The sequence below is a fragment of the Centrocercus urophasianus genome, unplaced genomic scaffold (assembly GCF_019232065.1).
Source record: "Centrocercus urophasianus isolate 14NV4802_14NV808 unplaced genomic scaffold, USGS_Curo_1.0 seq_15, whole genome shotgun sequence".
NCBI classification, from domain to species: Eukaryota; Metazoa; Chordata; class Aves; order Galliformes; family Phasianidae; genus Centrocercus; species Centrocercus urophasianus.
Window position 1 is genome coordinate 31852428 of NW_024884697.1, and position 120743 is coordinate 31973170.

At 43.0% G+C, this 120743-nt stretch overlaps 2 protein-coding genes and 1 long non-coding RNA gene across 5 annotated transcripts in view; 2 read left to right on the forward strand and 1 right to left on the reverse strand.

Moving 5' to 3' along the window:
• TBK1 (TANK binding kinase 1) overlaps positions 1 to 12221 on the forward strand; it is a 25755-nt gene extending 13534 nt beyond the window's left edge. For 2 of the 3 annotated variants that reach the window (XM_042815857.1, XM_042815856.1), the window contains exons 9-21: positions 288 to 484; positions 2599 to 2657; positions 3605 to 3696; positions 4080 to 4181; positions 6648 to 6726; positions 7501 to 7622; positions 7744 to 7820; positions 8171 to 8210; positions 9122 to 9223; positions 9351 to 9447; positions 10798 to 10904; positions 11249 to 11320; positions 12067 to 12221. In XM_042815857.1, the coding sequence (XP_042671791.1) occupies positions 288 to 484; positions 2599 to 2657; positions 3605 to 3696; positions 4080 to 4181; positions 6648 to 6726; positions 7501 to 7622; positions 7744 to 7820; positions 8171 to 8210; positions 9122 to 9223; positions 9351 to 9447; positions 10798 to 10904; positions 11249 to 11320; positions 12067 to 12118 (1198 nt within the window). In that variant the 3' untranslated portion in view covers positions 12119 to 12221. The remainder of the gene's footprint in view (positions 1 to 287; positions 485 to 2598; positions 2658 to 3604; positions 3697 to 4079; positions 4182 to 6647; positions 6727 to 7500; positions 7623 to 7743; positions 7821 to 8170; positions 8211 to 9121; positions 9224 to 9350; positions 9448 to 10797; positions 10905 to 11248; positions 11321 to 12066) is intronic. The other variant, XM_042815858.1, reaches the window with a different exon arrangement.
• Positions 12222 to 49925: 37704 nt separating this feature from the next.
• On the reverse strand, positions 49926 to 64735 carry LOC122159126. Its single transcript, XR_006168387.1, has 4 exons — positions 62331 to 64735; positions 55328 to 55392; positions 51814 to 51881; positions 49926 to 50571 (listed from the first exon to the last, which is right to left on the reverse strand). It is a non-coding gene; the product is annotated as an uncharacterized LOC122159126 (long non-coding RNA).
• A 381-nt stretch (positions 64736 to 65116) lies between these two features.
• RASSF3 (Ras association domain family member 3) lies at positions 65117 to 115839 on the forward strand. Its single transcript, XM_042816334.1, has 5 exons — positions 65117 to 65345; positions 110051 to 110158; positions 111248 to 111515; positions 112454 to 112569; positions 112892 to 115839. The coding sequence occupies exons 1-5, from the start codon at positions 65217 to 65219 to the stop codon at positions 113039 to 113041; spliced, it is 771 nt and encodes a 256-aa protein (XP_042672268.1). The 5' UTR covers positions 65117 to 65216; the 3' UTR covers positions 113042 to 115839.
• The last annotated feature ends 4904 nt before the right edge of the window (positions 115840 to 120743 follow it).

Here is a 120743-nt window from a genome sequence, read left to right on the forward strand (position 1 = left end):
AGCAGGTTTTGTTTATGCAGACATTCACAAAAGATGGTGGAAAATCAGAGATAAATGCAGAAGTGTGATGTTTTGCAGGAAACAGCATCTGTTTTTGTAACAAAGCAAGCTGGAGCTTTGGGCAGTGCTATTTTGTCTTCCGGGTCAGATGCTTTCTGTATCAAACCAGTACTTAATTCAATAGAAGTAAAAAGGATTTTTTTATTTAAGTAACACAAAATTGGAGTTGTTGAAGTATTGCACTGTAGTGACTCCAACTACTAGTGTATATATTTCTTGTATTGTAGAGCTGCTATATTTCATGATTTGGTCTACAAACAGACAAAGATACCATCTCAGAATCAAGAACTTATATACGAAGGTCGGCGTTTGATACTAGAACCTGGCAGACTGGCACAACACTTCCCCAGGACTACTGAGGAGAATCCTATCTTTGTAGTAAGCAGAGAGGCTGTGAACATTGTTGGATTAGTCTATGAAGAAGGTATAAAATGCCTATTTCCTCCTTCTTATAAGTACTTTAAATAGTGTTATTTAATTATCGTTATATGTCTGGGATGGCTAAGAGTTTCAGAGAATTATCTTTGAATATCTGAATTTCTAATTAAGCAGTCCGATTAAAAATAAAGCTGAGTATCCAGCATTTTTACAGTAAGTAGCTGCTTGCAGTGTACCTAGTGCTGTGAACCTGAGTGTGTGTGTGTGGTCATCTGTAGTGGTGCATATGGAGTTCTGAAGCTTTTTGAAGATGACGCTTGTAACAAGCTGAAAGGAAGTTTACAGAATGTAATTCACAGCTGGTTCTATTACACTTCTCACCAAGTGGAAATTCAAGTTCTGGTCTGTTTTATTCCTCATGAATGTTGTTATTCTTTCTGTTAACAGTGGAGGTCTTAGCAACTTAGATTTGCTTAGAAGATAATGCTGAAGAGGAAGAAAACAAATGAAAGTTTTTACGTTTGCATCTATCACTGAGGCTCACAGTGAGCCCAGTGCCAGAGCACTTCTTTATGAGAGATGAGCTGGAGGGCATGCCTTCAGCTGAGAGATCAGTGCTGCTTTTGTCATTATGTCCTACATACTGACTGCTTTGGCCAGCTGGAGCTCACACAGAGGTGCTGAAGAGCGTGGGTAGGAGCGCTGTCTGCAGAAGGGTCAGCAGGGCCTTTATATTGTGTCAGAACTCTCTGAAAGAGTCCATGAGCGTGAGAACAAAGGAGATTCAGCTGGTGGAGGTTACCCTGGGTTTCAAAAAGCTATTCAGTAAAGTCCAGCCCTTCGGACTCTCCATGAATGTGAATCATGAGATAAGAAGGAAGGATCTCCCACAGGGCCAAACGTGGGACTGAAGAGCAGAAATAAGTGGTTGGCTTTCACAGTGGAGAGAGATCATTAGTGGAGATCTGCATTAAATCTGTGCTGTGCAGCATGTTTAAAAGTAACTTGAAAAAGGTAGTGAAGGGCATTTTGCTCTAAGTTTCACATTAAGGTATGTAAGACTAAAGCTGTGTGTGAAAACCATGCAATATTTAAAGGCTTGGCAGTAACAGGTTAGATGAATCTCCATGTAAATGCATATGAAAATAGTGCATGGGGTGAGGAGGGTAAGCAGCTTGAGCTTAATGGAAGGACTGCTTTACTGTTTTCTGCTTTTCTATTCAGGAAGATCTTTAGAGTTTTAATGGAGAATTCAATGCGATCATTTGTTCAGTGCTTTGCAGTGGTCAAAACAGCAAGAGGAAAGCTGAAAATGCTCAGTGAGGCTTTAGTCATAATCCCTCAGCATCGACATACTACGTGCCTTTACTTTTGACCTTTGAGTTCCTGGGCAGTCCTACGCCCTCCTTCCTTCTCTTTCAGTGGTGGTACAGAAGCATTAAAACATTCTGAGAAAAGCAACAGGGATAACTTAAAAATTGGTAAAATAGATAAATCTTCAGCTAAGAGAGAGGCAATGGGGGAGCAGAGGAAGAAGAAGCCTGAGCAATTTGCATAGGTATCTGAGCAGCATATAGAATCTTTGTAAGCGTTGCTTACTTTCTCTTCCAATAGAAGAACCATAAAATGCCAAATTCATTTGTTACAGTGGCTGTTTTGTACTTGTATGTGAGGTGCTTCAATCACACAAAGCATATTTAGACTGCAGATTTTTTGCTGTAGGTTTTGAATGTGAAAGCTTTCAGAAGGTTTCGGAAGGCTTCTGTTAAATTAATGGAAGAAAAAAATATTGAGGGTTTCATTAAGCACAAATTTCATCAGATCTCAGGAAGTCCTTGAAACACAGATAGTTTGAAGCTGGGAGAATAAGAGGGGAAATTAGATTTTTGTCCTATTCTTAAATACTTCCTTAAGCTTCTGCTGCTGTCAGCTGTGGGAGGAAACATACTGAGCTGGGTAATAGAGTTATGCTTTTTTGTATGGAGGTGCTTGATGTATGGAAACAAAATGGGATACTTTTGAAGTTCTTGCTTCTGACTCAGTTGTGCTTTTGAGTTTTAGTAATATTTCTTAAACATATTAGCATATCTGTTATTTTATTAAGGTTTTTGAAGTCTATTATGGATGACAGGAAGTACAGATGTTTCGTTTCTGTTTCAGTTCTGCTTCCTAAAGTGCATCAACGTTATGACTTGGATGGGGATGCCACTATGGCTAAAGTGAGTAATGGTGATTTTTAATGTGTACAGCTGTCTCACGTAACGATACTGAAATGAAAACTACTTTATTCTCAGATGAACAATGTTAATAAAACTATTTTTACATGGTAGTGAGAATTCTTACTGACAGAAGTGTATTTGCTAATGAGAGGCGCCAGAAATATGTTTTACTAAAGTCAGGGTTTGTATTCAAATAATTTTGTATTTGAAAAACAAAACAAAGTCTTTTAAAGTTCAAATTTTTTGCTACAGCATAATTTAGTAATGTGAGGAAAGGAGCTTGCCAATTTCAAGTCTTCTAAAACTACTGAATGTGTGCATTACCATGCTTTGATTTTGTCACACTTTTGTGCCATGCCTCTAAAATGTGGCCACTGAGGAGTTTTTTTTCCCACTATGGTAATTCTAAAAGCACCTGTCTCTTTGCAAACCAACCATCTTTCAAATTAGTAAACAGAAGGCCATTATTTCATATGATGAAGAATATTTTAAACTGTCTTTTATGAAACTTTGTTCACAATTCTCAGTGATACAGCAAAGGTATTGTAAGGGGAAAGAAACCCTAGCCTTAAAATTGTGAAATAAATCATTTTTACTAGTTTCTTTTAGTTTATTTCCCAAACTACTGAGGAAATATACTTGTCCCTTTACAGAAGTGAAAGTAAATCCCAAGAGGAAGTGGTGTGATTTTTGTCTGTAAGAGGCTTATTTTCATCCCTAACAGATACTTTAGCATATCTGGAAAAACTCACTATTATGTTTAGCTCTGCCTCTATAATCAGTATTCCATTATTTCCTGGCTGAAGTTTGGGCAGAATTATTCATCTTTTACTACCAGCTTCACGTTGCTCTTTATTTTATTAATCGATGTTGGTTTGTTGTGATTGACTTGAAACATCTGTAAAGAGAATGTCAGGTTAGCACTAATGTTACCTGTTTTCCACCAGGAAGTAACACGTATCGTGTGTTATGCCTGTAGAGTTGCCAGTTCTTTGCTGCTTTACCAGGAGCTGATGCGAAAAGGAATACGATGGCTAAAGTAAGCAATGGATTCAACTGCTGTGAACATGATTGTGATTTAATTGTGATGTACCTTGGTTTGTGATCTGCTGCCCTGCGGGGTTTCTTCTTCTCCTTGCATCCTTCTGCTTCTTAGATCATAAAGGAAACAAAGTTTTGTTGTTGTTTTTTTAACAATAATATTTAAGTGTTTGCAATTTCACTTTCTCCTGTGAATAATCTTCAGCCTTGGTTAAGATGCATGTACAAGTTAGTTTTGTATGAGGATTATACCAATATGTCTCTAAAGGAAAGCAGTTCTTAGTAGCAGTTAATTACTGTAGGTATATTATTACATAACTTGATTGCTGGTAAGGTGGCAGTTGAATGCCATTTGTTATAGACTGATGCTTTGCTTTTTAGTGAGATAATCAAGGATGATTACAATGAAATGGTTCATAAAAAGACTAAGGTTGTCATCAGACTGGATTTCTGCAGCAGAAACATTGAAAAAGCAGAGAAAATGTGAGTAGAAACAGTACACCAAATGCATTGATTTTCCTCATCTTTAATGACAATGATATTTTAAGTTATGTACATTCACAGGGTTTTTTGCATTTAAAATTAAATTTGAATTAGCATGGCTGTACCGATGCATTGCTTTCACTTCAGCAGATTTAGTAATTTGTTTTACTCAAATTAGTGTTAATTTTACTCCTTATTTTAGTGGGTACAAGTAACTACTATTAAATAGTAGTTGCACACATCCTTTTTCTACTTTCTTCTTAGTCATGCTCATTTACTGTTGTCTTTAGGAGTTATAGCAGAGCCTGAACGAAGGATCTAGTAGTTCTCCTTTCCTGGGTGCTTTGGTGCTTTTGTCATTGAGTTTGGTTTTGTATGTGAAGGATGACTTTGAGTACTGCCACATTCATAGCTTTAAGACCTTTGCATTTTTTTGCCCAGAAAGAATTTTCGTGTTGAAATATAACATGCAGCTGATATGAAAAACTATTGAATAGCTGAAGTATGATGTCATGAGATCAGAGCGTGCACACAGGATGCCAAAATGAATTGCACAGGAGATACAACTTACACCTTTTTAACTGCCATACCATTAAGTCATGTTTGTCTCTTTTGGTTAACCCACATGTCAGAGGCGTGCATCAGAGTCTCACCATTGTTTTCATTTCGGTGTACGTAGTACAAGGGTTTCTTTAGAGCACTATCCTTAAAACTGTCAAAGCTTACGAAAAGGGACAGCTAAAATATTGATATCTTCTAGAATAAAAGGGACAGGACCTCCAAGTTTCAAAGACTTCAGAAGAATTGTGACACTTGCTTTTCTTGTCTTCCAAGCTCTAGAAGCAAATGTTTTCCAGTGGTCAAAGGCTATTCTGTCCTACCTCTTTCAAATAGTATCCAGGAGATGGAATTGCAGCATTGAATTCTCCAAGTTCCGTTTTTTCTGTCCAGACTTTTGTTGCATCTCTTAATCTCACTCAGTGTCCAATTCTATTCCTTTTCTTTCTGGTACCTTTTAAAAGTATTTTGTTCAGTCTTTCTTGGCTCCTTCAGTTGGATGTATTCTTCCTAGGCAGTTTGATATTAGTAGTTTGCAGTAGTTTGCCAAGCTAGCAGTTTGGCTAGTAGTTTTCCCACATACTGGCAGTGTTCCCTGAATCCTGTCTTAGCCACAGGATTCAGTAAGCTTGCTTCCCAGCTGGTCTGAAAATAGAAATGCCCACAAGATAATTAATGCCCACATGTACAGTCATGTTGGAGCGTTCTGCACTTGCAAATTGAATGGCTTGTATGTAGTAATTGTGAATACCAAAGGATTTGTCAGGCTTGATCTGTACGTGCCAAACACTTCTGAGTTTTGAGGATCTTGCTTTGAAAAAACAACAGCGAAGTTGGTAACTGGTGAGACCGTGGTAAACCTTAGTAGCCTTGGTACAAATCACCAGGGCTGTACTGCAAACTCCCTTCAAGCCTGTTTATGTAGCTAACAGCATTGGTTCCTGTTTACTCTCTTTGGGTCAGATGTTTTCCAGTATTCAGCCATGTCCTGCAGGTGAATGCCACTTGCTGCTCAGAAGAAATCGCTGTTGTTTCTGATATATGACTGTGATGTATTCAGTCAAACCTCAGAGCAGCAGTTTGAACGAAAATTACATTCTTTTGCAGACTGGAGTAGTTCTTGTGAATAGAAATTTGCTGTGTGGTTGCACGTTTTTTCAACAGGCTTTCAGTCGATTTCACTTTAGAGGACTCTCACAGAGCTAGCAAAAGACAAATCCTCTTGTTCTCCTTTCTCAAGGCTCTGCCACAAAGCATGACAATGCAGAGCTTTTGTCTGAAAGGTAAACAGAGTATTCGCCTTGAGCAAAGTATGCATTGTTTGAAAGTAGCTGAACTGGTTCTAATGGTGTTCTTAATAAAATGTGCCCAATACTCAGCAGGAACAAATAACCTCCTGAATGATTTATTAAACACTTGAACTATGGTCATATGGAAAGTATCAATTGCTTGGCCCAGCCTTTAATGTTTGGTAACCCAGCCTTTCCAGATATGTTTCTGCAGAAGAACATCTTGGTGCACTGATTTGTTGCACCATTGACTACCTTAAGAATCTTTAGTTTGGAAACTTCCTAAAAGTGATTTGATGATGAAAAATAGTTTTCTGCTGCCTTCTGAATGCAGGTAAAGGGAGTATGATGAAGAATTTCTGAATAAAAGTTTCAAATTCATTTTTAGCAATTCAAAGGTAGAAAAAAATTCAAGGAATTATTTTTTTCTTAAGAGAAACGTTTTCATTTCTAATGGTTGCTTTAGGTTGTCTGTCTTTCGTAGTTGTTTGATAAATACTGTATTTCATATAGAAGAAGTGGCAGCTATTCTTAATATTTAATTTCAAAGAATATTTTGAGTGAATCCGTTACTCATTCGATTTTTTTTTTTTATAAACATGCTGTTTGTTATGATCAGATATGAGAATTTAATGCAGATCAACTTGGAATCATCAGAAGTGGATGAAATTTCAGAGATAAACACGAAATTGTTGCGTGTAAGTATTTTACAAAGCCCATGTTGTTCCCAAAATGGTGGTCTAGAATTACAAACCAGTAACACAGGTTTTTCTGTATTTTCCAAGTAATTTCTGGACTGCTGAGGATTGTTAAGATGCCTCTGCTGACATACAGATACCTTTCTGCAAACACTAAATCCTGTCATTAGTTCACTGTAATGAAAATAGTGTCATCCCTGACAATCCAATTCCATTTGCTACATTTCACTTAAGTGAAAAATTATAACCACTAAATGTATTTTTCTGTTTCCTTAAATGATTTTGAACTGCTAGTTGGCTTTCTGATGTGATACCCACACAGGCACGCTTCAGAATGTTTGTTCTGTTTTGAAACTTGTATTAAGTTTTCAGACGAGGAAAAGTTGAAAGTAACTTCACACTTTTTCTCAGGATGTCAGTCTATAAAGTTCACTATTCCAGAAAGAAAAAGGTGATTACTTTTTTACTTTGGAGGTTTTCTGAACTGTGGGGAAGGAAACGTATGAACGACGTGTAGTCATTATGTGAACTCTTAACAAACTAAAATAACTAGTGGAGAAGTAAATAGGGGATTTAGGAAAGGTACATTCTTAAAGCCTCTGATCGAAACTAGGTATTAACTAATGGAAACACCAGCTTCAGTGAAGAAAGCTTCGTAGCTCTTTAATGAAGTCAAACAAATGGATATTGAGGCACTTGGTCTGTTTTCAGCCTAAATTAATTTTTCACTTGGCCAAGGAGAACGATTGCTTGAACTTTCTTGCTCTTACATAGCTCTCCAGCTCTCAGGGCACAATAGAAACAAGTCTTCAAGATATCAAGACCAAACTTTCTCCTGGTGGTTTACTAGCTGACACCTGGGTGAATCAAGAAGGCACACATCCAAGAGACAGAAAGTGAGTAACTGTATTGACTCTTTTAATGTAGGTTAATTCTATGTTGAGTTGCAGTCCATAAAGCTCATTAGTAGCTACTTGAGTTTGTAGATTGAATATTTTGTTATTTTTGTCATTCTAGTCCTGAAAGGCTGCAGACGCTGCTATCTTCGATCACAGAAATTTACTATCAGTTCAAAAAAGACAAACAAGAACGAAGTAAGTAATTGATTTGATTCATTTTTAATGTAAGCTGTAATATAAATAGCAGGTCAGTCATTGTTCTACTTGGACATTTGTGGTAGCAATGAGGAGTTAGTCAGCAACAGTAAATGTGTGTGTAGGCCTTTCTTAGTTATCTTCTTAATGCCCATATGAACGAAACGCTGCTTTTAATCTTAGAGATTTGAATTCCAACAAAGGAGGAGGAAAAAAAAAAAGTAAATTATTGCTTTTACTTATCAAAACAAAAGAAAAACATACCGAAAGTGGATAAACTAAGTGAAGTTTTACGAAAATACAACTAACAGAACTAAACTAGTAATGTCTCTTGTCTGCTCTGATCCTAGGGCTTCCCTATAATGAAGAACAAATTCACAAGTTTGACAAGTAAGTTCTGAAGTTAACTTTGGGAAACAATTGCTTTCAGGTGCTCTTGGTGATAACCTCTCCTGTGGATTATTGCTGCACATTATATCCTCTTTAAAATTTCTTCCTTAAAAAAGATACGTATTTTTTAAATATCTTAAATACATGGAGTGCCAGCATACTTCAGTGTGATGCTTTCTGGCATGGAGGTCCTTCACATACGTTCCTTTTAAATGCAGATGTTCTTTATCAGAGCATAATTGCTTTATAGAGAACTCCTTTTTGTCCTGTTTGCTATTGAGATGAAAATATTCCAATGGTTATCATGCAACAGTTAATGAAGCAATAGAAGCAGCTGTTAGACTGTACCCCTCAGTATTCCAGTATCCCTTAGTTTTACTTCCTGGTGCAATGCCTAGGATAGTATGGCAGTTCCACTGGAACTACTGTCTGCAGTGCTAACCAGTATTCAGGTTTGTTTTGTTCTCCTGTCTTTATGTGATGTTTTTCTTGTCATTACCTTAAGCTAATACAGAACTCCAACTTATTTATTCCAAGGATATTACTCAGCACAAAGGATTATTTACAAATGTTGGATGTTCCAAGTATCTGTAGAAGGCAACTAAATAATAAGGGATTCTGTTCTTTCCATTCAGAGTCCCTTTCCCTTGAATATACCTGCTCAGATAAATGCTGACTGCAAGAACACATTTGATCAATTATTCATATGCAAATACTTGCAATTTCTCCCTGCCAAGGAATGTTTCTGAGATAATCTGTCAGTTCATGCTGCTTTTTGAGTTCTCATACATTACAGTGTCATGAATAAAGTTGATCTGAAGGGATTTTGAATCTGCATACTTCTTGTTGGTTGTTGTTTTGAAGGAAGTTCTGAAAGCAGTATGGCACTCTTAATCATTTCTGTGTTGCAGGCAGAAGCTGTATTTGCATGCTACCAAAGCCATAGCTCTGTTCAAAGATGAGTGTGTCAGCAAGTATGATGCATTTCTGGACAAGGCTGAGGACTGGACAAGGCAAGTTTTTTTAATTTCTTTAGTATTTGGTAAACTGCATCAGTTTTTAAAATATATATATATATATATATATATATATATATATATGTATGTATATTAAAAGAAAACTACTACTTTTCTCATTTAGGAAAATGCTTCACACAAGAAAGCAGTTGCTGGCTCTCACCAACCAATGTTTTGATATTGAAGAAGAAGTATCCAAATACCAGGATTATATAAATGAGGTAAAAATTCTTCTAAATTATGGAAAGGCTTTGCAAAAATAAGATTATTTTACATTGTTTAATATTAATGCTGTTTATAGTGAGTTGTACTTAATGCAGTTGCATTAAAATATAGGCTTGATGGTTGATGCTCGGCTGAACATGAGCCAACAGTGTGCCCAGGTGCCAAGAGGGCCAACGGCATCCTGGCCTGCATTAGAAATGGTGTGGCCAGCAGGAGCAGGAGGTGATCATCCCCCTGTACTCAGCACTGGTGAGGCCACACCTCGAGTGCTGTGTTCAGTTTTGGGCCCCTCACTACAGGAAAGATGTTGAGGTCCTGGAGCGTGTGCAGTGAAGGGCAATGAAACTGGTGAGGGGTCTGGAGCACAGGGCTTATGAGGAGAGGCTGAGGGAGCTGGGATTGTTCAGTCTGGAGAAGAGGAGGCTCAGGGGAGACCTCATTGCACTCTACAACTTCCTGAAGGGAGGTTGTGGTGAAGAGGATTTGGCCTCTTCTCCCAGGCAACGAGCAGGACACGGGCAATGGCCGCAAGTTGTATCAGAGGAGGTTCAGGTTGGACATAAGGAAGAACTTCTTCTCTCAGAGAGTGGTCAGGCACTGGAATGGCTGCCCAGGGAGGTGGTGGAGTCGCCGTCCCTGGCAGTGCTCAAGAGGCATCTGGATGACGTGCTGCGTGATGTGGTTTAGTGCTTGTGGTGGCAATGGTGATGAGGAGACGGCTGGACTGGATGATCTTATAGGCCATTTCCAACCTTGTGATTCCACAATTCTATGAAAACACTACTCTCATTCAAGATCAGGGAATACGCACTCAAGGACTCATGCTAATGTAATGCTGCTGGTGTCATGGAAGAAAAAGTTCCATTAAAATTTGGACAGTGGCTCTGTTGGATGCAAACTTACCAGAATTACCTCAAAACTGAAAGAACGAGAAAAGCCTGTACTCTTTTCTGTATAACTTTCATGAGATGTGAAAATCAGACTTAGTATCATGTTCCCATATCAAAACCTAATCTCAGTCTAACCTAAAAGAGTATCTTCTTGCAATCAAGAAGAAGGAAGCCAGTTATTCATTAGAATCCTCTTCCCTCAGGCTATCTAAGAACATAACAAATAAATAATTCTTCCTTATGAGTTTATTACAAAAGCTTGAGGCTCTTAAGAAGATGGAACAAATCAGAAAACTGAAGGCCATCTCTATAAAGATCTTGCCATGATGATCTCATGCCTTACTGCTGCAGTGATTTTGTGAAGTATCTCAGCAACAGAGAATTGAAAAATGGAGAATATCAAGAAACATATCACAACTTGTATTTTAACTTACACTTCCTTTTTATCTATTGCAGTTACAAGATGCTCTGCCTCAGAAAATGTTTGCAGCTTCCACTGGGATGAAACATACCATGAATACAGTTTATCCAAGTTCAAATACATTAGTAGAAATGACTCTTGGGTGAGAATTTATTAATTGAATGGCCATCATATTCCATACCTATTAGATAGATTGAAAAGAATGCTTACAGTTGGCTGTGTGATTGCTCTGCTAAGGCTAAGAATGATACAATTATTCAGTTGTTGCAGAAAAAATAACTGTATTGCTGAAGCAGCACTATGGATTTGGAAATGAGTAAAGGACAACATTAATAATCATCCATTACTTTTAGTAAATAACCAACCTGATCTGTGTCTCTTGTTTTGTATGTAATGACAAGTTGCTGAGAGTTTTGTGATGGTGAGTGATTGTACTAGACAGCTGTCTCTATAAAAATTGTAACCTTTTGCTTGTTCTTACTACAGTATGAAGAAACTAAAGGAGGAAATGGAAGGGGTTGTTAAAGAGCTGGCTGAAAACAATCATATTTTGGAAAGGCAAGCAATTGTTTTTCATTTTGGGGCTGTTAGTAGGAGCAAGCTTAATTTGGTACAGTTTGTAGATCAAAAATGCAAACTAAGGGGCAGTTCTATCCCCTAATCTAACAGTAAATAAATGTTCACCTGCTGATCTGAAGTGCAACAAAAGCCATTCTTCACAACTTTGAAACATAGCTATGAAAACATTCTGACATAGCAATCAGGACATTTTTTAATGTCACACAGGTTTAGCTAATAGAAATACTTGTTGCACAGAGGTTATTTCCAAATGTAAACGCAGTGTTTCTGTAGCAGCTCAGTATGTTCTTTTAACTTTTCCCTTTTAGATACCATTTTTAACAGCTGTGGAATTCTACCAATGTGACTCAACGATTTAGCAGTTTTCAGATTGCTTAAATATAATGAGGAGTTTTCATCATCACATACAGAATGCTTGTGCTTTTTTTTTTTCTAACTGGCGATAAAATATATGAAAAATAATGATCTCTTAAAAGTTTCAGGTTAAATTGTTGGTAGAGCTGAACTGAGCTTCAAGATGAATTTTTTTGTTCCTACCCAAGTCCTGTACTTGGAGCATAGTAGCCTTTCTTGTTGTCAGGGACAAAAGTTAGATATAAATGCGTGTGTCAGCATGTGACAAAGGAGAGGAAAAGCCCACAAGTAAATTACAGTGAAGTAAGGATTAACTGATTCTGTATTTGATCTATTCAATCACCTAAGAATACACTGCTTTTTCCTTTTAGATTTGGTGCTTTGACTGCAGATGGTGGCCTGAGGAATGTGGACTGTATCTAACTTTCAAAGGACCTGAAGATTTGTACATTTTTCAAAGGGAAAAAATACTGTTGGGACATTTTAAAGCAGATAATAAATCTGTATCCAGTTTTTTTTCTCTGCAACTGTAGTATTAAAAAAAAAATGTAAATATGTATAATATGTAAATATAGAAGAAATATATATCTTTTTTTGTCAGCATTTAGGGTAGAATTAATTCTGGCAGGGAATTTAATTCTTGGAGGATTTCTGACGTAGTCCAGAAGGCAAAAGTATTGTTGGTGAAGTTGACATTTGTTTGGTTTTAATATTGCCCCTTTTTCAGAATGCAGTTTACTCGTTATTGCAAGAGTAACCTATAGAAGTCTAAAAATCATGATTAATCTTTAAAGGGTGTCTTGGATTTCCTTTAACCACTCACAACAAGAAAGACATAGAGGCCCTGGAGTGTGTCCAGAGAAGAGCAGTGAAGCTGTGAAGTGTCTGGTACACAAGTCTTATGGGGAGAGGCTGAGGGAACTGGGATTGTTCAGTCTGCAGAAGAGGAGGCTCAGGGAGACCTTATCGCTCTCTACAATTGCCTGAAGGGAGGCTGTGATGTAGTGGGGATCAGCCTCTTCTCCCATGTAACAGTGATAGGATGAGAGGGAATGGCCTCAAGTTATGCTTGGAGATGTTCAGGTTGGACATTAGGAAATACTTCTGTGAGAGAGCGGTGAGGCATTGGCACAGGCTGCCCTGGGGGGTGGTGGAGTCAACGTCCCTGGAGGTGTTCAAGAAGCATTTTAGATGTTGTACTGAGGGCCATGGTTAGTGGGAAATACTGCTGATAAGTGGACGGTTGGACTGGATCATCTTAGAGGTCTTTTCCAACCTTGGGGATTCTATGATTCTGTGATTGTATTACTTTGGAAACTAGCTGAATGACTCTAATCATCCCAAAACAGGAGAGCTGTTCTAAATTATCTCTCTTTAAAAAGTGTGAATGGAGACTAAAAGCACAGACAGGACAGAGTGGAAACACATTTGTCTTCATGTGCATATTAGTTCTCTTCTGTGGGAAAATAAATTCACAGTATTTCTTGTTTTTAAGTCCTTTCCAATATTCAGTGCCACGTTGTCTGCTCTGTATGTGGAAGTTTGATACTGCAGGTGTCAGACTGAATGTAGAAACTCCTTTTGTAGAGTACAGTACTTTTAGAGTGTTCCTGAAATCTTGTTGCTCACTACAAGAGAAAAGTGGGTTCTTAAAATAAGATTTTTTTTTTTCAGAATCCTCTTTGTAGACATAATTTTTAAAGGTTAAAAACAGATATTACAGAGATTTTTTAAGTGGTGAGTAGAATAGAGAGCATTATGCCTCAGTGGTAACTGAACGTTAGAAAAAATAACGTAACCAGTCCAGATCTTGGAAAAATGAACCCACCCACTGCCAACTTAGGTATTTTTCAACATTACATTGATAACCCCTTGCAGTTTCAAAGGCTCTTAATTTTGAAAGAAACTGAGCATTAGTTGGATATGTGATTCTCAACGTCCTTTATACTGAAGCAATCTGAATAGGAAAGCTCATTGTGGTAACAATATTGTCTGTATATTGAAATACATGCGGCATTCTTTTTTATGGTTGAAACTGATTTATGTTCTACTATGTTCATTTTAAACATGGCTGGTTTTAGTGTTGCTAAATACATTGGTGATCTTAATCCTGTTAAAATTACTTTAGATAAAGTAATTTTAACTAAGCACTAGCTAAAGAAGTAATCAGTTCATGATTTACTGATTACCTTCTTATGAAATCAATATACTTTTCCTGTTGAGGTGTGGCATATGATACCATGGAACTCTTGGCTCATACTAAGTGTCCTGATGCTATCAGTCATGCTACTGATTTGCCAAAAGAAGTAATAGAAAGTAATATATGGTTCTTCCTCCTGAAGCTGGTTTGCTTTCTGGGGGGTTTAGCATAGTATATTAATTATCTGTTACTCAAACAAATCTGTCGTCATATGAATTGTGAAAATGCATGAGTGAATGACTTAAATACATCATCAACCTCTTACCGTGGAGCGTGTCCTTCTTTGTCTTTCCATAACTTTGCTTTTTCTCCATTTCAGTGTTACCTTCTAATGTTTATTTCCCCGTATCCTCATAAGCCTCAAGTCTGACGTAGCGAAGCGCAGCACAGAGCTGGCATTAGTCGGCTGTCCTGAAGTGGTGTCCCAAACAACAGAATGACTGGCAGGGCTGCTAGGAGAGCCAGTCATGCCTTGTACTTTATAACCGCTCTGCTAACACGTGTTCTGATGAAAATGAGCTCTCTGTGAGAGTGGCAAAATTCTTAGGCTGTGAAGTCCTCTTGTCAGCTCTAATTGGACTAAAGCGCTGTAATAGCGGTAATCATAGAGTAACATCGGCTATAGTGCTACGATAAGGGTTTAAAAGGCTGAATGGAAGAGGGTGGGCGGTTTTTTTGTTCGTTCTTTTTAAATCCTGAAGAGAATTCTAAATCTGGAAGAGGGGAGGTGCGTTAATCTTACTTCTGCGTATTTGTTCCGCTGGCCGCAGCAATCGCCGCACCCCCGGTGCTCCTCGTTCCTTCGGCACCGGCTCCCAGGCGTCCGTGCGGGCCCCTCCGGGCTCCTTCGCCTCCCCCTGCTCTGGGCACAGCAGCGGTAGCGCTGCGGCACTGCGGAGCGGAGAGGACTGCGGGGCAGGACCGCTCCCGACTCTCCGGAACCCTCACAAGGGAACCCGGGCTCGAAAAACGCCGTCGCTAAAAGCGGCGTATTATGGGATGTTCGCGATGCTCCGCAGCCGCCCCCTGCGCGCCGCGCGCGGTGTCACTTGTAACGGGCTGAGGAGCGCCGGGCGCGGCGCCGCGCCTCCCGCACGCAGCCGTGCCCCGGGGACGGCGGGCAGAGTCGCGCTGCCGGGCCGCTCCGCTCGACGGCTCTCCGGAGGAGCGCGCATGGCGGCGGCCCCGGGGGGACCCGGCCCCGACCTCGGCTCCGACCCCGGCACCTCCAGCGGCCGTCCGGCGCCGCCGAGCGCCCCGCACCGCTTCGTGCCGGCGGCGGCGGGAGCGTGGTGCGACCTCTGCTGCCGCTTCGTCGTCTCGCAGGGCCTGCGCTGCGCGGGTGAGCGGCCCCCGACCCCTCGCTCCCTTCTCTCCCTTCCCGTCCCTCCGATACCGGGTGGGGGCTTGCGTGCTTCTTGGGCGGGAACGGAGCGGCGGTGGCCGCGTCCTGCCCCGCGGGGAGGTGCCTCGGGCCGCGCCTCGGCGGGGTATTTCCTTCCGTTGGGATGCGCGGCGGGCAAAGGTGGGCATTTCACCTCTCAGAAGGCAACTTTCCTGTTTTGCAGCCATCTACCTGTCAGCCAAACGCACCTTGTTTTGTTTTTGGTGCTTTCGCCAAGCGTAAGGAAAAAGTCCAGCGGGAAAAGACCTTCCCACGTTGAGGGCTCTGTGAGACGTTCTTCATAGCTTCAGTCCCCCCCAAAGCCCCGTAAGGACGTGTTTGAGGATAACCGAGCACTGCCCGTAGCAGAGTGCTGTGACAGGGGGTGGGCTTTGCCTTCTGTCCTCACTGTTAGAGGGGGGCGCTGACACCTGGCCCAGGGCAAGAGGCTGCATGCTGTGGCTTAAGGAGATGTGGCAACTTCAGGTTGTCCTCTGCTAAGGTACAACACTCCTCTTACAAGGTTCCTATCGTTACCTTCTGCAGCTCTGTTCTTACAGTTAATACTCTGAAAGGAAATACTAGTGATGTGAAAATACAGTTTTTAAAAATGTGTTATTCTTGAAGTTCTCGCATCGTTCTGACAGGATGTGTGAGTACACTTATGTGAAAGTAGACCTTAAGAATCCTATTATTTTCGTTTACGGTTGACTGTTCTGTGGCAAGAGCCCTCAAGTGTCACGTTGGATTATGCATCTTCCAGCGGTGTTTTCTCAGCACGATTACGGCTCACACTGCTTTTCTTTCTCCTCCGTGACAAGCTCCATTTTTATCAGCCGTAGTCCTTGCGGCTGCTCTCTGGTGAAGTAGCAGAGGGAGCATTCAACATTTATAGCCTAGCATGAATATAACATTTAAAAGCCATAAAGTGGTATGGAGAAGAGAGGGAGCGGGAGCGAAGTCACGCACAGACCGCTGCTTGAGCCCGAGTGCTTGCTGGCACCCCGCGATCTGAGTGGGTGGACCCACATGGCTGAAAAATTGGTGCAGGGCAGCACATCCCCACTTGTACCAGCCCAGTTCAAAGGCTCTTCATCTAACCTGGCTGTAGGGGTGGGAGCAGGCTGCAGGGCTGCAGCAAGGCTGGTGACATCTGCTGGAGAAGCCGTGGTGCTCATCAGCACCCCTTGAGAAGCAGAAGCCACTGCAGGAGATGCAATGCCGATTCCTGGCAGAGGCTTTGAGCTGCTTGGCAGGTGCGGCAGTGCTGGGAGGTCTCCAGGTAGTTCTGGGCAGTGGTAGGGAGCTTCGCTGCCTCATCTAAAAAGCAGAACGTCAGCATCTTCCTGGCAGCCTGCAGCAGATAAAGAAGAAACTGCGCACTGAATTGTCACAAGGATTCTGAGTCAGAGAGATGGAGGTATTACTTGTACTTAGATCACCCTGTTTGAATCAGCACTCAGTAGCCAGCTGCCCTCAGATGAGACCGGAGTCAGAGGTGCTGACCAGGATGGTAAGCACTGAAAGCAGTGAGGAGTTCCCCCTGAGACATGGGGACAGTCAGAGGGGATGCTAGGGGGAGAATGTGGAAGTTGAGATGAGCAGAGCTCTGTCTCAGAGGAAAGAGCTGCGATGTCCCTATGGGGTGGTGGCACAGCATTAAGGCAGGGCTGGGCTCTGCCATCCTCGTTTCACAGAGGGGGGGGAGGGCTGTGGTCATCTCTGGGGTTCCATGTGCTTCGTGATACGTGTGATAAAGTGCAGTGAATGAGGAACCACCAAGAAAAGGATCCTTCTGCTTCTCGTGCTATTTTGGTGTGGAATTCATCAGTTGGATTTCCATCTTCTGCTAAAAACTGGAAAAATACTTTCATATAACTCAGGGAAGAATGATCAGAGTGGAAAAAAAGAGTTCAAGGAGATCAATGACCATCTGTTAAATGCAGTGCACAAGGTGCACATTATTCAAGCAATATATTTCTTGGAAAAAATAAGGCAATACCAGAATTTCTGGACCTCAGCCCAGGAAGAAAGCTGAGTGTAATGAGATACCTCTGAAAAAGATGCTTGGTAGTATCTGAGCTCTTGCTGTTATTCTGGATTACTTTCCAAAGGGACCTTAATTGGAGTAGCGCTCCTGGCTTTCTTGGCCCTTCACCTTTTCACCTCTATTTTTGGGGGAAAAAACATTCATTTGTGCAGGTGCAGAATGCTGCTGCCCAGTCTGACTGCTCCTTACAGAGCAGGTGGCAGCAGAAACAGTCCAACTTATACTGGTTTAAGCCAATGAAATGATGTGCAGGAAAGAGCAATTTTCTCTTCTAGTATTCAAATTTTCTTGGAATCTGAGAGTATTATGTAGTGATAGTTGTCAGTGTCTTATATCACACCGATGGTTTGATGGTCTGTAGCATTATGTCGCACAGAAGCCCTGAAGTAGCTGTGTTGTTTCACCTTATCATTTGGCATTTGGAAAATGAGGCATTTCTAAGAGTTTTAGATAAATGCTGATGCTGCCAGCCTTTGGAATACTGCTCCTCAGCAGCTTTTCCTTCCAACCTGCCTGGTCAGTGAGCAGTGTTTGTAAAGGCAGCAGGGGTGTAAAAATAACACCTCTGTGCACGCCTGCCCTGTGCTTCCTAGCTCAATTCTGTAGCTTTTCTTTTCTCTTGAATATTGACGCTTTCATTTCAGATTCACTTTTTCACTGAGCCAGATAGAAATGCTGCTGTGCCTTTCCAGGAGTTTTGCTCTTCATTTAAGAGGATATAGAGGAATTATAGTGCTTGCGTGACTTCCGGTTCAAACTTTCTGAAGTTATTTAATCAGATGGAATTTGGAGGTACCATGCAAAATAGGTCATTTATTTTCAATTTTAAGTGATGAGACAGGATGGGGAGGTCATACTTATGCTGAAGTGTGAGATTGACACAGTGATACTTACTGCCCTTAGCAGCTATAGTCACCCAGGTAGCGCTCTGTGTGCTGGTGTGTGGGTCAGGTTTGTGTGGCAGGGCTGATGGTCAACTCTGTAGGGACCGTGGGAAGCACAGAGGCTCACAAGTATCTGTGAAGTTACTAAAGGAAAAACTGCAGTATTTCCATCAGAATTTTGATGGACGCAGTCTCTTCTAAAGACAAAATGAGAATGCAGGTAAGTGGGTATCTTCTGGGTGCCAGCTTGCGAAGAAAGTGAAGGATGGAGGCTTTACAATCACGTGTGATGTATCTTCTTTATTACAAGCCTTCTAAATCATCTTTTAAAAACCCACAAAGCTTAGAACAAATTACAGTATGTTATCTAAATGGCTCCTAATTAGCGGCACTTTTAAAGAAATCGATTCCTCCTTACAGAAAGAGAGGTAAAACATGGAGAAAAGAAGAAACTGCAGGTGTTAGTGATTTTTTTCCTTCAAAGGATATTTTATTGGCAAGCAATTTCTGGAACATACGTTTTAATGCTTTTCAAAAGAGAATAGACTTTGTCAGCTATCCCAGCAGTAGGAGTTCACTGGTATTTAATCACGTGTGATGAAGGGTTGTACTGCTGGATTTATGCCTAGAGTTACCATTTGTATTACCAAACAATCTGTGTTCCAGGGTCTTCTTGAAGTTTCATTTAATGAGTGAGTACTGTGGAGCAGATTGAAGGTGGAGCTCTTCTTTGTTTCCCCTTCTTTCTTGGGTAGTTGTTTAATGACTTGCCATTCTCAGATTTTCCTTTATTTTGTTTGAAGTCCAAGATTACAGGATTTCTCAGGCTCTGTATGGGCAGGAATGGTAGCACGCTGCAGCCCAGGGTTTGTGTTCCCATGGGTTTGCTTTTCTGAGCCCGTTTTCCTCTCATTTGCAGAGAACAGTAATTCCTCATCTGGAAGAAGCAGACCCTGCGCTGAAGTGCTGTGAGTGAACCAGATGCCAAGGAAAGCACCAAGAGGAGAACTGGCTTTCTTTGTCATCAAAGGGGGCCCTGGCCAAGCCTCAATCAGACCTTAGCTCATGTCCAGCACTCACAGTCATCCCTTCCTTCTGCTGCTAAGCAGCATTTACCAGAACCCCCGGCATGACTGGATGGAGCTCTGTATCCAGACAGTTAAATGCAGGTCAGCAGTGTGCAGAACGGAAGGAGTTATGCTGCTTTTAGCTGGATGGCTTTATGAGCTGCAAGGCATGTCTGTTGTCAGTAGTCAGTGCAGCATAGAGACAAATGCCTTTTTGATTTTTCTCCATAAAGGAAGAGCACATCTTGTGTAGTAGCTTGGGTGCAATGCCCTGACAGTGAGCACAGGAGCACAGAAAATATAAAGTGATACAGTGAAAGTCGAGCGCTGCAACATCTCTTTCTATTGCACTCCAGTTTCTGTGCTCCATTAGCTGCCATGGCTAAAATAAGAAAGAGGGAATGAGAAACATCCTACTCTTCTGAGAACGTGCGTATAAGGGACACTGTCAATCTCAGGTGCACATAGCATGTGATCACTTGTACAGTGTGCAGAGATCTAATGAAGGATTCTCTAAGCTTTACTATAACCTAAAAGTCAGGCTACTCTTGATGTAAACAGACCATGCTAAGATGAATGAATCAGTGTGTTCTTTTAGCAACATCTAATGCACATTTTTGTTTTCTGAATTCTGATTTCCCTTAGAGATGGTTCTGTGCAAACTCTCAATGAGAAGTCTACTAATTTTGGCACAGTCACCCAAAGCCCACAGGCATGTTTGTCTGTCATCCGCTGAGTCAACTCCAATGTGTCAAAATGAGTTACGAGGCAACTCAGTATCTTCTTTCAGTTCTAGCTTAGAGTTTTATTTTCTCTATATTCTGAAGTGAAACTCTACATGTATAAAAGCTCACCCATGGTACCGGATCAGCCACATCTGTCTCTGCGCATTTGCACCATCAGGAAAAGGACATAAAGAAATTACAACAAATGTTGCAGGCTGAAGTATTCAAAATGAAACAGGGAACGACCGTTGCCCAGGCGAATGAGCAATGCTAAAAAAAAATCTTGCAGATATATTGCTGAAATATGGAGAAAAAAAAAAACCAAAAACCACAAAAAAACCCAACACTTTTTATGCAGCAGAGTGTTACGATATTTCACAGTAGTGCCATATATTTCCATAGAATTGCAGAATCATTGAACAGTTTGGATTGGAAGGGACCTTAAAGCCTACCCAGCTCCTACCCCTTGCCATGGGCTGTCTGCCTCACCACCCTCTTGAGTAAAAATTTTCTTCCTAATACCTAAACTAAGCCTCTCTTTTTAGTTTTAAACAGTTTCCCTTTGCCCTGACACTAGGAGGCCATGTAAAAAGTTGATCTCCTTCCCATTTATAAGCTCCCTTTAAGTACTGGAAGGCTACAATGAGATCTCCCTGCAGCCTTCTTTTCTCTAAACTAAACAAGCCCAGATACCTCAACCCTTCTCAGCAGCAGAAGTGCTCCAGCCTTCTGATCATCCTTGTGGCCCTCCTCTGGACACACTCCAACAGCTCCATGTCCTTCTTGCACTGTGGGCCTCAGGCCTGGATTCAGTACTCCAGATGGGACCTCATGAGAGCCCAGGATATGGTTGGCCCTCTGGGCTGCAAATGCACGCCGCCAGTTCACACTGAGCTTCTCACTGACCAAAACCCTCAAGTGCTTCTCCTCAGGGCTGCTCTCAGTCTGTACATGTCTAGAATTACTCTGACCCACGTGCAGCACCTTGCATTTCATTTTGAAATGCAGTAAGGACTAAAATGTGACTAAATGTGCTTTGACACCCGAATTTCTCTCCTTAGATTTCTGTTCAGGATGTGCTTCATTGGAAGTATTTCTCTGAACTTCCTGCTCCTCACTCCCTAAAGTCAGAAATCCAGATGTTCTCCAACAGATCCTGTAGAAGTAGACAGTTCTCAAGGTTTTTCAGTTGAGATGTTCTCAGTGTCCCACAGAGAAGGCAGGGTACTGCTTCTTGTCTCCTTACAGCCAGCTCCAAGGAGGCTCTCACAGCCCCTCATGTGCTTTCCACGGCAGTTTCCTGGCTTCTTCAGAAGCTGTGCTTCTGAACTGTCTCATGAACTGTTTTATAAATTCACTGCAGGATGGGAATAAGTATGCCCAAGAGGCACTGTTCTTTCTCTGCCAAAAAGATGGGAGCCATGACAACCATTGCAGCGGCAGACAGCTGGATTCAATTAGACAAATCCCAACTACCTGCTCATCCAGAGAGATTTCCGTAGGGCTGGCAAAAAGGGTTGAAACTGCTCCTGCTTGTCTAATGCTCGCTTGCTTTGGAGAGGCTTAGTCCCAGTTCCGTGGTGTTTTACTTAAAAGTCATTCTCATCACAGGAATGTGTCTGGTCAAGAAGCACTTTTTATTCTTATGCAGAAAAAGACTGTTGGATGGGAGTGTCTAGTGATATAGATCTGGGAGTGGTTCGGTTTGATGTGCAGTGACTGTCAGGTGAGGTTTTGGGTTTTGGTTGCGTTATGTTTTTATTCCATTTTTATGCCTTTCATGCATCTGTAATGTGTTATGTAAGATTTTCAATATCTTTCCCCTTCTCTTTGTTGTTTTTCTTTATTTCCGTATCACATGTTGTTGTATATTACCTGCTGGTGTAGAAATGACTGGAAAAATTCATAAGAAAGGATTAGATGCAAAATGTCATTGACAGCTAAAGGGCTGTACAACCTATTTTAACTTTACTGATTTATTTGCAAAAGAATAGATCACGATATCTGAAAAAGAATGTGTTTTACATCAGTTTGAGCGCTGCAGTTCTTCAATTTCCATCTTGCAAGCTGAGGCAAGATTTTGGAAGCTGCAGATTGTCATTCACTGTCCATTTTTAATCCCTTCTTTTTGTGTGTGCGCAGCTGCTGAGAATCAGATGTTTTTTTAGAAAGCTCAAAATATAGGTCCTTATTTGGATTATGGATGGATGAACAGCTGAGCTGGAAATCGGAAGTATTATGTCAGTTTTGCTGAACAAAGCTCAAGTGCAGCAGATTTTTGTTTCTTTATCACAGGAAGTGCACTGTGTTCTTTATGAGCTTCCCAGCAACAGTACAGCATTGTCACACATAGAATCATATAACAGAATCATAGATTGGCCTGGGTTGAAAAGGACCACAATGATCATCTAGTTTCAGCCCCCCTGCTATGTGCACCAACCAGCAGACCAGGCTGCCCAGAGCCACATCCAGCTTGGCCTTGAGTGCCTCCAGGGATGGGGCATCCACAGCCTCCTTGGGCAACCTGTTCCAGTGTGTCACCACTCTCTGTGTGAAAAATGTGGCAACACGTGATAATGTTATGATTATGTTGTAGTATGAAATCTGTGTCATTGTGTCTTGACACTTGTCTAAACGCAGCAGTGCTGAAGCATGGGACTACAGAGCTCTGGAAGCCTTTGTCCTTCTCTGGAAGTTCAAGCTCCATTGGCATAAAAAATACTGTTACAAAGATTGACTTACGAATACTTCTCCACTCTGCACTCTGCTTGTAGGTGTTGTACATAGCATTGTGCCACATACCCATGCTGCCATGCATGGGAAAGCAACCACCTTGTTTTCCAACCATGTTATTCTAACTACAAAAAAAAGATAACTTGCTTTTGAGCTCAGCTACTGAGGTATTTGCTAATGGAGGCAAGCATGTGTTAGTATCTCGTTAAAATGCTTACCTTTTCTTATGCAATTCTCAGAAGGAGCAGTGAGGCATTGGCACAGGCTGCCCAAGGATGTGGTAGAGTTACTGTCCCTGTAGGTGTTGAAGAAATGTGGAGATGTGGCACTGAGGGATGTGGTTAGTGGGCATGGAGGGGATTGGTTGGTAGTTGGAGAGTATGATCTTAGAGGTCTTCCTACCTTAATAATTTTATGACTCTGTGATTCCCAGACAGACACCACTGGGTTTTTACATTTCCTTGTTTTCCATGAAGTATGTTACATAATAGTGAGGGTTTTTTATGCTTTTTTGTTCCAGCTTTGCATCTCGAGCAGTAAGGATGGGAATGGCTTTGGCGCAGCAGCCACTACACCCTGTGTAGCCGTGCTCAGAGCCAGCCTGCAGGGCTCTGCGTGTCAGCATCGACAGTGACACGTCTCAGCTTCAGGGGATTTGCCTGCAGCCCTTAGAGCCCAGGGGACCTGCTGGGAGCTCACTAGGGCTGCTTTCTGTCTGGCAGGCGCAGGTTTCCCTGTGCAGGGTGGGCTGTGGGGTGGGCGCTGTGGGGGATGAGGTGTGTGCCTGGCTCTAGTTCTTGGCCTAGAGAGCACCCAGGGCCGTGGAGCCAGGTCTGTGCGCCCACAGGGCTTGAGGTATGCGAGCTGGATGTCAGTATGCCACAAGGAGAAGCTTTGCTGGGGTCGGGGGTGAGGCTTACCCACTGTTCAGCAAGCTGGTTTGTCACACAGCGCAATTGTCTGGTTTATTTAACTGAGGATTTTGTGTGCTAATTGAATTCTGTGTTGTTCCAGTAAGGCACAGAACACTGCAAGGCGTAATCCTCCATAGGTTTGTTGTGCCTACCAGCAAAGTCAGTTTGCCTCTTTATGTTTTTATACCCTGATGTGTTTTACTGAGTGCTCTTTTAAGCCTTATAAAATACCACTGTAACAAAAATACAGTATAGATATTTTTTGTTTGGATGATGAGTATATTCCCCAGCCCTTCACATCCTGCTGAAGATAATAATACTTCTTCATCAATTTATAAACCCACTAGTCCTAACATATATTCACTTCTAGTATGAAATATCAAGTATTTTTATGTAAGCCACTTTGGTTTTCATTACATTTTGTGCAGACCCATTTCAGGAAAAAAGCCTTAATCATTCAACTCAGTATTTGGCAGCTGCTCTTAAGAGCTCAGAACCATTCCAGTTCTCAGAGCTGTGAGTTAGCTGTTGGGCCCTAGCTCTGCTGTTTGCCGAGCCGGGTGTCAGAGCTCTTGTGCTGAAACCCTCACTTTGCTGTGAAATTCCTGCTGGCATGGTGGGGTGGAGCTCAGTGAGGAGATGAGTCTGGCAGCTTCAGCCCCGACGTCTGCTCTTCTGTTGACGCTGACTGAAGAATTGTGGCAGATCCAGTAGAAGTGGAAATGTTTGTTTTCTGAGACATACTAAACAGAGGAAATGCCGTCTATCTAACTTGGACCCGAGAAGTTAGCAGTATGTTAAAAATGTCCAATGTATAAAATGGGGCGAAATACTTCACGTATTTTAGCATAGAGAAATACACAGTGAATTCTAGAAGAGTTATTAACTGCATGCTGTGAGCGTAGCTCATGTAACAGAGCCCTTCCTTACTGTCATTTAAAGGTTAGGATAGAAGGATCTTTGTTTAGTAATGACATTAGTTTTGGTATTCAGTGTTTTCTGCTGTCCAGATTCAGCAGAAGAAAAAAAAATCAAATTAAATGTGAGAAGCTGAAGAGAAGCTTGTGACACAGCTGAGGAGATCGTACTAGGCTTGGGAAATGGTTGAATTGTCTTGCTGTTCGAATGCGTATGCTAGAATTCTACAAATAAATGTATGTTTTATTTGTTTTAAAGCAATTAGGGGGGTATAGTAGTTCATTGCATCTCTGGGTTTACAATTCAATATGTGTCTTGCTTGAAGCATGCAGTCTAGTGACTACTGACATGCAAGTAGTTTCTTTGGATAGCTGAATGTTAATAGATGCTTGATTCAGACTGTGGCAGTGAATTATCTGAATTACCTTAGAATCTATTATGAGTAAAAGTTGCTTTTTGAAAACCTGTGTATTTATAGAAATCTGTTCAGTGTATTGCTAAGAACTTTCAAAAGAGGGTTTCTGAGATATTTAGATAAAATCTTGTCAGTTTAAATAAAGGGCATTTGAAAGGGGACTTAGGCTATCAGTTTTGGAATTGATTTGCTCACAGACTAGAAGAGGTAGCTGGAGATGAACCTTCCAAAAACCCTGTGTGGAAAAGAAGTCTTCTTTTAACATCACTGAAAACACAGCACCAGGTTAAGGCTCTGAAGCATTAGTCTTTCTTTAGCCAGAGCATCTATTAATATAGCTCTGCTTGTCGTAAAGAGGGAGGTCTAAAGGGCTCTAAACTGAGTGACTGGGAGGGAGGGAGGGGATTTAGGACTAACAGGTGGTCTCGAGACGCGCTGGCTGAGGCTGAGCTCGGAGCCGGCTGTGTGCGGGCATTCGTGGGCTTTCCCCTCGCAGTCTGGGTATGTGCTCCTGCTCTTCCTGATGTGAAGCTGTGGAGCCCTTTCAGACATGGCAATAAGAAGCGACTTCAGCAAAACCATCAGAAGGATAGCACGTTTCTTTTACCGGTTTCCCAAATCACTGGGCAGCTCGAGGAGGAGGACAGTAAAACTTCTTTGGAAGTCTACTGGTAAGTCTGCTGGTATATTCTTAAGACGTTTATTTTTTTCCTGCTAAAAAGAAATTCAAAGAGAAAAATGATGTATTCCCATTCAGCCGGTTAGCTTTCCCGGACCAGCATTGTTCTGCGTTTTTCCATTCTCTGAGGCTCATTAGGTAAAACTGTAAAAATTTTTTTGCATTTTGCAGATGCAACAGAAGGTTAGTTAGGCTTCCTCAGATGGAGAATCCTCTTGCAGCCTTGTGATTTATTCATGTTAGCAGTCATGTTGGAGATATTTGGCATCTCGGTTTTACAGACCTTTTTTCTCTCTTACACGGGAGCTCTGATACACCTCAAATACTTGCCAGAAAATTATTTCAAATTGCCTTACCTGTTCATTTATCTCGAAGGCTTTGTGAAGGTAAAGGTGACTAAATACCTTGGCTCTTTGTGTTGTTCACAGAAAGCAATGAGGAATGGGGGGAGAGCTTGTGTTTGGCAGTGATACTCTGTCCTTAAATATCCGTTTTATCAGCTGAAATAAAGTACCAGTCAGCTCATCAGTTAGTAAAAGTTATTACTTCTAAAGACAATTTATCCTCGATCCTTGTCCACTCCTAATGGGGAAGTGGTTGCATCCTCTTAAGTAGTTGTAAAGCCCGAAGATGGTTGCGTCCTTTCAGAATTGCCTAAAAGCTGGGGTTGAGGCGTGTTCTCAGGGAGTTTGGAGAAATGTGCACTTCTGCAGTTTAGGAAGCTGCATTTAGTCTGTTATTTTTAAAGGTCTAATTATACAAGACAGAATTTCTTTTGACAAGGACTGTTTTGATTGAAGTGGTCAACTTGTCTATTCTGCAAGTATTACGGCATTAATACCGCATTTCGGTTTGCGAGGGATTCAGATCAGTTCTGCAGCTGAACAATTTCTGGTTGCAGTGTTGTGCTCCAGATAACAGATTTATGAATCTGAGACAGGAAGGACAAGTTGAACAATGTGAAATCTGTCACAGAAATGCTGTTGGACTACATGTCTAAATGACACATCTAATTAGCTTGGAAAGCAAATGGTATCCTGGGCTCCATGAGAAGAGGGGTGGCCAGTAGGGACAGGGAGGTAATTGTCCCCCTCTGCTCTTGTGAGGCCCCATCTGGAGTACTGTGTCCGGGTCTGGAGCCCCCAGTACAAGGAACACAGGGAGCAGTTGGAGAGGGTCCAGAGGAGGGCCACAAAGATGATCAGGGGGCTGGAGCACCTTCCCTATGAGGACAGGCTGAAGGAGCTGGGCTTGTTCAGCCTGGAGAAAAGAAGGCTGCGGGGTGACCTCATTGCAGCCTTTCAGTACCTAAAAGGAGACTATAAACAGGAGGAGAAACAACTCTTTGAAAGGGTAGATAACTGCAAGACAAGGGGAAATGGTTTTAAGTTGAGGGAGGGAAGATTTAGGGTGGATGTCAGGGGGAAGTTCTTTACAGAGAGAGTGGTGAGGTGCTGGAACAGGCTGCCCAGAGAGGTTGTGGATGCCCTGTCCCTGGAGGTGTTCAAGGCCAGGTTGGATGGGGCCCTGGGCAGCCTGGTCTGGTATTAAATGGGGAGGTTGGTGGCCTTGCATGGGGCAAGGGGGGTTGGAGATTCATGGTCCTTGAGGTCCCTTCCAAGGATCATTTAATTCATGGAACAAGGCTAGCAGCACATTCTGTGATTCTGTGATTCTGTGATTCTGTAAGTACCAAAATTATTCACATGCTTCTTTAATTCTGAAATACACATTTTAAAAATTCTTTTAACCAAGCTGCTCTTCCATCCTACTGAGAAAGTTCTCTAGTACGTAAGTCCAAGCAGAATTACCATCTATTTACATTCTTATACAGGGAAACTTACCCTCATAAATCATAGAATCACAGAGTGGCTGAGGTTGGCAGCGCCCTCTGGGTCCATCTGCTCCAACCCCTGCCAAGCAGGGTCACCAGAGCAGGGTGCCAGGGCTTCTGAAGATCCCCAAGAGGGAGACGCCTCTGGGCAGCCTGTGCCAGTGCTCCATCACCTGCACAGTGAACAAAGTGCTTCACTATGCATAATTCTAGATTTTTCAGCTTTATCTCCGCCTCTGTGTTTTTCTGCCAGCGTTTGTTCCTGTGTTGGCACTAACAGGATTTTCTGGTTAGGTCAGCCAGGATGAGCCAGCAAAATAATTGTGTGCTGTTAGCCTTGTTCCATGGATGAAAAATTCAGCTGATAATTAAAGCTTGCTATAAGACTCACTGATAGTTTTTAGATGTGTTTTAACAAATAATGTTTTAACAACAAGAAAGAAACTTTCATGATTTGGATGTGTGACAAAGAGTAGAGATGGCATTCTGTAATATGCTTTACCATAGACATTGTGATATCTTCTGTCATCTGAGTCGAGAGGTGGGCGCTGTGCCTCTGAACAGACTTGCTTTCATTCTACTTTGGTCACTCCATGTCTCAGGGGTCCTTGTCCTCTTTTCCTGTCCAGAAACAAAATCTGCAGAAGTACAAAAACAGATTTTAATTATGAGAGTGAGTTTAGTACCACTGTATATGGTTGTTTTCAGAAAGCTGTATTTGGTACAATTTTTATCTGTGAAAGCATAACTAGATTTCTAATCTAGTTAGTCCTTTGTTTTCCAGCCTCTCTTTGGATGGATGCTTTGGCTGTGGATTATTGCCAACAGCTAAGATACCCCTTTTTGCATCATTAATTCTAGGATAATGCTCAGTAACTATTTTTGATTAAATTACTTACCAAAGGTTAAAATAGTATCTTAGGTGTTGTTCAGAGTATACTACAAGGGCTGCCGCGAGAGTAATGCCTCTTATTTTGTTATGTTGGCCCACAGCATCAGAGGTGGGTGCTGGTGGTACTGCAGTAGAGCCTTCCCACCAGTGTCCACTACACGTTGCTATGTGACAGATGGCAGCAGAGGAGCGGTCTGACACAATGGTGTCTGACATGGAAGGGCATAGGAAGCAACAGTAGGTCCCTGAATTCCTGCATGCAGAAGAAATGGCACCCACTGATATTCATTGACGTTTGCTGGATGCTTCTGGAGACCAAGCAGTGGATGTGAGCACAGTGAGGCAGTAGGTGGTGTGTTTCTGCAGTGACGACAGTGACAGTGGGGCACCTCTGCTGCTGCAGGTTTTTACAAGCACTGCATGCAGGCTCTTGTTCATCGCTGGTGAAAATGGGTAACTGATATTGGTGACTGTGTGGAAAAACGCTGTTCTGTAGCTGAGAATCTTTTCTATCAAATAGTGTTACTGTACTCTTTGTTGTAGTTTTAATTTAGTGTTCTCCAGCATTTATTTCTTTGAAATGCGTCTGAATTTTTTTTCCTTAAACATCCTCATAGAATTTGTATTGACAAGTTGTATGATTAAAAATCTTCCAGTACGTAATGAGCAGTCATGGGGGAGAACTGAAATACAAAGGAATTAGAAAAATGGGTCAGAGAGAGCCTAGATAAAACTATGGAAACTTATGGTCAATGAAGACACAACAGACAAATGGCTTCTATTTTCCCTATCTTATAGCAGAGTATTAAAGTGATGGGTGACAAATTGAAAGTAGGTAAAAGGAAATTTCTCTACTTTTTTTCTTTTTTCTAATTCAGAGTGTAATTAAATTGTAGAGCTCATTACCAGGGGATGCTGCTGAGGTCAAGAATGTAACCAGATTTAAAGAGGATCTGGAAGAATAAGAATATTCAATCATATGACTATTGAAGCTGTAAGAAAAGCTTTGAAAGAGATGTAAATCATCTTGCTTCAGTGTTTAAGTTAATTTTTACCAATTACAGATTAGTTTGACATAATTTCTGGCTCAGACCCCACAATTGTTTTCTGTAGTTTCTTTGGAAGCAACAGATGCCTACTCCTAGCAGAGACAGCCTTATGATACGCAATGATTTAAACCCTTACAATCTTTTTCAGTTCTGTACAGAAAAAAGCAGATTTCAGACCTATTCAGAAAAAAAAAAAAAACCCATCCCATAATATCCTGTGATAATGAACATGAGAAGATGAAAAACACAATGCTTCCTATCATTTTTTTGGATAAAGTAGTCTGACACACGATTTTGGTGGCCATTTCTTTCCAAAGGCAACTGACTCATGAAAATCTTTATTCTCAGCTGTTGGATCGTGATGATTCTCTAGTTTTTGAGCTACTGTCCCTCTAGGCATATAGGAAAGCTCTTTCAGAGGGCAGAAAGAGAGACCTTGACAAAATCTTGAACTAACCCGATTTCCCGTAGTTGGAAGTTGATTTTTACCCTTCACTGTTTTTTTTTTTTGCATGATCTTTCTGCTGTAGTGTTTTAGCCTTTTAGTTCTTCTCTAATGTTAGTAGAGCCAGACTTTTTTTCACATTTGAAAGCTCATTATGGAGTAGTGTGTAGAAGATAATGGCTTGCTGCATGCAAGCAGTGGATTTTTTAATGGATATAGTGACTCTTGGATCCTGTTGTACATGTTACAGGGGTGGCTACTGCTGATGGTGCTGGCATGCTGCTTGGCTCTGGTTGTCATGGCCAGTGCATGCTGGTGTCAGGGCAAGCTCACTGCCTGATGCAGTCTGCATCACACTTACCCAACGTGAGTGATCTGTCTGAAATTTTGGAGCTAATTGAGCAGTGCCTTCTCAAACAAAACCTCACAGAGGATGAAGGTGAGGTCCTAGAGCTGTAGAAGCTGGGACTCCTCTGGTCAGCCATGGGTTGTGCGTTTATCAGAATGCTCTGCCTGTGTCTGCTGGGAGTGGCTGAGACTGGGCAGCTTTGAGCCTTGCAGTGTCTGCTCCCAGCCTCCCTGGCAGATGCCTGCAGCTGACCATGGAGCTTTACATCACGTCCTATGCTTTTTGTAAGAAGATTCATTCCTATGAGCCCATAGTTCATCAAGACTCCTCTTAGGATCAGCTGCTCTGTGCTTGGGGACAATTCTTCACATGGTCTGGTGGAATCGTGAGGCCAAGTCAGGGCTTAGGGTGCTTGCAGAGTTTGAAGGGAAAGTCTCTGTCTCTAGGATGATGGAGAGCATTTTGTCCCAAGGATGGTGAATGGGGTGTGGGAACATTTGGGAGCTGCAGCTCTGAAGCATTCGTGCTCAAATAGGTGGATAAGATGTTTGCCAGCAGTTGAGTATAATTTGAAGGGTTAATTAACTGTATCTGGGAGAGAGGGCAGAAAGACACTGTCTCAGTGGACACCTATGTGGTTGCAAATCAGTTATATTGAAAACTAATGGAGCAGCAGACAAGGTGAACTTCTGCAGCATGAATCCAGTAACAAAAGGCCGTATCTCCTTGGGACCTACTAGAGTGGGCGATCAAAACTTTGGAACCAGCTTGTCTGGACTGCTGTGTTCGTTTCCTAAATGCTTACTTCAAGGCTACTACCTACCTAGTGCTAGGGATGAGTATGGCACTGTAGCAGGTTGGAAACAGGTAGAATACATTAGCCTTTTACAATTGGATCATACAGACAGATTTTCTGTCAGTGTTAGGACTGGATGCAATTCTTTCAGTTCCTATTTGTTCATCTGCTTTGGGTGTTTCAGCTCATTAGATTTGAAGATTCCCAGTCATCATTTAATGTGTTCATTTAAGTTCATATAACTATACACAGATTAGTAATGGAAATATGCCATTTAGAAATCACTTGTGTTGTGAAAACATGGTTTTAATTTCTGGTCCTCTTTTCAAAAACATGTACATACTTTTGCTACCTCTTTTTATTTTAAGTATGTGTGTAATTTTTCTTGTACAAATTGCATAAAAGTGCACTTATCTGGCTTTAGAGGAAACTGTTCCAAGCTCTATTTTGTACAAAATACTTAATGCATATTAGCAAAGTGAAAAAGAGGATGGATGCCAGATGTTGGTGGTTGCAGGTCATCTGGGTACTTTAGAGATGGCTGAAAAAGGCTGTGGAAGAAACACATCATGAGTGATGGGTCAGTGAAACTTAATTCATTGTTGATAAATATGTACAAAAAATATGAGGAAAACACTATAACTGCATATACAGAACAGTGGCTTTTAGTTTAGTATTCATCACTTGGAAAACTTGGTTGGCACTCGGCTGAATGTGCCCAGGTGGCCAAGAAAGCCAATGGCATCCTGGCTTGTACCAGAAAGCAGGAGCAGAGAAGTGATCATCCTTCTGTACTCAGCACTGGTGAGGCTGCACCTCAAGTATTGTGTTCAGTTTTGGGCCCCTCACTGCAAGAAAGACATTGAGGCCTGGAGTGTGTCCAAAGAAGAGCAACGAAGCTGCAAAGGGTCTGGAGCACAAATCTTACGAGGAGCAGCTGAGGGAGCTGGGATCGTTCAGTCTGGAGGAGACTCAGGGGAGATCTTATTGCTCTCTACAAGTACCTGAAGGGAGGTTGTGTTGAGCTGGGGGTTGGCCTTTTCTCCTGTACAACTAGCAATAGAGCAAGAGGAAATGACCTCAAGTTGTGCCAGGGGAGTTTCAGGTCAGATGTTAGGAAACGCTTCTTCTCTAAGAGAGTGGTCAGGCACTGCAACAGATTGCCCAGGGAGGTGGGCATAAGAAGTCATTACCCACCCCACCATGTACTGGACATACGAGAGGCTTAGAGGTTTTTCACATACATGCACAGAGATGTAATTCAATTGGAGAGCTGACTAACAGGATGTTTGAGAGACTAAAGTGTAAGTGTATTCAAGGAAGGATTAGATAAATTCATGGAGGAGAGAGCCACAAAGGGATATTAAATAAACAGATGCAGATGCAGCCATTGGCTCATTTAAGTTGCAGAGTGCCAGAGGAAAGGAGGTCATAAAGGGGAAATATCATTCAAAATTCACTTTATTTGTCATGCGTGCTCCCTGTGCACCTGCTCACAGGTTCTTCCCAGGACAGGATAGTGGCCTGGGTGGCTCCTTGCTCTAACCCAGCTGTTTTTGTGCTTTTCAACTGAAATACTAATACAAGATGCAAAATGGGAGAGCCGCTTTCACTATTGCTGATTTCTGGGTTTTCCACCATCCATTAAATAGTTGTTCAGTTTGCCTCATATTTGTAAGTCTGTTTTTCCAGGCAAGACCTATTCTGTTAGGCTCCAGATAATGATGTCTGTTTTTATCGGTAGTGGTCACCAGTCACAGCACATATCAGTCACACGGCTTTTACTAATTGCATCACACATTGTTTTATCCCAGTTATCAGATGATTAGATGAAGTGAGTGTGGCATCCCACTAAAATGTCTTTTGCTTAGCTCTGCCAGTTTTAAATGGAACAAGAGAAACCTCTTTCCATAACTCTTTTTTTCTCTTCCAAAGAAAGGTCCTGATTGGTACCCTTACTAAAAGCTTTGTATGTCTGTTACAAATGCAAGGTAAAAAAACCCAAAACTGTTCAAAGACTGAACTTCATCTCACAGGCCTAGCCTCTGTGTGGATCAGCGCTACTGATGTGAGTATCTGCAACACATGAGGGGTTAAGGTCACCAGGAACTACTGTTACAATCATTCAATTCAATTCAAAAGTAAAATTCAATTTTACTTTCTGCTTTTTTACTGCCACATTTCTTTCCTTTGCCAATGTCAAATAATAGCAGTAGGAAGATGTCACTGCTCTTTGCTGCTTCTTTTTTGCTGCCCTGGTAGCTTGTAGGAAGACAACCAGAAGAGAAGAGGATGCCATTAAACTCAGCACCTCCCCAAGATACATGTCTCAAGGTCTCCATTATCAAGGTGGGAATGATGTCTCATAACAACTGAAATAAAAGCTATGAGCTGGTCATTTATGGAGAAGAACATTAGTAAATTAGTAGTGTGGAATTAACTCTTTTAAAGAGAGAATGTAACACTGTAGCCCAATACCTTAGCACCCAGAAGCATGCTTGGAGCTGGGCTGAGCTCAGTGTTAAGAAATGACCACTACAGAATGCTCTGCACAGCATTCTGTACAACTGAACAAGCACAAACGTTGTTCAGTTGAGCTTTCTGTAGTTTGAAGGGTCTGATTTCTCCTTTTCCCGATTTCACATTGCACCAACTGAACCAAGTAGAGGGAGTTAAGTAACTTGGATCTGGCTGTGAGCTCACAGCTCCTTAGCAGGCTGGGTAGCTACATGTAAACCGTACTTTTATACTGATGAATATTTTTTGTCAGGTTTCTGCTAAGGAGAAGGGAAGCCAAAAGGAAATGATAATTTGTGAATTAACTTTATACTCTGTTTTGGGTGTTCAGCAATAGAGGGCACTAGAGTAAATGCTTTGTTTTCGGATTGGGAACTGAGAGCTGCCATGTTTAAAATTTTTTGGATGTTGAAGGTTTTTTTCTCCCCATTATTTTTGTCTTTTAGTGTTGGAAGGAGACTAGCAATCACAGCACATAGGAATCCAAAACCAGCATGATTGGTAGTGGCACTACATAAATACCGTGGACCGATTTTTTTACCTTTTTAAAACAAAAATTCTTCAGTTACTTCCCATTACATTTTCACTTCAGAAACTCACACAGCCAGGTTCTCAATGAATGTAAAATCTCATGACTTTTGGCACGTGTTCTGAGAGAGATGCAAGAGGAAATGTGGCTGCTGGGAGCTGGAGTGCCTCATCTGCCCATTTATCCAGGCCCCACTGAGTCAGAGACTTCAACACAGTCTTTGGTTTGCTGGGTTTGGGGAGCTCCACGCACAAGCTCATGGATAAGTATGAAGTTATTCACCCTGCCTGGGGAGGTGTTAGATGTTCTTTGGGGTTCCTTTCAACCCAAGCTTTTCTGTGATTCTGTGGTTCTATTCAAAGATGCTGTAGGCTGGTTTTAAACCATTGGTGCAACGTGTTGGAGCAGTGGGCTGGATTGGTAGCTGGGCTCCAAATGCAGATGTGTCAGAGGAACAGAGCTGCAGCGCTCCTGTTCTGCCAAGGCTCCTCTCCAGCTGCCCAGCCTGGGGAGGTAGGGAAGGGCAAGGAGGAGAAGGTCCATAATGCTCTCCAGAACTATGGAAGCTCCACTGCCATTTTCTTTCATAAATGTGTGTACAATAGGCATACCTTTCTTTGCAGCACATGCCAGCAGTACAAAAGCACCCTCTGAAGTCTGTCAGGGAAAGCTAGACTAAGTTGTATATCAAGATATCTGCTGAGTTTTGTCCATAATCTCTTGTTTGAAGTTACTAGGCAGAGAAATGTAGTCTCCCCACCCCTGTCTGCCTTGGCAGAGTCAGAAATATAAGCTCTGTCTGCCAGCTGCAGCAAGCAGTCACCTCCAAGATCTGCTGGTGTAAGTAGGAGCACATTGTATTCCCTTCTTGTTTGCTGCAAAGCGTGGGTATGCAATGTGAAATGTGCTCTTTGCATTGGTTAACAGGTTGAGACTTCACCAGGTCTTGCAGTTTTTATGTGTGGAGTTTTGAACAACAGTAGACATCACTGTGCACAGGGTGTTTTAAAAAGCTGCTAAACATTAAGGTTTTTAGACACTGTCCATAGATGGGGACCTCAGAAAACCAGCCAGGTACCTGGGGAGGAGCAGGTTATGTGCCTCATAACCCTCAGTGCCCACATCATCTTTTGGTGCTTAGTTCTCAGAGCTTACTGCAGGAGTGTTCCGAGCACATAGATGTGTTTCTCAAGGCAAGCAGCTGGGACCATTCCAGCAGAAGGCTGAAACAAGAGGAGCAAGCTTAAAGCTGCAGCATGGAAGTTAAAGCCAGATTTCAAGTTGGCTGTGATGCTAAAATAGATCAGAAAGATTTTGAGTAGTAAATATAATCTAAGCTTGTATTTTCTTGTTTTGTATTTTCCTTTTAAAGTTCTTCCACTATTCATAGTTTATGTTTTAAGCTTTCCTTGATTAAATGGAGTGAATGTATTCCATTCTGTGTGGTCTGGCAAGCATTAGGAGCTCTGTTGCTGCTGGAGTGATGGCTACAAATGGGACTGCACACAGAGCGTTATCTGCTCATAGCAGGCACAGGAGTTCTGAGGAGCACAGCTCTGTTTGTAGGCTGATAATATGGAATCCCAGCTTTGAGCAAGAGCTTCCTATGGCAAATCTTAGCAGGAGACTTTTGGCAAGCACTGGGAAAAGAGGGAAGGACCCAAGACTGAGGTAGCCATGTTGAGAAAAATACAAATAGTCTTTGCATACACGTTAAATTGACTTAATTCTTTAATAGCTCTGGAATAAATAATTAGAATTTATAGTCCAACATAACTCAGGGCTCAATGCTCAAAGACATTTAAGCATTGATGAGCCACTGTAGAGTTCAGTATCTCAAGATAGGCGTTAACCCTACCTCACACATAGTTTTTACGTGCATGAAGGCGTGCAGTCCTCCCTCAGAGGTCAGAGGCTTTCTCTGTGGCTGCTGCCAGCCTTCTTAGCTGGTAGTTGTGACCACCTAAAGATGTTTCATTCATGCAGACCTCCCCCATCCCAGTTCCGCAATGTGCAGCTAGATGGCAATGTCTGCTGACAGTCCTTGGGCGAGCTGCCCTGCCATGGCGGTCCTGCTCAGTCTGCCTCCAAGTTCCAGGTGGCCATACCCGCACAACTCCTCTGTCTGGTGCTGAGCACTCAAAGCAAAAGCACAAGCCAAGCTGAGATAAAACCACACACACACACACGAAGACATTTAAAGCTCCAAAACAGGCCCACAGTTGTTTATGGAGGTATCCGTGGCAGAAACTGAAGAAACTCTGGCTTAGCTTGTTTAGTTCAAAACACCAGTCCCTCCTTCCTGTTTTGCTGTTGAGAGGCTGAATTAATCTACTACCAGATTACTTACTACTTGGTGCATGTGATCAGGGATGTGCTCTGGGTGTTCCCAGATCGCACGGCCATTGAGCAAATCCAGGCTGATGGATGTTGTTGGCTTCCATGGCTCAACTGTTCCTCTGGAGGAACAGTCCCTCACCTGGAATTTTCATATCTTCTCCCAAAAGGCCTATGACTCTGCTCCACAGATGTAATGTCCTCTAGATATGGCAAAGCCAGGTTGGTTACTGCCTGCCCAGGTGGCAAACAGTTGTCTGAAAATTCAGAATCTTTTTTTCCTTTTTTCTTTTTTTTTTCCCCCACAGTAGCCAAGCTCTAGCTTGGTGAAGCACTTTACAGACAAAAGACAGTTGAGTTTTTAGGATTATTTTGTTAGAGTTAAAGCACCCCTCTTCCCTTGAGGTCCGAATATATGCAAATACATGACCAAGCAGGCCTGGGTTGCAGGTGGTCTGGGTACCATGGGTAGCTGCAAAGAGAGCTGGTGGTTGCAGGAGTTTGTCCTGTTCCCAGGCAGAGTTCCTGACCCCAGTTGGGGCTGTAACAGGTCCAGGTGGGGCTGCAGGCCTGACAGATGCACTTTTAATCAGTGTATATGTAAATGTTTGGGGTTGCACAATGCTAGAACATTCACAGCCACAAGGAAGTGACAACTGTTAGCAAAATTCGTGTGAACATTTCAAAAGAACTTCCACAGTGCCCATTTTGACTCGCTGAGAGTACAGGATAGGAACCAAACTTCAACTATATCCGAATAATTTCCTGTTTTGAAGAGGAGCCTTGAAATGCTGATTTACTGCTCAGGATCCAGATTTACTTCGGTGATCTAAAGTAAGAAAGATGTAAATCAAATGATGGTATGAGATACGAATTTGCAGGAATGCCATTATTTTCAAATATTCATTAAAACATTGGAAGTAACTTTGGTGTCATACATACACATAATTATTTCTCTTCATAGAAGCCAATTAGACTGTGCATGTCTTAAAGTACCATTTCTGTACTGGATTTATGCCATAATATAAGACTTAGTCCTAGTTACCGATACATCCCATGTCATCAAGAATTATGCTGGTACAGTCAGTAACTCATTTGAGTTTTTCAGTATGACTTAATTTGTTCAGAATGATTCTGTTCATTAAGTCAGTATTCAGCATGAGGAGTAGTGTGTCAGACGATGAACTCTCACAGGCTGGTATTGACACAGCTTCTTCAAAGTTACAAACAGATCCTGGTTCTACCCTTCAACTACCTATTTACAGTCACATTCCTTTGAGTTTTAGCTTCAGTTTTAGAGTTTTACAACAAGTAACATTTTAGAGATTTAACTAGTAAAATGTGTGAATATATTAGAAGTACCCATGAATGAGTGCGTGAGAGGCTCTTGTTTGTTTGTTTGTTTTTATTCTTTGCCAATGGAAGATTGTAATCCAGATAGTTTTTGCCAGCTGTGTGAAAGTAAAGGATTCTAGAAAAGCTGGAAAAAGAATTATACAAATGGCTTGAATGCTGAATCTTGAAGCCTTGTTTTATCACCAGCACTTTGAAATGGCTCTGTTATTTGGATTTGTGCTTGCCTTCTACTATTGCCAAGTGGTCTGCAACAGTGGTGTGAAGCAGGAATTGGATGAGAGAGAATGTCTGCTTTCCAGCAGCACTGTCTGCTTGAAGGAGAAGGCCCATCTGGATATGTCTTCTGGTTTTTATCAGCCCCCCAGTGCCATTCTAGCAACAAGATGGTTCCAGTGTCTTCCTAGAGGTTCTTGTAGTAGCAGGCCTCATGGAGCACTGCCCTAGGGAGTTAGTCAAGCCAGTTTTATGGTCTATCAGTGCCTGGGAAAATTGCTGTCTATAGGATGTGCATAGGGCCTGGTGGTCAGTGGCCATGGCTGTGGCCCATGTATCTGTTGAAAGCAGTCTGCAGAGAAACTGTAGATTAGAAGAACTTATGTGGAAAAGTAGTAATTGTGGATGGATACCCTTTAGAGGAGTTAGGACTGTGGGGCTTTTCTGTACTGCAGTGTGATCTGAGCCTTGCCTAGCTCCACAACTGGGAGCATGCACAGAGATTGCTTGGGAAAAAGCATGGCTGTAAGGAGGTCAGAAATTCCATGACTCATCGGTAATGATTGTGATGCCTTAAAAATCACCCATGCATCATTTATTGGGAAAATGGTAAAAATGAACTTCATTCTAATCTCAGACTGATGGTGAGTGACAATAATAAATGAAGAAATAATGAGGAATAAAGAGAACAGCAGATGTACGAACAGAGTTAAAACAGATCTGTGCCCCCAGAGAGCTAGGGGGCACTCAACACTTTCAAAGGGCATTTGTTTCTCATTGCGCCGCAGGATCTAGAGAAACTTACATGGTGGCAACTTTGGCATCTAATTAGAATGTAGACTTCTGAGCATCAGTGAAAAGAACACAACGTATATTAAGTCCAAACCAAAGCGTGAGATGTGGATGTCAAAGTATCATAGAAATATAATGAATTCTATCTTTCAGAAGAAACACTGATCTTTCTTCTCCTTCCTTATGTGACCTGCTGGCTGCACACAGATTAAGAAGTAAAGCCGTAAGCATCTTGGGTAGTTTGAATATTTTTCCAAGGAGCTTTACAAGCATAATTTCTGTAGGGCAATCACAGTAGTAATCTCTCCTCTGATAGCTGGGAACAAAGCCACAGGCTATCAATTAAAGATAATTTTACTGTCTAATTTCCCATCTCATGCAGTAGCAGAACCAAGCTGTACACCCTTCTCAAGATTTCTAGTAAAGACTTCTTCAATTTATTGTAGCTGATAAGTAATACAAACCTAAACATGGATTCAGCTTTGAACTTTTGATGTGTCACTCTGGCATGGCATACATTTGCATATCCATTTGCAAGTTAAATTTGTCTGAGCCCCTGTCACAGAACTTGTGTGCACATGCACAGTTCCTGGGCAAGGAAGAAGACCATAGCAGGAGGGAGAGGGTTTGTTGCTGAGCCTCTGCTTGGCCCAGTGACACTCAGTTACTTGGGCTCATGCTGGAGCAGCCGTTGAGCTGCCTGCCTGCCCCACTGCTTGCTTCCTGCTGTGCACCCTGGCACAGCCACTCATGCAAACAGCTATTTACAAGTTATCAGGCAAAATCAAGTGTCAGATGAAGAGAACCCGAACATCAGGTAGGGACCAATCGCATAAAATGGATGCATTCAAGTCTTACAGTTCACCTTCATGAAGGCAGGATATAAGCAGTCTTCATTTTGTGTAATTTTAAAATTTGCTAAGTTATTTTTTTCTATGACTCCAGTAGCAATGCAGTAATAAATAATGTGTTCCCTTATGACTCAGTAGTTGCCAATGCAATTTTAAAAATATTTGTATATTTAATAAATACACGGTTTGCATTCATAAAGGATGCAGGATAATTACACATGTTCAATATGCAGCGATACGTCACTTTAATAAATAACTTAAGCATACAGGACAGCCTGAGCATTAGTAAAATAAACCTGCTAGCTTTTCTACATGTCTGTGGGTGCTTTCATCAGCTGTACATAGTTAAAACCCCTGTACACTTCAATTCAAAGGACTGCATTCGTTTCAGGCTGTGTCAGAAAGCAACACCTGGTTCCAATTGCTTTCTGAACAGAAATAGTATGGCAGCCCAAAATCTGGTGATCAAAACAGTGTTTTCGGAATAGTAGCTGATGTTTGAACTCATGGTAATTTTGAGAATACTCCAATGAAGGATTACCAAAAATGGAGGATATTATTCTTAACTTGACGCTACCTGGACCTTTGTGAAATGTTGTATGCCATGAATGCAGTAAAATAATGTGTTTAAAGCTAAGATAAATAGTAAAAAAAAGGCTGTAAATATTACCGTGCTAAGAAAAAAAATCTATTTTTTCTTGTCTTGCTCATTGAACTTATAGTCAGTATATTAAAATCTAGTTTATGATCAAGAGTTTCAGAGAAGAAGCTTTCACATTTTTTGCAATTATGCCTATAAGAGCCAGCAGGAAATTATGGGCTTGTCTTACAAATGACATTACAGACTCACAAATTAAAATGAATATAAATGACAAACAAAATAGCATTGAGAGATAATGTTTCTTAACTTAATTAGTAATCCTGCTTTTGAACACTGTTTAGCTAGGAGATTTTTTCCTAACATTATTTGTGAAAATGAGCCTTCAGAATAGGTGCATGCTCAGTATATTTGTTTGCATGACCACAGAAAGCTGTTGGATTAACGAAGCCTGGTTTCGTACAGATTTGTGCCCTGTTCCTTGTAGCCTCCTCCCTGGCCAAGAAGAGGCACCTAGGAGCTGGTTGTCCAGTGTCTGACACATGCATGATGGCTGAGCTTTGCCTGCCTTGCCCCAAGCTTGGATAGTAGTTTGATCTCTCTTCTTTAACCTGGTGATGATTTTCAAGAAATTTGTATAACCATAATGGTCTTTTAGACCATATGTGGTTGAAATTGGTCAACTTCAGGGTAGAGCCTTTTCTCAGTGTTTTGAGTAATGCTCCAACAGGATCCTTCTTGCCCTGTAATTAGCTATAAGCCATTTGCTGATGCCCTAAGTGCGTGACTCTTATGTTAAAGATCCACTCCATAGCCAAGAAGAGCAGCATTGCAGGAAACTTTGCTGAGTTGCCCTGTAACACTGCTGCTGAGTATTGATTGTAACTGGGAACCTAGAATGATTTATCCTTCAAGAGGTGTGATGGGAATCTATTAAAAAAAATGTGGGAAACAGATTTTTGAAAGGTTGACAAGGGAAACAAACAAAAAAAAAAAGAATCCCACCCAGAATTCATATTTTTCTATAAACAAGAATGGTATAAAGCTTTGTAAAAAAAAAAAAAAAAAGTATTTGCATGAGCAGTTTATTTTGGGAAAATCAAAGCATTTCCTTCAACAGTCATTCTTGGAAATGGCTGAATTGTTTTAACCAAAATGTCCTAAACCAAACAGCATGATATTCCCCAGCATGGAAACTTTAAGGACAAGTGGTTCCTCTTTGGCAAAATTATAAACAATTTAAGACAGAGTCTAAAAATAGAGAGTGACATTCAGTGCGAGACAAAGGTGGTATAACGAGCTCTGCCCAACTTATAATAACAGTAGATGCAGCAAGGCTTCAGAACCAAATTCCAGTAAAGTGATTCATCTCTTTGTGATGCTGAAGCAGTATGAATTGAGTGCTTTCTTGGTAGAGATGGGGCCAATTGCCTCTGTTAGGAATTTCCATTTCTAGTGTCCATCCCGGTTGATTTTGGTAGCTTGCAAGTGACATTTTTGAATTGTTCCTGAAGGCAGCTTTCTGATTTAGCAGGTTAACTGTGGCTTCAGATAAACTCCTCATTGGTTTTCAGTATTCCTGTATGCATTTTCAAGAGCACCTCATTTAAAATCCATAAAGCTATGTAACAGTGGTTGTATAGTGGTTGTACTTATGTAGAAACTTGTATCTGAAAATCAGAAATGTGTCTTTTCTGAGAGCAGACCTTCATGTGCTTGCATTACGATAGCTAATATATAGTGCATGACACAGATTTCTTGCAATAATGCATGAGAGCAGCCCTGTTCCACATAGAGACATGCATTTCTGGGACCATGTTGGGGCTGTCTTCTTTGCTCCAGTGATTTTCCATCTTCGTGATACGTTCCTGTTTTTACGGGGAGGTTCAGACGAGGCAGTGCGCCATTTCCTGGAGGCCACACAGTAAATCAGGATGTGCCTCGCTCTGGGCTTCAGCCTGCAGCAACTTCATTTCTAAACACTTCTGTTTTTCTTCTTTTTGTCTGCATGCGTGTTGCAGATTGCAAATACACATGCCACGCTCACTGCCGAGATCTGGTGCACCTGGGCTGCCGGCGGAATGGGAAATTAATGGACTGCCTCACTGCACATGGCACCTTGCATGGATCTGACAGCGATGGTCAGGTAATAGGTCTCGTGTTCGTGTCATTACTGCTGTCTCTTGTCAGCTCTGTAATGAAACGTGGTCTGCCTGTTTCACCTGGCTGCTTGGAAATGATGTCACACTTTAGCATGGCCAGCAGCACTATGGTTTTGCAGTGTGACTGCTGCCAGCTGGGTCACCACTCCTCCAATCAGTTTTCAGCTAAGCTTGCTGAGAATCATCTCACAAAATGGTATTTCTCCTGTAGGTTTGACTGCCCCAGGAGGGTGGTTGGAGCAGAGCAGGTGTGTGTGTGCTGGGGGGAGAACCTGCAGCCTGGGCTGCCATTAGGCCATCAGCTGTGCCGTGGAGCACCTGGCAGTGAGATGGGTGACCCAGTGCTGTGTGCTGCTGAATGGAGTGCTGTGGGACTGCGAATGGAGCTAAGGGCTTGGTCGTTTGTGACCACTAAATGATGCTTGTGGTTTTGACTGGTGTAGTTTTATTGTGCCTCTCTGCCAGTAATTTCACATTTCCTGAAATTCCCCAGCAGCTTCAGTTTGTTGTGATGTACTCCCCTCACTTAGAGCACCACATTGCTTCTCACCTTGTATTTCACCCTCAATGTCAGCACCTTCTCCCTGCCCCTCCTTCCTCAGTAGACACAGCAAAGCAGCACATGACTGTAGGGAGGTAGGGATTCTCCATGAAGGAGGTTCACACAGTGATAAAGAACCATACAGATCTTTAGTGCTCTGGTAGAAGTTGCATTGTGCTAATTAGCTCTTGCCTTTATCCATTTCCAGATAATTTACCTTTTGTCACCCATAAAAGTCTACCCACACTTAATGAGGTGTTAAGCCACTGGACTTTCACGTGAACTAGTTGAAACTTCTGAGTGCATCAAAATGTCTCCACACCCTTGAGATAAGCTTGCCAAGCATGCACTAGACCAGCACAGAACTTTATCTGGGAAAAAGGCTAAATCTGTTTTCTTTGCAAAATTATTCTGGCATTCTGTGGATGGAGTGTAATCTGTAGGGTTTTAATTAGACTTGGAGTATGCTTTGGAAGCAAGTCTTCCAGTTGTCCTCACTTTTTTGTTTTGGTTTGTATCAGCAGGCGGTCTCAGAGTACACAAACTCAGTTCATTTTCAGGTTGAAGTTAAACTGCTGAAGTCTCTGCGAAGGGGCACACTCTGATGTGCTCCAGCCAATGATGGCCATTCAGCCCACAGGAACAAGACTGAGATTGTCCTAAATAAAACCACCGAAGTCTTCACACTGATGACTTCACAGCACTGCACCAAATTGCTTTGGTTTGCAGAATTGCTCCTATTGCACCACAGGATTGTTAATGTAGGCGTAAGATGTTTGTCACAGAACAGTCCTCAGAAGCAAACTGATAAGTGCTCCAGTCTGCTTTTGCTTTATCTGCATTATGACTTTGAAAATCATGTGGTATGCAAAACTAGTTGATTTTGCATCACACTATGTTAGCAAAATGCATATCTGCAAAGAGCATGCATGTGTTTGGGGATATCTCAGCCATACAGTGAGTGTCCACTGAAAACATGATGGGATTACAAAGAACTGCTGGAACTCTGTGGTATTTATGGAGAGGAATGCCTTACTAATAACCTGTGTAATCTTGCCAGGGACTGGTCAGATAGGTTCACGCTCTGGAATATGGACAAACTGCTTGACGTTGCTAATAAGCCCTTGGAGATCAAAAACCTGAACTTTGCTATCCTTTCTGTATGTGGATGTATGTATACACACGTATATTTCATGATAAAAAGGTCTAGGAAATGTAATTACATATCTGTTTGGAGAGATCAGTAAAGCTGTGTGGTTAAATATTCGTAAATGAAGCTCACAATTTCACAGTTAGTGCAATTACCCGATGACAGAAATACACAGCTCAGGTGAAAAGGGGGTGGTGTCTAGCTAATTGTCTGGCCTTAAATGGTTCCCTCTCAAAGACATTCCTTATAGAGATTAAAGCAGAAAAGATGGATTAATACCCTCTGCTGTCTCACAACAGCACCCTTGGGAAAAGCAGTGAGAGAGCTGCCCGTGTCCTCCAGGAGCAAGCAGAGGGGCTGGTCGTGGGTGAGGAGAAAAGAGGGAGTGCTAGAATGGAAAACTCTGTGGGCACCAAGGCTGCCACTAAATGTAACTGGGGCTGAAAGTAGTTTCAGTTCTCTCTACTCAGAGAGGTGAGACTCTTTGACATCTCTTTTATAAAAAAAAAAAAAAAAAAATGCCCTTTGGGAAGAAAAGAGACAGTACAAAGCAAAATATCACTGTGCAGATGTGTTCAGCTCTTGATGAATAACGAAAGCTACCATTGAGTTACTGATTACTCTCCCATACTCACTGTTGGTAATGGTTTGTTTGCTGTACAGCGTGCATGTTTTTTATGGCTTGTATATTTAAAATCTCTATTAAACCTGATTATGCTTGGTAATAGTTGAAAGGAAAAGAGGAAGACTAAATGTTTTGGCAGGCAGAGCATAGTTTCATTTTTGCCAGTGACTGGGATTGATTTCAAACCTGGAGCTGATTTCAATTCCAGTTGTGTGCATTGCTCAGGCTGCTTTTATAGAAATCCATTTCACATAAATAAAAGCCATGATATAGTATATAAGCTAGGAATTGGTCCCAAACTTTCAAAGCAAAAAAATTTAAGTGATATCCACAGCAGTTCTCTGCAGTCTTCCTTCACAGTGTGAATATTGCTAGTATGACTTTGTGCAGTGCTGACTTAAATGATAATGTATATGTGTATATAAAACATAAATGGCAACATTTTAAGAAGTCTAATTTAGTATATCAGATATTTGGACTTCTTTAATAGTCTCTAGAGTAGGTATCATGAGAATGCAGCAGTTATCCTCTGGAGCATTTATCCACCAGGTGTTCCTGAGCAGGCTGCATAAACTTTTGGGTCAAGGATAACTAAGACATTTGTTAAGTACTTCAATTAGGACAAAGGCAACAGATGCATTTAAGCAGAGAGAATTTTTTTTTAAATTGAAAGAGGGCATTGGAGCTTTAGGTTGTGGTTTTTGTTTTTGTTTTGTTTGTTTGTTTGTTAAGTATCTATTCCCGCAAGAAATGTCCCATTTTTGCAGACTTTATTGGCTTTATATCTTTTGATGACAATTTTAATACTGCACACAGAAGGCATTAAAACCCAGTGAGTTTTCTTTCTCCATCAGTGATCTCCAGCAGAGGGCAGGGAGCACAGTACAGCACAGCCCCTCTGCCCACAGCTGCTCCCAGCCCCGGCCTCTGCCGGCAGCTCTATGCTCCTTCTGCTGCCAGAACAGCTCTTACTACCCGCAGCTGCTTCCCTACCCATCTCCTGAAGAACTTCTGTGAAAAAAAAAAAAAAACAAAAAAAAAAAAAAAAGCAGCAGAAAGCATGTTAATGTGTATAAGCAAGAAATTCTGACCATCTCTTTCCAGCCTGTGGGTTGAAGGTTTTCCATCCCTTGCCAGAAAGGGATATCTTGCTGGAATTACCATGACTTCAGGTTTCTTGGAGATAACTTCCTCTCCCATGTGGTGTTTTTATTTTGGCAGAATTTGAGACTTTTTTGGTGTAGTTGCCTGGGATTCCAGATGTCTGACAGCTCAGGCAGCTATGCTTTACCTAGCTCTCAGGCATTCAGAAAGCTTGGATGTCTTGGATGTGCATAATGTCAACCCCACTTGGATTTGCTTGAAGCCCAACAGTAAAGGTTGGATGGGGCACACAGTGAGTGGACAGTGAGTGGACAGACAGATGTGTCACCATAGCACCAAATGACATATTATGGGAATTCAGATGTCTAACAGGGCAGGATTCAGCCTGATGGCACTTTATGGGAATTTACAGCCCACAGAAGAAGCATTTTTTTTCCCCTCAAATTGCATTTGAAGTCCTTGAATAATAATACACAGGTCTGACCTTTCAGACAGAGAGGTAGCAAGTTCTCTGATCAGTGGAAACACAGCTGAAATCCAGAGATCGATTCTTGGTTGTTTATTAATCAACTCCATTCAAACCACTGACTTTCTGGCTGCTTAAAAAGAAGCAGACAAGGTTTCAAGTTACAGGCAAAAACTACTCTTAGACCAGAGGAATATTACAAGCGAACATCTGATTTTTGCAGTTTGGTGTTGTTATATTCAAGACATTTGTATGAGCTCCTCAGGAAAGGACACACAGTGCTTCCCCAGTAATGCCACCTTCAGCTTGAAATATTGTCAGCTATTGTTATAAGATCAGTGTTAGAAGATCCTTCAGCTTGTATTTTAAATACACATCATCCTTACCACAAACATCTTCCACAACCATTTCCAGTTTGTGCTGTCAGTGTTGTGCCGCATATGTGATGTAAAATACTGACTGCATGTCTTTATTGCAGCAGTCTTCTTCCTTGTCCAAAGCTATTAATATCTTCACAGGACCTGTGCAGGCTCTGCAGAGCACAGATGATCACGTTACAGATTTAATAGAAGTAATATAGGCTTGCACGTCCCATGTGTTCGAGTGGCTGATATTCAATTCAAACGCCTAATCTTGCTGGAGAAAAAGCTGCAGGAGAACCAGTCTTGTGAGACATTGTTTTATGTGTTATGTAGACAATATAAAGTGACATAGACACACACCAGCACCAGGGGTGGCCAGGTTCTGCCTGAGCAAGCAGGGGGAGCTGATAGCGGGTGAGAGTGCTGTGAGTTGTGCCAATGATGGCTTGCAGCAAGGAAATCTGAGAACATTCTCTTTGTTATCTTTTGGGTAGTTATTCAACATGCAGATCGGGCCAGTGATCACCAAGAGGACTGTTTTTATGGGGCATGTGTAGACAACTGGGTTTTGGCTGCTTGCACTGAAGAGATGCATTTTACTGTTGTCACAGAATCACAAAATGACTGAGGCAGGGAGGAACCTCTAAAGGGTCTTTGCTCCAACCGCTGCCCAGCAGAGCCACCAGAGCAGGGTGCCCAGGCCCACATCCAGGCAGCTTCTAAAGATCTCTGAGGAGGAGACCCCACAGCAGCCTGTGCCAGTGCTCTGTCACCAGCACAGTAAAGAAATGTTTCCTGAGGTTCAGAGGGAACCTCCTGTGCTTCAAGTTGTGCCCATTGCCCTTTGTCCTGTCCTTTGGTATTTTGCGCCACTAACAAAAGCCTGGCTCCATCTTCTTTGCATGGGGACAGAGGCCAACAAGAATCTCATGGAGTGCAACATGGAGAATAGCTAAGTTCTACACCTGGAGAGGAACAACCCGAGGCACCAGTGTATGCTGAGGACGCCCAAATGGAAAACAGCTCTGCAGGAAAGGACTTAATAGTCCTGGTGAATACCAAGTTGGACTTAAGCCAGCAACATGCCCTTGCCTTTAAGGTTAATGGCGTTCTGGGCTGCATTAGGCAAGGTGTAGCTAGCAGGTCAAGAGAGGTGATCCTTCATCTCTATTCAGCAGTAATGAGGCTGTACTTGGAGTGCTGCATCTAGTTTGGGGCTCCCAGCATAAGAGAGACATGGATGTATTAGAGAGAGTCTGACAAAGGGCCACCACAATGATCCTCCTATGAGGAGAGGCTGAGAAAGCCTGGGTTGTTCAGCCTGGAGAAGAGCTGGCTCAAGTAGGGGTCTCATTAGTGAGTGTGATGGTATGTGTGAGATGCCCATTTGCTTGGTGATAAAGCACTGTCCATGATAGCGCCTTGTTCAACCGTCAAAACTTGAGGAATGAGAGAAAATGAATGCTGGATGGGGAAGTTGTGAATATGGGACATGATGGCAGCTCCCGTGAGTCTCTGCCCCTCTGCAGAGGCCTACATTGATTTTTTCTTGAACATTCTTGTGAAATAGATGACAGACAGACAGCTAAACTTCTCCTGGAAGTCAACTGGTAGATAGGATGGCAGTCACTTTCACCCCTCCCTTCACAAGCTGCCTGATTATTTACTTCACATCCACAAAAATACATGGATATATAATCATATACCTCAACCAAAATAAAGTTATCGGTAGCACAGCAGCCATGTCAGGGCTGTCTTAATCTACTAATCCACAGGGGTGATAGTTTTCCAAACAGGGTTCCAAGAAATATTTGATATCACATGCATTTTATTGTGCTTATTCACCAGGCTCATTTTATTTCACAGTTGAGAGTTCAGGAAGGAAGCTGGGCTGGAATAATGATTGCAGACTGCTTAATTCACCCCATGTGGATCTGCCCTAAGCAAACAACAAGATGGCAGCAAGGCTGATTAAAAGAAAAAGTCAAAACTGTTTGGATCTTGGTGTAAATACTTTTGAAGCTTCATTCTCTTTCTCTCTTTTTTTTTTTTAAACAGTATCAGGCTTCTTTTATTGACTCATGGTGTTAGTTGCTGTTGGAAATTTACAGAGATTACTGCTGCCTTTTGACTCAGTGCAGGAAAGGCATGATGCAAAACCTTCCCTGGTGGGGAAGGAAGGTGGGGAGCGGTTTTTGATTATTTTCAGTGATAACATTGCTGGATAAAGGTATGAAAATATTTGTTCCCAGTCTTTGATCCAAGTGGTTTGCCAACCAGCAGCCCCACAGATAGCTGTCAGAAAAGCAGGTAGAGAATAGAGCATATGTTGTTCTGATGCAGTCCCGTTTATCTTAGAAGAATGTAAAGCTTTGCTTCCCTGAGAGCAGGGAATCAAACAAAATAAGGTAGTGTTGTTCTGCACTGATCGTGGCTTCCTCTATGTGAGGACACTGCCTAAGAGCTGCCCTTGGGGCTCTTCTTTGGTGACTGACTCTCAGCCTTTGGTCCGTCCAGAGCGCTTCTCCTCTTGTGTCCTTCTCACCAAACTGTGAGCAGGGGAGCCCACCTTTGTAAGCTCAGTTTCTCTCCAACTTGGCATATGTTATCAGTGGTGGTTTCTGTCCTCCCAAGAATCGTGTAGTACAATGAAGCTCCATTCTCATCTGTGCTGTCTCACAGGAAATGTGGATAAGAACTTACATATTCCCTGTTAACTCTGCAAATAATGCGTATGAATGCATGAAAATTCAGTAATGTAGTAATGTTAGTGCTTCAGTGTATTTATTGGGAAGGGGGACACTGTGACCAGTTACTATGTCATTTAAAGGCAATGACAATGAAATTATCTTACTAAACTAGTGGGGAACAGTCCTTCTGTTCCTACCCAAACCATAAAGGAGTGGCTGGCTTTCCTGGAGTCAAAACATACTGGGTTCTTGACATAACTGTGGGGGACATCAAGCAGTAATCACTTTGTCATGTCTCCTCTGTTTTTATTAAACCTGCTCAACCTATTTAACCTAAGCCTCCAATCCTTCAGTATAGCTTTCAGTCTTGTACCTTTGGTTCCTGTGACCAGATTGTCTACTGCAATGCAAAAGAAGCTGCCCAGATGTGAAAGACTGTTGTGTTTCTTCTAAACACGGAGCTAGAGCTACAAAATGCAGATTCCTACTAGCTTTTTAGATCTGATATGTTCTAAAAAGAATATGCTGGTGATCAGTTATTTGGTTTTTTATTTACTCAAATATTTATTTCACAAAAAACAACACTTTTGAAAATGAGGTAAAGTCTTTATCGTCACTTCATTCAAGATAAACATTTTATATTATGGCTGGGATATTCTGGATAAGATTTTGGTTCCAAGGGTCGCTTTGCATTGATTGCCTTTCAGCTATGACCTTCAGATATCTTCAGATTTATGCTTCTTTTGTTTCTACTCTTGTTTTGGCTTGCCGAGAAAAGAAATCCAGATACTACTTGAAAGAAAAAAGGAAGAAAATGAGAGCTTTGACATACTTGGTGAATAAAGTGTAATGTCTCAGCGAACAGTTTGCAGGCAGCCTTCAGCTGGTCTGACACAGCGCAGCCTACAAGACTGTTCCATCTATGCATGTCCAGGGGGTTGCAGCTGCTTCCATTTCCCTACCCATCTTGATTCAGATTTGGATCACCTTCACAGTCAGGAGTCAGTGGGGAGGTCAGCAACCCAAAGTCATGGGGTGAGGAAGCTGCAAGGTGAAGCGGTGTTGTTTTTCCTTGAAAAGGTACACAGCATCCTGAATCTTCCAGTCACTCCCTTTCTCCATGACCCAGTTCTTAATCAGAAGGCCTCTGGGTGGGTTTTGGATCAACACCTGGCCCAGGTGATGCTGCAGCCATACCACTTGCAAGGCAGAGGTGCCCTGAGAATATAAGCCCAATGGGTTGCCTGCCCTGTGTGGATATTTAAGCAACAAAAAAGGATAAAATTGTATCTGCCCTTTACTTTTGTGATGAAAACTTTTATGGTCGGACCCCAAGAGGTCTTGAAGCGTATACACTACAACCAGTGCCATCAGCCAATGGAGAGCAGCAAATCCCTATTTAAAACATTTTGCCTGCTATGTGCTGCAGTCAGCTGGATAGCCGGATAAAATTATTTGCTTTGCCTAAGTCGTGTCCTGTGCTTCTCCACCTCATTCTCTGCCACTGCTTACAAGTGTGTGTGTAACCATGGCCAGTCCCTTTTCAGGTTTTGTCTTCTCTGACTGCGTTTGTTTACAGCAAGATAAGTACAGTCATTGATTATTTTGCTTTACAATCCTGAATGAGAACAAAGCAGTGGTGATAGTTACCATGGGGCAGCAGGATGAGATCAGCATCCTGTCTAGGGCTGATCTCACCTAACTGACTTCAGGATAAAATTACACTGTCTTGATTTCCCTAAACTTTTGTATCACTGCAGCCTTATCAGACAATTTTACAGCATTTTTCTTCAGGGAGGACTGTCTTGTAGTAAAGCTGACCACTGCTGTTACATCTCCCATCGCTCCTGAATTTGTGTTTAGAGGAATGTTGCTCTGATACACACTCTGCATTTTCCATTCGCACAGTTCTCTCCCTGCAACCTTCCTCTTGCTATCATAACAAGTATTTTCCTTCAAATAACCTTGGAGAGATTTCTTTATCTGCATATATGACTAATCAGCAAGGTCTTATGATTATTATAAAGCAATTTGTTGGAGGTAGGAATTAGAGCATGAAACTGGGACTGAGGAAACCAGATTTGCAGTCCTTGCTCTACTAATGACTGATTAGATATGGCCTTCAGCAAGTCAATTTGGTCTCAATTTTCAGATGTACTGATTTAATTTTTAGTCTCTCGCCTCCAGCTTTCTTTTCTTCCTTATTCCAAGAGGAGGGAGGTGCTCATGGTATGCAAACCTGGTATTTCGCTCTATCTCAAAAATATCTCAGTCTGGGGAGTCAGAAATAGAAAATGTTTTTGGAAACAGTGATGTTGTGATTAATGTTCCTTGCCTATCTGTTGCTCCTAATCACACAGAGAACTAGTCTTTGTTGCGAAATACTGTGGGCAAATAAATGCGGTGTGTGGCACGCCTGTGTGTCAGCAGCAAGCAGAGTTCGATTCCGAGAGCTTGATTGTTTCTGAATTTGTTTCTGCTTTGCCCATACCTCTGAAGTCAAGTACTGCTGAGTGATTCATCACGGCATATTCCTGAGTTTGTCCAAGAATCTGTAATCTGGAGAAAGAATGAAAGGATGAAGATACGATGAGCTGGAAGGTAACTCAGTACAAGAAAGGGAAAGGAGTATGATTTCTAGCAGCTGCATCTGTGAAATATGATCTTACTGATTTCTTTATATTTTCTCCCACAATTAGCAGATAAACCTAGGGAGTGGAACAATTTCTTGGGCTGAACAAATATGAGAAATAAATTTTGGAAATACCTAGAACCCCTATTTCCAGCTGTAACCAGGTATCTACTCTCTGTCCAAGAAGTGACCCTAGCATTATTTGTTAGGTAGATCCTAACTTTGTGGCAGTAGGTGTGCACTTCTCTTTCCCTCTCTTCCTCTTCCTCCTGCTCTTCATCGCAGCCTGCTCCAACCCCTGCACTCCAGCCTTCTCTAATTCTGGTGGAAAGAGCTGCCCTGGGTGCTGGGACAGGAGAACAGAGAGATCTTTGCCTGAGAAGAAAGTAAGAGAGAAACAGAAAAGCAAAAGAGATGCAGACAAAAGCAGCCTGGACTTTTCCCTCTTCTGCTCATCTCCTATGACACAGACTGGATCTCCCAGGGCAACTCTGCTCTTGGGGGTAAGAATCATTGCATTGTAGGAGACAGTGAAAAATGAGATGCGGGGTCCAACAGAGTTGACGAGAGCAGAGTTTAGCTACATCAGATTGAGTTTCAAAAACAGTTTGTAAATATTTATGAACTGTCCTTTTTCTTCTTTTTTTTTCATCAGCTCACACTTTTAAAGCTTCTGTAGACTGCGGTTGCCTGCTGGAGACTCAGCACCGCGTGCCCCGGAGCACTCCTGGCACTGGGAGCAGGAGCTGCCCTGCATCCTGAGCCAGACAGAGAGCTCAGCAGAGATGGGGCCTCTGAGGCAAGGGGAATGTGCCTGCCTCGATTCCACCTATCCCCAGGCCACCCTAACTAACATTAGTTGGCAATTGTCCCTAATACCAAGGGCTGAAGCAGCATTTCATAGATGAGTCCTTTAGATTGTGCTAAAGCAAAATGCTTATGCACTTGGAGCAGTATTTCCTGGTCATTCCACACTCTTCCTCACGCTTTTCATTTCTTTTAAGTCACCTGTGGGTTTTGGCTGCAATTAAGAAGGAAAAATGTTCTGGCAGTTCTGCAGCAGTCAGATTTGGCAGTTTCGCCCGTTACTTCCAGTAATTATCTTCATGTCACAGCTACACCCTCAGTGCCAGCTTTAGGGAAACCTTCCACCTTTCTGGTGTTCTAATGAGGAAATGGATTCTTTAGGAAGTTGCTTGTCTCCAAGAACAACCCTTTCTTTGTGAGCATTTTTGCTGCGGTCTTTTGAAAAATATGCTGATGTGAAAGTCCTGTCTGTGGCCGACCTGCTGGCAGGATGCTGGGGGCAGTGGGCCCTGCGTTCCCTGCAGTGTCTGCAGGGCAGCTGCGGAAGCTGTCAGCTGGCTGAGCCACAGCAGGCAAACCTCTGCCAGCAGCAACGTGTGGAGAGACAGGGCCTCCCAAAAAAGCAGATGCTGATGCAGATGTTAGGGCTGCAATGACAAGGACTGCTGCCCTGTGAGCAGTGTGGGGTCTGTGGCAGGAGACTCCTTCCATGATGTGGACTTGAAATTCCACAAAGCGGAAGGCTCTCAGTGCTGGGGTGCCTCTGCATTTCAAACCCTCACTGCCATAAGCCTCTTATAAAAGGTTTTGCAGAGTTAATTTAAAAGCAGGTCTTTGAAACAGATAGTTTTCAAGAAAACTCACTCCAAACAAGAAGGTGGATGCAGCATGCATGCAGCAAAGAGTGTGTGCTCTCTAGTGTTATTCTGTCAGGGTGTTATATATAAGGGATGTTTCTGATTTCTTTTGAAGTTTGTGAACTGACTGCTTGCTCACTGATTGCTTTCTGTCCTTGTGGTACAACCCATTCTTCAATTATCCTGTGACTTGCTAACTTGGCCACATCAAGTGAGGAGAGGAGCACCCTCAGTATTAAGTTCCCTGTGAACATGGGCTGTAGATCAGTCCGCAGCCCTGAGCTGCACAGGCACAGCCTCTGTGGCCGTGTGTGGCTGGATTCTCTCTGGACCGGGCAATGCAGGCACCGAGTGCAGGTGGAGGACATGGAGGTTTTAACAGTTGGTGTTGGTGGGATTGCCTTTACTGCCCAAGCAGATCTGCAGTCCAGGTGGCACATGGCAGCAGGCAGTGATCCAGGCTCCCTTGGGCAGTGCTTTGTGCTGCAAAGCACTTTGTGCTTCTCTCCTGCAGTGTGGTTTCCAGTTCCTGACTGGAACCTCCCTGCACTGGTGTCACTGAGCAGTCAGTACCCCACAGTTTGCTATCCTCTTGAGGAGCTCCATTTCATCCCATGGGATGGCTCAGTGAGTGAAGCAGCTGCTCTGCTGGGGCAGAGTTCAGACTGGTGCTATGAAAAAAAAACCAACCAAAAACATAGCAAAATTGGTTCCAGTTTATCCTAGCAATCTATGCCCTAAATTGAGGCTGTTCAGCAGCTGCTTCATCAACAGCTGAGCTGTCTTTGCAGGGACTAGGACACCCTGGGAAGGGGCCAAATGGATGGACAGACAAGGGCAGGAATAGCTGCTGGTGCCCAATCCTCATCTCTCCCTGGGGTGACTGTGGCACAGCTCTCGGCATAGCGAGGAAAACCAGAGTTGTGGGTGAAGTCTCCAGGAGCCTGTACAGAGCATTTCTATGTCAGTAGCAGAAAAGAAAACATGTAGAAACAAAGTGTTCAAATGTTGGTGGAAACCAGCTATATTTAGCTGCTCTAAAAATTGCCTGGTATAAGGCATAGAGGAAATGTCTGTGGCAACATACACCCCTATGGTTTCACCTGTTGCAGTGCTTCTTAAGCCCAGAAATGTCAGTAAAATAAGTAGCAAAGCAGCTAAAGCTTCCCCAGAAGTGCCAGCAAACTAAGCTCACTTGTTGAAGCAGCCGTTGCTGAACTATGAATTGACCTTGAGCTGTGTTGATTTACTGTAATTCAAACCATCTGCACTCTGAAACAATTAAAGCCTTCAGATCTCCGAGGAGTTTCCTTCCTCTGATTATAACTTATGTGCTGTGGTAGGACACTAGGGTAAACAGCCAGTCAGCATGGAGCTCCATGCCTGCCTCTTTATGGCACCGCGCACAGTGCCGCTCCGTTCCAAGCTGGCTTTCAAGTGGAGAGTGCAGCATATGCTCTGCGCTGAGTGCTGGAGTCAGAGGCCACAAACAGCATGGGATGGACACATCTGCTGCACCTCCGCTGCCTCCTCCCCCAGCTCTGCATGAAGATAAGGCAGGGGGTTGGACTTGATGATCCCCAGAGATCCCTTCCAACTGCTGTGATGCTGGGATTTGGTAAGGGTTTCTGTAAAATATGGGTCACTGTGCATAGGCGGTGCTGAGCTGTGACCTGCTCCCCAGCAAAGCCCTGGTTCATGTGTCTCACCTGCAGCCTCCTCACTCCTGACAGTGGTGTGTCCGTAATGCTTGTGTCTCAAACCTCTGACCATGCTGGAAGAAAAAGAATGGGATAACAGTTACAAGTTTGCTTCTGAGTTCATCTCCTTTACCACTGACATTTTATATCGCTTTCCAGGAGCTCATTACAGCGCTCTACATCCTTAAAAAATCAATCTGTGTCCATGACCTCCACGTTTGGACATCGCTGCGGTGGGAAAATACCAGCCACTGATTCTGTAGGATCGCTCTAGAATTTGTCACAGCCCGCAGCTGGCAACATTTCACATTGAAAGCACTGCACCGTAAATCCTGTTTTTACATGTTCATCCTCCATTCCTCTCCATCCAAATGATAATAGCATTGAAATTTGGAAGCCTCCCTTTTCAAATCACAGTGAGGAACAGTCATCTGCAATTCATGAATGAGAAATTTATTTTGTAAGAATAATGTGGTTCTTTTCTGATTTTGGAAAACAAGTTTAACAATATAAATGTTCACAACGACCGTAACATTTAATTAATTAGTTTGCTTTTACAGCTAAGTAACCAGTAGCTGTAGCATAGTCTCAGAACCAAGCACAGCCTCTGTGCCTGCCATGACTATGCTGGAGACAGGCAGTGACCCCCAGCCTCCAGCCAGGAGGGGCACAGCAGCTCTGTTACCCATTTCTCAGCACTGTCCTCACCCTGAGGGCAGGCACTGTCCCCACACACATGTCCCTCCAGACACCAGATGTGATGGCTGCAGGCAGTGCTCCCGGGAGAGGTGTCCCACTGCCACCTCAGGGTGGTTTCTGGATCTAATGACCCCCGAGCTCATCTGGTTTGTTTTGAAGAGAATGCATGGATTCACTGTAAAAGAGGGGGTCTAGCAATGAACTGAGGCATAAAACAGACTGTCAAAGCACCCGACCCTGGGACAGGATGGGGAAGCTGAATTATTTGATAGTGTAGGTACAGCTTCTATAAATTCTATGTCATCTTATGAATGCTGTATATAAAAGGCTATCTATCAACAACTAGACAGAAGTGTATCATATGCCAGATTTATGGCTTCCTTTGTGACCTTGGTACTGACCCATATCCAACCAGTGCTGGTGACCAGAGAAGCAATGAGGGGCTGGGCCAGGTCCTGCACACGGGGCTGCATGGCCACGGGCAGTCATGGAGGAGGCATTGCCTAGCTGAGGAGTGCTTGTCTTTGAGGCCAAAATATGTCCCCTTAGTGTTTTTTTTTTTTTTACAGCATCACTGTTTTCTGTTAATGGAAAAGATAACAGCAAGCAACCCCACATATCCCACATCAGCACAGGGCTCGGGCCCTGACCTCTTCACCTACAGCCCAACCAGACGCAGCAGCAGGCACATGCATAAAGAGCTTCTTTCCCTTGGGCTGGGAAGCTGCTCCTGCAAATGCAGTTTCTTTCTTCTGGTCATATATACATAGATATACTTTTCTCCCTGCGTGTGCTGCTGTTCCATGTTACAACGTGGGGAGAGGAGCGCAGGAGCTGCACAAAGCCTCTCCCAGCGCACGAGCTGGGCTTTTCAGGGTGTAGGACTCCCACTTCCCCCATCCCCTTCCTTCCCACTGTGTATGGAGACAGGAGACTGACTTTACATCGGGTGAATTATGGATTCAAGATGAGTACATCATTCCACAGTTCTGAAAGAAAAAATGAAGCATATTTTCCTTTTTTTCTCAGCCTTGATGCATATGCTTTCTTTAACTGCCCTTTCATCTACTGTACTTTTCCCTCGTTTCCTTCAAATATTTTTCGTATATCTATCTTTTTTTTCCCTAAACCTTCCTTCAAAATTAGAAACATACATCCCATCTTTCCTAGGCATGTGCTCCTTTTGCACCCAGAAATTAATCTGACCCTCTGTTCTAAAAATTTCAGAAACTCTGGATAGGAAAACATGATTCTTAGTTCAGAGTGCTACCTTTGTTTGTTTGTCTCTTTTCTACTTTGGCCAATTTGCCTCTTTGTCCAATCTGTTTTCTTCGGGCCCCTGCCCTCCTGTCTCCTGCACTGGTGGAGGAGCAGCATGACAGCAGTGGTGAGAACTGGGAAGCTCGTAGGCTGGTAAATCACAGAATGTGAATGGATTGGAAGGGACCTCAAGGATCATGAATCTCCAACCCACCTGCCACATGCGGGGCCACCAACCTCCACATTTAATACCAGACCAGGTTGCCCAGGGCCCCATCCAAGCTGGCCTTGAACACCTCCAGGGACGGGGCATCAGTGGGACATGGACCAAAAGTGAAAGGCAAGATTTAGCTAAACTTTTCAGAGGCAGTCACACTGGAAATGTGAAAAATGTTAATCGCGTGCATCATCGCAGAAGTAAGGGGGAAAAAACATCAATTACTTTGCATTAGCAGCTTTTCCTCTAGGAAGTCCTCAGCTTAGAGGGGCAGTTTCTAGAGGGTTTTTACTACCTGTTGCAGTCAAGCTTGCTACTAAAAGAGCAAACTGAGATCTCTTAGAGGATGACAGGAGAACTTCTTTGTCTAGGAAATGAGAATGTGGACTTTATTCCCTGATCAGAAGGCTCCTTCCCCCACAGATTTACCCATTAGAGGACAGATGCTTGGAATCAGATTGCAGCTACAGTGCATTAGGGCTCACATTTTCGTGGTATTCACAAGCATGCTGAGCTTCCACAGTTGTGGTTTCTATACTTAAAACAGAAGTTCCTACTTAATTTTAGTGCCCCAAGTACTTTTACGTACTGTTAGCAATTAGGATGAAAATAAAAATGGGGGAATGTCTGTACACTTTATTACAGAATGTTTCCTCAGGATTATATTTTCTCATACAGCAGCTCTGCTGCTTACCCTGGCAAGGCAGGGGTGCTTACAGGGAATTAGATGACAGCACTCCCAGGCTTCCAAGCTTCTTTTATGTCAACTTTTACTTACATTTACATGTGACTCCTCACACCAGTGGGACTCTGCTAGTGGGGCTGAATTCTTCACCTCTTTATTGAGCTGGAGCTATTGGACTACATCTAATGCTGCCAGACTTTTGAGCTGATACTGTTGGGGTTGGCTATGGTGTGAGCTAGTAAGGCCATTGCCACAGGGAACAGATTGCCAGATGCAGTAACATGGCTGTCAGCTTTGAGCTCACACTGGTACTGGCACACCTCCTGGTCTGTCTATGCCACAGAAATATGACCTTGGAAAGGAAGGGAAGGGATAAGGGAAGGGATAAGGGAAGGGAAGACAAAGGAAGCAGTACAGAGAGTCACTCCCTTATATTTGCACAGCTCTTTGAAACCCTCTGAGTAAACACATGACAGACATATGACATACATTTTCATCATCTGTGGTGTAAAATCTACCTTTTTACATCTGTGACAAGAAAGTGCCTGTATAAGCATGCATTTTGTAGTCAACAAAGAAAAAGAAAGGAAAATTGCTAGCAAATGTGTGTGTTCCAGAAAGCATTTCTGCCTGATAGGAATATGAGTATCCTGGAAGAAAGGTTCACGCAGGCATGGCCAAGAATTACATTATGAGCATTGTGAGCCTTTCCATTGGTGCTGGTGGGTTTGGGACAAATGTGAGCTGTGTGAAGCTCGGTGCTCCTGGCACGTGGTGAGGTCAAACCCCATGGCAGTGTCCTCAAACAGCAGAAAAGCCCCTTGGCGAGGGCTGTACTCATAGTATTGTATCATGCAAATCTATGCCATCCCACTCAGCTGTGTCAATGACATTCAGTCTCTTTGAGATAAGAGTTTCCCAGAATATTCAAGGAACGTTCAAGAAACTCTAACCAGGACTGGGATCTAGTGTGTGAACTCACGAGCATGGAAGAGATTCCACAATCTACCTTCCAGATGTCCTCTTCTGTCCTCTTTTGAGGACTTTGGATGAAACAGTTGCACTAAGGGGTCTTATGAGTCAGGTGGAATTATGAATTTGAGGAGCTGGGAAAGGACTCCAGGTAACACTGCCTCAAGTTGTATCTGTCACAGCAAGTACATGGCCCCATCCCATTTCTTCACGAAGCAGGGTGGGGAGGCTGCAGAACTGGCTCCTGCTTGTTTTCAGCCTGTACTCATGCGCCTGTGTGGCTGGAGCGCCCTTGTTTGAATTAGCAAGTCACCAAGTATGAATCAAAGCGTAATTGTCAGTGCTGCCAGTGGCACTAAGCAGAGCTGAGCTATTAATTCGAGACAAATGGGAGAAATGAGTAAACAGAAAGTTTACTGGTCTATGGCAACTGCGGGCCTGAGTGGATGTTCTGTGTCAGTTTTATTTCAACTTTATTGCTTTGCTTTGATCATTTGAAATTACCACTGTTCTCAGCTGGAATTTAGAAAAACTAAAAACACATGATTTCTGAACTAATTATTTTGATTTTAAAGCTATATTCTGTTACAGACTATTTTTCTTCCTCTGCAACTTGTCTTTGTATCATTTTTTGCTACACAAATCGTGATTTGCAGAATGAACATCATGGAATAATTATATTTTGCTGTAAAAATGCTACAAATAAGCCAAATCCAAAGTGTTGGTAAGTAGGAACTCTTTTTGATTTCAGTCTTACGCATATTCAAAGCTTTAGTATGTCCCTCAGGGACTAATCATGGGTAGAGCTGTGTGTATGGTTGAGGCTGTACAGGATCAGAGCCAGCACTTGCCAAGATGTGTGAAAGCAGAAAATGAGGGGGAGAGAGAACCTCAGGGCTTCAGAGCAACCAAAAGGGTTCCTGCTGCAACCAGAGGCAAGAGGCATCTTGCAAATTCATAGTGGTTGTCATTATGAATGCCACTAGGGTCGTTACTGGAATTCTTCTTGCACAATACTGGTGAAAGCAGGAGGCAATCTGCAGACTCCTGCCTTAGCACTGCGGCTGCACCCAGCCTGGCTGCAAGACCTGCCAAGCCATCAGCATTCTGGCTGACACTGAGGTCACACATTAGTACTTCACAGGCTAATAGGTTCTGAAAATATTTGAAATTGTGGCATATTCTTAATTCCCCGTTATCCTTCTGGCCAAGGAAAACCATGTAAGTTGCTCCTGAGGTCTCCACACTACTGCTTGTATTTTAATAGAAAAGCAGTCGAAAATGTTACAGGACTCCCCACGCCCAATCCGCATCTTGCTTTTAGCTTTCCTCATTCTTTGACAGTGCTTTTTGAAACAGTCTGGTCAAAATCTGGAGAAAGGTCCAAGGCCTGTGTACAGAACAGTGTGTCTTGGGCAATGGCAGCCAAGCAGCCATAGTGGTGGAGTGAATGCTCGCTGAGTTTCCCATTTTGTTGAGCTCTCCAAGTTTATATGTCAGAGGGCTGAGGGGATGTTTTAGAAACATGTAAACACCATGCAATCACTGATGGAGTTAATGTAAACGCTGTAGCATGTTTTATCTGTTGTCGTGTTGTTTAGTCTGGGGAAGAGGAGAATAGGGGAATGATGAGAGACCTTGAATATCCAAAAGGTTGATATAAAAACCGCAATGGACTGCGCGCTCCCTCCCTCCCTCCTTCCATCTCTCCCTCCCTCTTTCCCTCTCTCCAATTTTGTTAAGGTTTTAGGTGAGATGGCAGGAGAATCTTTCTAACTCCAGTAGGTAGCTAAAAAGCTCTGGAACAGATGACCTGCAAGGGAGTGTTTATACTACCACACCTTGCTCTAAGAATAGGTTGGCTGAAGGTCTGTGGGGATGCTACACAGACCTTGGTTCTTCTTCAGAGCAGTGGATGCATTTACTGAACTGCCCTCGAAAGTGCCCTTCAAACAGATTTTCATCTGGAATTGTGATCTCTCCAATAAAGAGACTTGTTAATGCAAATTGACAAATGAAACTGCAAGGTCTTCAGATGAAGTCTGCCTTTATGAAATTGAGTACCTAGTACTACTTCAGCTGTGGTGGCTGAGAGTCCAATCCTTACCAAATTAATAAAATTATCCACACCTGTTTTGGCATTCAGGAATCTTAGCTTTCATTTTCACTTTCCTGGAAAGCTATACCTGATGTTTTATTTCTTTAAATTGACTCTCCAAAACCACAAAGTAATTTAAAGCTGAATTTTATCTTTGAATCTAATAGTGATTTTAAATATTGTTGCTCCCCTTAAGCAACAAATATCTACATATCACACAAGTTAACCTTCCCTGTGATTGCTCTGTGCTAATATTCATTAAACTTGTTCTGTAACCTAGAGTGCCCATTACTATTTTTGCTTGATGTACTTGAGCCACCACATTCTAGTGGCTTGAATGGGCTGTAATTTAAAAACACTGTGACATTCTATGTGTGTCATCAAGCTTTATTAAATAAATTTTAAAAATGTTATTCATGTTTTCTTCACAGGTGCATCTGTGGCACTGCTTGCTACTTCATTAAAATAAATAAAAAAGCATCTTCATTTTCTTGCCAGTTGCCTGTGTGATCACATGGTAGCTACTTCCAGTTTCATTTCTCATAGAACTAATTCTTGGAATAAAAAAGCCTCATAGTGCTTGTCTGTTTTAAATCTTTCTCCTGTGCCATATTTCCTAGCTTCTAACTTCACTGTTTTTACCTAATGCTTCACTAATGCTCCTTAAAAGCACATATGCTTTCAGAAACTTTATTACTAAATTTATCTTCAGATATTGCCCTGTTTACATCATGCAGTGTTATTTTGCTCATTGTCTACTACTTAAGAGGACTGTCAGAGGCGACTGAAAATAATCCAAGGCTGGTGGTAGTCTGGAGGTTTCAGTGCAGCACCTAATGAACAAAGGCTGTTGGATGAATCATACCTAAGTAAGATGAATAAATTCATTTCAGAAGGCAGAAAAGTACTTGTCTAGGGAGAAACCCTAAAAATTTGGGCAGAGTTTGCCTGGGAATGCTAAAATGCACGTGGGAAGTGTAATCCATGCATCAGTGTGTTACATTGCCCTTTGGTGTCCCATCAGTGGAACGTGGAGCCCCTTCCAATTCCCAGCTAGAAAGCCTTGATGCTTAGCACCCACCTGGTCCATGTTGCAATACAGGACAGCAGTCATGGAGAGGACATGTCTGAAGACGACTTACTTCTCCTTTTAAAGGTTCTGGAAGTCTTAGTGGGTACATGACACTGATTACCATGTAGGTGGTGTTTGACCAGACAGCGGTATCTCAAGTGACAACACATTGATTGCTGTGCTTTAGAAGGAAAATCTGTGCTTGTTGGTGCTGCTGTAAATAAAACGTAGGCCTGAAAAATTAGCAGATTTTATCTTACATTCATAAAGCACAGTGAGTGTCATGCAATCTGTAAGGTTACATATGTTGAGTCTTTTAGTTCTGACTAGAATGTACTATACTGAAATGACTGATCTACAAGCTGAGATCACCTGGACTACTTTAAAATTCATTTTAAAAAATATACCTGTATATTAAGATAGGGAAACCAATTAATTTTTAAACATCAGTCTTAGAAAACACATAATAGGATTTGCATATATTATTGCAAGCACCATGTAAATCAAAATTAAAAGGTATCTCATCTGCTTGTACCTTCATGTGAATTCTTTGACTCAGTGCCACATCTGAAAAAAAAACAAAACAAGAAACACTGTCAAAATTAGTAGGCTCAAAAACTGAATTCTGCTTGAAGAATGAGTTCTTACTGGAATATATGTTACAAAGAACTTAGATGTACTTTCTCCATCAGTTTTTGTTGCAGCAGGAGAAAACTACAATGGAAATCTTTCATTATCATCAGTAGAAATGATGCTTCATGGACAGGTGAACATCATGCCTTGTTGTCATAAATTGGAGCCAGGACTTGCAACAGATCTGGCACAGACAGAAGCTCCTTTGTGGCAGCTTATTGCCTTCTTGGTCCTGTTTGTGAGCTTGATGGTCCACCCACACATGATCAGTTCTGAGGCTGTGACTAAGCAAACAGGCTGTGTACATAATGCCTTTTGTTGCTGAGAGTCGGTCAAGTGTGCCAACGGGTAACATTTAGAACACCTTTGTAGCTGGAAAACAAAAATCCCATGTAGTGGTGCACTCAAGTCTCTAAAAACCTTTACTATGATCACGATCATAGCTAGGAGCATTACACCCTAAAGCTCTGGAAGCTGGGTTTGGACAGTCCAGCACATCTCTAGTGGGACTTCTTTTCAGCAAGGCTCTGGTCTTAGCAAGCCACATAACACAAAGATCATTTGTCTAAAGCAAGAGTTTTAAAAACTCTTAGTTGCATTCAAGTAACTTGGCATTATGCTTAAAACTATCTCGAATATTGGGGAGCTTTCCAGTTCCAACAAGCGGGCTAAAGAATTGACACATTCACATCTACTCTGTTAAACTCTATCAGTTGTTTTCAAAAGCTATGCTGCCTTCCAGTATGGCAGATGCCAAATTTTTAGGAAGACCTGGGAGAAGCAAAGCTGGCAGGTAAGAGAGGAGATAGCACCTCCGGACTGACCGACTGCTATCAGTGCTCAACCTGAGTGTTTTGGCTGGTAATGGGTGACTTCATTGATATGCAGGGTGAGAAATCATAGAATCATTAAGCTGGAAAAGACCACAAGATCATCCAGTGCCACCACCAACCCATCCCCTCCATGCCACTGACCACATCCCTCAGTGCCACATCTCCACGTTTCCTGAAGACCTCCAGGAACGGTGATTCAACCACCTCCCTGGGCAGCCTGTGCCAATGCCTCACTACTCCTAAGAAGTTTCTGAATAGATCATGAAGGGACAGAGAAGAGAGAAAGGAGACATCAGCAATGGGAACCCAGGCACATACATGGCTGAGCACGAAGACTACAAAGTGCTGCATTAGAACACAGCTTGGTAGACACACAGCTTTACTTAAACTAATTCAAGTCCGTGCTGCTGCCAGAGATGCCTCCTACCCTCACTCCCACTCCCTGCCCTGGCTGCAGGCCCTGCTCCGGGCTCATTTTCCCCTGGAGATCAGTGGCATAAGATCAGCATCGCGGGGCCTAGGCCCTGCAGGAAAGGCAGGTCTACTTTTTGGGCAGCTGCGCGGGCCGAGGAAGCCGTGCCTTAAAGCCAATATCCTGTCGCTGACAGCGACCAGCTTTAGATAAATTAATGGAAGAGATGAGAAAACCCGAAGCAGGTAATTACGGAGCGAGCCGGCCTTCAGGCATTGTCCGCCACTTCCCCCGCTGACGGCCGAGCGCGGTTTATGCCCCGCATCATCCCAGAACTGCTGGTTCTGAGTACGTTTTCCAGCCGCGGTCGCGGCGGTTCCTGCCCTGCCCGCAGTCCCATCCCCGCGCACTCGCGGCGCCGCTCGCACGGCAGCCCGGGGCGATGGATTCCTCGCGCTTATCTCTGCTGGCCCACGGCGGGGCGAGGTAGCGCCGCAGTAGCGGCCAGCTGCGAAGTTTAAATTCAAGTTCTCCTAGAACAAACCGAGAAAGACTCGCAGCCGTTCCGCCCGAGGTTACTTTTTAACGCGTTATTAGGGCAAAGTCCCCCGGCGAGTTGCCCCCTCGGCCACCTCCTCGCTGAAAGGCCCAGGGGCGGGCAGCGCCCAGCCGGAGCTCCGTCGACCTGCGGCCCACGCCCGGCCTTTCATCTCCGGCCGCGCGCTTCCAGCCCGCCCCGGCGGCCGTCAGCGGAGCTCCTCGGGGCCGGGCGGGGAAGCGAGAGGTGTCGGCGGGACCCGGCGCGCCACTGCCCCGCGGAAACTTGTGCGGCAGGAAGGGAGGGCGGGAGCCGGGGAGCGGCTCCTCCTCCTTCTCCTCCTTCTCCTCCTCCTCCCGCGCCCCGGGCCCGGCGGCGCTGGGAGAGGAGCGGCCGCGGCGGGGCCCCATGCGGCGGCAGGGACGGAGCTCTCCGCCGCCGGGCCCCTCCCGTAGCGACAGCAGCACTAGGAGTCGCCGATGACCTGGACCAGCAGCATGAGCAGCGGCTACAGCAGCCTGGAGGAGGAGGACTCCGAGGAGTACTTCTTCACCGCCCGCACCTCCTTCTTCAGGAGGCCGCCGGGCAAGACCCGCGCCGCCCCGCAAGTAAGTGCCGAGCGCCGGCTCGGGGCCCGGCTCGCGCTCCACGTGTCCGCCGCTCTCTGAAGGGGCGCCGCACCTCGGCGCTCCCCCGCCTGCTCTGGGGTCCCGCGGGCGGCGGGCTGCAGCCTCTGAAATCGCTCCTGAAGGGCTGAACGGGCGGGCTGGGGATGGGGTTAAACGGTGGCGAGTAACCGGCGGGCCGTGCGCGTCGTGTCGGCGCTGAGTGCGGTGCGTGGCAGCCTGGCTGCCGTCCGGGCGGCGGGGAAGGGCCCTCGGCCGCGGTGGAGTGGTTGAAGTGCTCGAAGTGCTCGGCGGAGATCGGCTGTAAGAGGACTTTGAAGTGAAGAGCTGATTAAGAACAATAAAAAGCCCGAGCCCTTCGTAGTCAGCGCTAAAATGCCCACCTCTAAGAAGGATTTAGGCAGCGCAGGGCAAGAAGTGCTGGGGAACTCGGGCAGCCAAGCAAAACCCCCTTCGGGAGAGCACAACCTCCGGTTCTTGTCAGCACAGCGAGGCAAATGCTCTGCTCCTTTAGCTGAAGCAGCCCAGCCCCTCTCGTTTGTCTTTTCTGAAGCGCAACTTTTCTTTCTAAGCATGGCTTTATCCTTGGAAGCTGATGAGTCAGTTTTCCATATGCTGGCTCCCCTTGCCTTGCTCCTGCTGCTTGCTCAGACCTCTGGTCAGTGTTTGTACAACTCCTGCTGTGTTTTCCCTGCTGCGTGGCCACTCAGCTAGGGAGTTGGCTGAGCCTGGTGCCCTCTGATCAATCTGTGGGGCTTATCAAGAGTCGTGGTTGCCCACAGCCCTTCCCCTAGGTTACGTGCTGTGGAAGCCAGACTTGGTTTCTGTTTCTCCAAGGTTCCACAACTTATTCCTCATTTGTGACTGACTTAAAATTTAAGCCCTGTAACCACCCCTCAGGAAACTCCTGCTCCCGTTTGAGGAAGTGCACGGAGTTTTCTTGAGCTTTGGTTTCCTTCACAGAGTTTGGCAGGGTGCCTGGGCACACCCTCTGCCTACACCTGAGCCTGGGTGCTCCATATCTGCTCCTTGTGCAGATATCCTGAGACCAGAATTTCACCATGTCATTGCTGTCTCCCCAGGGTGCTGCTTGTGGTTCCCTTCCTGAGAGGTCATCTCTTTCTCATCCACATTGAGTTTCAGCTTCCTGTGAATTCCAGTGACTCTGAAAGCTGGCAGGTCCTGCTGAGTGTCCTTGAACTTTATCTAACCTGCTTGGCTGGAGTTGGCTGCCACTTGGCCCATATGAAGCAGAGAATGACTTGGGTTGGAAGGGACCTTGAAACCCACCCTGTTCCAATCCCCTGCCATGGGCAGGAACGTCTCCCATTTTACCAGGTTGCCCAAGGCCCCACCCAGCCTGCTGTTGAACGCCTCTATGGTTGGGGCATTCACATCTCTGGGCAGCCTGTGCCAGAGCCTCACTGCCCTCTGAGTAAAGAATTTTTTCATCATATCTAGACCAACTCTTTCAGTTTAAAGCTATTACCCATTGTCCTATTGCTCCATGACCTTGTAAGAAGTTTCTTTCTTATAACCCTACTGTAAGTAGTGAAAGGCTGCGTTAAGGTGTCCCTTGCAGAAGAAGATTGCAGTGTCGCAGTGCTGTGTGAACACATACCTCAGTGCTGCCAGACTGTGGGTGGTTGCTGTATAATGGGATGTGAGAGGCCCCAGGTCTTGATTCAGGTCCTAAAAGCATGCTTGTTCCTTTGCTTTGTAATGCTGCTGCATGAGTTGTCTTAGCAAGTACTTGTTAAGTAAGTGGTGGATTGTGCAAACATGTAAATCGCTGTGTGTGATGTTAATGTTCTCAATCAAGGGGTGAAGGAAAAACAAAAATTTGATATTCTGGTCTGGTAGTGTTTCCCCAAAGAGTGTTGTGGTGAGATGCTGCAGGGTGTGTGTTTAAGTATGCATTGGGTGGCATGGAACAAATTCATCTGTATTGCTGACTCTGCAGCATCGGAAACACTCAGCTAAATGTTTCTAGTTATAAAGTTATTGCCAGCTGCACTGTGTCTAATGAGTTAGAGAGGAAAGAAAAAAAATCCCCAAACAATGCTGAATGTAGATTTCAACAGTCATGTGGCCAGTAAGAGTGAGTTTCCCCTTCCAGCAATAACAATCATAATAAGACTCTTTGTATGTATGAGGATGTTACTTTTGGTTTGTATTTGAGGTTTAGTCAAAAAATGCATACAATGTCCCCTTGAGCAAAGGGGAAAGAGTGGAGCTATTAGTTATTGTTTCTGTGTCTTTCTCAACTATACAGATGCAAAGTTTTGCAGGGTATTTTTTTTACTGTTGCTTAAGACAAAGTGGTGGCAATTACTTTTATTCTTGTCTTAACTCCTCCTTTCTCCTGTTCTCACAGTGAAAAGATTGGTTACAACTTGGAGCTCATGGTGTGCTATGCCTACAGAACTACCCAGTGGTAGCTCTTGAACTTGTTTTGTATGTATGTCCAAAGAAAAGAAGGAAAAATGGAAATAAAGTAGCTTTGTGAATTTTTGTCTTCCATTTAATGGAGAGGAATGGACTTACGTATCTCAGTTTCTATGGCTGAGACAGGGTAAATGGATTGATACCAATTCTGATATAAGAGTTCAGTAATAGCGTCTTTGGGCTTTGCCAAATCTTCTGCATGATGTGGAAAGATTTGTCTCTTCCTTTCTACCGCTTTTAAAAACCTGAAGCATTAAAATCATTACAGAGTGTTGCAGGCAGTGGGGTGTTTTGGGGCTGAGGTGTTTGGCTCATTTTTTCAGTCTTATTGAATTCTGCTGTATAGGCAGTGCAGTGGGCTACCAACCCTCTTTTTTTGCAGGAGAAACGAAGGTTGGCAATCCAGCATTTGTAGCTTCGTTCAGTTAAAGATGCAGACTCGAAGCTGAAAGATCTCAAACCTGGATCTGTGTCACCCAAATACGAGCAACTTTTTTCAACCGGATTAAACTGAACATGGCCCTTTTTTGTGCTCACAGTGACTCATTTACTAAATGAAAAAGGAGGAACTGTAAATATTTTTGTCGTGCCAGTGTGACTGCTCATGTGAGGTGAAATTACCCATGCGCAAAAGCTGTAGCAAGATCAGACCCGTGCTTCTGTATGATCAAGCCTTTGGAAATCATCCACTCCCTCCAGAGAAAATACCAAAAGAAGATGTTTTGCAAACTTTTGAAAGCTGACCCCTTTCTCTCCCTGTTTCATCCCTCCCACCCCCATCTTTTCAGGAAAAGTGAAAACAGTCCTGCCTGCTCCTGCATGCCTGGCCATATGTCCAGGGAAGTGCATCTTCCTGCCTGCGTTCCTGCACTTCCACAGGCCACTTCCACATGCTCTCCCACTCCTAGCAGTGTTGATGTAAATCCTCGCCAATCCCCTCCTCCTTTCTCACACAGCTTGGGGGGTGGTGGTTTTTGAGTGCTGCTGTGGATTAGTTCCCAGCCATCCTCCCACTGGGAGGCTGCAGGTACCCAGGGAATCCCCTGATGAGATATGTCTCTTACACAGGAGGCTGCTTCTGGGGAAGTTCTGCTCCAGGAACAGGCAGTGCTCTGCAGGTCATGGGCTCCTGGTTGTTAGGAAAGAGCAAGTCTTGCATTCGGCATCTGAGTGCTGAGTGGTGTGTGCACAGAATGGCTGAATTCTGGAAGTGCTGTGTAAAATATCGTGTAGGTACAAAGTTTGACTTTTGAATGCTGCTGTTCTCTCTAAGAAGAAAAGAAGAACTTTTATTGTTTATGCTGTTTTTTTACTATTTCACCCAGTGCTCTCTGGAGATTTTAGCAAGAAAAATGCAGTTGCACGCACCTTCCTGCTGCTCCTCAATCTGTGCTGACTGCCTTGTGCTCAGTGCTGTCCTTCCCCATTTGAGGTCCACCTCCTGGGCATCCTGACCCTGCGCTGTGTCAGGAGCCCAACTTCTTGGGGCTCAGCCTTTTGGGGTGCTACCCTGCCACACCGTTGTTGTTTTCTCCTTCCCCTCTGTGTTTCAGTGGAATTTGCAGGTGTGGCAATGAGGGTGGGAGAGGAAGTTAGTATAAAGAAAGCTGGAAATGGAAGCCGGATGTGAGAGAGCAGAGGAGCCATGCAGAGGAGAGGCAAAAGGCAGTGGCTGAAAGGCTCATCCCAGTGAGGTGACTGTCTTGCTCTGCTACCAGTGCAGAAGATTGGTGTCTTTGTTTTCAGTGGATGAGCTGGCATCCATGTGAAAAACATACTTCTGGGTGCAGATACCCTTTTGTATCTATTCCACATGAGTTTGCACGGTGGCTTCTGGCATTTCAGTAAGAAGAGAGACAAAAGCGCTTTATTTTGGAAGAAAGCAGTTTCTTGGGGTACAGTGCTGTTTGTAACTATTCAAGTGTAGTTGGCATGGTTCTGTGCTAGCGGTGTCCATTATTAAGAAGTTCCATGTTGTTTGGTTCTTACAGCCCTTCCCGGGTTTCCTTTCCACAACATTCCCCAGAGAAAACAGCTCTCCTGACGACCAGAACAAATGAGGTTTCTAATTATAGGCTCTGTTTGGAGCCGAAGAGGTTAGATTTGTGTTTGACGTGCAGTCATGAAGCTTATTTAAAAAATAAAGCTAAAAATATCCAGTCTCATCTTTTTTTTTTTTTTTTTTTTTAATCCATTTGACAGTCGGTGAATATTATGGGATAAACATTGTCACAGCTAGAACACTTGAAAGTTAAGGCTTGAAGGAACCAGCAGCATGGAGTCTGTGCCTGTTTTAAGGCTTGGTCAGTGTCAGGATAAACCAGCAGTCCTCGTTTCACTCTCTTGTGCTTTGTCCCACTATATGAGTGGCTGACACCGTGTCTGTGCCTTAAGGAGCTCAGCAGAGCAGGGCTGTTCCCAGCGGAGCCCCAAGCCACTTACCAACGTCTGACAGCCTCTGGAGGTGAGAGGGGATTTATGTGCTTTGCATCAAGGAACACTGATCGCTGTGCATTGGTTTATCAGCACAGTTGGCTTGTATAGTCGTTAATTTATGTTTTGAAGACTTACCTAAAACATGTACTGTTTTTAGGTATGAAGTGGGGAACTACTAATGCACAAAAATTAAGAAGCCAGGTTTATGTTCTGTCCCAGGAGGAGTTAAAGTCACTGAAACATCTCTTGAGTTCAGCCATCTCAGTGTCCTCAGTACAGCAGCACTGCAGGTACTGTTCAGACTGGGTGTCTACTCTTTCTTTTTTTCCTTTAGTCTATTATATTCACACAGTACGAGATATATCTTGGGCAGTATTTCTGTGTTAACATACGATTTTGGTTCACCAGCAGTGGGCTGCTGGCTCAGTTGTTGATGTTCATTGGAATATCACCAGATAAACACTAGATTTTTTTTTTTTTTTTTTTTTTTTTGGTCATTTCTTTGTCAAGATTGGCCTTTGTTCACCTGCTTGAGCTCTGGGGCACAGTAGCTCTGTATAGGTGTTTTGAGATTGGAGTTCTGGTAACATAACTGAGTTTGGGATAAAAATGAGACTTTGAGTGCAGAAGGGCAGAACTGCTGCAATTTAAAGCTGCCAGATGTCAGAAAGCATCAGGACCTGTATACCTTATGGATTGGAATGTTTAAATTGAGACTTGTTTAGATGTATGAGCAGATGTGCAAGATGCAAGGAGTTCTGTTTGAGTTGAGGAGTCTGGTGAATACAGGAAAATGTGCTGCAGAGCAACTGAGCTCAGCATCATCTGCATACAGTAAGTAGATTTATAAAGCAACCAACCAACAATGATTTGAAAGGAAGGAGAGGATCTGGTAACCTGTTTTCATCATTTCTTATTTCAACTACAGACCTGTGACAAGGATATGAGAAGATATCAGAATACCATTTTGGAAGAGATTCTTGCTGACTAATATTTAGCCATGACCAAGAGCAAAAATATGAAGATAAATGAAGTAAAAATCAATACTGCATTTTGTCCCTTGTGTGAAATGCCAGCGGCAGCAGCGTTGGATTAACAGGCCTTAGTAAACCGATTAACAGAGGATTTTAAATGAAGCAATAGATCTGTAATGCAGCGTTTGCCAGTGACAATAACCTTGTAAACGAAGCCAAGCAATGTAAGTGTCAGGAAGGGATAAATCAGAGTGATGGATCTCTGTAGTTAAGCTCTCCTCTTACAGACAGGCAGCTGTCTCTGCTGACTTCAGCAGCATGTACCCATCAGGCCAGAGCTGTGCACTGCGTGCTCTTCCTCCCAGATAGATACCGTGGTGGTTTGTGTGTGTGGATGCATTTATCTGTACATGCAGTGTTTATTATTCGGTGTATTTATTGCAGCTTGTCACAGTTAGATGTGTACTTCAGATCAAAAGCAGCCTTCCAGTCGGCCACTGTGGATCTCCCAGTTTCTACTAGGGAAACTGGAAAAAAAGAAAAGATGGATCAGGATGGTTTTTAAATACATGGTTTTAAAGTAGGGCTACTAAGATGGAGAAGGGTCTGGAAAGCAAGGTATATGAGGAGCGGCTGAGGTTCCTTGTTGTGCTCAGCGCAGAGCAGAGGAGCTGAGGGGAGGCCTGATGGCGGCTGCAGCTCCTCACAGGGAGCGGAGGGCAGCGCTGAGCTCTGCTCTGTGTGACAGTGACAGGGCCCGAGGGAACGGCATGGGGCTGTCAGGGGAGGGCAGCTGGGCTGGGGACAGGGTCTGCATCCAAGGGTGGTGGGCATGGAACGGGCTGCCCAATGCAGTGGGCACGGCGCTGAGTGCTGGAGCCAAAGGAGCATTTGGACCATGTTCTCAGACATGGGGTTTAGTTTTGAATGATGCTGCATGGAGCTGGAGTTGGACTCAGTGATCCATGTGGGTTCCTTCCAGCTGAGGTTATTCTACGACTGTATATTATTTAATGTTATAGATTTATAGAATACACACACAATATATATATATTTTATATTTCTGCTCTCAGAAAGTGAGATCATTCTATACATTTTGAGAACAGCATTCAGGAAAGTCCTAAAACCAGTGCATCCCACAGACTTGAAGGGAACACCCTGGTGTGACTGAAGCTGGTTCAGCATGCTTTTATCCAGTGCAGTTTGAGCCATGCTTGTACTGTCATGGGTTTGCATTTGTGTAGGTGCCTGTAACGAAGCACACAGTACTGTAGGCAGGTACAAATTGAGTTGGGATGAGTAATTGTCCCTTTTGGTTTTTTGGTGGTTTTTGTTTTTTGTTGTACTTGCTCTTTTGCAAGGCTGATGAAATACTGCAGTCAGTTTCGAGGAGAGTACTTCCTTTGTGGATATATATTTGGCTGTGTGAAGTAGCCACGTGTGATTTATGTAGCAATTAAGATCATTTTCGAGTTATTAATCTGTGTGTGTGTTGGGGTGGAATTTGTGCTCCCTTACACGGAGGTATGTTTGCTGTGCTGCATAGGGCAGCAGTTGAGGAAGCCTCAGGTGGCAGTGCTGCTCACGTGGGATCACTTACCGTGTGCTGCTGATGGCTTCTCAGTCTCACTCTTCATCTAGGAAATTCTGACGATTCCAGGTGAAGTAATTGTGGAAAATGGTGTCTGCGTTTCTTTTAGAAATTATATACAATAGCAGAGTAGAAAATCATTGGCTGTACGTGCAGGAACAAATTACAAAGTAAGTTTATGGTCTGTAATCTTTTATAGTCATCCCTCTTGTCCCTAATTAGGATTGCATTTATTGTTTTCTGTCTTGTACTTCATCCCCAGGTGTGTGCAGGTACAGTCTAGCCATGCTGTACATTTCTGCACAGTACAGTCACTGTACTTTATATTTGTGGCATCCGATCCATGTGATCTTTTTAAAGCCAGATTAGTAATAACAAAAACTGAAGATCAAATTCTGCTCTGGCTGAAGGTAGTATTTGTTCAATAGCTAAGTAAATGTTTAATCTTATTTCCAAAGAAGCAGATGTGGTCATGATTTGGCTTGTCCCTTTGGGGACAGGTTGTATTGGTTAATAGTGCAGAAGTATCTTAACACTTCTATTGATGGATTGTAACCTTTTTTGTAGAGAGCTTCCTCTCAGCCACTTCCTGTGCATAGTTGTGCCTCGGTCCGTGATAGCCTGCCAACGTGGGAGAGGTTAGTTTAGAAGTTTTATTTAGATCATGATTTTTCTTCCTTGCTCTCTGCTGAAGATTTCTGCTCACCAGGAACAAAAATGAAGATCTTGCTGTTTGGTCCACAGGTGGCTTGATTTAGTATGTTCGCTTACAGATATATCGGCTAAGATTATGAGGGTTGTTTTGTTGTTGCTGTTCTGAGTTAATAATTTAATTGCAAAGCATCTTCATGGTTTATTTGAGAAGCATCTGGGAAAGCTGTAAACAACTGCACCAGGTATTTCAGTGTAACTCTCAGAGCTGATATCTGCAGGAACTGGCATATTCTTCGGCACTGCGTAAAAGATTAAAAATATGGTGATGGCATGTTGTGTATTGGGAGAATTGACCTGCGTTGTTTGTCCTGGCGTCTGAAATGAGGAACTTCAGTGTTCAGTGCCACTGAGATCAGCGTGAAGTCAGTGCAGCTTTTTTGCGTGTGTGTGACAGATGCAGTTTGCATTCAGTATTACGATTTTTAATAAGTTATTGTGTGCAAAGATTCTGTAGCGTAGGCATAGACAGGCGTCTTACGTTACCCTTTATGAAATTTATTTTCATGTGTGGCTCTGGTTAGCTTGCTGATAGTAGCAAGAAGTACATGTGGTGGGTAACCTGGGCTGTGCCTGGAGAACTCAGCAGTCTGTGCCATGGCCAGCTTCAGGAACCGGTCCTCTGGCAGCACAGGCATAGTCAGTCCCTTGTTCTGTCACTCTGCATGCATTCTTACCTTAGAAATGCTCTCCCCACTGCTTTCCAACAGAAGCATAAAAAAAAGTCTGTTCTCTCTGTTCACATTTGTGCACGTGGGAGCGATGTCTTGTGTCCTGGACAGAAATGGGCTGTTCAATCAAAAGTTGACGCTTAAAGCAGTTGCTGCCTCATGTGCCATTCACAAAGGCTGGCATCAGAAGAATCCCAAACACACATGGGAGAATCACCTGTGCAGATGACCTGGTATGAGCAGTAGTCAGACTGCCATGTAATCTGCAGAAAAGTACTCTGCCTTATGAAGGAGGACTTAATATTTCATTTTGTCATCATATTCCCAGCTTGCACAGAGCCTGATTTAGCAGAGCATCACTTGACAGTGTCTACTTAAAATGTGGCCTTGTAACTGTAAAATACTTAAAATGTAAGGCTTTGTGGGCTGATTTTGGTGTGAAATCTAATGGAAGGAAGTTTCTAGTTTTTGCATCGGTTATCAGGCTGGATTAAAATAATCAAAGTGCCTGATGTGATATTCAATGGGCCCTCAAATTCTTGAATTAAGAATACACCTTTTTTCCTTTCAAATAATATGCAGTATAGGATGATGACTAATGGCAGGAGTCCTAATCAACTCTTTCTGTAATGAAAACCGTTTAACTGCTGCTAGAGAGCTGTTAAGTGGATCTCAGCACTGGAGGGGGTGGGTTCACAGTAGCTGGAAAAGACATTTTCATGTAGTTGCACCACTGTGGAGTTCAGTCTGGAATTTCTTTTTGTATTTGTCAACATGATTTAATTATTTCCATGAGAAAGCAACTCTTATGGTACCACTGAATTGCTTTAGTTATTTTTTGGTTCACCAAAGTGGTAGGACACTAATGTATGTACCTATGTTGGTCTGAGCTTCTGGATGTGGTCCGATACAGCTCTGAAGTAGGCCATCACATTATTTTCAGCTGCATTTTCTATTCTCATTGAATTAAGTGCATAAAGAGTTGCCTTCCCTAAGTTTATTTCTAAGGGCTCCATGACTGGCAGTATAAAAAAAATATTCCTCTACATAATGCAGTGGTATTTTCTTTTGTTCTTCGGGGTCCTGGCCATGTGGGAAACTGTTATATGCTTTGGGATACACATTACTTTCTCTTCTTTTAGTGTAAGACTTTCTTGCACTGCTGTGGTTTGTACCAGAATTGCTGACAAATGTAAATACCTTCTCTCAACGTACCCATCTAAGCTGCAAAATATTGCTTTGGGGCTTGACTTGGCCTTCATGGGAACAAGTTTGTTTTCACAGAATTTGAAAAAAGGTATTAGTGTTCAGCTGACCATGTTATCCACTCTGCTGAAATTCTGTCAGTCCCTGATGTGTGTAGAAGGTATTTTACAGTGTCTTAAAATGAATAAAATGTAAAACACAACTGATACAGAACCACCATCTTTTAATCAAAGTGGACTGAAGAATGTTTTGTGCAAGATTTTAAATTCTCTACCACAGTTGCGTTTTTTTTTTTCATGAAGAATCTACCTAGACTGTGTAAGCAATTAAAAAAAGAAAGAAAAACCAGGGTGTGCCCTTACCAGTACCTTAAGCCTGTGTGCAGAGGGACTTCTCAAGATGGATTTGGCTGTGAGATCTGAAGTTTTTAGTCACCCTGGTTCCAAATCCTTGATCTTCTGTAAAATGAAGCAGACAGCTGATGTACTTAGCTTGGTGAGAGTTTAAATTGTGCATTAGGCTGAGTGCTAATTAGCCAGCACACAGAATGGGCAGTTCTTCTGCCTTAAGCCCTTGTCACAGCATGCATAACATTGTCCTTGCTAAACGTCAGATATTCAGGTGAAAAGAAAACCCAGTGACACTTCATAGGTCAATGGATGTCAAATATGAAGTGGCTTGGATGCTGGGAGCGCATTGCATCAGGATTTCCTCTTTTGTCTATTAAATCATAGGGCGATGGTCAGTGCCTTGACATTATGACAGCCCATTTGTTATAGCATATAGAGAAAGTGATGCCTGGTTTACACATTTCTCAAGTTGTGAATGAGAATGAGGGTGTCTTTTAAACAGCAACAGTACAGAAATGTCCAGCTGTCAGAAAATCAAGCAAGGTTCTTGTGAAACATAGCAGGTGGTGCAAATGCAAATCAGTTTAACTTCTCTTTGATCATGGAATCACAAGGAGGTTCCTTGGGAGGCTAATCCTGTGCTTTGTCACCAGATGCTTTGCGCTCACCTGTGCTCCTGAGCTGGGTTTTCAGTGACTGAAGCTCTTGGCAGCACACTGCTGTTTTGGCTTGCTCCCATCGCTTGGTTTGTTCTTCAGCTGCCAGTGCTGAGTGTACTAATGGCAGCAGTGGCAGCATGAAAGCCTCTTTGGAGCAGTGTTGGATCTGCTGAGTTGAGTTCTAAGGTAAACTTCATTTTTCTCATAATGGGCACTCTGGAAAGAGTCATTCCCCTTCAGCAGCTTCAGGGACTGTCCTGGCAAAGACCCTTAGCATGGTGATCATAGCAAGAGTTTGAGTGTTTCAGATACCCGAGTGTTTCAGATACCCATGTGTTCCATTGCTTCTCCAAAACAGAGGTGTTAAGACGCCTTAGCAGGACTAGCAATGGGTTTAAGTAAGTCACAAACGTTTACAATGGATCAGAAATTGCAAAATGCCTTTAATATATTTCCGTCTTCTACTTACAGCATGCATCTGCCTGGTCATGGAAATATATTTATTAGAGCATAGAGGTACGATTAATAATAACACAAGTTATTTTGTTTTATGGATAGAATTGATGGGTTTGTCTGAGTTGGCAGCTGCTGTCGATTCAGTTGCATGTTCACATGACAGGAGGCTTATCTCAAGATGTGGGAACATGATTGTTTATACTGCACTACAAGGTTGGTATTATGTGAAGTGGAACATCAAAGCAGTTTCTGATTCTCTGAACTTTAAAACTCACAGCTGATTTAATTAAAAAAAAAAAATTAAAAGCAACATTTTTCTCCACCCACTAAAACAGACCCCAAGTGTTCTTCAAAGCATATTTAGTTTTAATAGCTTGCTGATTTCTTCCCTGAGGCGTTTTTGAAGTTCCAGTTACCGCCGGAATATGAAGATGTAGCTTTGAATTGTGAAGATAATAGACCATTAAGAGGCGTTTGCCTCTTAAAATGACAAAATGGCATGCTCTGTAGAAACAGAAATAGCCAATAAACCTGGTGATATTTCCTGTAACACTCAAAAGTTCATGGCAAACTTCTTTGTGATTCATAACTTGAAACTGCTCTTGAAGCAGCTTGGTGAAACGCATCTTTAAGCGTGTTGGTATGCCACTCTTGCTTTCCCCCTTGCCTCAAAATTGAATCAGGGTTGTGTATTAAAATGAGCTTGCTTAAAAGCCTTTGTGGCGTATGTCAGAAAAATCTCATGATGTGTAACACAGCTTTTGCAGCACTATATGTATAGTTATGAGCACATTTTATGGAGAATTTTGGGTAGGTGCTCTGTGATACGTGCCTGGATTTAACACCTTACTTAAGTAATAATCCGTATGTTTTCGTCTTGAGAGATGGATGTAGAAGATGGAGGAGGAAAAAAAACCAAGCAACAAACAACTTTCTCCAGGTGTTTCGCATTTGGTAGTTAGTGTGGCAATAACAAGAGACAGCAGAGCAGCGTTAATTATTTGAAGAATTATAACAATACTGTTGTTGGTAGTAGCACTGGCATTTCGTTACCGTGCGGGCATGAAGCGTTACAGTGTAGTAAGTGCAGTCATGGAACTACAGAGCTGTTCCCTGAGTTTGGGAAGGAACTGTTATTTTAGGTATTTCCTGATAATCTTTCTCTCTCTTCCCCTATCCTCTCAGTGCTGCTTTCCCAGAGGGATGCAGCACTTTGACCTGATTGTTCCCAATACTTAAAAGGTAAGCAAAAACATTTGAAATATTGTGGTGATGCCCTACTGAAACTTTGAATTGGAATTAGCTTCTATTTTCTTTCAAACATGTATGAAGATGTACTTTCCTGAGTAGCACTTGCTCTGTTCCCTCTTTGTTCTTCACACCGTGGGGTTTTATGACTTATTATGTATTCTTACAAAGTCTTCTAACTCTTATGCTGGTCAGCATGGGTTATCTGTAGTTCAGTATATAGCTTTTTCTTTCAAATTCTTATCTTCACCATCATCTCCACTTTTGTTGAAGTGTGTGTATACAGAATGTTTTGGTAAAAACTTGGCAAATTAGAGGTAAGCTGGTTATCAAGATGCACCCAAGGTCAGAGCACAAGCCTGATGTGTAGCTCTTGGGATACTCTTCTTGTTTGGACATTTTGTAGAGGGGGCTGAGCACTGCCAGTGATCCGTTCCCCAAGACTCGTCCCATGAACTGAGAACAAATGATGTCTGACAGGATAGAAGTGTTATTAGGGAGCAATTCATAGAATCATAGAATGGCCTGGGATGAAAAGGACCACAATGATCATTGAGTTTCAACCTCCTGCTATGTCCAAGGTCACCAACCAGAAGACCAGGCTGCCCAGAGCCGCATCCAGCCTGGCCTTGAATGCCTCCAGGGATGGGGCATCCACAACTTCCTTGGGCAACCTGTTCCAGTGTGTCACCACCTTCTGAGTGAAAAATTTCCTCCTAATATCTAACCTAAACCTCCCGTGTCTCAGTTTAAAACCATTCCCCCTTGTCCTATCACTATCAGTGCATGTAAACAGCTGCTCTCCCTCCTGTTTATATGCTGCCTTCAAGTACTGGAAGGAATTTCATCCTACTGGAAAGAAATTCATCCTACTTCTGTTGATTGTGTCCTGTAACATCTTGGCAATGCATCTAAAATGCAAATGTGACAGGTCTAGGGTTATTTTAGAGCATGGTTGCCATCACTTGAGCAGAGGGTGTGGTTTCACTGCAGCGTTAGTTTAATTAAGTTAGATTTAAGGCAGACACATTCCTTGAACCTGCTTGCTGTGTGGCTGCATGAGGAGCTGTGCTGGTGCAAGTGGCTGAAGGAATGCACAGGTGGGGAGGGTGGGACCTCAGGAAGCCCCATCTGGGCTTGTCTTACCTGGCAGAGCTGTGCTTTGGGGTTGCTCCGAGGAAGAGCCTCAGCAGAAATTGCAGGGAGGATGTGCCTTGGAGTGCTGGGATGGATTTCTTAACTGCGTGCTCAATAGAAATGCTTTGGGTAAGCAGAAGATGGAAAAGTTTGTTCTAAATGTATAGGAGATAATGAAAAGAGATAAGCAAGGAGAAAGTAGTACAATTTACTCAGTGGGAAAAGTTGCTTATGCTTTAGGCTGTAACAAAGTAGAAAACGGAAAAGGACTGCAATGTAAACTTGGATTTACTTCCAGATTTCTGATGCTAAAAATGAATGTATTTGTGTATTTTTAGCTTTTCATATTTTCAGTGGCTCTGGATTCCTCTCTTAATTGTTCCCTAAAGCAGACTTTATAGACCAGTTCATCCATTTAGAGGATAAGGTTGAGGGCACTGTTTTAAATGTGTCAAAATACATTTCAAATATCATGCCAGCCCAGAATTGCGTAGCACTATTTCCTGTGTTTTAAAAACTGTGGGGAGGTTCCTTTGCTTGACAGTTCTGGAGTGGGAGAAGGTTGGCATGGCTTTATTAATCTACTTGATGAATGTATCATCAGTATCATTTTCATGCTAGTTTGTAACAAGTCTTAGTGCTGAAACTGTCTGCTTCTAGTAATTATCACAGAAATCAACTTTGTGCCATGACTTAACTGTTGTATATTGGACTTTATTGGTTATAGCATATCTCCCCTGAGATGGGGCAGGGTTAGGTTAGATATTAGGAGGATGTTTTTTTACTCAGAGGGTAGTGGCACACTGGAACAGGTTGCCCAAGGAGGTTGTGGATGCCCCATCCCTGGAGGCATTCAAGGCCAGGCTGGATGTGGCTCTGGGCAGCCTGGTCTGGTGGTTGGTGACCCTGCACATAGCAGGGGGTTGAAACCAGATGATCATTGTGGTCCTTTTCAACCCAGGCCATTCTATGACTCTATTAATTAGGAATATTTTCCCAAGTATAGGCAGCTTTTTGGATGCTACTACTGCTCTAGGAAAACTTATCTTCACCTGAGTAAAAGACATGAGAGAAATGCAGGTGAAAAAGGAGCTGCTGCTGTGGAAGTGAAGCTCCACAGGACAGTAGGGTGTTAGACCAAGGAAAGGGGAGAAGGCTGGCTGTGTAAGCCTTCTATCTTTCATTAACCACAAACATTTGAGCCTAATGGCTCCTGACTGTTTAATCATTTATTTTGCTCGTTTCAAAGAGGGAGAGCATCACTCGTTAGGCTTCTGATCAGATTGTAAGGCAACTGTACCAGTCTTCTTTTCCTTTTTTTTTTTTTTGTCTGGCAAGACTGGAGTTGAAAAATAGAGCTAGTATAGTCAGGGTCATGGGAAATACTGTAGCTGTACATGCTATCGGTGTAAGAAAATACCAAGTTTAAAAATATACACAAAGTGATACCTCATTATTTGACAGCTTGGATCTAGTCTCTTGCTTTGGTTGTTTTAGACAGGAGATGTCTTCTCTATTCCTTGCTCTCTTAGGTGTTCTTTCGACAAATACATGAATCTGCTCCAGGTGCTTTGTTTAGAACAAGTAGGCAGTGAGTGGACTGGGTGCCACCACCAGGAACAGGAGAACCAAGCACTGTCTGACACTGCTGAGTCCTGAGAGCATTTGGAGGGCTGTCTCTTTTCTAACAGTCTCAGAACTCAGCCTGTAGATAAACATAATGCAGGGGGTCACAGAGGAAGGGTATAGAAACTTAGACATAAATGCAATGAATTTTAGTTCTGACAATTAGTAATATCCCCTAGGAGTTAGTTATGAAGGCCCTTGTGTTTTATTGAGAGCTGAGAAATAGAGCACTGACCATCAGCAGCCTCTGAATTGGAGAGTGTGTGTGTGTGTGTGTGTGTGTGTGTGTGTGTGTGAAGCCTTCTTGGGACTCAGCATGTCCTGGTCAGGGTGAGGAGACCTGGAGAAATCACCTGGCCCTGGCTTCTTCCTTCTTCCCTGTCCCAGCTCTGAGCTTCACTCCTTGCAGTAGCTGTGTGAAGAGTTAAACATCCTCTCTGGACAAAGGGGACAACACCATTGGAGTAGATGCAGCCTGGAGCCCACTGGTGTGGTTTTGGCTGGCTGGTGTGACCTCTGCTCCCATCGCTGTGCATCGTGCCAACACCAGCAAGGGGGGAGGCTGGCAAGGGATTTGCTGCCACAGCTGTGCAGCACTGGTTTGTGATGTGGAGGGCTGAGGTGGTATGGCTGAGAAGGTGTGGGGCTCTGCCTCCCTGATGAAGGGAGGCCAGACAGCTGGAGAGCAAGGAAGAAAGATGGCTTGGGGAGCTCCTGTTTGGAACTGAAGCAGAGGCTTTTTATGGAAACGAGGCTCTGGACAGCTGACCTCAGCAAGGTTGGTGTCTGAAGGAGGTGGTGTAGGGCAGCGTTGCAGGTGATAGGTTGGTGGGAGCTCTGAAGCAGTGCAGGAAAGCTGGGTGGTGGCTAGGAGCCATGAATCTCTGCTATACAAACAGCAGCACTTAAACGAGAGCAGCTTACATATAAGAAAAGGTGTTTGTTATTTTTGTTATTGTTGTTGCTTGTATTTATTTTATGGTCATTTCTCCTCTACTGCCTGTTTTGTTTTCATTCATGTCAGGACTGACTGAGTTGGCTTTGAGCTCAAATCATCAATCTTTATTATTTTGTGTTCCTTTACATCTCTTTCTTCATGGCACCAATGGCTGAAGAGATCACAAAAAAAACAAACCTGGTTGCACATCATTTTTCAGATGATGCTTACTAATACCACTTAGCAGACATCTGTTAAGCAAGCCTATTCATAAACACTGTGGGTAATTATTAACTGTAAATCCCTTGGTTTTGACTGCTCTTCTGTGGGGTTTGAAGACAGTTGCTGATAATAGATAGGTTGTTAAAATATTTTTCCATGCTCAAATGTGGCAACCCCACTCTAATACTGATCCCTTGACTTCTTTGCAGGTTGCAGGGAATACTCAGAATTCAGGTGTCATTTCAGGCTGACCTTGGAGCTCCTTTTATCAGACTACAGCCAGGCTGGATCCCAGCTGCTTTTCTCCAGAAGGCTTCAGGGTGCTTTGGCTGTCCTTCAGAGAGCTTGTATGAAATTAAAAACAAAACAAACAAAAAAAACCAGCAATATTTCTTTCTACATTTAAAGGTAACACACCAGAGTACATTAAGTACAGTGGTATTTAAAGCTTGAATGTTGGCATATAGCAATATGCTATGGAAGTGAGTAAAAGATGGAAAATGTAAGGCTGCTTACCACTAACTGAGCTTTTTGTATTGCTTGATTGCCAGTACAAAGGAAAAAAAAAACACCCATCATTTGATTTTTTTGCTAGACAGACAAATGCAGACCAGTTGCATGAAAGTGTTTGCTCTGGCACCATTCATTGCTTATGAGAGTCTTTGCTTATGACCTGAATTCTGGGCCATTGTCCAAGTCTTATGCAGTCTGGAGTGCTTATCTCTTGCATTCTTTTTTATTATTCTGCACAGCAGAATACGCAGACTATTTAGCAAATGCCCATGCAATGGCAGCTCTGTGTCCCGTTTCAAATTTTCTCTCCTCTGCTACAAGGGATATGCAATTAAATCTCCCCTTTCAAGGAGGTTCTGCTCTTCAGTTCCTGTTTGTTCTTATGCCTTGAGCATTGATGGTGTCTTTTTTTCTTCTGATTTGAAAGTCTGCTACCTTGATGATACAACATGTTCATTTTAAGGTGACTTATCTTGCATTTGTCTCTGGGAGGAAGATTAATTCACTGAGCAAAATGACTCGTTCTCTGGTTTTATTTTAATACTTGCAAAGTTTGCAGAGGTGCATGTGGAACTTTACTTTTGTGCTTTTGTGTCCAATTCTGGATATAACAATAGCTTTTTACAATAAACTGTTACATCAGTGGTGTTTCTGACCCTCTGAAGCTAACTTCTTATGGTGACAAGAAACTCGTTTGATATATCTGTGGTGTTTGTGCAGGGTTCTTGGTTTATGCCAGCCAAAAGCTGTTTGTGCATGGAACAAGTTGAGTGTAAGCACAGGTGGCAGAAATACACTTGATTTTACACTGTCTTTAACTGTGACAGGCAGAGCTTTGGCTGTGGTGTGCAGCTGCTTCAGAATCAATCGTTGCTTGGATGGAGGGATAACTGAGGATCACACAAGCTGTCCTCATTTGCTGTTGACAGTAGGATCTTCAAATTCTCCTTGCTGCCCATTTTTATCTCTTTTTTTCTAGAGCAGCAAGACTTCTGCAGCCCATCCCTGTCTTAAACATGGGACATCTTTGCTCGTTCTCACAACGGGGTGGGGACGCACAAAGTTCCTGCAGTTTTTCCATAAAGCCATGAGCAGGCTTTGCAGAGACCATGACAGTGCTCCAACCAGAAGCATTGCAGCAGTGGCAGCAGGTGTCATGCCAGGCATAAAGGCATCCACCTGAGAGAAGCTCTGCAGCTTCGTACAGAGGAAAAATACTTCAGTCCCAGCTTGCCCCTTTGTAGCCATCCATGTAAGGTCTTCCAGCACTTAGAGACCATAGTAAACTAGGCTTTTTGTTAGTTCATTTGTACACAGACTTCTTGCTTTTTTTGCTGCCCTTGAGCAGCTACGGGAGGAGTTTCCATTACTAAATGGAGCTGATGCTGTCCCTGACCTTGGATTGTTTGAGTCAGAAAATGTTTTTAGAACAGCCTTGCTCTTTTAGAACAAAGCAGGACCTGAGAGTTTTTCAGGGTTCAGTAAATAACCCTGTGTTCCTGTGGCCAGCAGCGGCTTGGGCTGTTCACGCAGGGACTATGGCAGGAGCACTATCTGCCATTTGTATTCCTGCTTGCATTCTAGGCCTCGTCCTTCTGCTCCCCTCTGGTGCAGGTGACAGAAGGGGGCGAATCCCTCAGCAGTGCTGTGGTGCTGCCAGCTGAGGGAGGAATGAGCATCCTGTGCACGGTGAGGTGCTCCCCTGTGGCGTTTGGTAGACTTCTAGCTCTTGCCCCAGACACTCCAGCTCCTGCCCAGCAAGGGAGCGCAGCCTGCCTTTGAATTCAGTCCTGGAGAGCTGGGAATGCTCCTGGTGAATGGCACTTGACAGTAATGTTTTACCAAACATATTTGTATTTCGTGAAGTACAGAGATTACCCCTTTCCTCTCCTTTCCCATTAGTCCTCAGTGTCCTTCCTGGCCCAGTTCTGCCCCAAAGTACTTCTCTGGGCTGGAGTGCTACTGGGCCCCACGTAGGGCCGCGGGGCGGCTTCAGCTGGGAGCCCGTGGGGTGGCTGCGTTGGCACTGGGCTGAATCTGGCAGGATTACAAATGCCTGCTTTCTACTAACCATTCCAATCACAAGGCAAAGATAAAAATGGACCAATACATCTTTCGTGAATTTATAAACGTCAAAGGATTTGGCTTTCTTTTCAAGCAGGCAGCTGGCTTTTGATTCCATGATTTTACTTTCCTTCCCTGAGTGCTCTTCCCTGATTCTCATAGCACTTTAGAGCTTTCATGTGATATTGGAGATGATTTCTAATAAGGAGTGGGATTTAGGGATGGTTTTTGGAAGTGAGGTGCTTTGTTTCCAGAGGACTGATTCTCTGGAGCAGCTCAGACTGTTCTCAGTCCTCAGTGTTAGGAACAACCCATGATTACCTTACGGGAATGATCTGTGTGCAGATCCTTTCCTTCATGAATGGCGAAGACCAAAGGACTTCAACAGAGCAGTTACCTCCAGGTGAAACAAATCTTGAAAAATCCTGTGTGAAGAAGCTCGAATCCATCTTCATCCTAATCACAGCAATCTTTTAAAGCAAAGGGAATGAGTTGTCTCTTTCCAAATATCTGACCTGAGTAAAACTTCATCGTTCTTTTCTTTTCAGCAATTTTTGTAGGAGGGACAGGATTGAAAATGTTGTTTACAAGCAAATATATAAGGGGTCCTTCTCTTTAATGCAATCTTCTATATTTTAAAAGGACAAAAAAACCCACCAAAGCCTTCATTTTGCAGTTGATGTACAATGTAGGGTTTCACTGTAAGCCATAGTCTCTGTGTCAGAGCAAAGGATGCTGGCTTTTTTTTCTCCTCTTCACTGCTTTTGCCACTTCCATCTTTGGAAAACAGGATTCCTTTTGAGTTCTTTGTTATTGTAAGAGGGTGGTTACTTGTCTTAGCTGGATCATGCGAATGACAAGTGTTTGTTCTTAGCAGCAAGATGATAGGAAGCAAGTTAAATTCCTACTTTACTTTTAGTTGTTCTGTAGGGTAGCAGTAAACTGGGAGCCTGTTGAGGAAAGTGGCTGGATTTGTAGTACTGGTAGAAATACCATAAAACATGAAAGCAATTTGGAATACAGTAATAGAATATTCATGCTTGTCATTCAGCTGAATTTCAGTATCTTCTGCATGCCTTCTTTTTGTAGCAGTGCTGCCTTTCACAATGAGGATTTGTTGCGGTATTGCCACGTCCAATCAGTTGCATAAGATGACTGATCCTTTATGGCAATACATTTTTTTCTGCAGTGGCTTATAAAATGATTGTAGGCAAATGCATGAAGCACAGCAGGAAATTTTAAACAGTGGGTCTGGTGAGAAAGATTAGTAAAGGAAGTACTTCTGAATGCAGGAGCACAGCATGACACTTGTAGTTCTGCAGTTTTAAAATACTTTCTGGATTAAGCATATCCCTTGTTTCCAGCAGCGGTTGTTTTTAATGTTAATAATCAAAGACTGGGATGTGAGATTCCATTTAAGTGCATTAAGTATATGCCTCTCTAGGTAAGCATATGAAAGTTTTGGAATGTATGGAACTGAGTGATTTTTGTAACATTGTAAAGGCATGTAGTCATTCGTATCACCTCGAGTAGATTTTTTTTTTTTTTTTTTCATACTACTTCACTGTAGGCTCCAAGTCCAAATTTGAATGCTGCTAATCTAATAGAACCATAGGTGTTGCTTGTAGGAGAGCTGGCATGTGTTACGCTCGCTGCCTCTGGTTGCAAAGATGTGTCTTCGTACTGCAGAAGTGTTACAGGTGAGAGAGTGTTGTCAAAACCACAGGAGTTTGGCTGTGCACAGGTGCAGAGGTCACCTGTGAGACTGTCAGCTCTGGATGAGAAGAAAATGGAGATTGTCTAAGTTTGAAGGTGTGTGTTGTTGGGTTTGTCACACCTGGGAAAACGTAATGCTCTGGGTGATAAGACTTTAGTGGTTACTCCATAAAACAAACAACCATGAAGAGCATGGCATGATGTGACTCAATGTCCACACTGTCCAAAGTAATGCTGGTTCTTTCAGCCCCTCTCTTGTGTTTTGGTTGAGGTTGAAATATATAAGATGAAGGAACCAGTAAGATGGTTCCTTTAGGAGGAAATAAGGGAGCAGAGCCACTTCTGCCAGCAGAGAGATGTATGTCCATTTGAAACCTCTGGGTTGCCAGTGACAGTGCGTTATGTTGGAGTGAGATGTGCTTTGGGTGCGGTTTGGCAAAGGTGTGGGCCAGTTCCTGCACCATGGCTCTTTGCAGAGGCAGCATCACAGGGTGCTTTGGTGTCTGTGGAGGAGCTGGGCTTGCTGGCAGCAGCTTGGTACCAGCCGTCTCAGAACATGGAGCCACTTTGTGTGGTTTGTCTGCAGCAGATTGTCCACTGCCTGTGCTTCTGCTCTCTTTTGCAAACAGCCCCACTCTCCCCTCCCAGCTCCCCATATTAGAGGGTTGACCATACAATAGTAAAAGAAAAAACAAACCCACAGAAACGGATTTATTTTGTAATGCTAGTTTAAAGTGATGCGCTACACTGCCCAGTGGTACAGTGTGGCTCTTAAGTCTTGAGCAACAAAAAAATTCAGTGATGCATTCAATTTTGAATGATATGCTATTGAGAAGTTTTAAATTAGATGCACAGCTTCACGTCTGAAGGTGTTATCATTCTTCTGGAAAAATGTAATGGAGAGTGTTTCCTTTCCAGAAGGGACTTCTATTGCAAGTCTGAATTGATATTCTAACACCTAACTGATCTGTCAAAGCGTTCGTGACCTTACAGACAGCTCTTGTAAGTGCTGTCCATCCTCTCTCTTGGCTAGTCGAAGTGTCAGACTGAAGAAGAATCTTCTTTTAGCGAAATCAAACTGACAGTTGGTAACATGCTGAAAATAGCAGGAAATGTCTCTTATTTTAAAAACGCAAGCAAGCACAAATCAAAGCATAGGCATCGTGCAGTGTTTTCCATGTATTCATATTCACTTTTGCCACTGCAAGTGCCAGCTAATCAGGCAGAAACAGTACTTAATTGTTGAAATCTAAGCTTTCATTGCTCAGTAGTCAGGAAATGAGAATTGACAGGTAATCTGCGCTATGCAGAAGTCTATTGTAGACATACTGGGTTTGTCTGCCAAAGCTAGTTTAAATATTTTCTAAAATGCATGAAATATACACTAGCATTAAACTTGCAGCAATGAATGAAGGTTTGGTTTCCAACATTGTTTTGTGCACAGCATGTTATTCAATGTAACAGCCAGATTTTAGGAATTAAGTTTTACATTCATAGTCCTTTTAGACTTTACTGTGCAAATACATTTTGTTGTTACAGGTTTGTCCTCTGTGGAAGGGATTAAAGGGTTTTTCTTTTCTCCAGTGTAACTGACAGCCATTTGTTGTCCTACTCCTTCAGAAGAGGTTGATGACAACTGCAAACACTTGACACCTATGAAAATCAGCCTTCATGTTTTTTAAGTTCAGAAAAGCCTTTTTATGTTCTGCCCTGCTGAATGTGGTATTGGAACAAAAGGTAATTTGGAAAAAGCATTTAAGGGTCTGTAAGCCTCAAGTTCAGCACTCTGTTTACCTTACTCTTTTTTTTAAAGCACTTCCTAAAATGGCTAAACTATGGTGGCAAGTACTTCTAAACAAAATGGACTTGACTGCTGTGCTTTCTTCAAAGCCTCTTTTATGCATAGCAGTAGAAACAGCCGGGCTTTTGACTTGTCCTCCTTTAATTTGAAGTTCGTCAGTGACACCTGACACCTGAGACGCACAGGGGCACAGTATGTGCCCTGTAGAAGTGCCTCCAGATATTTGAGGATATTGGACGAGTTCAAGTGCATCTTTGATTCCCTTCTTATCATGCAGTTTAAATCACTTTAACTACAGAAAGGTGCTTCATTTTTTTCTTTGGTTTTCACCATTGAGGAGAGACAGACCCACTCTGTCTTTATTAGCTAGCAGTAACCACCTTCAGTGTTCTTGCTGGTACCCCAAGGTCACCAAGCTTCGCTGGTTTCTGGTTTTCTTTTTATTTAGACTATTGAGTGAAGGAGAAGGAGCTGTTTGACCTGCTGGTCTGCCAGCTCGTTACAATCAGCTCTCCTTTATTTCCATTTCCTCTTTTGCTTGTTATGCAGTGCGAGTTTATCTTGAAAGAAAGGAGGACTGAAGTGCTGTTTTTATGGGCTGCTGTAGCTTACATCTGAGCTCTGGGTGTCCCAGGAAGGGGCAGGCAGACAGCAGCTGCTGGAGGGAGATCAAAGGATATTGTGCTAAACCAGGCAGCAGGGTAAGCTGCAGGCACAGGCAGAGGTTTGCTGGGATTGCGTTGAATGTTGGAGGGCTGCAAGTCAGAGGTATCTGTTTCTTTGCCTTCATTCTACAGCAACTACTTAACCAGAGCTGAGAAGAAGTATGTGTATTTCTCAGACTACTGAGCATTTGCAGTGGGACATAGCAGAAGTAGCTGTGGCATCTTTGAGGTGTTCCCCTGCCTGGGCGCAGAGGCTGTCCTGGGTGACAGATCTGTTTGGCACAGCAAGTCATTGGGGTTTCACAAGAGCACTGGAAACTCCTGCAGCGTTGGGGTACCCGTGCTGTAGAAATAGTGGCTGTGTTCATTTTCCTCTCACAGCAGTAGCACATACCTTCTCCTCATGCTTCTTTCCCATTCCCACTTGGCTGTTTTTTTTTTTTTTTTTGCTTCCTGGGATGATTTCTACTCACACTTGTCTCAGGTGAGCAGATGTTAGCTGCAGGATTCCTTTTTGCACCCAGGCTCCCCAGTTCTGCAGCAGTGACTCAGCCTGGGCTGAGCGCCTGTCTGCCCCTCAGCCCTTTTCATCTCTTCCCTGCTCTACTTTCCTAATATCTGTGATCTCCAAACCTCCCACAGCCACTCCTTCCCCTTGTCAGATAACAGCTACTCGGTGCTGTTGTGCCATTCCTGCCTCCTGGGCAGGTGCTAGCTGCCCTGGGTGCTCCCTGTAGCTGCTGCCTTCCTCTAAATGCCGTTGTTTTTCTCTCAGTCCCTGTTGAGGTGGGTCAGGCAATCATCTGCACTTTGGTTCTGACACTTCGGTATTCTGGGACAACCAGCCAATTTGCATGCATGGAGTCTGTCTTTCAGAAGTTCTACATTAATAGGCTACTGTTTTCTGCAACCAGATGAACTTGCAGGAGCCTCCACTCCTGTACCATATTGGTGCAACTACATCATAAATTGAGCCACCTGCATTTGTACTTCCCTAGTTCTGCTCCAAGGAGGTAGCTGGTAAGCTCCATGGGTGGCCATAAAGCATCTTCACAGCTCTACTGGTAAAGCAAAATGTGGCAGAAGCCTCCTACCTAGAAGCCTTCAGGAGGAGGAAAGGTGTGGAAATTCCCTGTTAGTCTCTTTAGCTGCCATCATCTGGGTGGTGTTTGGGTTTACGCTTAGTGCAGGTGGGACGCATTGCCTTTCTGACCTTCTGGCAGCTCCTTGGGGCAGCATTGTACAGATACTAATGGCATTTGAGAAAAGTTAATGTTCTATCGTCTCCCCATGCATTCCTCAGCCCAGGGATTGTAGGAAAGTAACAAAATCAGGGCAGTAGCAGAACTTGCAAAATGCTGAGAAATTGTGACTGATTCCAGAAGATACAGGAAGATGTTTCTTCCACTTATCTAATTCCCTGGGATGTGGTTCTGTATTTGTGCTACTCAAGGCAGAATTCTCTGAATCATACGAGAGGGGTCAGTAGGAACATGTCTCGGGGGATTGCATGGTTTAAAATATATCTTTGCTATAAATTGCAACAGATGGTGGTGAGATTCTTTTAGGTGGATTTTTTTTTCTGACAGTACTTTCAGAAAAACCCAAACGTTTCCTTTCTCCATCCATCCAGCTTTCTCATCAATGCAAATTTCTGGAAAAAATATAAAAATGAACTAAGGGAGGTTGACTTTGTGTTGTTGTTCTGCAGCTTTGAATTTCACTTTTCTTTTTCAGGGGTGCCAGATGGAGCTCTTGCCTCTACCAGTACTACTCTGCTTTATTACCCAGGCTAGGGAACATGTGGTAAATGGCAAGTGTGCGTGTGGGCTTTTGCAGAGTCTGTATGTATTTTTAACGTGTGCAATGTATACTGTAGGATCTCCGTTCTCTTCTCTCATCAGCATTCACTTCTGTTACGAGAAGATCCATCTTGCAAGAAGGGGATTAGCTGTGCAGATTAGCTGCAGGCTATATATTTGAAGAATTGACTGAGGATTACCTCCCAAGCCAGGGTTTGGTCCTCCCAGTACCCAGGAACACAGAAGCTTCCCTGTTAGTTTCCAGCTGATCATTTTTCATTTGCTCAGGAAGGGTATCCTGTGCTGTTGGGTTCCACACAGTATCTGATTACCCCATGAAACTTGAATGTAGTCTTGAACTTTTGACCAGATACCTTATCTTCTCATACTTTTAAGTGGTGGGTTTTAGGTTTTTTGTTGTTGTTTTAATCTCTTGCAGCAGTTGGCTGCAAGATGGCTGGCAGTGCAACCCATTTTTCTTTTAGGTTGCTCTTTACATGGTATCCTTACTTAGATAAGGTCATGTACGATGTAGGCTTTACTTCCTACATTTCTCCTTGTTCCGCTCTGTGTTTCAGTTTCAGTTGAGTTGAATATCAGATCTTAGGAAGTACAGATTTCTTCTCCTTGAAGGTTGTGAACAGAGGTGGTAATTCTTGCTTTTCATTTTATCCTGGCCAGATAGATTCATTCCATAAATGTGTAGGATTTGCAGATCCCTCTTGACCTGTCAAAATGAAAGCCAGCTGTAATAGTTTCGTATCTGCCTCTTGGGTTGAAACAAGAGCTGGCTGCCATGGAGCTTGTCACATTATTTGGAGTGCCACATTTTCCTTGAGACAGTCATTTAGTTTTGTTTTTCTTTTTTTTCCCTTAAACTGAGATCCGTGAACAGTTGTTTTCTAAAATGTCTTCAGTAATTGGTGGGATTACCTTGCTGTCCTCAGACAGGGCACGAGAGAAATTGTTCTGCTCCCTTCAGATAGAGCTCTGAAACCGGCTTAGAGGCTCTTAATAGTTAAACACCATGAGTTCAGATTGAAGACTCGTACTTGGAAGTTGACAATGAAACTTGAACGGGAGAGGGATGAGTGTTGAGTCTAGGTAAGTTTGAGGTAGCTCCCATCATGTCTACTGGTTGGAGGATGTGTGAATGCAACACTGAGAGATAGAGGAATGCATCAGTAAAGGTAAGGAACAAATTGCTGTAACAGTGTCTCATCATAAGCAGTATTATAAGTAATAACTAAGAGTTCTGTGGTAAAGCAGGAAAATATACTAAGGGAATTTGTGAGGAAAATCTAAATAAACTCCTTCTCCCAAGAGAGGCGCTCTTGAAATAAATGGTTTAAAACAGTTAAGTCTACTGCAGGCTATTTTAATAAGAGGCTATGGGCGCAGTGAGAAAACATGGTCACTGTTTGCAATGTTTCTTCTGTTCTTGTTAATTTATCATTCAAGGTGAAGCTCCCATGTCTTTTAGTTTTTGATAAATCTTTTTTAAAAAGTAGTTTAGAGGAATTTTTGGTGGGATATGAAGTATGTGTATGCCAGGGCTTTGTCATGTAAAGTTGAGCATGACTGTTCTCATCTGCAAATGTCTTATTGTCCTTGAGTGTGCAGCTTCCTTGTAGTCTTCATTGTTTGTTGACAAATCCTAGCTCAGTGGTACTCTTGTTCTGGATTGGATGTTCTAGGTATTAAAATAAACCTTAGTATGAATTAACGCATTAAAGTGTGTTTATTTCTGAAAGCACTGGAGAGCTAAGTTGTTACTACTTGGAAGAGCCAGAGTTATTTCTCCAGTCTTTCAGTTAGGATACGTCTCTTATTTACCGTATTGTTTGCCAGCATCCCTCCCACAGACTGTTTTCCTCATCCAGTATACAGAACGTATGGTGCTAATCTTGATGAGTCTTTCCCCTTTTTGTGATTGTGGAATATGTGTCATATGGCCATAAATTTCCTGCAAAGTACTCAAAGCTCGCTTTAAAAGAAAAAATAATCACTTCAGTATGAACTTTTTTTTTCCAATAGTGTTTCACAGATGTTTGTGAACGTGCCTTCCAGTAATAACATATTAACAGAATCTTCCCATCTACAAGTGCACTAATGCTCATGTTTCAGGCAGTAGGAGGCCCGTTCTGCATTACAGTTGAGTACGTGATCCCCAGCTTCACGTCCCAGGCTCTGTATAAGACTGTGTTTGGTTAGCCTGGCCGTGGTTCAGGGCCTGCTCTTTCTGATGCATTGGTATTATATCTTGGGTTACGATACATGATACTTTGGGAGCTCAAAACTGAGGGCTGTTTACACTGGTATCCTGTCTGGCAGTTGCTTACAGTTGGTGCCAAGGGAGGAGTAGGATGGGGCATACACACTGTGGTGTTTTGCCAGTGTTTCCCCAGCCTCTGGAGATGTGCAGCGTAGGTGATCTTCTGTGAATTATCTTAATTGTTTCTGAACTCGTGTAAACTTGTAACATCCGCAGTGTGCTGTGGCACAGGATTCCTCAAATTAACTATGTTGCACATAAAAGCACCCCATCTTTTTTTGTTTTCTGATTCTGCCTCTTGCTAGCAGCATCACTGGGATTCAGCTTGGTACCAGAACTTGTCCGTGAAGGTATGGTGTGAGTGCAGATACCTTGGCAGCAGTGCTTGCAACAGAGCTTGGAGAAATTCAGCTCAACACCAAGTCAGCCTGTGGGGTGGGATTCATTGTCTAGACCAGAGGTACCACCTGCTGCAATTTTGGGTACTATGGGATGGGTTTTCTGCCATACCTCAGGTTGCCACTTCAAGAGTTGCAGTATCTTGGATGCATGGTTTGACAAATATGGGGTTGACAGATGGGAGATGTCTCCTCCTGTCTCACTGTATTGACTGGAATAAGAATGAAACAGTTGGGGTTTCTGATGCAGCTCTGTGTGCTCCCCCTTTTGTTCCCCTGTTTGTAAGAAAAGTTTTCTACTTGTGATCTGGTTAGGTCTAGGATTTGACAGACCTCACGTAGCTGGCAGCACACAGATCCTGCCTGTGAGATCCAGCAAATCCTCACTGCTCTCAAAGCAGCTTCCCTAAAAGGAGAGAACCTGCCATTAGTGATCATCTGTGACTACTTTTGTGCTTAAAACTCCATTTCAGGGCAGGGTTGGGATCGGTTTCTGCTGAACAGTATTTATCCCAGAGGTTCCTGCCTCCTTTGCTGGATTGCTGCCAGCTTTGCAGTCAGGAACCTTGCAGGCTGGGCTATTTCCCAACCTCTCAGTCACAGTTAATGAAAATGCTGCCACAGAGCAGCACTTGTTCCTGTTTGCAAGTGCATCAGGAAAGGAGTATTGTGTGGAGTGCAAGGCAAAGCAATACTTTTTTTTTTTGATACTTAAGTAAATGATCTTTTCTTAGCCTTTGTTAGACTGTTGAAGAAGACAAGTAAAGCAGTAAAATCTGTGCATTTACTTATTTAAACAATAATTTAAAGGTGGTCTTTGAATTAAGCATCGTTTATGAAACATTGCTGTATGATCTCCTTCAGCATATAGCCTTGAATTCCTGTTCCTGCATTGCTTTTCCCTTCTGGTTCCCTGTTGTCCTTCCAGATGCTGTAGCTGCTCAGCTGCTCCAGAGACACACAACCAAATTTCTGCTGTGGACAAAATAGCCTTTTCCTGCACATTCTCCCTCTACTGCAGTTGTGGCTGCAGATTGAGAAAATATCTTCTTTCTATGTAGTACTGTGAACCTATGATCAACACTGATGATCGAAGTTAAAGTCTACTAAAAAATGGGTGCTGCAGTTCAGTTGTTGCATATTTGTGCACACAGCTTCATTCATTCAAACAGTGGTTTGTGTTTTTTAAATGATGTTTTCAAGTCATTCTTGCAAACTCGACATGTGAATGGGAGCTGAAACTGCTGGTAATAGCTTTCCATAGCCCTACATACACACATACACATTTATTTCTCTGAGTGGTCTTGTTCAAGTCTATGGAGAGGCTGATAGCTTACTCAGTGCTTCTCTCTCCAAGCATGTAATTAAAGACTGCTGGATTAAACATTTCTACATTTCTCCTTAAAACTACATGTGTGTTCATGGTAAAATTTATAATGCTTTTCATTCCCGATTTGAGTGCAGGAGTGAAATTATCCAGCTGCAGAGAAAGTAAATTAGAGGCCTCTGGAGGGGCCAGGTGGCAGCATTTTGATGGCTCCTATTTCTAATAAGCACGCTGGAGTTTCTAAGTCTGTATGGGTGTGGGGGGAGCTGTGTTCTGCTGCTTATAAACCTAAATGAGGATGGTTCTGCTCACTCAGTTCCTCTTATGTTTTTCCTCATCCTGCACTGGATTTATTCAGTGATTTTTGTGCTGCTGGGCTACAAGGAGCACACAATGATTTAGACTGCTTGAATCAAGACACAAATAGCAGTGAGGCATTAGACGTGGTCAGACAACGCGTTTTGCAGACAGCTGTTGTGGTGGAAGGCAGCAATAGCTTTTCCTGAAGGAGGACTTTTTCTGAACCGAAGCAGTCAGATCTGGAATATCTGATAATGTTAGAAAAGCTGATGTGAAGATCTAGTGCCTGTCGCCAGCATTCCTAATCGTTTGGTATTTCGAAACGTCCTCTTAGTAGATATATAGCTCTTACTCTAAACTGAAACACAAGAATGCTGAGATTATGGGTGCAGATATAATGCTTCTCTGTCATTTGTAATGCTTTAGAAAGAGCCTGCTAAGCCTTCAGTTTACAGCTGATATTCCCAGGAATCTCCAGTTGTGCTGACAAATTCTTTGCTTAACAGGCAGTAGCTTGCATGGAGGTTGCAGAAGGATAGGAGTGCAGGTTGTGGGGAATCCTGATACACAGGAATGCTTTTGGTGGCAGCGGGTCCTGACCAAGGTACTGCAGGGGGCTGGTGCTCGGGCAGGGAACAGCCACAGAGCACACCACCAGTTCCACTTAGAGTGTTTTAAATCAGATGGAATTTGGGCATCCTGCCTCGGCAGGGAAGGCAGAGAACCATCAGTGGTGGATGCCTGAGTGGTCCTGAGCAGAAAAGGAGTGCAGCCTTGTGGCTGGCACTCTGCAGGGTTAACTGTTGGAAAAGGTGAGCATCTGCCCAGGCTCATCCTGCATGGCTTTGGGCACAGTGTGTGCTTTAGGAAGCTGCCAGGTTCTGCTGGGCACTATTGCTGCTGCCTGTGACGCTGTGAGTCTGTGGGAGGGTGACTGGGAGCAGATGTGCTTCATTTCCAGTAAAATTCTGTGGCTGTGCTTGGGACTATGAGTCTCCTTGTATCACTATCTTCATCAGTATAGTGTTGGTTTTGATCAGCCTCTTTCCTTAGCTTAAGAGTAAGCTTCTGGCTTACTAGAAGTGTGGTATTTCCTAGTCTAGTGAAGCCTGTAATATGTCTGGGGCTCTTGTTAATTTTCCAATAATGTACATTAGTAAGAAGAACTGGGTTGAGAAATTGCATACAAAATGTGACTTGCTGAAGCAAAACTAGAAGGTGTGGTGGCATTGCAAATTGTACTCCCCACAGCATTATCTTTTCTTAGCATCACTTGCATCCTTTGTAGTTTGCTTGTTTATATTACCCCTGCTCTTTTTCTGAAATGCTGATTTTATAATACTATAGCCAGCTGCAGCTGGCTTCTTCCCACTTTGCATCATAAGAAACATTTGATTAAAAGCATGTAGTGAACTCCCTTTAAGTCTCCGTGTTTCCATACTTTGATGTTGCCATGTTATTTTTTTTATTTAAAAAATAACACATGCCTTTCTTGTGTGCACATCTGCTTCTGTGTGTCACCTTGGTACGTTTACAGAGCCTTGTGTAAGTGACTGTGCTTATTTCATTAGGAATCACTAACAAATAATCCTGATAAAATATGATTGCATGAATAACTCTACTCATTTAATTAGGGCTTACTAATTGGTGGTCCTGGTACTAAAGGACCAGGTTCAGTTCTCTTGAGAGAACTTTCCCAGAACCAATGGATGCCTTGTAATTTATATGCAAACATGATACTTAGTATTAACATGATACTTAGTATTAACTTAGTATTACAAGCCACTATTGCAACTTTTGGTGTTCTTAATACAGCTCACTGAAAAGGAAATTGTTGTTTGGATGCTAAATGAGCTCTAAAACAACACCAATAAATCTGAGAAGAAAAAACTCACCCCTGAATACTTTGTGATGTTCAACTGTCTCCAGCTTGCAGGTCTGCTCCCAGTGTTGTGCCTTATTAATACAGTATTGCCTGGACAACAAACTGGATAGGAAATGGCGGTGCTCCTCCACTGCCCTGTGCAATTAGGCATTACAGAAGTGTTTTACATGAACCTACAAGCTCTGATAATTTGAAGAGCTTCTGTAACTAAGTTACACAAAATACCTGTTTGTAAAAGCTTGACTGAATTTCAATCTTTTGGTCAAATTGTGCAAGCTGGGAATAGAAGAAAATGAGATGGTTACAGGTTTGTTTCAGTTGTTTAAGGCTGAGTTCCCTTCCACATGACAGGTCTGTGGTTAGAGGGGCTTTGTTGCTGGGCTTGTTTTATATATTCTCAGTAGAAGGGTCAGCACAAACTGACTGGTCTCTTTACAGGACTGATGCTTTTGTGTTTTTCAGGAGTTAGAGGTATGATCTCATTTTCTTCCAACTCTTCAAGTTGGAAGTTCCCCTTGACTACATTTTCCTTGGTGTATTGATTGATGTAATTGTGAGGTCGCTTTGTGTATTATTTAGTAACGTAACAAGTTTATAGGGAAATGCTGTGTTTCTTTACAATTGAGTCATTTTTTGTTATGATACTTAAATTTTGCTCTACTGATAAAATGGAACTTGTGTCACTTTACTTGCTTTATTTTACCCCCTAAAAACACAAGTGTCAGGATTCATAGGTTAGGACAATATTTTTCTGTTAAAGCACAGGAAATATTAAAAACAGTATCTCAAAGTCTTAGTAAAAAAGCAATTCAGTTGCGGTTTTGCCTTGTGGAATTTGTTGCTTATTTAAACGAGCTTTGATTCAGTTGCACTCTGCTTATCCCATGCCTGTCTGCAAAATGACCCACACTTTTCCATGTGTGCTGGTTGAGGGTGTTTGTTGGAGGCTGTGATGGGTCCTCATTCTCCCCATTCTCTTTAATGTTAAGTGAGTTTTCTGTGGGAAAAAAATCTGGAAGACTCTCTTCTCCCTCCCCCTGAAGTGTGTGTATCAGCTCTATCAGATCCTGTGTCTTCATGAGCTTCATGATAAGTTTCCTGAAACAGAAGTTGGGGCTAAGGAAAGGTGGAGTAACAGCAGCGTTTCCTTGTGCCTGTAACATCCTGCCCATAAAAGCAGGGAAATAGCTGTTTGGAAGGGAAAAAAGAACAACTTCTGAACTTTGTGGTAGAATCAACACATTCTCCCATTTGCTGCTTAAGAACAAAGCCTGTAAGTTTTTTTTCCCCTTCACGGGTTTCCTGGTGGCCATTCTCCAGCATGGTAAAATAGCTTGTGTTTGGAGACGGGCCATGCAATCAGGTTGTGAGCCAGCAAGCCATTTTCTTCAGCACAGGCTTAGGGCTGTTCTCCTGACCCTTTCTCAGAAGAGCTGGGTTCATCAAGCTCTTTCACTGGGGTACTCTGTAAGCACAGTTTAAAGTCTTCTGTTCACACTGCCCACAGAAGTCTACCCATTGTGACCTCCTGTTCTGTTCTCCTCCGTGATGCCCTACCAGCATTCCACAGGGCATTGCTGTCGCCCCGCTCTTTTATTGATGGCATTAAAAATGAAATGAAGGCTGATGGTGGCAATTGCCCTCGTATTTTGCAGTGACTCACTTGTCTGCCTGAGATATGACTTGTGAGCTGTCAAGGAGGAGCAGCGTGCTCATGGCAGACCAGGAAGCAACGTGAGCTGTGGTACTTTGTACCAGTCTAGCATGGTGGTGGTTCAGCTGAGAATGTGCTCAGGAGTGTTTGTTGCAATAGGATGCTTTGGAACTTGAGGCACCCAGTTGGCTTGAGCTCTTACTTGGGAGAAATGCATGTGTAAGTGCTGGGGAGAAACAAACTCATACTGAAAGTAGACAGCCACCTACTATTCAGCAAGTGTATTTTTGCAAAAAGAGTTGAGTTAGATGAGGTTGTGGTAGTTTTCCTTTTTTTTTTGTAATGCCAGTAGAGATTATTGTCTTTCTCCTTAAAGAATGTAAGAGCTGTGAAGGAACTTGTCCTTTTGTCAGTCTTCCTCTGCTCAAAACGGAGGTACTCGGGAGCCTGTTCAAGTGTACAGCTGAATTTGTGATTCAGTTCCCTGAATGGTAAGGATCTCTCTTAGTTCATCTTTTCTGAATGGAAGAAGCCCTTCCCTACCACATGCTCCTCAAGAAACCCCACAAAACTAAGGAAACAGTTTGATTGAACAGACAGTAGAAAAACAAGGGATTCAAAGCCCTCAGAAAGTAGGTTATCATTACCATACTGATGAGTTTATTCATGGCATAAAGATGCATGAATTGCTCTGTTTCCTCAGAGTACAGTGATCTGAGGTACACCTTACCTTAGTGAGTGTGAGGTCACTGGGATTTGCCAGTGTGGTGAGGGGCTGAATAGTGGGGTCCAGAAACCCTCTCCTGCTGCCTTTACCTTCTTGTACTAATGACTGTGCTGGCATATGTGTTTTGACTACTACCCTGTTTTTAATAAAACATGCTAATATTGAGGTAGCACAGGAGGGTTCATACTATTAGCTGTTATTGAAGTGTGCCAGATGATCTAAATTTTCTGGAGTGTAAAAGGAGAAAAAGCATTCATGCAGGTTAGTCTGCCGGGGCGTCTCCTTTTGTTTGCTTTTTGTGAAATACAGAATTTGGATCCTCTTTGAAGAGACTGGGAGCTTCTTTGAAGGTGACTCCTGAGCGCTTCAATGAAAGTTGTGTGGAGTTACTCATACAAAGCACAGCAAGAGATAGTGTTAGTGTAAGAATATTTCCCATGTTCTATTTCATTTTCTGCTGAAAAAGAGCTGTTGTCACTGAAAACTTTATTGTATGTGGGGTTAGGTTTTGCTCTTACCATCTGATGTATGTATATAAAGCAGCAGTTATGTAAGTTGGCAGTAAATACATATGAAGGCTTTGTCATGATCACATTCAACATACTAAGAAGGTACTTCAGCTCTTTGGTGGCTTAGAGAATGTATACTTCAATAAAGATACCAGAGATTGCTTACAGCTTTCTCTCCAAATTATGTTGGGACTTTGAGGCCTTCAGGATGCAGATTTTATTTGAGAAATAGATAGTTGTGCTTCTTCAGTTTTGTGGGATTTCTTGAGAAGCCCTTGTCGTAGGGGAGGACTTCCCTTCGGAAGAGTTTCAGATATGAGGTCAGTGCCACATGAACCGAGAGAGATCCAGTACTTCCTCCATATAGGGAACAGTGTGTTCCTCAACAAGGAACTCACCCCCACAGGCAGTGCTTGCTTGAAAAACTGCATCTGTTTGAGCAGTGCTGTCTGTGTTCATTGCAGGGTCTGATGGGGAAAGCTGCCTGTCAGGGTTGTGCTGTTTCAGGAGAGGCAATGTATTACGTCATGCTTCCTCAGTCAGCATTACTGCTGGGTAGCTTTTAAGGGCTTGGTGTTTCATTTTGTTTAGTTTTGTTTTTCAAATAGATCAAATCCAAACAAAATGGACTGACTTGGTGGGACTGTGGCCATGTTCAGATTTGCCACAGCATGAGCCCTGAAGCTGGGCTTCGGTATGAAGCTGCTGCCTGCTTGACACAAGCAAATTTCATCAGATGGCTTAAAAAAGGGTTTGATGAGCCAGTCTGTGAACTACCCAACCGGACCTGGGAAGGGAACCTTGCTCTGAAGATAAAATGGCACAGAAGCCCAGCCTGGCACCCAGCCCCAGATGAGGCTACCAACTGAACCTGCATCATTGAGGTGCAGAGAGGCCTGACAATAGCCAGGGGGCAAAAGCAGCACGACTCTGCCTGGCACGTGGCTGGCTCTTCCCCCACAGAGCTTCCCCACGTAGCTTTCCAGTGCCAGTTCTGATACATGGTGTAGATAGTTGCATTTGAAGACTGCGGGGTTGTCATTGCAAGCAGCCTCTTCGTGCATCCTGGTAGATGGAGCCTGCTGGATTCTTGCAATTCAGGTTTGCATGCAAATACTATGGTATAATGACCCCAGGTCCTAATGTTACTTAATTGTCTGATTTGCTAGCTGGATGAATAGTTTGGTTTTCAGACAGTACTTCACCTTCTTTTCAAGATATACTAATTAGATTTCTATGCCGTATCTTGTATGAGCTTTCCAGCTGTCTGTTGAAAGCTAGATTTTGTTGTGCAGGTCTCAAAAATGCTGGCTGTCCCTTTATACTTGATTAAACCCCTTATCTCCTTAAATAGCCAGCAATTAAAGCTCATGCACTTTCTGTAGAGGAGACCTGAAGGAGAGAGGATATTTATTGTTTGCGTTGTTTCTTGCCTCTCATTTTACTAGCTGTAATGAGCAAATTGACACAGCTGTGAAATGTTACTTAACTTGTGTAATGTATTGCTTTTAAAAGAAGTCATAATATGAAAAAAACCAGAGTAGGAATCTGCATTAGATCTGCTGATTCTTGCTGGACAGACTAATGCCAGGCCTCAGAGACTATTCTTCATACGGTTGGTTTTCAGTCTACGCAAATGACCGCCTTTTAAAAACTGGGTTGTGTGCCAGTAGTTAAAGTATGGCCTTATAGGGTATGACAGGCTTTGTTACTAGGGATTTTCAGAGGTGAGGTCATGATAAACTTAGCTGAAACTTCAGCAGTGTTAATGTTACCAACAAATGGATTTATTTTTCTAACCTTCCTTTCACAATGCCTGAACGTGACCTGCTTTTATATGGCTCCTGTTTAACGGAAAATAATTTGTTAGAATGAATAAAGGGAAGTTAGTTAAAGCCCATGTTTTCATTCTCTGCTGCTTAAAACTATTCGCCTTATAAACATAGAGTGTTTACATCAGAGACATTGGGCAAGAAAGATAATGCTTTTTGGTACCCTTTCGTTAGCATGCCAGCCAGCATTGTGTGGTGGTACTCTGGGAAAAACTGAAAATAGACTGCAACTAAGAAGCACCTATTGGCTGGAATGTGTGTACCTTGTAAAATCATGCCAAAATGATAAACCATGGCTTTCTTTGACCACAATGAAAGAACCCTGGCAGAGAAACCATGCTGTAACTTTCTTAAGGGTTTTTCACAGTGGTGAAGTTATTAACGATCACCTGCATTTTGGTGCACCTGTTGTGCATTCTGCATACATCCCAGCTCACCATATCTCAGGGCACACTGGAGCTATTTGTTCTTCTCTAAAATAATGGAGAGGTTGGAGCAGGTGAGTTAGGAGGAAAAGCTGAAGAGTCCAGGGCACCTCATTTTGTGGAGGCATGCGATTATGTTGTAAAAATATCATGAGAGTGATGGGTAAGCAGATATGAAATTCAGGTTCACAAGGTCTTGCAGTATTAGGATTAAGGGGGCACCCGTTACGCCTAACAGAAGCTTCCTTCTGTCTCAACAGTAATCACTTGGAAGCAGATGACAGTCCTTCACACTGCATTTGTGTATTTCCAGAACTCGCTTCTGCAGGAGGTGCAGACACAGGGAGTATCGGCAGGTTCCGAGAGGCCTTGCATGCATGCCTCAACAGCAGGGCCATAAATGGAGACTAAAGGCACTCAGAAGGGAGGTACCCTCTGCATTCCTGCTGAAACAGTTGTGGATGCCAGTGGAGAGGCTGCAGAAAAGGCTCACGTGCTCTCTCGAAATAGCCTTCTTTTCTGCTGCTGTTGCAGGCTGAATACCAGGCTGAATGAACTGTGTACACCTGGCCCAGGCGGGCATTTCTGCTGTTGTTGCCTTCAGAAGGCAGGTTGTTCTTCCTCAGGTGCAGGTTGTTCTTTCTTGCTCCATTAGGATAATTAAGACTTGGGTGAGCCAAGCCTGCTCAGAAAAACAAAGTGTTTTGGACTGCTTCCTGGCTGGTGTGCCACTGACCTGGGAGTGGGAACTGGGTCACACTGAGCTCAAAAAGAAAGAGGCACTGAACAGGATATAGAGGTTACTCTGCCCACATCATCCATCCCATCGGAAAATGGCATTCCCTAACCCTGGGAACAGTGTGTGCCTGTTCAGGAGGACACAGACGTTTTGAGGTGCAGTTACGTAAGAAGGTGTCAAGCTTGGAACTGCGTATTTTTTGTTCGTTTTTTAGGGTTTTCAGATTTGGTTAGGTTTTTGTTTGTTGTTGTCTGCCTTCTCTGTAGTTTTCTGGCTGCTGGTGTGTCTTACCATTTGTGTACAGGCGTGACCAGCATCTCCACTCTGGTTCTCAGGCTTTCTATGGAAAGAGGAGCACATCTTCGGAGCACACACTTGCTCTCAGATGGAAGAAGTTGCGCTTGCTGACAGTGCTGCTTTGATCTTGTGAGAGTTAAGATGAGGAAAAAGCAAGATGTTTGTTTGCAGGGTTTCAATTTCTTTCTTTCCTGTGGGAGTGCTGGCAGGTTGTAGGAAATGTAGAGTTGTTTCTTGTGAAAGTAACAACTGCACTGAGATCAGAAGTCCCTTACTGTGTTTTCTCTCATATTCTTTACTAGGTTATTTGTTCTATGGTACCACTGTTAGTTAAATCCTTTCTTTAATGCAAACATGAGTAAATTGCATTAGTTTTATTTTTTTTTAACTAAACAAGACTTTATATATAATTTTTTTAAAATGTAGATTAAGTTGCATTTTTCATTTGTCAAAGCCTCAGTACTTTAACTCAAAAATAATTCCTGGTCACAATTCACAGCCAGGTCAGTGCATCTCTACTCTTCCGGCTGAATCAGGTTTCACTCTATGCATGGGATTAATAGGATGTGTGAGGGCAAGAGATAGGCACTGCCATTGCTTAAAAGTTGGCTTGAGCTCTCACAGGCCTTCTGTGTAGACTTCTTAGAACAGTGTTACAGTATTCCTGGGACAGGTTTGCATTTTGTCCATTATGTTTTCATTTGTCTGTCAAGCCAGAAGTTTAAGAGGAGCTTGATTTCCCCATTCCTCAAAGGTGCCAAGTTCCTAGAAATTTTGTGAGAAAGGAGAGTTAGAGGAGAGGCAGCTTATTGTGTTCCCCTGTAAATTAAAAACAAGTTGGGGAAGCTGAGCATCCATCTCGAGGCAAAGATCCTGAGGAAAAAGGCATCAGGGTTTTTGGCTGTGGCTTTTTCCTAGCCTAATTCCATAGCAGCTTGCTAGCTGTTAAGGTTAGTGCTTTCTTACTGCAGGCAAGACTAAGCTTTGGCAGTAACCGTGGGACTTGAACTTTATGGAAGTCCCAGATGTGATGTGATTCTTCTTTTTTTGGGGTTGCAACTTGATTTGCAGTTCATTTTAATCGTGATCTATGCTTTTTTGTTGTTGTTGTGTTCCTTGAGGATTCACACAGAACTACTCTCTGGAGGCCCTTGTACTGGGTATTCATGTTAGAAAGACAGGGATTCTTCTCTAAACATCTGTCACACAAATAAAAGTGGGGGTATGGAAAGGAGGAAGAAAAAATACATTTTCTGCCTTTTTTGTTGAGAGGAGGCTCAACTGTGAAGAGACATTGCCTCATGAGTTTGAATGAAAGACCAACTATTCCCCGTGGGGAAACAGAAGCACTTGCCTCATTTCCTTCTCACTGGCAGCTGTTCCTTAGGAATTTCATTTGAGTATGAGCTGCTTTAGTTGACCTGAGGAATAGTTTTAGTATGAACGGCCATCAGTGGTGTGTGCTGTTAGAGTTGGGAAGCGCAGTGTGATATTCACAGGAAGTTAATAGGTTGAACTTAAAGAAGCATTTTGTACCCCAAGAAGTCCTCCATGCAGATTCTGGTGCATTCAGCTATCTTGACATCAGTTTTTATCCTTCCCATCTGTGCTGGGCTGAGAAGCAGGGAACGGAAGGAGACACAGCGCTCTGATGAGGAAAACACACTTATTAGGGCTGGGAGGAGGAAGGTGCGATGACATGGCTGCCATTGCTGAGATCATCATGTGGGTAGGTGATGGAAACACACCTCGCTCAAGTTTTTGTGTTTTACCAAAATAACACACTGTAAGTCTATTGTTCTCCTTTTTTTTTTTTTTTTTTTTTTAATTTTTTTTCTTAATTATTATTTTTTATTTTTTTTAACTAGCACCCAGAAGTGTCTTGCTAGGCCCTGCAGCACCTAAGCTGACAGAAGGAACGGCATGAACTGCTGTGCTGTGTTGTGCTTCTGCACTGACACATGCCAGGATCTGTGGCTAGGAAACTCATCACCAGGCCTGTCTTTAGAAGATGGGCAGTTTCACAATTCCCAACATGCAGATTGTGTTGGACACGCATGCTGGGTGTCTCACCAGGCGCTGGAGATGAGTCGGCTGCATCCAAATAGACGTGGGGATGAGTAGTTGGGCTGCAGCATTCCGCTCCCAGAGGAGCTGTGCCTGGGCTTGCAGTGTGCCTCTGGGCTCTGAGGGACACAGCCGGAAAAGTGGCTTCTGTCCTGGGCTGGGTGAGCCACCAGGTGATGCAGACAGGCTTCTCCTTTCACCAGGACAGGTGGAAATGTCACAAGGACAGGTCACACATACTGAGCTGTGGCATCCAAATCTCACCTCTGAATGCCTTCCCTCCCTTCAGCTCCATTTAACCTTGGTGAGGTTGGAGTAACTGCTCTCCCAGCATTCTCACTCTGCACACGTGTGAATTCAGCTGCTTATGGACCTTCCTCAACAGCACAATGCAAACATTTTTGCAAAGCCCAGTAGAGATTTATTTGTTACTGCTGTTACTCTGCTGCTGGTGGATCACTCAAGATCTTTTACAGATGGTAGATATCACAGTGGAATTTGATCTGCTGAACCTAAGCAGAGATATCAGAGGGATTTTCCTTGGGCGAGTCCTTGTTATGACATGACAAATACAGGAGGAAATAAGTCATAGTTCGCCAAGCCCTCCCCCAGCTGCTGAGGTGCTTTGGTCAAAGATCTATTTGTTTGCCTGAAGACATGGCTAGACAAAGCTGTATGGCAAAAGCCAAATGCCACACCATGCTGAGAGCAATTCAGGTTTGGGGGAAAATGTGTACTGTCTTGTCAAGGAGTAATTCTTGCATGTTGGTCATGTGTAATTAGGGAAAATGAAAGATGCAGGTGCCTCAAATCAGTGTATGGTATCTGATGTTAGTCACTGAGCACAGCTGAGACCCAGTGGGCCAAGGCTTTTGTGTTCATGGAGGGCTCAGTAGATGTTCTTTTGTGGACTTTCTCCTGGTGGCAGACATGGAGAGTACACTGTCACTTCAGTCTGTGTGACACTGACGTGATTCTTCATGGGCAGTGGTGTCTGGCAGGTGAGAGTTTCTGCTTGCTTGGTTGGAGTCTGTCCCCTGATGTGTGTGCAGCAGGAGTGTTTGAGCTTTAGTCTGGGAGAGGAAGTGTTTCTCTAGGTTCAGTCATGAAGGTCCCGGGCTTGGTTTTCCTGCTGGGATGACATCTGTGTTGGCTGTCCACCATTTCTCACTCTCTGTGGTCTTTTGTTGGTCTTGAGTGGAGGATTAGGCTGAAAATGGTAACTGAAGTAAAGAGGGTTTCTGCTTGCTATGTGTAGCACTTTTTTTGAAAGGATTGGGGTCTATTCATTAATGCTTTAAGCCCAGTCCCTACTTTTTCATAATCTCTATACTGTTAAAATTAGTTGAGGCAGTCTTTGGTTGCTCAGAAAATGAGTTAAAGCCATGTTTGTTGCTGGTATGTGCAGAGTGAAGTTCTCTCAGCTTTTGCATAAACATGGCTTTCCTTCTTCATGCTGAACTAAACTTGGCCAAAACTGCCTGGCCACTGGTATCAGTGTGAGGAGACAGAAGTTCCAGTTGTGTGTTCAAGCGGGGAAGCCTTCCTCGCTCAGAGGGAGCACTGATTCTCTCAGTGATGCAAGGGAGCCTGCAGCTCTGCAGGGAGCCTCACCTGGAAGGCTGGCATTACACTGAGCTCTTCCTGACCCCTCACCTCCAGCCTGGAGCTACCGCCTGCAGCTCTTCAAACCCACTCTTGCAATTGCATTTAGTTCTATCAAATGTTTAGCATCCAGCAGTGTGTTCTCCTGTTTAATATTTGCAGAGCTGACCCTAGGGCAGCACCAGAACAAGTCCAGCAGAACTGGGCTTGGGTTTCATACGTAGTGCCTGGATCCTAGACAGCCCATAGGAATAGGCTATTCTCAGAGGGTTGCACTATTCTAAACTAATCAAATTGCTATCCAGCTTATTTACCAAGTTGGGTTAGTTTTTTTTTCCAACTCTTAATAACGTAGGCAGATTGTTTACATGCTGTGAGCCATGTGAATTTGCCCTATACCATTAATTCTTTTATAATACACTCTTTTTATTATCTCCGGTTATTGAAAGTCCTTTCTGCCAGATTAAAGCTCTTGAAGTGCACAGAAGTCAGTGTGATGTTATTGAAACAAAGGTCAAGGTAGTCATAGGTAAGACTAGGGAGTGGTCTCTTTGTGAGTAGTGTTTTCTCTTGATGATGATGCTGTGGGTGGTTTGGGTGATTACACAGAATCATAGAATTGTTTGGGTTGGAAGGGACCTTTAAGATCATCTAGTTCCAACCCCCTGCTATGGGCAAGGGCACCTCCGTCGAGGCCAGGTTGCTCACAGCCCCATCCAGCATGGCCTGGAATGCTTCCAGGGAGAGAGCATCCACAGCCTCTCTGGGCAGTCTGTTCCAGTGTCTCACCACCATCATAATAAATAATTGCTTCCTCATATCTAGTCTAAATCCATCCTGTTTCAGTTTAAAGCCATTTCCCCTTGTCCTGCAGGCCCCCCTTCAGGTACTAGAAGGCTTCTGTAAGGTCCCTCAGAGCCTTCTCCAGGCTGAAGAGCCCCAGCTCTCTCAGCCTGTCCTCATAGGGGAGATGCTCCAACCCTCTGATCATCTTTGTGGCCCTCCCATGGATGTGCTTTAACAGCTCCATGTCCTTTTTGTGTTGGTGGCCCCTGAACTTGACACAGTACTTCAGGTGGCATCTCACAAAAACAGAGTAGAGGGGCAGCATCACCTCCCTCGACGCACTGGTCGCAATTCCCTTGATGCAACCCAGGATACGGCTGGCCTTCTGGGCTGTAGGAGCACATTGCTGGCTCATGTTGAATCTGTCATCAATCTACACCCCCCAACTCCTCCTCAGGATGGCTCTCAAGCCATTCTCCACCCAGCCTGTATTTGTACTTGGGATTGCCCCAACCTAGGTGCAGGACCTTGCACTTGGCCTCGTTGAACTCCATGAGGTTGGCATAGGCCCACTTCTCAAGCCTGTCCAGATCCATCTGGATAGCATTCCTTCCCTCTTGTGTGTCAGCTGCACCACTTAACGATAACAGTTGGCTCCAGCGAAGTAGAGGAGAGGCACCTGCTTGGTCCATTGTCCATGGAATAATGGCAAATGGTAAAGCTGAGGTGTCCACTGCTAGAAATTTACTATCAAAAGTGTTAGCAGATTGGATCTGTGCTGAGAGGCTTGTCTGCAGCTGCAGACACGGAAACCTTCTGGTTTCAGCTTTGGGTCTGTGAAAGCAGATGTAGAGGCAGTAAGTGCTCTGTCACGTTTGTGTGGCTGGATCTTGGCCTGTTCTCACATGCTTTGAAGATGGTATTCATAACGCCCATAGTTCCGGACCTGCTCTGTGTTACTGCTTTTACTGCTTATTTTGAGCACTAAAGCAGCAAAACCTATTTTGATTTCAGAGGAAAAACAAAAAACAAAAATGCTTAGGCACAAGAAAGAAAGAGAAAATACTAGAGAAAATACTGTTTTGTTTTCATTTGTTCATTTGCTCTCAAAGTGAATGCTGCACGGTGTAAGAGCCTCTGTGGAGATGAAGTGAGAAGTTTAGATGAAGTTGTATTTGTAACTCTGATGGCAGTTTAGGGGAGGATGACAAATAGAGGAGTAAGAAAGATTCATTTCTCTAGTGGGACTGCAGGCTTGGATTCTGAGGACGTTCAGTAACTTGGTGTTTTGCAATAGTGAGGAGGGGTTTGGCAGCTGTGCAGGGCACGCCGTGCACTTAGTGAGAGTTGTGCTAAGGAGCTGGTGGGAGGGTTGAGCGGCCGGTCTTCATTTTGCCTCAGTTTCCTCATCAGTGAAGTAAAGGTGTGTTCCCCATGTTGTGCAGGAAAGCAGCATTTGAGTCCAGATGGGAGTCTAAGGTTTCTGGTTCCCAGCGCGTTCAGATCACGCCTTTCTTTTTATAGCTATGGGAGAAAAGTCAGCTCCAGCATGTCATTTAGTAAAACACCATATAGGAAAAGCAACGCTAAGCCCCACAGAGCTAAAACTAGCCGGTTTTAAATTAGGAGACAGAAAAATGCTTTGCACATTCTTTCTGGGAAATGTCAGCTTTCAGTTCCACACCGGCTGCGATCATCCTGGCAAACCAGAGCACTGTCCAGCTGTGCACAGATGTCCCAAGGGCTGCATGTGTGCAGGGAGCTCCTCTCCTCTGTATGGCCGCCGTGTATGTCTGTGTTCAGATGGACCCCAAAGCTTCAGGCCTCCGCTTCTCCCTTTCTAAGCGATGTCTTACGTCGTTAAAGCTGAGAGCTGCAGCTCTTTCAGACTATATATGGCGTTGGTGCTCGTGGTAGAATGTATTTATAACGCTGTTCGCTGTAGTGATGTGGATTGGGAACAAATGTTTGGTTGGATAAAATCCAACTCCAGGGATTGGTTTTACTGCTGAGTGTAAAATCCGTAGCAAGCTCATAAAAGCAGCAGTTGAAAATCTAATAGGGCCTTCCCCGTGGAAAAGCCATGGCTGTGGTGTGACGTTACGGAGCTGGCGTGAGTCGTGATGGCTCACATAGCAGTCAGTGCCCCAGAGCGTATGCAGGCTGGGATGTGGGGATGCTGCTCTCTTTGTGGCACACGTTGGGACTGCTGGTGTTACTTGTTAGTATACACTGCTGCTTTTATTTGTGTTCTTTATTTGTTTAGAAATACTCATTTGTGCCCTAAGTAATGTTTCAAAAATTCCAGCTGTATTCTTAACAGTATTGCATAGCAGTGACATGAGCAAACCGAGCTGTTTTACATACCCCTAATAAATATTTGAGTGAAAACAATTGGCAAAAGAGTGACACGAGTGTCTTTGGGTGTGTTGATTTAACCATCTCCGTTCGGTCCAAGTTTTCCCCTTGACTCACCTAACTTGCTCAGCCTTTCTTTTGCTGTACAGATGGTTAATGTGCATTGAGCCCTGTGGAGTCACCCAGACTGGGAAGGCTCAGATCCCTCATCGTAAGAGAAGTGTTCTTTATTTTGTTTTCTAAAACCACTCTCTGCTGTTGTTGTTGAAGGATGATCAGAAGGAGACTGAACCACATGTTTATCTCAGTAAAGAAGAAGTTAAAGAGAAGATACAAAGCTATAACTCATCTGTCACTGATAAATTGAAGATGACCTTGGTAAGTTTTGCATAGGGTTTCTGTAACTTACAATAGGAGCAATTGCACGGTAACTTAGTAGTGAATAATGAATCATTTTATTCTTAGCATCTTATGTGCAAACCCATGCCTGGTTTAATGACTCTGTAGAAGGCTTTTTCTTAGATCTGCAAATAAATCTTACATCTGGAATATTTTTATTCATGTCACTTTTTTATGTGAATGGAAACAAATTGTAGAAGAGGCAAATTTGAGTGTCGTTTGAAATGCATTTAAGATTAAATTCCGCTTTAACACCAAGATGTCAGTTTGTCAGATGAAAACCCTTCAGCTGGTAAACAAGAACATATTCATTCTGTTTGGGTTTATAAATGTTTTTTCAAGCATCTCTTTAACAGATTCACAAACAACTGAGAGAAGCAAGAACTTGCAATATTTCTTACAGGAGACTTAATGCTCAGAGCAGTCCTATAGGTTTTCAGCACAAGGAGACTTCTTACTGCTGCCCTTTCCATGCACGTTATATGGACAACTGAATGCAGATAGATTTCTAATTTCCAAGTACTATGTGTCAGGTCCAGGGCTCAGTCTGACCTTCTCCAGACCATAATAACATTCACATTCACAAGTTCTCTAGCTCAGTAACGTGTGAACAATTTTGCTGTTTTCCTTCAGATGCAGTCAGGAAAAATAATTGAAAATGCTCATTAGATTAACATTTATTCTGTTTATTTTTGAATTGCAACAAGATTTGAGCATTTAAATGCTATAAAATAATTTGACAAGTGCAGCTGACAAGTAGGGAGATTAATTTCTTTATTTACTCCTCAAATATATAGTTAGAAATACATGCTAACGGACTTTTATACTTTGTAGTCAAGATCTAATAGATGCAGAGCTCAGCTGTTACTGTTAAGGCAGGTAGTAATTTTATTCCTGCTGGTATTCCTGCTGAGTAATATGAATTATTGAAAGGGAATCTTTCCTAGGAGGTGTCGTGTGTTACAGTGGCGTTTGCGATCTCTCACTCTTCGGTTTTCCTCCTCCACTGATAGGTCACAATTGTTCACTGCTGATTTTAAGCGTTTGCGGTTTCTCTTCCTGTTGCAGAACTCAAATGGGATTTACACTGGCTTCATCAAAGTTCAGATGGAACTATGCAGACCGATCACTGTGCAGTCTTCTCCTGGCCAGGGAACGTGTGCTCACAGCAATAACGAAACTGCTTTTTACCTGCCGAACGACTGTGTGAATACACTTCACATCAGCAGCACCAATACTGTCCGTGAAGTTATTGAGGCCTTGCTCAAAAAGTTTTTTGTTGCTGACAACCCTGCAAAGTTTGCACTTTACAAACGCTGTCACAAGGAAGACCAAGGTTAGACTTAGGACATTTGGGTGACAAAGTGATGTGTGGGGATCTATGCTAGAGGAGCACTTGAAGTAAACAGGGTGGAAGAAAAACAGATGGAGGGAGGTGGCAGTCTTTGTCACTCTTATCTTTTTTTCTTTGGAAAAGTAGCATGTGCAATAACTGAGTCAGTGCAGTGGGGATATTTCACAAAAGTCAGGAGAACCCACTGAAGCATCTGTGTGGATCTCCCTTGCTGTGCAGTGTGTTCATTTAAAGTGCCCCCTTTATCAGGCTCTAAATTTCAACACTACAGACCTGTGAGATTGAATTACAGGACGGTGTTTTAAAGAGAAACCCTCATGTCAGCAATACCTGCGGTCCCTGCTCGGACAGGCAGCTATTGAGTGATGAGCATTGTGGGCATGCGTGTGATACTTGGTGCATGGGATGCTCTCTGAACCATCTGACAAAAAAGTTAGGTGTATATCGTGTTTGGAAATCCAGAAGATGCAGAAGTTATCTTCAGTGGAAAAACACTTTTTGCCAGCGTTGTGTTAGTACATTTAAGAGTCTGCCTTCTGTAGGCAGATATTGACAGTGGTTTCAGGAGCTCAGATGTTTCTGGCTGTCTGGAAAAAAAAGAGTTTCAGAATGATGATACCACAGCTGTGATGTTTTAAATACTTATTTATAGCTACAGAGCTGTGTTGTATTTCCTCCTCCCACCCCCGCATACATTCAGATCCTGTGTTGACTAGAAGCCGCTTCATTCATATTTGATTTTAGCCTTGTACTGCTGCCATCCCTAAAGCTCGTTTGTTCAAAAAGAGCTTGAAGAATGTGTAAATTTGTGGCTACAGGTGCAGATCTCTGCAAATCTCTAACGTTGGCCAGCATTAATCATTCAAAACATGTCAAACATCGTTACTGAAGATGGTTAATTTCTGTCACTTCTCCTGCAGTTTATATATGCAAGCTGTCCGACAGAGAACATCCCCTCTACCTGCGTTTGGTGGCAGGCCCCAGGACAGAAATGCTCAGTTTTGTTCTACGTGAGCACGAGACTGGAGAGGTCATGGTATGTTACACTCCGCTTTTTGGTCCTTTAACGTCGTGGATGAGTGGGATCCTGTTTGATCTGCGCTGACGTGATGATCTGGTTTTTTGGGACGCTTTGTTTTTTTCTTCTCATTGATAGTTATTTTGTGCTTTTTATAAGGGTTTAGACTGTGGTTGGGCTGGCCTGCTGTTTTAGGGCTTTCAGAACAGAAAACAGCATAAAAGAGTTAAATGTTTTCAGATTGGTAAGATTTGCGAGTAGGGTGCCTGATGCTGTGTGTATATAAATGCTTTGTGCATTTCCTGTTATTTCATCTGTCATTTTCTCTCTGTCTTTACAGTGGGAAGCTTTCAGCCTTCCTGAACTGCAAAACTTCTTGCGTATACTGGACAAAGAGGAGAACGAGCAACTGCAAATCTTAAAGAAGCGTTACGCAGCTTACAGGGACAAACTTGAAGAAGCCCTTGGTGGGGTGTGGAAACCTGGTTAAAAAGGGGGCCAAAGCACACTCAGGAAAAATGCACACTACCAAATGTCAGTATAGCATGCCAAACCCAAAGTACAAAAGAGCAGCAAAGAGTAGTTTTCTTTATTCAGAAGGCTGTTTTGTGATGCTAGGGTACCTGAATTTTGCTATAGACTTAGTTCCATAAGCCAGGTCACTTAGCATCTCGCACCCACAAGTGTAAGGGATTCTGCATGTTTGTACATCAGTTTGCAACCCTCTGTGTGCCTAGAGAGTTTTCCAAGTAATCTTGGTGCAAACTGTGAAACTGTAATCAATTTACTAGGATGCTATGAAATAAGATTATTTTTTTTTCTTCTTTGCTTTAATGGTAGCTTTACAAGTAAGGAGGTGCAAATTGATTGGTTTAAAAAATGAATAAATCTATCTGGAAAATAATCAGTTGGAGCACTATCTTTGAGATGAAATTGATTTGCACTACCTTTCTGGTTTCAAATAGTTACTGTATAATTTGTGAGAGAACTGTTATAGATGGAAGGCATATGAGACCTTATGTTTTGTTCTGTGAAATTTGTGGAAGGCTTTCAGGTAGTCTTCCCAGAGAAGGTAAGGAGAAAGTTGAAGAGAGGGTTAGAGTTAGGGCAGGAAAAGTGTAATAGCTGATGGAGAAGGACTGGTTTTAAATAGAAATAGTATTTATGCAGAGGAAAGTTAAAATACTAATTCTACAAGAGTAAAGTTTTAGGATGTTGTAATATTGTGACTAAGTTTTAGGGCTTCTTAATTTCATAAATCCACACTGGAAAAGAAATAAAGATGATAGAAAAATTGGGAAGGAAAAAGAGGCAAAAGCTGAATAAGAATGGAAGTGGAGCTGCACAGAGGTCACAATTGGAGAAGCTAGTTCCATAAATGTGTAATGGGGGGTTGGGAAGCGCAGCAAGGCTAACCAAGTGGCTGCTTACTTGAATTCTGAAATGCGGATGTTACCTAAGGTAAAACTCTGTGAGAAATACCCATCCTAGTGAGTGTTTAAGATCCAAGCTATAACTACAGATGCGTTTGGTCTTTGTTGTAAGTCAGAACTTTCCTTTGGCTCAGCAGTCCATTTTTAGGCTAGATAATCTTGAATTGTCGTATCTGAGAGACAAAAACAGCTTCATCTGCTTCCTCATCTGTTAAAGGCTCAGTCAGGCAAAGGAAGTAAGAGTTTCTCATTCATGTTTCCAGCATAACAGAAAATTAAATTATACTAACTGTGTTGGTGACCAATCCTAGCAACTCTTGCTTTTAGTAATTGGAAGATTTTCTCTCTCATATTTTTTCAAATCCTTAATTGAACACCTGATTACCAAATTCTGTAGACTGCTGATTTACTTGATTTAAATGTAGGAAAAATGTAGCAAGAAAACATTTTACTTTATTGTAAATAAAATTGTGGTTCTTTCAGAGTTATTTATCTAAAAAGCACGCTGGAAAGAAACCAAAGAAGTGGGAGTGCAATAGAGGCATAAGGCAGGTCAGGTAGCCCATAATCCAGTCATTACCACGCCAGAGAGGAAATGAGCTGTACATAATGGAGGTGAGGTGGGGGAAGTGCTATAGGCTGAGGAACTGCAGAAGTTGGTGGTGAGTTGTGTTTCGTTTTGTTTGGGTGGGTTTTTTTCCTCTGCTCCTAGGATGTTCATTTTGAATTCCCAAGGAATTGTTAGAACTTTGGCGACATCTAATGGATACTGTGTGAAACTCCACGATGCTTCTGGTCATCACCTTAATTTGATGTAACTGTGCCTTTGTTTCCTTTCCTTAGGCTTCTTTTTTGAAACTCTTCACAGGTGTTTTTTGGTTTAAAAAAAAAAAAAAAAAAGAATTTGACAATCATAATGTTTTAAAGTGTTAAGAGAAATTAAAAGTAGGACTAACTATGAAGTATCTATATGGCATATCTTGTTTTTGTTTTTTTTTCTCCTTAATTTCACATGTAACATTGTAGTGCATGTGTGAGTTAGTAACATTATCCTCAAGTGAGACACTTTATAATGGTTCAGGGAATGCTTTTCTGTTTTGTTACGGTTTGTTTTTTCTATGAAGCAGCAGCATGTCCATGAGTATTCTGTTAACATCTACTTATTTATATGCCTGCTCGTAACGATGTAATCTTTACATAATCGCTGTTAATGTTGAACCATTTGTTGCTCAGATTTAAACACTGTTTGAGTCTAAATGTGGAGTATAAAAATATGTGAATTTTGTTTTTACTTGAACTGAACTATCAGTCTTTTAAGTGGGCACATCTACATTTACTTCAGCCAAAAACCTCAATCAGTGTTGTATGCACTATGAGTTTTGAATTGGGGGAGAAGGGGCAAGAACCAAAACGGCTTACTATATTTTGTCTTAGTCCATGGTTAATTATTGTAAGATGTCATGTGTGGGGTTAATTATTATTATTATTATTATTATTTTTTACACACTGGCAATTACAACAGCTTTAATTTAAAGAAAAGTAATGGTCATCCCTGGCCACCTTTTCTCTTTTTAATTTTAGCATCAAATTAAACTGTCAAAGCTTTTGTTGCAGAACTGTTTTCATTTCTATATGTGATGGTACCAGAATGATCAGATGGTTGGGGAAGGGGGGGTGGGAGGAGGGGAATGCAGGGAAACATTAAAATATATGTCTTTAAAGACAAACAAGCATTAAACTATTTATAATTTTGACAAGCTTAGTTTTATTTTTATAGGGAAGTTTTTATTCCCCTAAAAGTTATTAATGAAATGGCAAGTGATGGTTCCATTATTAAAGTTGAAGTTGGCAATACTTTGCTTTGTGGTACGTTTTTATTTTCCCATGATCTGGAGTTCGTGTTGTGATGGTTGGATACTGGATGAGGCTTCTCTGTGGCACTGGGTCATGGTTAGGAGATGTAGTGTCTGTGTGCATGTTCCCAGTTATACAGAATGACAGAAGTACGTGATTTTACTTCAATTTGCTTCCTGCTTTTGGTAAAGAATAATGCAAGCACAACTAAATAAATAGATTTATTTTTTCCCCCCCCAAATACCTCATCATGGGCTGAACATGAGTGAAATGGGAACTCCCTTCTTGCTCCTCCATGAGTAATCAGGATGGTACCTGTGCTGTGGAAATGAGTGCCACACAAGTATGTAAGGCTGGCTGTGTCTTTGTGGGGTGGTGGTGTGCTGTAATGCTCTTCCGGTCCCTGCTGTGCTTTTATTAGAGGGCAAGAAAAATACCAGTTCTCCTTTGACCTTGGTGTGAATCCAAAAGGTGAAAATCCAGCCGTGTTCCTGACTGCCCAAGATCCTCTGGCCTAGTTGTGTGGGAGAAGTGAGTGCAGGGAGGTTGCAGGGTAAGTGTGCATGTGCTGCACCTGCACTGGTGAAAAGGCTCACAAGGACAGAGAGCTGGTGAAGCTGCTCTGGCTCCCCAAGTTGGCTGATATGAAATTCGGGATGTATCAAAGCAGTATTGGAGGTGCAGTGGTGATCAGAAATAAAAACAAGTCACCATCTGACCAGCACGCAATCTTTCTGAAGTACCAGATTCCTGGAAGAGCCTCTGGGTTTGCTGATGAAGTCGGTGTTTTTGAGGCCAGGTTCACCCATCAGCAGGCTCCCTCTGCTGTTCGTGACGCCGTGGTGCTTTGGCAGAACACACAAGCCCTGACCCAGCACCAGCGTGGGAAGGCCTCCCATGGCCCACGCGTGGCTCCAGCTGTCCTGCGCTGAACATGAAGCTGACACGGCAGACCTGCTGCACCCAGCAGGTTCCAGCCAATCTCTGCTCCTCAGAAATTGCAAAATGCTGAGAGGAGTGGCTGGGACAGGAACGAGTCCAGCAGCAGGCCTTTACACCAGTCTCACTACTGGCTCCAAACAACCTGCTGCCTAAAAGCTCCCATCAGCTAAAGACTAAGAGAACTTTCCAAGATTGTCAGCTACCTTCCCTCGTGCTGCTGTTGCCACTGACAGACCTTTGAGGCTGGTCACCAGCCCCAGAGGTCCCTCGAGGAACAGGTTGGTGCTGATGAAGGTGACAGTGACAGGTGCTCTCCCACAGCCCCTCATCCTCAGTTGTGTGCTGCTGGGACGGAGCGTGTCTGGCAGTGTGGCAGAATTGTTACATGCATGCAATTGTATAGGAAGACAAACTTCATAGATTCTTCAGTGATCGTATTGTGGGGCTGTGTCTCCATCTGTAAAACAAACATTAGTCTGTTCCACCCAAGTCCGGATTCCTGGATATGGCCTACTGCCACTTGAGCAAAAAGTAAGATTGATGTGGGTGGTTGTGTGAATACACTGGTTCCACTGGTTGATTTTGGCTTGCTTGGGTTTCACTTGTTTGTTACCAACTTCTTACTGCACCAACTGCTGAATTCCTCAGTGCAGGGGATATAGTTGTCAAATACATTTGAAGTGTTTTCCAAGTGACTGATGTTGAATTCCCATCTGCACTCCTCGATGCCATGGCATGCTGTTGAAATTCTCCTGCTGGTGTTTTAGCATAGGGAATTGTTCCAAACTTCTACCTAGCAGGTCACTGGTGTGAACGGATGTGCATTCAACATTTGCTTGGCCTTCTGTAAAGTTTCTTCCCCAATTAGCACTGCCATTTTTCAATTTGAATTGTTGTTTAATCAGTCCATCCCATCTTTCTACTCTTTCTGTTACTTGAGTTTGACAGGATAAGTGGAAACTCCACTTAACGCTGTACTTAAGATCATTCCTTATTAATTTATATATAAATTAATTTATAAAAATGTGACATGTTCTCTGACTGCCTCTTGTGGCTCTGGATACATTGCAGACCAGCAGTTGAATTCTGCTGTTGCCAGTCTGCGTGCACGGAGTAGGATGGGTGTTACCCAAAACACTTATTGCTCCAACTCCAGACATAATGAATTCCTGTTCTTCAGTGATACGTGTCATGGGTCCACTATGCTCTATTTACCATGTACCTCAAAAGACTTTTCCCATCCATAAGGTTTGCTTGTGGCTGATGTGTGGCAGGACAGTCTTTCATTATGAAATCCACAGGTGGTCACCAGTAGGGCGACTCGTTGCTTAGTTACGACCAACTTCATCTTGCTGCATGCTGATACAAACCATGTGCACCACTGCACCCCATTCACCCAACCTTTGACTCTCAACAGCAACTTGGAGGGAAGACACTGAGCTACTGAGGGAAAATAACAAACCCACAATAGAATATAGCAAGTTTGAAGGACTCATAAGGATTCTAACTCCCACTGCCTCAAGGGAACACCTGTGGGCAGCTGGAGCCATTTCACCTGGCTGAAGCCTGAGTAGTAGCATTGAGTCCAGGAATATTGTTAGACACCACAGCACTAAATATTACTGGTCCTGATGGACTCGGGCTTCGTGCTGAGCATGCATTGTGGGGTGAAAAGGCATCAGACAAATGTATCCTGGGGTGTTGCAGCTGCTCACTCAACTCTAGCTGTGTTTGTGGTGAACACGCATCATCACATTGTGTCCTGCAGAGGTAAGAGGTCATCCTCTGCATCACTTGTTTGCCATTGTGCAAGTTGAAAGTAGAAGTGTTTTCAGCTGTCACAACATAGGGCAGAAAGGGACCTAGCTCAGCAGTTTGCACAGAGACAACCTTAGCAAACTCCTCCTCAAAGCTGCTTCCTTCTCACTTTCCTAAATTGTCTTTTTATTGCACTTTTTCTTTCCCACTTCTTCCTCTTCAGCTTTCACAAAGTGCAGTGATTGCAGTTGGGATGTGCATTGTCCATGTCCCCCTGTGGCAGCGACTGGGAAGTCCCAGCTCAACGGCTGGGACCTTCAACCTGATCTAAAGGTCCTTTCCAACCCAAATTATTGATTCCATATTTTTATGTGCCAGTACTACTCCTGCAGACACTGTATCAAAATCTGACTTTGTTTTTGGTGCTGTATAAAAATTGGGTTTGGTGATATTTTCCTTGAGTGTGTTAATTCTACCAAGGGCCTCTCCTGAATTTTGGAATGTTCCAGGATTCTATCAGGTGAAATGAATGAGCCAGTAGTGATGGTGCCTGAATTATGTAAATAAATGCTGCTTTCTGTATGAGTAAGAGTGGGTATTATGGTAACTGGAGTAGTTCTCTTTTGCCTTTACCACAAGTACTCATGAGACAAATACAGCACAAAACTCTCCTGCAGTAACTATATAAACCTAAATATAGCATCACAGCCTACATAGCATGATAGAAAATACCAGTACGAGGCTAAGATTTCCCTCTTTAAATACAGAATCTGGCATGTGAGCAGAGATTTCAGCTGTGGCCAACATTTCCAGGGAGGCAGTGCTGTGCCAGCAGATTTGATGACAGCAATGTTCAGCCTCTGTTTTTTTCCCAGGCAAAATTACTGCACTGAATAGTGGCTGTGAAGTTCTCTGTTGAGATAAACAGGTGCTTTCTTTATGCCAGTAATCCTGGGCAATAATCATGTCTAGACCTGACAGCTGATACCCCAAGCATCTCTCCCTCTGCTTGTAACATTCTTCCATGGCTGTGAGAAGGCAGATGCCAGACATTTCATATCTGTTTTTATGCTCTGGTGTAAGTAACCACTGGACAAAGTTAGAATCCATGTTTTTAATTAACAGCAGGACAGAAGGGTGGCACAATGTCTATGGAGTATCTTCTAAAGCCTGCTGCCAAACAATAGCGCGTATTTTTAAACGTGAGCAAGGCTCGGGTAAAACACAGATCACACATATAGAACAGAAGGCCTGCTGCAGATCAGTCTGAGTTGGAGAGCAATCAGTCATAGGAACACTCCCAGAGCTAAGAGACCTTGCACCACTGTGTGCTGCTGACAGCCAGTCACAGACTGGGCACACACAGCACTGCCATCCAGATACAACTGTGCTTGGATTCTCACTGGTCTGTAGACCATGAGGCCAGAGACAGGAGAATTACTTTCAAAGCTACTCTTACACTTTTTCTGCTGCCTTTTCACGCTAACTTGTCTGCTTGTTAAAGAAGAGAGGTTTATTTTGGCAGCTGGAACAGGTCCAAGCACCAGTCATACCTTGAGCAAGCAGGTAGTGACTACACTTAGAATGTGCTTTGAAATTGATGAGGTACAGGACTGTCAGCTTTAGAAGACACCCATTGGATATCATTGTGATATTAAACAGCTGAATCTGACTAAAGCAGCATCTAAAAACCTGTGTATTAGCACTGCCAATTCTTTCAAGTCACACAATTTCTCCAAGTATTCTTTTTTCTAAAACAGGTGACTCCCATCATTCTACAGTGTTCTTCATAAACATGGCTTATCATTAATAACAAATAACAAAGGAGGCACCTTGGAAAGGTTCATGAGCCCAAGTGATGTTACCATGTGGTTACCACTAAAATCATTAAGCAGAATGGGAATTTGCATCTAGGTACTACAAGAACTCCCTTTCTTGGGGTGTTACAGGGAGCTGTCAAGGTTTCATAAATAGAAACAACAAAAGACATTGAATTGTTCCTTTAAGCAGCTGTTGAATATTTTCCCCTACATGGTGGAAGACTACTGAAGATACATACTGAAGACTACTGATGAAGATACAGCAGAGAAGGACTTCATAGAAGCTTTAGAAGCTTTTTAGAAGACTTGAAAAGGTGAGAAGTACTAAATCAGCCTGCAGTATAGTCCAGAAAAGTCATGCATGTACTTTTAAAGTAGTTGTACA

Excerpts from the sequence above, each read along its gene's own strand:
- RASSF3 (XM_042816334.1), top strand. The coding sequence starts at position 65,217 with ATGACCTGGACCAGCAGCATGAGCAGCGGCTACAGCAGCCTGGAGGAG. Across the intron at positions 65,346-110,050 it reads AGACCCGCGCCGCCCCGCAA|GATGATCAGAAGGAGACTGA; the intron begins GTAAGTGCCGAG and ends TTGTTGTTGAAG. Across the intron at positions 112,570-112,891 it reads ACGAGACTGGAGAGGTCATG|TGGGAAGCTTTCAGCCTTCC; the intron begins GTATGTTACACT and ends CTGTCTTTACAG.